The sequence below is a fragment of the Daphnia magna genome, linkage group LG7, assembly GCF_020631705.1.
Source record: "Daphnia magna isolate NIES linkage group LG7, ASM2063170v1.1, whole genome shotgun sequence".
Taxonomy (NCBI): domain Eukaryota; kingdom Metazoa; phylum Arthropoda; class Branchiopoda; order Diplostraca; family Daphniidae; genus Daphnia; species Daphnia magna.
In genome coordinates, this window is record NC_059188.1 from 5,720,596 (window position 1) to 5,836,232 (window position 115,637).

Below are 115,637 nucleotides of genomic sequence, written 5' to 3' on the forward strand. Positions count from 1 at the left end.
CATCACGGAAGACGCAATAATGGAAATTATTGATTACACTGAACAAACAGCTCAGCAAGAAATACCCGAGGCAGCATCTTTAACACTAGAACAGATTCCGGAGGTATCAATAAAAGGAGAAACATCAGAAAGCGACCTACCCGAAAATATAGATGAATTCAATGACAAGATCAAATTTAAAATTTCAGAAATGCATGAGCAATATAAAATAAGTATAGAAACGAAACAGGAAAACAAACTTGCTAAAGAAATCCGTGACGTATATTGCCAACTTTCGACAATAAAGAGAACTCGAGCGGTGATTCTGGCTCAAAGTAACGCATTTTTGCTGCTTCAGCGCTTGGGTTACCCATTTGTACGAAACCGCAAGGCTTCGGACAAACGATGACACTTCAACAATGCGAAACAAAACGAATTTTTATCTCTGCAAAAGAATCCAAATGTTGATTTCAACCATTCTTTACCTATGAAGATAAAAACTGCACAATCGGAGTAGACGGGTGGTCTATCCATCCCTATTCTGACTGTTTTTGGAAAAACTCATTTGGTAAATTTTAATGGATTCCATCATACCAGGAAACATAATTCAACAGACGGAGATAGGGTAAAACAAAAAGCAAACATCCACATGCCAAACTTGGACCTGATCACGGAGTTCGAAGAGTTACACTTGAACAACTTCAATTGCAGTTTGAAGAGCCATCCAGCGCATGAAACAATGGATATGGAGCAGCTGAATATCCTAATCGATTTAGTAGGCCTAATGCAAGAATCAGATTCAAAATCAGTCTCTGACATAGTAATGTCAGAAAAACAGGATAACCTGATAGGTACCATGTTTTAATGGTTCGACACATTGAAAATTCTTATCCTATTTATTATCGCATTCATTGAATTCATCGAATGCCTACGCATCTTCATCATATGCGACCCATTCACAAGAATCATGGAAAAAATTTGCCAAACTAGAAGATTAAGAAGATACGGAATCAATATGTGTCACTTACAGTGCTGCCCTCACGGGCAGGATTGTAGGTGGCAAGGGCCTTGTTTTTTGTGTTTACGTTGGAAGTGGCTCTTGCCCCTTTTCAGTTCAGTGTGTATTTTGTAACAGTCGTGAACGAGGACATCTCGTTTACCTCCCCCGTAATCAAGTCTCAATCAAGTTCCCAGTTCTCTCTCTCTCTCTTTTGTTCCCTCTTTTTTTCAACGGAGAATAAAGCCGTTGGTTTTTCCCTTTAAGTCATTTTCTTCATCGTCATTATTTCACCCTCCATCCCTCATATCTGTTATCACGTTCTATTGCACGTGAACGTGAGTAACAATATGGAAGAAGCACACGAATTAACTTTAATGGTCGCAAATTCAACACATTCAAACCACAGAAGAAATAATAACACAACCATTCACTAGGATGACGGTTCCTACCCCTCTTACTATAGAAAGACTCCCACAATCGCGCCCAGCTCAACCAAGCGTACCGAAACAACGCAGTATTTACCCATTATGGAAGAAAATTGGGAATCGGATCAAGCTCGCAAGTGCACAGGAAAACACACAACGTGCACTTATATGGTGGGTTATGGAATGGTATGGGAAGACCTTTGCAAGTGTTCGACAGAAGTGGAATCTAAAATTTAAAAAAAAGAAAAGGTTCAGTGAAGATCCGAATTAAAAGATCGCCAAGAAAAAACTAAAAGAAGAAAAATTGAGAAAAGCAGAAAAGAGTGGAAATCTATCGTAGCATTCCGATGAAAAAGGAACGTAGACAATCATTTATTAACTAACGCTTTTATTTGCCTAAAGGCAACGAACAACGATAAAAAGGAACATATCTTTTATTTCGTGTATCCAACTATATACAAATAGCCCAAAAAACAAAGAAAACGATGAAGGAAAGAAAATAGGTCAAGCCGGTGACAGGTAAAATAGAAACACGTTTTCATGTAACTATTGTCATGCCACATGCCGGAAAGAAGTACGGAGAAGAAGAAAGTCGGATGACGAAGAGGAAAATTGGAGGACCAGTTTCTTCTTGTAGAATGGGGGAAGGAATGTAAAAGGCAGCAGCAACCCCTCCCAGCAACAGCAACCCACCCAGGAAGAAGGTCGTCACGTATGCAACCTTCCCCTAGGTTAACTGTTAATCGCAGAAGTAAAAGTTTTTGTAAACCCCTCCCTTCTTAACCTTCAATATTCGATATATAGTGGATAATAATATAAAAGTCGACTCAGAGTACCGAGAATACTCAATCTGGCATAAATACACGGTCTGTGAAACTTTACACAGGTTCAGGTCAGGACATTCCAAACAAACAGGAAGCCCGTCAAGAAGGTCCTTCGCAGCCGCTTTACGGTTTTCTGCATCACTTCCCGATATTGTGAAGTTATAATCAGGATGGCCAGATACTCCCACTTTAGTTTGTATTCGAACACCGAATTTTAAGTTGACGCGATCTATGTTTTTTACCTCCTCGTATTGAATATAATGTAATTTTACTGTCAAGCCTTCATCATTCTCACCGACAGGAAGCATTTTACGTAAAAGGAATTTTGAAATTTTGAAAAAAAAATCGAACATCCCTATTGACACCTTGGTCGAGCGGAAGAAAGCAGTAAAACAATAAAAGCGATAGCGGAGAAAACAGGGTCAAGCTAGGGTGTTTTACTTCCGCAGTATTTTGGAAATCAATATCGGCGTATAGACATCGAGGTGTCTTTTGACTTAAATTGTTTACTGAATTTTTTATTTGATTTTTAAAATAATTTTTAAGGGTCGCCGTTTAAAAAAAACCGAGCTTTTGAACATTTTTTCTCACTTAATTTAATATATATTTTTTTATTAATAGAATTTAATTACGGCATGTTCAGAAGTTACTAATAAGAATAAGAAGAACTTAAGTTTAAAATTTGAAAACCATCGGATTTAGTTTAAGGGTCGCCGTGATTAAAACTCTTTAAAATTCTTCTCAAATTTTCGCCAATTTATTTGAAATCCCTCTAACGATATATTATTTCTTGACAGAATTTAAATTTTTTCAGCATAGATGGAATATTCTTTCTGTGATCTTCTACAACTTGTAAGAGAAACTGGTGCTGTGTTTCGTCATCTGTGTAGTCCTTGAAATTTCCGATCAGTTTGACTCCTCTTTCTGCGCAATCGTTTGTGACTTCAAGTCTCTTGACGAAATCCTTAGCGTAGCAGTAATCGCTCATTAGAGGCCAAAACGTTGGTGGCAACTGAAGCCAATCTTGAGACTTATTTAGCTGTAGTATGGAGAATAAAAGCCAGGATCTTGGTCCGATGAACTGGTGAAACAATGGAGGTGTGTCCAAATCAATAGTGGGAAAAGTTGGCTTGCCAGGTTTAAACGAAGTAGGCCGGCGAGTATCAAACAATTTTTTCGCCATAAGCATCCTGGTAAAATCAGATAGGCTCTCATTGAACAAGGCTAGAACTACCAGCTCTTCTGTGAGATACCACAGATGCCTCTTGATTGAAGCGAGGACTGCGGTAGCGATTTGATCATCTTCTTCTTGATACCATAACATCGAAGCTAAGAAGTGAAAGTCATCGTTTGGGGCGAAAACAGATATTCTTGAACGAAGAAACAACTTGGCATAAAACAATGCAATGAAGTCAGCCATTCTATGTATAATTCGTCTTTCTTCCGGCAACATGTGGAACAAATGGGACAGCAGCTCGATTTTCAAAAGATATATCGACTGTGACATGAACCGGGCGTGTAGAACCGCACCTGGTTTACGGAATCGAAAACTTGTCACCTTTCCCCCAAGGTATACTACCGTCAACTGTACCAACTCTCGATAATCTTCTCTGGGGAAGGTATTGTATTTCAAGCATTGTTCTGCCCAAGTTAAGACAGATTTTGCTTGAATCCAGACACGAGATAGTTGGTCCGCTGGCCATTCAAATAACGTCAAGTTTGAATAATCGATGTCGAAACTGGAGTAATCACTTTGAAACCTCTTGAATATTGGTTCATCTGGCCGATCACGTTCGCCTCTAAGAGCAGTGAATGCGTGTTTGATGTGCAGTTCGCAGTGATGGTGACGACAAGCTAAATACAGGAGTGCTCTTTTAAGTTCAGATTCGATTAAAATAGCAGCGCCTTGTCTAGCACCAGTATTACTATCAGTCTGGTCAAAACAGACTCCAATAATATTATCTTCTATTTGCCATTCTTTCGCCATTTGAAGGGCGGCTTGAGATTGATTCAGTCCAGTAGAGTTTTTCATTGGTGGTATACCAATAAGCTTTGGCCTTTAAACAAAAAAGGTGTTATGTTCGTATTTGGTGAAATTGTACAAAAAAATATCTTTTACCCTTCAACTGAGCCACTGACTAGTAATGCAACTTGCTCTTCTTTTCGACCAGAAATAAGAGTAATAAGCTTTGAATCCCAATGAAGTACACAAAACTTTGATTTCGTCGACAACAATTTTTCTTTTAAGGCCGCAACAGTTTTTTCACGCGCTGCTCTCCTTTGACGAAAGACAGATGAAACCGACATTGACATTTCATCCAAAGAACCGCCGTTGCTGGTTACAATAGTAGATTGTATGAGGAATTGTTAACGAATAGATAACCCACTGCGATCAGCTGCTGATGCCACGACCTCCGATAATCGCTGAGATGGTATTTTGAGAGAAACTGTTTCTGCTGTTCTTCTCCTCTTTTGATTCGAGGGAGTAAACATTACCGAGTCTTCCAGTTCATCCTCGCTTACTTCTGAAAGTTGTTCTCGATTTTCATCATCGGCCAAAGGAGATATAGATGATTGACATTCAGAGCCTCTTTGTTTCTGTGACTGATATTTGGATTTCCTTGAAAGTTGTCGTTGAACAAACCCAGAAACATCCCTGTCGTGTTGGGTCATATAAAAGGTTCTACTTCCTCTCTGATTTTCCAAAAAAGAATAGTCTTCTTTCCAATTCGGGCGACGTGATTGAGAAAGCTTCTCATATGCATCCTTAGCAGAGATGTCACACAGTTGATTAAGTTCTTCTTCAAACTTATCAATCTTTGACTTCGATGTTCCATTTTCCATGGTACGATTTTTCTTTTCCAATTTTTTAACGATTTCCCAATGTTTGAATAAGCACAATAACTGTTCAACGCACATTCGATCTGGTTTGAGAGGTACAGCTGCTTTTTCCCATACAACTCTCATCTCGATGAAAATTTTTTTAAAAATGTGTCTTGTAGTTTCAGTTGAAAACTTTGAACGTAAGTGGACATATCTCACCAAAACAGCTTTGTTGGTAGGAAGTCGAATTGAACGAGACAAACTTTCACTATCACTTTGGCCGATTAACCAACAATTTTTTCTCAAAATCATTTTTGAGATCCTCTGACCTTGAGTAACCGTAGCTGACCTCGGCAATGGGAACTGAACTGAGTGAACATCTCTATCGAAGTCACGTCACGTGTCAGAAAATTAGGCGTGAAAAGACGGAAAACAGCGTTGCAAATTGTTATTTTAATCACGGCGACCCTTAAACTAAGTCCGATGGTTTTCAAATTTTAAACTTAAGTTCTTCTTATTCTTATTAGTAACTTCTGAACATGCCGTAATTAAATTCTATTAATAAAAAAATATATATTAAATTAAGTGAGAAAAAAGGTTCAAAAGCTTGTTTTTTTTTAAACGGCGACCCTTAAAAATTATTTTAAAAATCAAATAAAAAATTCAGTAAACAATTTAAGTCAAAAGACACCTCGATGTCTATACGCCGATATTGATTTCCAAAATACTGCGGAAGTGAAACACCCTAGGGTCAAGCGAAGGGAAAGCTGCATAAAAAGTTTTTGGAAGTGAACAAATTTTAATTTTAAGTGTCTCAACTTAATTTAGTCCTTACATGATTCACCCTCTTTGAAGATTGTGTCACACAATCAGCTTGGTGTAGCATGACGACTTATATCCAAGGGTAAATGGTCTTTTTCTACCCATCCTTCGTCTAGCCTCGGGGTGCATGACCGTTGCCAATCTTCTCCTTCCTTACGGAAGGAGAAGATCTCCTGAACCTTCTTATTCTACGGTTGGGTACCTTTACTCAATGTCCCTTTGTGATGGAATTCTATATATTCGTTCGACATACCGCGCTGCTGTCAGGTGCTCTTCTTCTGAGCCCACGGAGTAGTGGCTGCTGACAAAGCTTACTTTGCATTTTTCGTTACGAAGCCTCGCGATGCTGTCGTTAAGAGCTGCAATATCTATGCCTCTTTCCTGGATGTCACTGGCTAGTTACAAACAGTATGGCGAGACCCTTTCTTTGAGTAGCGGGTCCGGATTTAAGATGAGAGTAAAGGTGCATGAGAAGAAGGAATCTTGTTCCCAGGGATCGTCAACCGAGGGTAGGTAAACTTCGTTAGTGTCACACGAGACGTCTGCATTGTACATCAACTCGTCTTCATAGTTATCCGCACAGTACAGGATGTCCTTATCGTCTACGGGGTAGGCTACCACAAACAGTAGGTCCTGGATGTCGGAGGAGTAGTCCGCGCAGGAAAGAATGTCCTCTTCGTCCAGGTCAAGTATCCCGACAGCTTGGCCACCTTTTTGGTCTTCCCGGTCGTCCGTTGATGGAAGGAGGGAGGTTTGAAGTCTAGGGGTAGAGTTAAGTGAGGATTAAGGATTATTGGGTATGGCTGGCGTATTCAATTTCGGACCGTGTTAGCATTGATAGTGTCAAACTTACGGTTGCGTCCATTTGATTACCCTTCACATTGGGGTGGTCTACCTCTTTGGGAGTTTCGCGAACCGCTATGATAACCTTATCCATACTTTAAACCGGATGGAAGGGGGGGTCGGCTTATGTTTCCGCAGATGGAGCTATTTTCCATTGAATAGATGAAGTCTAGCTGTTTTACTGGATCTTGTATACGAAAAATGGTTCCTTTTTCCGTGGAGTACTTCACGCCATCGTCCCTTTTAAATTTTTCTTAGCTCGCAGGATTTCCCATACGATAGTAACGAGAATGTGTTAAAAAAGCCGGTGGGGGCTCCTGGAATATCACCGAGGGGGGAGCTAAGGGTGCAGATCGGGCACTCTTTATTCAGTGTAACCTCCTCCAGGCGACAGTTGGTCATCTTTTCTGTGGTGGTCTAGTATAAGGTTGTTTCAACGAAAGTGTAACCTTCTTGGGCGAAGGTATTAGGGCCACTGATGTCCATGTCCTTGCCACGACATTGTCGTGAATCCGTCATCTTGAGGCACATCGCCTCGTCGACTTTGATAGGTTTGCGGCTATGTGAAACTGGGTTCTATTGGAAGAAATTTAAAAACTGTGGTTTTCACTTCCCACATACTGCACGTATGTCCGGTGAAACGTTTGATATCCGGAATGCTGGAATAGACGGCATACATGATGGGTGTCAACGGTTTAGGTGTGGCTTGGTAAGCGCACTCTCCTTCGTTGAATTTTAGAAAACCTGGGTTCACCACGGTGTCGCAGTTGCAGACAGTGGCGTTGAACGCCACCGATGGAGCAAGAAAGGAGAGTGCCAGTAAGGACGTCAAAAATAGTCTAAACATACAAATATACGAGGTGGATTGAGAAACAAACTTCACATTCTATTTTTCTACCCTACGGAACCTAATAACGCCGGGTGTTAGACTCGCGATCCATCCAGTGGGTACCGGAAATGAAGAATACGCAAACTGGCGAGACAAGGGAAGGATTTCCTAACTACGCGTGTCGTGCTATTCCTGTTTACAGGCAACTACTTGAAATTTAAACCGAACATAGTTAGGGACTTGTTGGTGATACTGCTACTAGTGGACAGGGTTGTTAACGATACTTTGAAAAGTTATCGCCGATTTCGCTACCGATATCCAGAATTTTTTTTATCGGCGATGCCGATCCTGATACATTTTTTTGCCAATATCGGTATCGCCGACACCGATACTCTTACCGATACTAAAAAAACTGAAACTGAACCAATTTTTAAATTTCATTGCAATTCAATGACAGCCCTTAATGGCTGCCTGTGTGAAGCTGAACAAACAGCCTTCGTAGATATCGAAACGAATCCAAAGATCGATTTCGTTACACGACTTTTTTTAAAGGATTCTACTGATCTCATCATCACCCGGGGAAAATTTGTTTTTCGGGTTGGAAACAGGTTTTAGAGATGGAAAAAAATTTTTATAATTGGTATGTAATAGAGGATCTATAGGCCTAACTTCGTCCCTTTCATCAGCTTGGACCATTACTTTTCTTTTTAGTTTAGGTATCATTACTGTTTTTACGCCATCAATTCCTTCTTCTGACAAAAAACCATCTGACACCCAATTGCATTTAAATCTAGGGTGAATTGCGGAAGCAAAACGCAGTTCATCACAGAGAAAAAAGTTACTAAACCTCTTTTCAACACCATCGAGTAAAGTCGCAAAGGTTCACACACTTTTAGGTTCCCAGAATTTTTAAGATAATCAATTTGTCTCTTGATCACGAAAATGGAAACTAACATATGCCCATCTGTAACTTGGCTACCTGTTTCCCCTTGGAAACTTTTTAAAGTAGTGGAAATTGGCTTCATAAGCATAACGCATTCTTTCATACACAATAGCTCCTGTGACATAAAATCTGCAATGCCGTTATAGTCACACAGAGAAACAATACAGAATTCGTTTGAAGACGAAGTATCGCTATCGAGTATCGATCGATACCAGACCAATACCGTACAGATACCTATTTTTTTAAAGAACCGCCGATACTCTCCCGATAACGGGTATCGCTATCGCCCATAGTATAAGAATCGAATCCGATACAGATATTAACAATCCTGATAGTGGAGGATATGAGATCAATCTAAATGGCTTGGGGGTCTTCAGAACATTCCGCGGTTGGATACCGGGGTGGCGCTCGGGGCGTGGCACTTCTACGGTAGGGGGTAGATCCGCTGACTCTGTGGGCGTCGGTTTCGGCCTATGGTATGAGTTTTCAGATTCCCCATTCTCGGAATCTATTAGATCTAAATCGTCCCTTCCGGGGTGTTCTTCGTCGGTCGTTGCGGGGAGTTCGAGTTCGTGAATCAGGTTGGACGGCGTATTCTTTTTTCGGTTATCCTCAAATTCGACACAGGAAAGAAACCAAATTAGCTGTTTTTTAAAGTCTGTTTATTTTATTTAACGTGATCAAGCATCGAAATCGGATTCCTTGCCGTTTTTGAACACAAACTTTCTGCTCTTATTCTGTATGCTTAATAAAATTAGGGAAAGATGAGCGAATAGTGAACGCAATTTTGAAATACAAGATCCCAAAAGAGCTTGGTCTTAAGGTCAGCTTGGTTTATCAACGCAAGACTACATGTCCAATTCTAATCAATTCAGACAAGAGGATGCGTCTTTGTCTTGCCTGGTGTTTGATGGACAATTCCAGATCACGCAGTGTCGCCAAACAAGTTTGCTCATGTGCCGTCATACGGTTGTCTATTACGGTGAGGCAATTCATGGTACTCCACCACCAGGCCCGTCGCTTCTTAGCTTCTTCTTCTACGAACTCCTTCAACGTCCATAGGTGTTCCCGAAGATCAGCTATATTAGCGCCTCCTCTCCTCCCACGGCAACACTGGATGCTGAACACAGACACACTGACCATGAAAAACGCTGCTCCCACACCCCATAGCTCGAATGGGTATGTATGATGTCCAGACGCTCGTTTTTCCCGCTCCCAGTCGTCTTCTTCCAAAGCAAGGATAGTTTTACGAGAACTTGCCGCGCTCACGAGACTGCTGCCGATGCGTCTCAAGGACGCTTCCAATGAAGCATGCAGCGATAAGTTTGTAGTCATCCCGCTCGTCACACTTCTTTGCTCCTAGGCGTCTGTACCTAAAGCCCAGTTTACCCCTTTTAGTCGTGGCAAAAAGTTTTTCCCCTTCCTAGTGGGTGATAACAAGTGTCGCCTACTGGCCTGCAAAAACCACTCATCAGTTTGAGTGGAACAACCGTGTGGGATTTCAACAATGCCGACCAACGGCAGCTCCGCTCTCGAAGAATCCTTCGAATCTGTCTGTTGCGGACATTCCATTACCAGAGAGCGTGGATTATTCATTGATACTGCCCATTTCCGGTGGCCCAGGTAAATAAACCCGGGTAGTCAGCGCCCCTAGCGGATGCCCCCAAATTTTCTCAAGTTTTAGCAAACGCCTAAGCAAGCAGACGAGAGTTCTTCGACCTCCAGTTTATAGATCATGGTTGGAGGGTGCAGGAAGTCTTGCACTGTTTGTATTTTCTTTGGATCCGGTGATACCCTATTTCTGTCCACTATATGTCCCAATGCACGTAGTTGTGGCTGGGCGAACGTACACTTTTCCATCTTTACTTGAAGGTTTGCTCCCCTCAGCCGTCCCAGTACCCCGCGCAGCCCTTGTACGTGTTCGTCAACCGATCGAGAGTATACTTCAATATCATCCAGATAGACTAGGCACGTTGTGCATCTAAGACCACTCAACACCACATCCATCATCCTCTGAAAAGTTCCAGGTACCGAACACAACCCCATCGCCATAACCTTAAATTGGCATAACCCATCGGCTGTGATAAATGCCGTTCTTGTGAGGTCACTTTCCCTAATGGGCACTTGCCAGTATCCTGACTGCAAATCTGTGATTGAGAAGAACGCCGCACCCTACAATCGTGCCAGTGTCTCCTCAATCCTCGGCAGCGGATGCACATCACTAATCAACACTGCATTCAAGCGCCGGTAGTCTACACAAAATCTTGCGCACCAGGTTGTCACTGTTATCCCCAGTTCTTTCACTAATTTGGGTGAACACACAGTCACTACCACCACTGTATCTATTACGTTGGCCACCTTTTCCCCCCTAGCACAACACCTCTAGGACTACCATCCTCTGGAGGTCAATTTTCAGGATCGGCGTTTATGGGGAGAAAAGTGGTGTACCTAATCATGTGAACGATACTTTAGCGCCCTGGGTGTAACTTCTACAATTTTTTCATGTTAAGATAACTTTTAAAACACTTTCTCTTCTGATAGAGGAAAAAAGAAAAAAAAATTAGTCCTTCTCAGTAAAAAGATATTCAAGTTTTCCTAAGACCCGTAGCGCCATAAGAATACAATAAAAAAATGGGGGTGTACCTAATCCTTTGGTGGGTACTGTACAAATATCGAGCAGTTTTTTGGGACAGTTTAAGTTCTTTCTTGCACTTTGTTTGACGACCAGGGACAACTTTTTTTTCTTTTTGAAAACTATTTAAAACATTTTTTACAGCTGTTATACTTCGACCTACGCTCTTTGAAATTACTTGATAAGAAGAACCACCCTCTCGCATTGTTACAATTGTACTTTTCTCTATCACTGATAAATCACTTCCCTTTTCCATATTAATTACTTGCATGATACACTGCCTTGGTTCTGCCACGACGCGCAATATAAGAATAAAGTAACTTTCTACAATCAAACTTTTCAATTTTTGAAGAATGAAAAATCGAGGTATGGGTGAGATTCCCAAGGTCTACTTATTCATTAGACGGTAATTAGTAAGATTCAACAAAGACATGTTTGGCTTTTACATTCAAAATCCCGCCATTCAATTCTTTGCTTCTTTTTCTGAACGCTGCGGGGCACGCGCGCCAGCGCTCCTAGTGACTGGAGAAGAAGTTAGGATTTTCGCCCCTAATTTTTTAAGGGAGTAAACTTCAAGGGATGGGAAAGGGAGCAGAAAATTTTTTTTTCAAAAAAATTTATTCGCGGTTCTATTTGATAAATGACGCATCATCTTTTGGTTTAAAAAAAAATTTCAGCACTAATCTAGGAATCAATTTTTTATTTTTGAAAAAGCCGGTTTTAACACTACGCTTATGGAGGGAAATGCGCGTGTACTTAATCTATGAACGAGGGTGCAGGGACGTAAGGGTAAGTCCTACAAAAATGGGAAGCACACATATTTTATAGATTATTTTCTCTCCTCATCGAGAAAAAAGAAAGAGAGACTTTGTGTACTCAAGAAATACTTAAACAATTGAGTTATTTCTGAAATTGTACCTAGAGTTATTGAAGTGTAACGAAGGCCTACAAATATTTTATAGTATGTTTACTCTCTCTTGGCATATAATTATGTCTATATTTTACTCTCTCCCATTTACTCTTCTTTTATATATTATTCGAATATTGTAATCCGCATAGTAACCATATGTCATAGACATCTTAGCGTTGACCGAATTAAACACCTGCTGTCTGACTCAAACGTGCGACGCACATCACGCAACTAAACAAACATCCGTGATTGGTCACAAGTGCGACGCATATCACGCCATTAAATAAACATCCGTTTGATTGGTCGCACGCGCAACGCCAATCAAGCCCTAAAACAAACACCTTATGATTGGCTGTACGTGCGACATAGCGACGCATCAACAGCATCACACCACTTTGACGAGATGCGAGGTTTCATGGTGAACCCAAAATCTAAAAAAGATCAGACAACTAGCAGCTCGCTAAACGTTCAGTTGCCTTCAACAACACTAGTTCGACGCCTAACTTGCCTTAGTGTTTTCTCTTACAAGTGTTTCTCCGCCTACCTGTTTCCGTAAGTGCCTATCTGAGTTGTACTTCCAATCGTCTTCCTGTTCGTCTTTAAATCCGCCCGTATCGTTCGCGCTACTACGGTAAAGCAATTTACGTTGTCTCCATTTACCCTTTGTTTCCCTTTAGTTCTCGTATTCTTATGCGTGTAGTCTTCCTTATATTTTATGGCCTAGTCTGGTAATACACTGTCGTCATTGTGAGTAAACGCCTCCGAGTTCCATGTTAATATATTTTTGTCTTAATCTCTAAACCCGAGATGGAGGATGCTTTGCAATATATAAATCGTTTAAACTTGGGTTTCTGACTTTGGGATACTATTAACATTTCGATATCAAACAAGAGCAAAAATTCGAAATTGTATTGACATTGGATAAATATTGGGATATATACATCGTTGAAATTTGGGTTTTGGACATTGGATTATTATTGGCTAGTCGATATCGAACAACAGCAAAGGTTCGAAATTGTATCGACATTTGTTTAGTAGCGGGATACATGCATCGTTAAAACTCAACTTTCTAAGCATGGCCGAGGATGGAATTGATTTGGTTTTTGAAAAACCACATTCCAATATTTTTCCAACCATGGACCAATCTCATGTAACTTATAACTCATTTACGACGTGAACCGACCCTAAATCAACATTGGATTAAGAATGGTCAGTATTGTTTCCTACCCGGGATCAGTTTGCGGGAGTTTCTTAGAATCTAAGAATGGAACCTGATGTAAATATAATCATAAAGTTCATCCATGTATACGTGAATTAACGCCTCTTTAATATTTGTTTTATAGCATGATGCTCGTAGTGGAATGGATCTTAATGACTCTTCCAATAATGGTACTCCCGATCAAGAACGACCGGCGGTCCGACCTAGGCGCCGATTTTTGGCTGGATCAGTCAGGGCAGTTCTGCCTCCTCCTCCTGCTGCTGAGGTTCGTCAACCCGCGGCCGAGGTTCGTCAACCCGCTGTAGAGGTTAGTCAACCCACTGCCGAGGTTCAGCAGCCCAATGCCGAGGTTCAGACACGGCCTGTCCGACGCCGCAATTCACGTCGGGTCACTCGCGTGTTCCATCATCTGTCAGATGATGGGGATTCTCCAATTACAAGACCTACTCGCCGACCTCATCTTAATCCCCAACCTTAAACTTGGAGTGTTCTTTTGTGTGTGCCTAATTTGGTTCTTGTCAAAAACTTTTGTGTCGTGATAGTAGTTACGTTGTCGTTTTTTGTTTATCTCTTTTTTACTTGATTTATTACACCGAATTTTTTTCCCAATTAAGTTTTATTTCATAATATAAATAATAAAATAAGGAGGCCATCGTTTTTTTTGGGGTGGGCATTTGTAAGTATTAGTTTGGGGGGCAACAGTCGAGGGGGGCTATAGTCGATCACATGGGAGGGCATTAGTTAAAGGGGGCAATCGTCGCAAAGCCAACACAATATATGAAGACGACGTTCTGTATTACGCACCTCAATGCATATATTGTGTTATCCCATTGGCATTGAGTAATTGAATTGAATTGAATTCTGTATTACGCAGCTCAATGAATAAAATCATGGCAGATTCACAAATGTTCATGATGTAACTATAAATTGACCAATTGAAAAATAATGTTCAGAACTGCAATGTTGTAAAAAAACCCAATCGGAATCGCCTTCAATCGTAAAAATAAACTGCAATTTTGATAAACATCGTTACATTCCATTTTTTTTAACACGCGTTTTTTTAAGACATTTGGCAATATTATTGGTTGGGATGCATCCGGGCCTGTTTAAAATGCCGTTAGCCGGAGTTGAAACGAACCCTGGCCTGTAAAAAAAAATAGCGTTGGGCGAAGTTGAAAATGTACCCCGGACTGTTGAAAATAGCTTTAGCTGGTCCTGGTCCTCTTAAAATTGTTAATTTACTGGGAGCCTGTACATGCAATACCAAAGCAAAGAAAAAAACAAAGAAAAGTAGTGAAATGATTACGCAGGTGTGTATTACTTTGTTTGATATAGAGGTTCTCTTTCAATTGCAGGTGATTTATTGCCGGTAATCCTTGAATACTGCCGATTTGGCAATTTACAAAGTTACTTGATCAATCTTAGAAGCGCGAGCAAAATTTGGAAATCGTCTGTCACCAATAAGTTTTCATGTTTCGATAAAATATGGAAAACGGAAAACATGAGGAAAAAGTCGGGGTGGGGGAAAGGTAACAATTCAGAGGTTAGCCTTTCCCCGACTTTTTTCTCAAATTCTCCGTTTTCCAAATTTTGCTCGCAGCAAAAAATACTGAAATCATGGCAACCGTCTCGCTTTTGTAGTCAAAACAAACAAAAAAAAAGTTGCATGCTTTTTTTGTTCGTATTTTGCAATTAAAAACTATGCCATCTAGCGATAATAAGGAATTTTTATTTTTCGGGCTACCGGGGGGGTGCCTCTTTGTTGTGGAGGATACTGTACGTAAACAAATTGCGGGGCCATGTGGACTATACAGAACCAAGTAAATGTAGAATGACATATATCCACTTCACTATTTTTTTTGTGAGCTGTTCTTTAACCTGTCCACTGTCTTTCTTATAAACACCTGGTAAATCTGTTCAATACGGGGGATAGATGTGTTTCCAAATTCTCCGTGTTTCACTGCTTCCGTTACCGCATACAGCAATCTAGAAGCTTTCACTGCTAGGCCCTTCCCCTTCCCACTATTGGGTTTGGTGTTCCACTCCAGGTGTAGGTTTGCCTCAACTCATTTGACATCACCTCTCGCCAAATTCTCCTAACAGTATCTTCGACGTTTTTCTCAAAGAAGCTACGCAGCCTCTCAACCTGAAACGAAAAATATTAATGATGTCCTGCTGCAACTGTTTACCTCATGTAAAGCCATTTCTAAAACTCCATAACATCAGTTGGGCCGTACCATATTGTTTTGGACGTCAGGTTTCAGCTATTCTTCCTCAAAATGTTGGAAGTCTTCCTTCGTTTTCAAGGGAAGACTGGCGTGTTTTTGAAACACATGATGGCGATATTCCCCGTTGTTTGGTTCAATGCTCCCCAAAGATTGCTTGCTTAACAAAAGCCGCCGCAAATGTTGTTGTTCAGCTTTTATGTCAGCCAATTTCCTCGCCATCACTCGTAAATAACGATTTTGGTCTGCAATACAAAATAGCGAATAAAAAAAAAACAAATTTTGGTATGCAAAATTATTTGTTCATACTTGCAAAGTGTCTCAATACTTGCCTTTCAAAAGACAATCGTTTCTGAGGCAGGGCTAAAAATTTAAAATTCAATTAGTTTCAAATCCATTAATGTGTTAATGATCTAAAAAATTCTTACCCAGCAGCGTTGTTTTCCGTTTCAAATGACCACCATTTGTCTCTTGGGAAGTCAAAGGTGACATTAATGCTTGGGATTCAGCCCTACTAGAGGCATTTGTATTTTGGGAGCCGCTTGTTCCTGGCTGTGACGTAGACCAATCTCCATATGATGTCATTTGGCTTGACTTTATATACATGAAAAAGAAAAATCACTTTAGGCGCGTACGTTAAGCAATAAAATGATTGCCTTTTATACAAATGAAACGCAATTGTTTGATACCAGACTGCAATTTGAAACACATTTTTTACCTGTCGTTGGTTCACAAACTGTTGTGGCAGCTGGCTGCTTCAATGGCCCAGCATTGATAGTTGCAGTGACGCCACTTTCTTCATCCATGCCGGATTCCGACTCCACCGAATAGATGCCAGCTGGTTGGAATATATCCTGACTGACCGCAATGTCATCGCTCTCCTCAAAGTCAGCAGAAGTCTGTAACGAGGATTTCGATAACTGTTCGTTATTTTGATTGCATAGAGTTCTGATCCTTTTCTATCCATCTGATCGCATATTCTTGCTAGAATTGCAAAAAAAAATTCGGCTGACTCTGATGTGTCGGTTTCATGTTTTCGGCGTGTGGCCTTTTCATAAGAATCTAATTATAAACATAAGTTCATTACTACATTACAATTGCCTTAGCTTTAGAATTCACATGAGGCGCCTTCCTACGCAACCTGGTTGTACTTGGCGAATACCAGACCACATTCTCAAGCTCTTTAACTAACGCAACTTACCGTGACTCAAGACAATCTTGTAATCATTGAATTTCCACGACGTCTTCAAAACGGAACACGCCGCAGTCGGTTGGCGGTGATTTTTTGAGGTCAACGAACACTTTTCACCATGAAACCAAGTGCTTGGAACAACTTCGTTTTCTTTACTTTCGTCTGTAAATTTTACGATTAAGAAAGTAGTCATTTTTAATTTAGATGTAAGTGAATACGAGGATGTGACTGAAAACGAGGTTCTCTAAAACGTCTTGATCGAATATGTCGTCTTCTCTGAAATAGTTCGTCAATTGTTACCGCATTCGCAATTCAATTGTTTTTGGTTGCAATAATCACGTCGCCACGCCACCTGTATTACGACTTCTACCTATACCTATACTCCTACTATACCTATACCCCTACTATACCTATACCTATACTAATACTCTGTTCGCTGTTATTGTTTTGTTTTTTGTCCATCCTCTTACGCATTTCGTGATCTTGAAACTGTCGTCTAATGTTAGTGGAATATGCGTCTTGTATTCTTTCCGAAATATTTGTGACTGATAATTGGTTTATTATTTACGAGAGTGCTGATTAATTTCAACTATCATTATACGTACGTTTATAAGAAAATGACATTTCTTTTGTGGTGGTATTGATAGTTTCGGTTTCCCATTTTTACAACAGAGGAATGACAGATAGAAGTAACAGGAGGCGAAGTCAGGAAAATGCATTATTCTTGAATTTTATGTGTGAACGTTACAATTATTCAGATGAATTAGTTGGTTTGAGTTTCTCAAACATTGACGTTGAAGTTCGTATTGCACCTGACTTACCAGCAGAAACTCAAATCCAACCGTTACCTACATTAGACGTGAGCACATTGTCTCAAATAAATATATTTTTTAAAGACTGTACATACATAAGATTTTTTAAATAAAAAGGAGCCTACACCTGTGGCAGTGTTGCAGTTGTCCTCAGAGGAGTATTCTGATCATGAAGTACCAGAAAGTAGTGGTAGTGGTACTGATATTGAATACTCGGCATCTACAACAATAGAAGAACTTGATGTTGACGAACCAGCACCAAAAGAAGTTTTAGCTGGCAAAATTTCTCTTAATGCACAATGAGCTACGTGGAAAATTGAAAATCATATTGAATTTTCCATATGTAATCAGCTATTGAAAATTCTACATCCGTACCACCCTGATCTTCCTCTGTCAACTAGAACTCTGGTGAGAACACCTACGAAAGCAGTTTCATTGAAGAATATTTCGCCTGGTCTATTACCATTTTGGTATTGTGAAAGGAATATTGGATACTCTCTTATCAATGAATTTTCAAGAATTACTTGTACTCCCCTTCCTTTATACGTTGGAATTGATGGTGTTCATCTTACAAATAGCTCCTGCAGTCAGTTTGGGCCTATTGTTGGCCATTTGCCGTTCATTAATCACCCCCTTTTCCCATTGGGGTTTTCCATGCTAATTCTAAACCCACTAACTCCAACGCATTTTTATTAGATTTCATTGAGGAAGCCGAAAGGCTTCACGAAAGGGGTTTCTTTTTTCGGAAAAAATATTTTTTAGTCCTCATTAAGTCATTCATTTGCAATGCACCTGCAAGACCAATGATTTTGTGCATTAAAGGGCATTCTTCTGAACGCTATGGTTGTGCCAGATGCACAGGGTTCGGTAGAATTCTTAGTCTATTGAGAACTAATGATTCCTTTAGAGAGAAGCAATGTGTGCTCCATCATCATTGTCGTTCAATTTTGGAAAATCTCCATTATCTCAATATGGTTAGGGATGTCCCATTGGACCCCATGCATCTTCTTGACCTCGGTGACATGAAAAAATCCTTGTTTTGATTTTTGGAACAAATATAAAGAAAAGAAATGTGCCACAAGTTACATTACACCACAGAACAGTGGATCAAATCGATTCCTTCATTACTGAAACAATAAGAAAGTTTATCTCCAGAACAGAATTCGCCAGACAACATCGGTCGAGCAAAGAACTTCCTCGTTGGAAAGCATTTGAATTTAGAACTTTTCTTCATTACTTACTACGTGACCTTGGTCCGTCACTGACAATCGTTTGCTAATGCATTACTTTCCCGTTTCGTTACCCAATCACAGGCTCTTTATTCGAATTTGTTTATGTCTTACAACATTGATGCTTTGTTCCATTTGTTTTCCGACGTCTTAAAATTCGGGCCACTTGATAACTTCAGCGCCTATCGCTTTGAAAACTATTACGGAAAGATGAAAAGGTACCTTAAGAAAAATTACAAACCCCTTCAACAGCTTGTTAAACGGCTATTAGAAGAAATCCAAATTCATAGCTTTATCACACGAAAAATGTCAGCCTCCAACAAAATAGAATGACACAATAACCTGTAATAATCTGTAAGTATCGTAACAAGACGAAACCGTAATCGAACCCCTGATAGGCGATGAGACAAGAGAATTGCTATCATATAATCAACTTCTAGAACAGGCTCGGGCAATTACGGACCTTGAAAAAACAACAGATAGGGTAGAAAACACAGAAGATATCTCTACAGATTTCCAAAACCTAGAACTAATAAATGAAGAGAACCAAGATCGGGCATGGTTTTATCAGCAATACGGAAATACGAGAATAACAGAAATTCCTGTTGACGATCTTATTTTTAAATTGCAGTATTTACTTCGAAGTGAAAAAAAAATTGGGTAAACAAACAAAGAAGTAGGATTAGCTTTAAGAGCATTATTCTTAACCGACCCCACAATTTTGACACCAATTGAACTCTTTAAGCACTGTGATCTAAGGTCGTACTACGAAAGTACTGATTCAGAGTATGAATCAGTGCACTCGGGAGAACAACAAAGTAGGTAAGAATCAGACTTAGTGCCCCAATCTTCAGTAACACTCGAAACTGAGGAGGAAACTTCTAAAAACAGCGTACCCATCAAAATTGTAAGAGTAGAAATCCACACGCAAGGTGATCAGATTCCTTTAGATTGTCCTAAATCGACCCCTAGTACCACAACAATCACTTGTCCGGCGGTTAATCATTCACAGTCAAGTATGAATACTAAAACTCCTCAATCACAGTTAGCGTCCACTCCGTGTAACTATTTACCGCATCAAGGACTACAAAGTAGGAAAGTCTTCTTTACTCCAGCGTCGATCGTTGACCAATCAAACCAAATCATGCAAAACAAACCGTCAGAAGAAACAAACCAAGACATGTCCATTAAAATATACGTAAAAGAATTGAGCCGTTTGATGGAATCCGGAAAGGATTATGAGGATGCTTCTAAATTGTATTGTGCAACACGTTCTAACGAATACTAAACGTTGCATTAATTCCTCTCAGAAAACGAAGCATAATGGACAGCCTGTTTTTTCAACTAGCTCTCAGCCTTCATATCTTACCTCAACCCCTTTACATACACAACCACTTGCGTTAAGTGGACAAAGTGTAAAAATCCCAAGCATGTTCAATAAGCAAAGTAATAACGGAACAACGCCAAAGTACTCAGTTACCAGCCCAATTCCTAAAATGAATCCCTTAGTAATGTGTCCGTCAAAAGTAAACAGTATAGGAAACACAAACAATTTTATTTCTAACGCCATCGATAAAAATAAAAAGTTACAACAAAGCCAAGCAATGACGTTATTTAGTAACGTCGGAATTTACGTAGACCGTGGCGCTCCGGTCGCTTTGATGACTGGCTTTCACATCCAGAATCAGTACTGGTTTAAGGCGATTTTGAGGAGCCAACAAAAATTATCTTACTACGCTCCAAATTGTATGGTGAAGCGGCTGATGAGTTCGACAACTTTAAACTTGAAAACCCAATTAGCGCGCAAATTTACGACAGAGTAAAAGAGCGTTTAATCCCTGAGGGTATATATGTATATATACCGAAGGACTATAACAATTTTAGGGTGTGGGGTATAGGGGGTAGGGTAGTAGTAGTAGATCTCAGAAGGTTTAATGTCCATTATGTATTTCCATATACATTTTTTCCCTGAATGACCAATCGTCCCCAAATTTTGTACAAAATTCTGTCAAAATTTGATACGTGGTATAGTGGTTTTTCATTTGATTCTATTACAGTTTAAAAAAATTAATTTGCGTAATTGTTACCTAGCTGGTTGCCGAATCCTAGGCAGTGAATTCGCATTTGTTTGCGTAACCTTACAACTGTCAATGCATTGCAGTCAGTGTAGAAGGCTGTATAACAGTCACTAAACAGTAAGTTTTTAACAAACTGTTTTAAACAATAGATTTTTATATATTTTTTTATATTGCAGTAGTAAACATGCTGCCAGAACGGAGACTATGGAGAAGAAAGTTACACAGTGGCGACAAGATACCAAATTTTTGATGCTATATCCACATGTATTATAGTGGTCATCTGAACAGGTATGTCCTCAAAGCCATTATTGTGCTGGTTCACCACCAAAAAAAGAATAAAAAATACAAAAAAAACTAATTTGCTTTCTGTATCTTTGCTGGCTGATATCTTGGATTAGGGCAAGTTTGTGCCCTATGGCCCCTCTGTAAACACTAAAAAAAAATCAATTTTTTAAGAATAAAAATATAAAAAAAACCTTAACTTACGTTGTGGCAAATCCTGTGTTTGGCAACTTTGTTGACATGCCTAACTTTTTTCTTTTTTGATAATTTTTTTTTTATTCCCTATGGATTGGGAATTTCAGATGGTGGAGCTGGACCTGGAGCTGGACCTAGAGCTGGTGTAGATGGAGCTTGATTTGGAGCTGGACCTGGAGCTGGTGAAGTTGGGGACGGTGGAGTTGGGGACGAAAAAGCTTGGGACGGAGTAGTTGGGGACGGAAAAGCTGGGGACGGAGAAGTTGGGGACGGAGTAGTTGGGGACGGAAAAGCTGGGGACGGAGAAGTTGGAGACGGAGAAGTAGGGGACGGAGAAATAAGTGGTGGTAAAGAAGATGAAGAAAAAGAAGAAGGAGAGAAAGAAACTGGACGAGGAAGAGAAGAAAATTCTGGAGAAGGAGATGATGGAGTCGGAAAAGGTGAACTGGGAATGGGTGAAGAAGGATAGGGGGCAGAAGGCGAAGTTTGGGCCACAGCATTTTCATTAGCTCTACTTTATACAAAAATAAGTATAAATTTTTAAATCTAAATATTATTAATTATCTATTATAACTTACCCTAATTCACGCTCTTTTTTCTTCCTATAATATTGCCTCACGAGTGAATGGCAATTACAATAGGAAGCTGGCAGCCATTGATTGTCCGAGTCTGGACAATTTTGAAATTTAAGAAAATACCAGACTCGGAACTTCCCATCTTCAAACACAAATTTCATTTTTGAAAAACAGTAAGTAAATTTAAAAAAAAATAAAATAAAAACAAACTTACCTGGAATCTAAAATTTCCTCCACTTCAAATTCAGGGTCGATATTTGCCGCCATTTCACCGTCAATGTGTGAGCTAGACTAATGAAAACAAGATTCAAAAAACCAACAGCGCCCTAGTGGTGACGGTTATAATCTGTCTGGGAGAGCCAATCAGATTGCCGGATAGGTGCTCCCTAACACAAACCGAGGGGGTGAGACGTCTCGCGGCGGCCACGTTGCATTTAGTCATCAACAGTAGGTCAAAGTTGAAGGTTCTGAAGTTATCTTGGCAACAAAATAGAAGGTTTGTTAAAAAGGTAGTTAAATAGGTAGTTATTATTTATATATATATAGTTATTTTTTTATTAAATATAGTTAATTTTTTCAGGTGGAACGACATAACAAATTTACTAATCCAAAAGAGAATGTTTGGCATAGAGTGCCAACGGAGCGAAAAAAATGTAAATTTTTATTTCGACGATCCTGAAGCAGCACGTTACGTTTGGAAATTGGCGGTTTTACAGATTTTTGAAATACTTGCTGTTTTAATGAGAAGTGCCACACTGATTGTTCCGTAACTTTGTCGACAGAGTCGGGCGGAGCGCGCTCTGAGCTTGAGCGAAAAAGGAGCGCGCTCGCGATTTTCACTGAGCGACGAGCGCGAGCCGCTCAATTAAAAAAAACGCGAGCTTGAGCTTGATCGAAGACTTGCTGAGCGACTCGCTCGAACGCGAACGCCATCTATCAGTCAGCAATAAAAACATTTGGTCCAAACTTAGTGCGCTTTCTACGAACGCAATTTTTTTTTGTGAAAAGATACGCAACTGTGCAGACGACACCCAAAATCTCTATTCACGTAGGCGTCTTTTTCAATACGTATAGCAAGTGTCTATAGTTTCTCTACACATAGTGAAAAATTAGATCAGATTATTGAAGATTTAGTAGGAACTTTGAGTTTTTTCATGCCACCTAAACCGAAGAAAAGTAGGGGAAGTAGTTCTCGTGAAAGAGAAGTGAAAGAAAATGAGATTGACGTTGAATCAAACTCAAATTCTGGTTATTCTGATTGTGAAGCTTTGTAAGTTACTTACTGAGTTACTGTTAATACATTTTCATTAAAAAAACGTTACTGTAAATGTCCAATAAATTTCCAGGTTAAATGAGGAAGAATCATGTGCCAACTCTTCTAAAGGTGCTGCTTCAAGTCAGTCCTCGAGCTATAAAATTACACTTCCTGCCAAGTACTTTCAATTTGTTCATGACCAGAAGAGCGGGAGGGGATTTAAAGTGAAATGCATGTTGTGCCACCTGAATAAGACCAAGTATGACAAATTTGGAAAACCTGAGTACTTGTCAATTACCAACAACTCAGTGTACAATGCAAGAAGACATATTACGGTATGATTTCTTCATTAATCTTTTATTCCTTCCCATCCTTTTAAATACTGATAAAACTAATTTATAATCCTAGGGCAAACACCCGACATGTCTATCTGATTTCAACACTTTATGTAAAGAAAAAGTTGCTGAATCCCAAGCTGGCAATGACAAAAGGAGTAAAGTGAAACAAACAAAACTTGATAATCACATCATGAACTCAAGCTCTCCTAAATTTAAACAAATCAGCTCGCAAGAACAACTTGATGAAGCAATTTTGGTGAGCTACTCATTTTGTCAAAGTTTTTGCTTAAAAACCCACCCATTAATGTAATTTTTTAAAATGGTTATTCAGAATCATATTATAGTGGATCTGTTGCCATTCAGTGAAATAGAAAACGAGGGGTTTCAAGAGCTAGTAGGTGGGTTGATAGGCCCGCTTGTCCTGAAAAGTCGGCGTTCAATGGCAAGGCTTCTGAGCAAGAAATATGAATTGAACAAACAAATTCTTATTGCTGAACTGGAAAACGTCGAACTTGTTTCAACTACTGCTGACTGCTGGACATCTCATCGTCGCAGCTTTCTCGGAATGACTGCCCATTGGCATGGCGAAGGAAAAAACTCAAAAGATATTATTCGTCGCAGTGCGTGTCTTGGGGTTCGACGCGTTTATGGATCTCACACGTACGACGTTCTGGCTAGGGCGATGGCAGATATGCATGCTGAATTTAAAATTACTTTCAAAGTTTACTGTACGATTACCGATAACGGGTCTAATTTTTTGAAGGCATTCAAGATGTTTTCATCAAAAGAAAATGAAGGCCGTCCACCACGAGGTTCCTCTAATGTAGATAATGAAGAGGAGGTAGACGACTATCTTGACGATGACGACGAAGAAGACGACGTAGTTTACGTTGACATAGGAGAAATTTTGGATAGTCATTATAATGAAGCTCGTCTGTCTTTGGAAATTGAAGAGAGAAATGGCGCTACTGAACAATTGCCTCGAAGTGAAAAAGAAGGAACTCTAAACGCTACTCTAAATAATGAAGATTCTGATTCTGATTCTGACAATGACATTTGCAACATTGTTGCCCACATTCATCTTCCTCGTCATTTCCGATGTACATGCCATTCATTGAATCTCATTGCAACAACCGACGTTAAAAACATAGACCAGCGGCAATTCAATAAATTAAAGAACAATTTGGATAAAAAGTTGTCGGCCATCTGGAACAAACAGAGTCGGAGCTCACTGGCTTCCGACTACATAAAGGATAAACTGGGTGAACTATTCATTATTCATAACGCCACACGATGGAACAGCTATTATAATTCTTTGTGCAAAGTTAACTATTTTCAATCGAAAAAACCGGAAGAGTTTAATGCTATAATGGACTACTTCAAACTGAAAAAATTGACGGTTGCAGAACAGGAATTTCTTAAAAAATTCATCAAAATAATGAAGCCCATAGCTGACGCCTTGGATGTATTCCAAAATGAAGAAAAGATGTCCGTCGGATGCGTTTTGCCTGTGTTGACGGTGTTAAAGGAAAAACTTGTGATTTTCAAAGATAACCGAAGTGTCATTCATTGCGTTCCGCTGGTCAACTGTCTATTGGAAGGGGTTGAAAGAAGATTCAGTTCCTTGTTTACCGATACGAACATGATTCTTGCGGCCATTAGTGATCCACATTTCAAGTTATCGTGGATTTCAGAGGGTGAGAAGTCAACCGCTATCGATCTTCTCAAAAAAGAAGTAGATCGGCGTGCAAGTGCATCCGTTGAGTAAGTAGAGAAGTAATGTTAATACAGTGTAAATTTGTTCATTCATATATTTTCTTTTATTAATTATAGTGCGCATGAAAGCCGCCTTGATGAGGCCAGTATAAGCGACGGCTCACCGACAAGAAAGAGAAAAAGAAATCGGTTTTTGGATGGCCTAAGAAAGAAAGTGACTACTGAAATTGGCGAAGTAGATAGGTTCTTTCATGAAACCGTCCCCGGTTCTCTTAAAGACCTTGATCGTTTTCCGACAATTAAACAGATATTTCTGTAAGTAAATCCATTTATGAAACTTTGCATCTCATGTCAAATCAAATTACAATAATATTTCATTGATTTTATAGAGAATACAACAGCCCCTTCCATCCTCAGCTGCTTGTGAACGTCTTTTCAGGTCTGCGGGACTCATTTTTGTCCCAAAACGTTCAAATTTATCGGACAGTAATTTCGACAAACTTGTGTTTTTAAAACAAAATGGAACATGTTTTCGAAACTGGCAACTTTGTCCATCAAAAACTAGCTAATAGCTAGCAAGTTGAACGCTTTAAACTTTTTAAGTGTAGGAATTAGGATATTGTAATACCTTTAACCTACTGTGATCGCTTTTAAGAGGAGTAAGAGGAGAAAATACAAGTTTTTGACAGAGATTTTTTTGTGTGAAGAGCGCGAGCGGAAAACGAGAACGCTCGTTTTTTTTTTTTTTGCGAGCTAGAGCGAAAATCCGCTCACTTTGAGGCACTGAGCGGAAAGCTCAGAGCGCGCTCGTGTTTCAGTGAGCGATGCCCGACTCTGTTTGCCGACACTTAGCATACTTTTTACAAGCAAACACTATTAACTCTCCAATCTCTGCAATGGCAGGCAACCGAAGATAAGGAAATGGATGTGTCATGTGGAATAGCTGGTATAAATTTAGAACCAAGTAGTGCAACTGTCAACAGCGGCCTGGTTCCATCGACCTCAATGTTTGAATCTACAGAGCCACGAAGTTCTAGCGCAATGGCTGAGTATCAAATAGATAGCCTAGGCAGTGTTCGAGCCAGCCTTCCGCATTTCGTCTCATCCCCAATGGTTCACGTTGTAATTGCTACTCCTGGTCGTGTATTAGATCTGATGGAAAGAAGATAGCTGTTATGGACCGTTGCAAGGTCCTTGTACTGGATGAGGTATGTAGTCTGTGTAGGTTATTTGTTGCATATATTATATGTTGTTGTGAGCATTTAGGCCGATAAATTGCTTTCGCAAGACTTCATGGGTATGTTGGATCGCATAATTTCGTTCCTACCAAGCAAGCGCCAAATATTGTTGTATTCGGCAGCGTTTCCTGTAACTGTCGAGGAGTTTATGGTAATGAGAACGTGAATTCCTGTTCTATAAGAATATATACATAAATATATTCACAATATACATGCACAAATTGATAACATTTTAATTGGCAGAGAAAACATATTAATAACCCTTACGAGATCAATTTAATGGAAGAGCTCACGGTGAAGGGTGTGACACAATATTACGCGTTCGTCAAAGAACGACAGAAAGTTCACTGCCTCAATACGCTCTTTTCCAAAGTAAGTTCTTATTCCCTTTGTTATTTGTTGTTTTTGATACTGATGAGTTTTTGTTGGATTCCCCTTCTTTCGTCTGAGTGAACATCAACATCTGAATTGCTTTTATTCGTTTTCTCGTTCATGCTCAAATAGAAAGATTTTAATAAGTTTTTTTTGTGTGGTACAGTTGCAGATCAATCAAAGTATTATATTCTGCAACTCGACCCAACGCGTGGAATTTTTTGTCGAAAAAAATCGTTAGACAAAAAGGAGAGGCAGCAGCCGTGTGTAAAAAAAAAAGAATTTATCTGGCAACGAAGAATTCATCTGACAACGTTGCTTTGATCGCACAAAAGTGGAAGCGTCTGTTGTCGTCCAGTCGTAGTCCCTTCTTCCGTTAGTCGTCACTTGGCCAACTACGGTCTCATTTTTGTTATCGGCTTTTCTCTTATAGCCGCCCAACAATTGGGAAACCGTTTGACGTCTGAGGAAGCAGCTGCAGCAGCCCGTCGCACACACAAAACTTTCCGAGTCCAGTTTTTTAATATTTTTTTCTGCGTTTGTTTGTCTTTTGAACGCACACGAATGATATCAAGCCAACGTCACATAGTTCCATAACGAGGTGATTTCTTACAGGAATGAACATTGAAATTTAAACCAAACAAAGAAGAAAAACTGCCAAAAAATTCAATTGCAAAGTTGAGGCTAGATTCAAAAGACATTTTCGTGTTTACCTTCCCATTCAAGTTCTCACATCGCCTGGTCTCCATCGGCCATGATCCGTTGCTTTGCTTGAATAAAAGTAGAAGACATTTTTAACTAAAGTTGATTAATCAGTCGTCGTTGTTTCTAACAATGGCATAAGATTAACCAGCTCATTTTTTTAAAACTAAAGTTGATTAATCAGTCGCCGTGGTTTCTACCAATGGCATAAGATTAACCTAACAACACAACAAGCAGCTCTATAGAAGAAATAATAAAGAACGAAGAAGAGAGAATGAGAAAGTGGTGTGTATGGTGAAGATTTTTCAAGCGCGGTCAATTCGGTGTGTTTTTTTTTTATACGGCCACAGCATCTTTTATTGCAACTCATTCATTCTACTAGGCACAGTGTGTTGTATATACACAAGCTTGGTGGCTTTCTGTCAATCGAATTCAAATTGTTTATGAAAATCAGAGGCCTTTCCTCCAGCCTCGTTTGCCCATGCACCAAGACGCCGTGGCTGTTGAGGCCACATCCTACTCTCTGCTCGTCTATTTGGCACGTGATGGCATCGGTGATCTCCAGGAGAGGGTCGTCACTTGGCTCAACACGATGCGCATGGTGGATGGTGGTTTTGTCTCCATCTACGCAATTCTTTTTGTATCTTTATCCTTTTAATTCAGAATGGCATTATAACGTTAATGTTTTGTAATCGTAGGACAGCATCGTGGCTACGGACGACAGCATCGTGGCTAGCAAAGTGTTTATGCGTGAAGGAGTCGAACAGCAAATTGAACGTAACCGATTGGATCAAATGCGCGATGCAGCCATCAATATCCAGAGGGCCGTATGGACCCATCAGTTGAGGAAGGACTTTCTCATTCAACGACGAAGTGCGGTGTTGATCCAGGCGTGGGTCCGTCGTTATCAGGCTCGCAAAAGATTCAACACCATCCGACGTGGTGTGATCCTTGCCCAGGCTCAATTCCGAGCCACTCGTCAAAGACGATTGTACAAGGAACTTAGACAAGAGTTGCAACGTAGAGAGGCAGAACGAATATGTTATTATGGTATTCGTTCCCAGAGAATGTTATCATTAATGAGTTGTTTGCTTGGTGGATGATGAACATTTACGCACTCACGAGTGTTATGGCACTTGGCGAATGGGTCCAAAAACAACCTCATTTACAAGCAAAATCCCTAGGTAGATATAGTTATGCCATAGTGTATTTCTTTTCCTTTTTACGGTCGGTTAAGTTTTGAGATAAAGAGAGATTACGTTTGAGTTTAGAGATAATTGAAGAACATTTGAATTTTTGTGTTTTACGTTCATTTATTTACATGCTTGTTAAATTAGATGCCAAGTTTCTGTTGAGATATTTACGCGGATGCAAATACAGCATGGAGAAGACAAAGAAGAAGCTGGACCTGACGTTAACTTTACGCATTGCCCTGCCGTAATTTTTCAGGGATGGCATCCGATGTCTCCTGAAAATCAAAAAGCTCAAAATAAGTTTGGGGTATAATTTCATAATTTTATTTCCCCTTATCGGTCCCACGAAAACACTCCCGTCTTATCACACGAAAACCAAGGGAAAATGAAGTTTTTTAAATTATGAGCAATGATGTGAACGTAGTATTGAATTGGCAACAGATTGAGAAGATTCAACGGGCCAGTTTTATGATTTGGGATATAGTGAGTGATGAAGACGAGTAGATGTTTGTTGGTCAGATTTCTCCGATAACGCCATGAATCACTTTACGGCCATGCCGTTCGCCATGATGAAGAAGCTGATGCCTTGTTGAAAGTATTTAATATCTCTTTGTTTTCAAACTATTACGTAAATTCCTTTTTTTTTCTTTCGCTAGGATGCTTCGCCAGTCCGCCCGAAGAATGGAATGAACTACATCCACACGCCTTCCATCTTTAATTTGATCAACAATCTTGGTTGTAACGGTTGTGAACCGCAATAGTCGCCCACTGTAATAAAAATCTCGGATAATAATCAGAACACACTGTTCCTCATCATGTGTGGGTTGGAGATCTTAAAGCTGAAAATGTTTTGGTTTGTTCACCATAGGAAGATCACTGCCATTCTCTTTCTACTGAAATCCGGAGGTAAAATCAATGGAGGTGCTCATTTGGTTAGTTTGGGTGTCCGAGGTAATATCGACGATGGCAATAACTCCATCAACAGTGTTGGTGTGCAGAAAGCAGAATACATTGTGAAAGAATGCTCACGCTTCGTCATTCAAGGGACGAAATCATTTTCCGCTATCGAAGTTAAAAACAATCTTACGACCAACACCGTCTATGAGGTTCGCTAACATGACATTTGTATTTCATTTTCTTTGTTTTAACTAACAACGCGTTGCAACGTGATTGTAGGGCATGGTCAAAAATAATGATTCTACAGAAAAGCGAGAAAGAGCAGCATTTCCCCGGATGATTCGTGGGCGTTCACGTAGTATTTGTAGTATATAGTTTATTTACATTCAACCCAAATTATTCGGGAAAAAAATGAAAATGAAACGGACCAGACTCCTTCAGTATTAAATCAACTGAGCCATTGGGTTAAGGTTTTGAGAGGGTGTAATTCAGAAAGGTAATTAAAGTTTGTTGAAAAGGGTTGCAGGGGTAGTAGACGCAAGTGACGACTCGTTCGAACACGTGAAAGTGCAACATAAATACCATGGTAAGTTAGTGAAGGTTGGAAATTGCGTGGATTAATATCTAAAATCAACCGGTCACATGTTTGGCCTTGCATTTTATGGACAGTAATGGCAAAAGCCAAAACTACCGCATGTGCCTTCCCTTTAACTGTTAAATGGTTATTTTTCAAAGGAAAATGAATTTTGTGCTCCTCTGCCTGGGACTTCAGTTTCACCGGAATAACAACTTTATCTTTGAACAAAGATTTATGTTGAAATAAAACTGGGTCCAAAGTTGGAACCTCAACGTGTATATATGTGGGTGGAAATTTAAGGAAGATATCTGACCCATCATTGTTCACCATCATTTCCATTACACTGTGCATATCTTCAAGTGGACTTCAAGTCAAAGAATGATAAATAACTGGGGTTCCATTTGAAAGTCCTAGAGAAGGATTATTATTTTGGGTAAGGTAACCTTTAAAAGTCAAAAGAAAATTATTTGACATACAAGCGGCTTATGTTTCTATCATTATATTACCTGGGGCACCAGCTACAAAACAACGCTTTAGTGCCGGTATGGTCTTGTAAATATGTTGATGGATGCTCGTCGTGATTGATGATGCCAAATCTCCAACTAAAGGAATTTCCCAAATGAATCTTGGCGTTTTTTTCTGCAAAGCCTAGCATTTTGATTGTGAGTTGTTAATTAATACACGTTCTTTATTGCTGGTGACAACAACAGGAGCCCATTGCCACAAACTGTCTTCTTGAATGTCGTTGGTTGTCAAAATTTTTATTGAGGCAAGGTGTTCAGAATTTATGTAGCGACATCCAGGATCAGGCGTTCTCATTTGATTAAGCATTGCAGCGTGATTAGCGTCATCGGCAACCCTCATTTGTTGTGAAAGCTCAAATTTCCTAAATCGGCTAAAAAGAAGAGCTCCTCTGGTTCTTGGACCAGGATCTCCATTTTCTATTTCTTTTCGGTCTACGAGAAGTTTCATAGTTGCACTATAGAGATTGTAAGGTTCGGCAACGGGTGGTAACTGATAAAAATCACCCATTAAAAGAAAGGCGATTCCACCAAAAGGAGATTCCGGTTTTCCCATTAGTTGTTGTAGACGGTTGTCAATTTGGCCAAGAGCTTCAGGAGAAATATATGATATTTCATCAATTGCCAACAATATAAGCTTGGACGTGGTAAGACGGGAACGAAGTTGGTTTAATTTATCCGTTGACAAGTCTGGGACAAAAGTCGATTTCTTCAAGTCATTGATCGTAAAGTTGAAGTGATTGTGTATGGTTCTACCATTAGGTAGATTTGCTGCTGCAATACCAGTAAAAGAAACGCACATTATGCTGTATTCCATTTCCATTTCTTGTGCAGCATTGTTTATGCAGCGAGTCAAAAATTATTTTCCCGTTCCTGGTCCGCCATGAACAAGAATATGAATAGGATTCTGAATTTCATATCCATGCATATCTGCTTCGCGTTGTGCCTAGACAATTATGAAACGTTAAGCGTGTTAATTTCAGGAAGTAACTAAGAGATGACATGTAGTTAGTGATAGCATCGAGCAATTTATCGTGGAATAACTAAAACTGAAAAACTAATACCTAAGCTACCATTCCAACTAAAGATAAATAGTAGAAAAAGGTACATTCAAACATACCTGAAAATATGTTTTGCAGCAATCAAAAACCAATTTTTGACCCCTGTTCAATTGGTTTTCATCAACCACGTTATACTCATTGCTGATGTTTCTTGGTATATCTGATGTTATTACATCATCACTCCCACATAACACAAGGCAGTCCGTCGGATGTCCGACAGATGTCGGGGTCGGATGTTGAGTACATCTTTTTTATATCCTCCGGACAGCCCGATATCCGATTTGGATGTCGTATGGATATAATTTTTTTGGGTTTTGACCGCCCTCAACAGCGCCGTCGGGCATTCTAAGGATATCCGAACGGGCCTCATTTGGCTATAAATATGACATGTATTGGACCTCTAAACTAGAAAAAATATTAGGCTACTTCAGGATTCGAACTCGGGTCTCCCGCACTACGGTTGAATATTATTCCACTGTGCCAATCTATATATATATTAAATTACATTTTCGAACAATACAACCGAATTGTTGTAAAACACTTGAGCTTTTCCGATAACAAATCACATACAGGATTTTTAAGAAGTCAAGATGATGTCGAACTTAGGTTTAACCAGAAGTGAATAAATTGAAATTAAACAATTTAGGCTAAATATTTTTTGAATTTTAAACTTCAGCATGATTTATTAAGTTTAAAGTAGTTTTTTATTATTTGAAATTAAAATCCTATCATAAGTATACTTGCTTTGAATATTATTAGATGCCGAATAATATTTATTTTCTGTAAGTTAATTTCCAATGGCTTGGTTCCCGTAAGCAAAATGGAAAGCCTGTGCAAACAAACTCACGACTTACATATATTTTATTCCTTTTTTGTAATAAATTTACAAATAAACCATCCGGCAAATAGATAATTACTCCTTTATTTTTTCAATTTTTCGTATTAAATGCTGGACTTAAAATAATAATATGTTCAAGGGTAAAATTTGAACAAGGTTAAGTTTACCCCTTTTGGAAACAAAGAAATTTTGACAATTAATAATGAAACTTAGTGATCGGCCCCAATTAGTTCTAATCGAGTTAACCGCCCCGCCCCGATAAAGTGCATTCAATTTTGAATTGAGGTGCCACTTTTTCAACCGGGGCGGTGCGGGGAAAAATTTGAGGTTAACCCGTTGCCCCGAAGCAATAAAAAAAAATGCCGTTCTTTCGGTTTCAGAGTAAAAATCGGGGACAGCGGGTAGAACGATCTATTATCGGGGTTGTTATCGGAAAGATCGGGTGAAACAGTCAATCGATAATGTTTTTTGCATTAATGATTCGATTGATTGCAATCCAATTGATTGAAAACCCCAATTGAATTCGAGGAGAAGAATTTTCCACCCTGAGCCATGCCTCGATGGCCCGAAATGAGAAACCCGATTTGCAAAAAAGTGCCCCGATTGGCTCGAGGCTGATCCTTAAATGAAACAATTGAAAATCTTCTTGGCTGTTGGAAGGAGGTCCGCAGAATATAATTTTCGCACATCCATTGCACTTCCAAGGTGACTAGCCGACGGACATCCCTAGAACTACCCATTGAGTACATAGATATCTAACGGATGTTCGGCCATGATTCGGACATCCGACGGCAGAAATGTGCTATATGGGCTCACTTGCAGCGTTAGGTCATCAATGTCTTCATTTTCCTGTGGGCGAAATATCCGAAATTAATAATCTTACAATATATATACTTGTACGTTAGAATCACATTGCTATCCAGGTATTTAAGTCCATTCAATTTCATGAACATTTTTGGCAGACCATTTTTTTAAATCTTTATAAATTTATGGGAAATCAAAATATGTAAAGAATTCATAAAATTCCATAAATTTCTGACCACAATTAAATGCTGTACAAAAGAGAGTGGACATTTCATTACTTTCATTCATTGTTTTAGATTTTCTTACCTGAAAGTTGGAACTCAAATTTTTTATAATTTCAGCAATATCTGGTTCTATCTCTGGAAATGCATGAATCACCCGTTGTGCTTCAATTAAATTAAGTTGAGGTACCAAATATCCACACTCTATACCGCCATGAATTTTTTCAAGAGCCGCCTCGGTTGCTTGTAGATATTGATTTTCTTTATAATTTAAATGACTCATTTGGTCATCAGCAGCAGCTTCAGAGCGTAGCAAATCAATAGCTAATTGAGCTGTTTCACTCGATAAGGTTTCATCCTCAAGAATAGGTTCCTCACTGGGTCAAATCTTCCAATTGGTGTCGAAGAATCAGGTACCCCCCATATAGTAGCTGATCTTCTAACGAACTTTTGAACTGCAGCTCTTTCGGTACTGCTCGTACGAAAACCATGACTCATATTCAAGATCCAGCGTAACCGAACGACATCAATAATTGAAGATCCATTGCCATCAATACCATTTTCAAGCTCTTTGATGAATTTGCAAAATTCGTACCATGTTAGAGATCCTGGAAGGGTACCATTTCCATTATCGTACCTTAAATTTTGAAAAAAATAGATATTTGAATAGTATTTTTCCTTATAACCAATAAAACATCAATAAAATTATACCTTTACGGTCGAAATAATATAAAAAAATAACGAGCAAATAACCTTGCATGCTTTTTCCAGGCTTCAGTAAGTTTAGCTGGTTTTATCGGTGGTGGCTTTGGGGTATATTTCGGAATCGGCACCTTCATCTTTGATCGGAGGCGGATTTGATGCGTGGCATAAAGCGGGTGTGTTGTAGCAAAATTAAAATAGCCATTTCATGGACGTCCAACACTTCGGCTTTGATCATTGAACTAATAATAAATTATTGAATTGTGGGGTTATGAAAAAGGTTTACAAAAAAATTAATATTTAATCTACCTCTTGATAAAACTGATTATCTTCAACTGAGTCCTCGGGACTCAAAGTGATGATTGGTACGGCTACTGACTTTTTTTCGGAACTACATCGACAATGGAAGCAAACTCATAAAGATTGTAATCGTGGAGTTCTGGTCCGGTTCCGGTGAGAGTAGTGAATATGCTGTGGTACAGCAATTTTTCAGTTATTCCAGTGTAAATGACTGCAGTTGAATGGTCTTCGTTATGATCACTGTTTTCTTCACTTGGTGTAAACACTAGAGGTTCACTTTCTTCGTCAAAAAGGACATCTAAATCATTCATTTCACCATTGGCTGAATTAGTTGTTTCATCAGAACTAGCCAACTCCTCGTCATCACTCGGCTCCTCTTCTTCAAATTCATCTCCAGGCAAATTTTCAAACTCTTGAGCATTATCAATTGAAATTATTGAAGCGGCGTAATCAGGGTGCTCTTCCACAAACTTAAAAGCTTCGTGAACATAAACTTTAAAAAAAGAGCAAGACGTAAATTCGGCCGGTCCATCTAAGAAATAACATTTATCAAATTGGAAAAAAGAGCGCTCAAATTTGAAATGACCTGAAATAGCAAGCGAAGTAAATGACGAAGAAACTTCGATAGTGCTACTGATTTGATTGGTAACTCGGTTCAGAAGATGCATAGCCGTCCGTTTATCAGTTCCGCTATCTTCTGCCACTGACGGATAGTTTTCAATTGTTCGTTTTGCGTGATGGATAAGGCTAATGCTATGCGTAATTTCAGTAGGAGGCTTTGTCACATATTTAAGGAGATAAAGCAATGTACTTTTTGCTTGTTCTTCACTTCCCAAAATGCTAACATTTGTGTTGCAACCAAGCATCGTCGAAATGGTTTCGTTGTATTCAACGATTAGTCCATTCCTATTTACCAAAACCTGGTCCAGTAGTTCTTTTTGTTCTTGGCGGAGTTGATGGAATTTCGTTAACAGAATTTCAGGAAGATATGTATCAGCTAAACGAAAAAGAAAACTTTTTTAAATTAGTAACTTTAGCTTGGTTTACAACCGAAAACATAAGCAATCTTTATTACTGCATAGAATCTAGCTGGTTGCGAAATCGATACCGATAGTAGCGTCGCTAGCGATATTCCCATAGCGAAACTTCGTCTGTCGTTACAGTTTTTGCTGTTCACGAACCTAAGTAACGCTAGCAGCAATACTATCGGTATCGACTCCGTTATCGGTATTAACAGCCCTAACAACCATGCAAAAACCAATGCCAAATGACGAAAATAAAAATGTACGAACTTGAATTTCCATATTGGATTGGAGGGAAGGAACGACGCATTAATTGGAAATTGTTCGAGGAGCGCGTAGCGCTCCCGATGGACAATTGAAATTATATAAGGAAAGGAGGATGAAGACTTAAACAGTGTTGAACAATTTATTTAATAGCTCTTTGTAGCCCCCAAAGGGGAAAAGAAAAGAAAAATTAGGGCGTAGTATGCAAAGCGCGCGAAGTAAGGTGTTCACCAGTTCTAACTCCAGACCTTTCTTCCTCTGTGGTCTTGTCTACCAGTGGCCAACGGAGATTTAGTTAGGCGCTCCTCTGAAGCGACTCCCTCCACGATTTTGATGAAAACTGAAAGAAAACAAACAAAGGAAACTTGATGATTAAAGCTTGTTCAACTTGATAATTAAAGGGTTGGCAAGAAGACTGTTTAAGTCTTCCTCCTTTCCTTATATAATTTCAATTGTCCATCGGGAGCGGTACGCGCTCCTTGAAGGCTGAAGGGTAACACGTCGCTTCTCGCACCAAGCTGCTTTCAGCAGAGCTATCTTGCATAAGGCGAGACATTTAGAACCCCCTAATTTATTAATATAGTAAACGGCTGTAGAGTTGTCCATTTTTAGGACAACAAGGCAGTCTCTTGATAAATCAGCATAACTCTGCAGGGCAAAATAGGCTGCCCGCAATTCCAAAATGTTGATGTGGGCGTTCGATTCGTCGGCCGTCCACGGTCCCCCTGTCCGGACACCGTTACATACCGCTCCCCAGCCCGACAGGGAGGCATCAGAAAATATAACTAGTGTGGGCGCCTGCCTTGCCAATGATATGCCTGTACACGACATAAGATTTTCGATCCACCATTCAATGTCCTCCCTTGCATTTTTGTCGATCAAAACTTTCGATTGCATTACCCCTCTCGCGTATTTGAGCCCGGCGATATAGAGATACTGGATCCCCCGCACATGAGCCGGAGCGAAAGGGACGGAAACGGCGGCCCAGGCGAAATTACCTAGAAGAGTTGCCAGATCTCGTAATGACGCTCCTGTGCCGCTTTTTAGTTTTTTACTGAGTGCTATGATCGCCGCTCGCTTTGAAGTTGAGTGGGAAAGTGACATTGCCTGGAAATCTACCTCTAAGCCTAGGAATTCCATTACCTGTGTGGGAACCGGCCTAGATTTCTCCAAATTGATTACAAAACCTAACGAATGAAGAAGATTCTTTACTGTGTCTACCTGCTGGGCCAGTTTACTTCTACTTACATTCAAAATTAAGAAGTCATCGAGGTAAACTATAATCTTAATGCCTTGCTCCCGAAGAAAGGAGACAACTGGCTTCAACAGCTTTGTGAAAGCCCATGGTGCCGGAGATAAGCCAAAGGCTAAACACGTAAACTGAAAGATCTTACCTCCCCAAATGAATTGTAAATAATGCTGATCTGTGGCGTGAACGGGCACTGTTAGGTATGCATCCTGAAGATCTAATTTAGCCATCCATATGTTTGGCCTCATTAGATGCCTCATATGCACAAGACCTTCCATCTTGAAGTGATGGTGAACGATGAAGCAATTCAGTTCTTTTAAATTAATCACTGGTCTGAACCCACCCGCTTTCTTAGGAATAAAAAAAATTCCGCTTACCAATCATAACATACCCTCCTCGAGTGGCGTTGAATCCTGATGGACCGGGATTGAAGTTAACGGTTGGATTCACCTGCTGGCTGCTGCGTTCATCTCGATCCTGCTGTCCATTGAATCCTGCTCTCTGGTTAGTGCTGTAGGCGATATGGTAGCTGTCGGCACCTCCTTGCCCGCGGTCATAGACGAAGCTTTCCCCGCTGTGATCGTGGCCTCTTCGGCCAAAAAAACGACTCTCTCTCGAGTTGGTTTTACCGCCATTGTGATGAAGTTGCCCTTCCCGGCTTAGGTTGCCCAACTTGGCTTGAGTGTCTGCCGATCTAACCATCGAGCGTATAAATGAGGCACCGAAAAGCTCACTGGACTGGTCTGGATCGAAGTTGTCGGGATTATTAAGTAGATATACAAAGGATGGGCTAGTCTGGCGTAGAATATTATGGCGCCGTTGCTGCGTAATCTCGTGAAAGGAGTTACCTAACAGCTGGAGAGCATCCCTAATAGCCTCGTGGTGGGATTCCTTCTCTACTCGCTCATTCGCTAAAAAGAGAAGAGGCTTCGTTACTTCTAGTACCTTCTGCTGGAGCTTGTACAATGAGCGCTCGTTGGAATCGATGGAGATCTTTGAGGCTGACGACCCTGTAATCAACATCAGACGCTGATAAAGACAATCGTCTAGGGAGGGGCATTGGAGTTTGGCCGATTTCTTCTCAAACGTTGGGGAATAACGAACCTTAATTTCCTTACCCTCTGAGTCCTCTAAGCCTTTACCCATCCACTTGAAAAATGTCTTGCCCTTGCTCTTTGAAATTCCAAATCTATAAATGCCATCGTCCAGTTTTTGCCTTTTCTGCGGATTCTCCAACCAGTCACCATGAGGCTGAAGCAGGGGATCGAGGGGTAACACTGGCGTAGTGGACTCCTCGTGTTCTGAGACCACGCTTTCGAATGTCTCCCTACCCATGTTCACTTCCCTTCCTTTACGTCTACCGTGGATAGTGCCGTCTCGAGACGACCCTTGCCTACTGTCACTTTCACTACTAGACACGGAAATTTTGTCGACTTTTCTACACAAGAGCTGAAAAAGGTCTGGAGGTAGAACGGGTGAACACCTTACTTCGCGCGCTTTGCATACTACGCCCTAATTTTTCTTTTCTTTTCCCCTTTGGGGGCTACAAAGAGCTATTAAATAAATTGGTCAACACTGTTTAAGTCGAGCAAGTTTCCGAGTATAATTCCCACATGATGAGCCTTTTGTCTCTTAATGGAATCGGGATTCTTGAAATATTTCTGCTTCGTTGCGAGTCAATTTCGGGGGGTTGAACTACTTCAAGTAATTTATAGCTTCGATGTCCGTTACTGTCGTCAGCAGGCACAATTTGAGTACACATCGTACTCTTAACCATTGTTTGCGCGCGACGCATTCTACAGCAAATTTTTCCAAATTTTCCATCGTGACAGGTATGCGAATGACTATGACAGTTGCAAATAACTACAGTTTTTTGGACATCTTGGTTGAATTTTTCCGGGTTACGTAAAGGATGATGTGCTTTTAAGAGTGAAGGTTTAATTGGCATTACTCCGTTGAATTTGTCGATTAACTGTTCTACGTGGACTGCCAAATCTACTTCAGCCTTAAACATCTCATCGATTGCTTTGGCAACGGTACATAAGAGTTCTGGATAGATGGCTGAATTTTGAAGTAGCTGGCATTACAAACTTCCCCAATAAACTACATGTAAATGTAGCGAACCTCTGGCCTTTTCTTCTACACATCCAAATGAGGCAATCGGAACACCAAAAACTCCAGAACTTCTGCTCGGTAATGGCACTGTAAGCCTTTTTTGGAAGAATGCTCTGTTTGGGTCCCAAGCAGAGTGGTAAAAACCGTTTCGGTTAAAAGTCTAAAGATTTCGGCAGCAGCAAGAGGTCCTTTTGCCAAAAGAAATCGTAAATGGTGAGGAATGATAGGTATTTCTTGAAAAAATGCAGCATTATTTTGAATTGCTTCTGATAAGCCGGTTCCATCAGCAGGGAAATTATTGTTATCTTTCTTAGGTAAAGAGAGTCTGATATTTAAGGTGCATTTACATCATCTGGAGCGTAAGTAAAAAATATACTAGGAAGTCCAAACATGTAACGCATTCCAATTAGGTTTGATAAAGAAGCTGCTCATTGACTTGAAGTGAATGGAATTCTTGAAGTGCACGACTTGATGTGTACGTTTAATTTGTTTAAAAACTTCAAAGAAGAAGTTGATTTAGGATCTTTTGCTGTTTCTTTCAACTGATTAATAAATGCTGGATCATTAACCCACTTGGAAAAAGTGTCAAACGATATTGGATTGCACTTAACCCTGGAAGCGATTACGCGAGAAGCTGCGTGACGTTGAAGCTAGTCGAATAGAACAAAGATGAGACGAATACATGATGAAAAACTTCCAGTAAATTGAAACATCATGTGTCTCACGTAAGATGAAGACACAGTTACACTTGATTCAAGCCCACAGCCCAAAATGAAGAGAAATGGAAACGATGAATAAAACAGCCTGTCATTTTCTTCAAATTCATTGAAGGGTGAAGCTTCACTCTCGATATGAATCTGAAAAATAAAGAAAATATTGGAACAGTAAAAGTTGTGTTGTTAATACCGGTAGCGGAATCGATATCGGTTTAATGCCGCTCTTGATATAGTAACGCTTCAGTATCGGCGTTACTTTTAAGAACGCCTTTTCAAAGTATCTCAAGCCAACAAAACACTATTATAAAAGTTACCTGGCTTATATGTTGGTCAATCTCTTCATTCACGTTTTCGGAATTTAGGGGTTCTCCATGGAACGAATGTAGAACATTAACGTTTGCAGATGTATCTAAGGTTTCTGAAAATATATCAAATAAAAGAATCACTGAAAATCGGTATGGGTTTACGTGAATATAGACAATAAAAAAATACCTAAAAGACCCCTTAAAGCTATCCTAACAGATTGTGTTTGGTCCGTAGTTACAGGCAAAAAAAGTGTTAGGAGAGAAACGGGCATTGGCATGTCTGGATTTTTATCAGAATCTCGAATTTCATCTGTTGGCACATCAGATGATCCTTCTGGGGTTACCGAACGATCAATTTTAATTTCAGTTTCTGTGTCAACTATTGAAGCATTTTCGATTAATTCTACCAAAATGTTTTGCAACTTCATATGCATTGCTTCTGTTTCAATGATAGAAGCATTGCGATATAAAGGGTTGAGATGTTTAAGAGCATGAAGCCAAAGATAGACAACATCGACTCGGACGCGCAGTTCATTGACGTCTCCGAAACGAGTTGGAATTAAAGAGTCGAATTTTAGTCGAGAACCGATCAAACAAATCGAGAGAAATTCACCGAAATTTTCCGTTCGAGGATACTCTCTTCCATCTATAAATAATAAATATAAATTTAGATAAATAATAAGGTCGTTGGAAAGTTTAGGTTAGGTTTAGATAGGTTAGGTTAGGTTAGTACAACATAGTAATTATAGTTTAAAAAATTATTGATTACCAAAATTTGAATTCAATCTCTGAAGTTCCGCCAATTTTGTAGTGCCATCTGGTTGGGGGTACGTAATCACGTGACCTTTTTTGCTTTTTGTCGTTCGGAAGTATTATATCCGACAAGTTTCAAAATTGAGACATATTGACGACTGCGGCAAAAAGAAGTTCTTCTGAAAGAGTTAACTGCGGAAGTCCTAATCGACCAGGATGACCAAAGTCAATACCAGCAGCGATACAGAGTTTTGGAATTTTCGGTTTACTACTTGTGATATTTCGGTGACAAGTAGAACAAAGTGAAGCAATACCGTCTTTTACCAGTTCAGGATGAAGATGATAAAGTTTACCTGTTGAAACAAATAACCAATTCAAAGCCCAAAATTAATTGACGGAACTATGGTTAGGTAAGGTTAGGTGAAAGAAAACCTGAACTCGAAAGGTATACGCTAACAGATAGCTGATATGGGTGGGGTATTGCGTAAAACAACAATTGACGTTCTTCGTTTAATTTAAGCAAATCTAATTCAGTGACAGGAACTGGATGGTAGAGCATTTTGTTCATTTGGAAAGCTCTAATTCCGCAACAAGCACAGCCCAAAAGAAGGGAGTCTTTGTCAAAACACTGCTGAAATTCATCGATGATTCTACCGCGATCATGAATGTCAAAATTCCCTTCAATTTCACGTTTCTGTTCTTCAAGTAAATTTCTTTCTTCTTCCGGAGTAGACCCATAAAGCTTAGCTGACGCGGAAAATTTGTTTTGTCCAGAATTTACAGCCAAAGCTAATAAAGCAACTAATGGGTCTTTTTCAAAATTCACTAGTTGTTGGGCAGATGGTGTCTCTTTATAATGAAGGTTTAATATAGGAGCTTGCGTATTTGACGACAATACGGGATGCAGGTTAAATATTGGATCTTGAATACTTGACGACAATACTTTAATCTCTAATGGAAGATTTTGATTTGCTTCTGTGATCATTTCACCAAGTTCAATAAAACCTTCACCCACCTTAATAAAATAAATTTAATAAGAGTAAACAAAAAACAGTAAAATCTCACGTTGAAGAACAGGTTTACCTCAACTTCAATGTCAACAAAATTATTTTCCTGCAATCCCTGAGAATTTGAAGCGGAATTTTTAGCGGTCTAAATATTGAAATTAAGAAGCAGAAAGAAAATTAATTATTATATTAAATCAAAAAAATTGAATCAGGTATACTTTTCGTTTTTTATTATTTTTTGAGGCGAATGATCATTTCCTCGAATTTATAGTTTTCCTACCTTTTGGAGGCATTTTCAAATCAATTTAAATACGTTACTGGAAAGAGGGAAATAGCCTTGGCCTTCAGAATCTCCAGTCAATCCTTACATTTAAAAATAATGTTATGGATTAAATTTTAAAAAATGAAAAGGAAAACTAAACCCAAATGAAATAAATTATGTTACCAGAAAAAAACAGTGAATTGGCCTTGAGACTGGTCCTAAAACAAAGAAAATGAAAAATAAGTTAGAGTTAGGGTCTGAAACACTACCTTTGCTTTGCAATATTCTACAAAAGAAGTACGGGTAGGGGATTACAAAATTATGAATATGTAGGGGAGGGGGAAGCAAAAGTGCATAACGAACCATTACCTAAGCATCGTCGACCTGAAAGGTGTTGAAGGAAAACAAGCTAGTTAAACCATACTCTCAGTGGTATGAACACGAATTCTCTGGACTTGCCTAATTAACACCATGTCATTTAGGGCGTTAAAAAGAAAGATAGAAGAAAAGGGAAAAGGTAATGGCGAAAAACGTGCCCATTTTACTTCAGGCGAACTTCCTACAACAAAAGGTTTTGCGGATATTCCTCTGGGTTTTCTAGAGTAAATGATAACATTTTTAACTACGAAAATCCTAAAAAGCATTATCTATTAAAATTTTGTAGAGGGCCTATTAAATGTCGAGTGACTCATAAAGTTACTTTCTTAACGCATTCGAATACTTGCCTTATAATAAATTTGATTGACGGAAATGGTGACGAAATCCGTCTTCAACCGCCGTATGGGGCCCGGAGAAAACTGCAAAATATGTGGATAAATTTGAAGTAAGTTTGACAAAATATATAACAATATAAATTGATTAAATGTTCGTGTTTAGGTAGGAAAAGTTCACCTTATAAGAAAAGTTTCAGTTATTATGAGCACTAACGATTACTCCAGGATCTTAAACAAAAGAACGTTAGTGTCAACACAGTCGACTACAGTAAGTTTCTTTAAAATAGCACATTGTAAAATACATTAAAAATTTGACAACCTGCAGGTGAGTTTAGTGAATGCTAAAGAAAACGAAGAATTTCCTGACTTAGCTTACAATTATATGTCTGTTAGCAGCATTGGGGATATTGCTGATCGAGAAATAATTGGTGAGGAAATTTTTTTAAAAACTTACTTCAATTAACAAATTTTTTTGTCTAGATGTGATAGGGATCTTCTACAAAAAAAGAAGAAGGTGATACCACTGCAGTCCTATACCAAAGAAGAGCATAGTATTAAAATTTTGGACGACAAAGGCAAGAAGGTGAGAAGTATGAAAGGCAACTTTAAAATTCTTAACAATAACTTTATTTTGATTTCAGATGGAAGTAGGGTGCTAAACAATTGAACAATTCCTGCAGAAAATGAAAATAGAAGAGTTGAAGACTATTATAGGACTCAAAGGAGTGCGACTAGTTAGGAAGGGAGAAAAACTAGAATGTGTCACATATTCTGTCACAATTATAGATGTAAAAAAATTGCTTATTTCAAAACCTTTCACTTACTTTTATTTTATCGTAGATCGATCCAGCATCCAAGCACACTGAAGAACTAAAAAAATGGATGGCTGCTGAAAGTTCAGAAGGAGAAACTGCTGAAGCCACTAAATAAATAATGTTTTCTATTAAAATTGACTCGGCAACTTTCTCAAAATCAAAATGACTTATAAATGTGAATGACCTTTCTACTTTCTTGGAAATTATGTTGTAATCTATCTCTCTAGTTGGGAACGGCAAAAACTGTAGTGACAAGCTTGAAAAAACTGACAGTTGACATGCTGAAAGTCGTGTCAATAACAAGAGCTGTTCTGCTATTGATACGATGTCCGCTGGGTGGCGCGACATGACGTGTAATTTTTTATAATTTTTTTTCGTAGAGGCAGAGTTATAAGAGGAGATGGTTATGGCAATCGGTTTTTTTTGCCATACTATGGCAACCGGTTTTCCCATAAAAATTCGTGCAGGAACGTAAAAAAATAATCCTACCCATTCGCCATCTAGCGGTCGATTGCGAACTAGGTTTTCACGATCTAGTTTGCAAAGTAAACATGTCTTTCTCAATTCCTGTTCCTTTGTAATTATATTAGATTGAACTAAAAATTGTCTTTTATAAGCTAGTATTACAAAAGTTCATGGACTAATTTGTGTTACAGGAGCTGGTCGTGACTTAAAAGAGCCAAGGCTTTGTCCACAAGTGCTTCAAATATACCGTAGAGGCGCCTGGTGGTGGTTTGGAGCAATATAACAAAATAATTTCGCGCAAGTTGGTTTAAACATTTGTATTGATGCTTACTTTTGACAATACATTTTTTCCATGAACAAAAGTTCTTGACAGCTTTTACTACTAGTTTTCATATGTGTTCTTTCTTTGGCTAGGTAAAAATTACGAAAGCGTTTTGATTCCGTATGGAAGCTTATGTGGACATATTGCAGTATTATATATGGTAGTGACTCTTCATACTTCATGGAATGTGATCTTCCAGATTTATCTTGCAATTCAGCTTCCCCCTTCATAATAAAGGTATTGATGATTACTCTTCCTGTAAATTGTAAATTAGTTTTTTATAGTTGAATGCCAATTACTCTCTAATTTAAAACTAGTTTATTGGTCCAATAATTGAAGCCAATAATTGACGCTTCTGCAAAAAAGCGTAAGTTGAAAGACTTGGCTTGTTATTACCGATTATTTTGATAACGGTGACGTCATGACTCGTAAGTGTGAAAGAAGACAAGACGGAGAACGAAGCAAACACTATAAATTGATTGAAATTTAGAAATCTTGGATCCAAAATCTGTTTATCTTTGGCCCACGTTACATGTCTATAGACAATTTTTTTCAAAAAAATTGCCCAAAGGACATTACCGAAGGAATCTTGTTAAACTTTTCCACTCTACAGAGACCAGATCTAAGCAAAGCGTTGAATTTCATAATATGCAACGGGAACCCGAAGAGAATATGAGACGTTATGCGAATCATATACGCAAAGCCTTCCACTTAGCGTATCCTATAAAATCCACGATAGATAAAGCAACAACTTTTTCCAGAGAACAAATCATGATGGACAGATTTCTGGAAGAGCTGTCTTTCGACGTCCAGACCAGACTAAAGTATATAGAATTCGAAACTTTTGAAAAACTCATAGAAAAAGCTGAAATGACGGCCATGGCAGTAGAAGAAACCCAAGTTAGATCCAGACTCAATGGTTTTCAGGTCAAATACGTCACACCTAATAGAGAATTGAGTAAAGTAAAGGAGGCTTTAAATCACCTTAGTACCCAGGTGGAATCAAACACTCACCAAAAACATTTAGAAGAAAACATGGAGAAAATGCAAAGGCAATTATCTACCAGAAGAAACGTGAGTTTTCACAGCGCTCACCACAGTCAAACCCTCCAATCAATAAAACAGGGGATTTATATTTTTGTGATTTTTACAACGATTGTGGCTATCACTCAATAAGCAATTGTAAAGCAAGGGAGAGTCAAGCTAATGATAGATGTTTTGGTTGTAAAGAAATTGGACATCGAGCAAACTTTTGTCCCCAGATAAAAAATTTGAAACCCACTCCTCCAAAGGGTTATGACGGAAATGGAAAAAAACTCAATTCGTTTGAAGAAAGGGGAAACTAAAAACTACTGATGTAAGCGTTGAGCCCCTCGGTGAAACTAAGAAAAAGCCCCGACATCATATAAATAGTTAAGCAGTAAGATCTACAGTGCCTAGGATAAGAATAAAAATAGGAAATTCTGTTGTAAAAGCGCTGCTTGACACTGGAGCCGAGAGAAGCGTTATTAGTAGCACATTTTTTCATAAGCTTAAAGAAGGAAAGGAATTAATTAATTTCACTAAAGAGGTAGATGTGGATCTTTTCAGCATAAATGACAGGCGCCTCGTCACGGAAGGCACAATCACCGTTAACTTTTTTTGTGGCAGAAGAAACGCCACGCCAAGCACTTAGGCAGAAATTCATCGTCGTAAATGGAATTGTTGAAGATTGCGTTCTAGGGCGCGATGCACTTTGGAAACATCAGTTTATCTATAACGGAAAACAACAGTCCATCTACCGAGTCCCGGAAATTGATCACTTCCAGGAAACAGAAAATTCCTTTGTGATTAGCAAATCTTTGAGAATTCCTCCAAATTCCACTAGTCTCCTAGAGACTAGAGAAGAGGAAACTCACCCTTTCAACTCTCTCAATACTTGTCATTTTGTTAGATGTTGTAATATTCCGTCCGGGCTTATCCTGGAACCCTACATCTCTACGACACCAAATCGTTCGCTCCGTGTGGTCGCTGTTAATGGAACAGATAAAACCATATTTCTACCTCTCCTTACAGTGTTAGGAACCCTTTGTATTTCCAGACCTTCAAGAAAGACTGTTGAAACAATGGCTTCAATAAGCGTAGCTTCAGATCCAATCAACACAGCAGCCGTTGATTCGGCTCTTCCAGACATAGATAAGGAAAACAAAGAGAATTTGCGTAGATTAATAACAAATAATTATAACCGTTTTGCTTTTAAAACAAGTGAGTTCGGCCATACTACTTAGCTAAAACATGTCATTGACACACAAGGACAAGGGCAGGCGTCCTTTTCGTCAAAGGGCATATCGCACGTCTCCAAAACAAAAAGAGATAGCTAAAAATATAATCGAGGAACTGATGCAAAATGAAATAATTCGTTATTCAATGTCCCCGTCGGCAGCCCCGATAGAATTAGTAAGTAAGAAAACAGGGGATGTCCGTTTGTGTGTAGATTTTAGAAAATTAAATGCAATTACAAAAAAAGATTCTTTTCCTTTACCTCGTATTGACTACGTTCTAGATTTACTGGTGGAACACAGGTATTTTTCCACATTAGATTTAGCCTCCGGATATTGGCAAATTGAGCTCGACGAGGAATCCAAAAAAAAACAGCCTTCATAGTCGATGACAATTTGTACGAATGGAATCGTTTGGCGATTGGTTTACCCAACGCCCCGGGAACGTTTCAAAGACTGATGAATTCAGTTTTACGAAGAGTTATTGGAAAGATTTGTCTCGTTTATCTTGACGACATAATAATTTTTTCAAGAACAATTAAAGAGCATTTTACCAATTTGAAGACTGTTTTTCCCTCTTAGAAAACGCGCACCTAAAAATGAAATTGTCAAAATGTGAATTTTTAGCGCAATCCGTTTCCTATCCTGGACACGTAATCACGGCTGAAGGAATAAAACCAGACCTGCTAAAATTGAAACCCTTGTGAATTACAAAAGACCTGGTACAGTAAAAGAATTACAATCTTTTTTGGGACTAGCCAGTTATTACAGACGATTTGGACAAAATTTCTCTACCGTCACCCACCCCTTGTTATCACAGACTAAAGGAAAACCTACTGATAGTGTAACTTGGAAAACAGATGAAATTGCAGCTTTTGAGTACTTGCGACAATGTTTAATATCATAACCTATCTTGATATAACCGGATTTTTCGAAGGAATTCCTGATTTACACGGACTCAAGTAACTATGCCTTAGGAGCCGTCCTCTCTCAGATGAAAGACGGAAAGGACCAACCTATAGCCTATGCAAGCAGACATCTCAATAAAGGGGAAATCAAGTATTCGACAATAGAAAAAGAGGCCGCAGCAGTAGTGTTTGGGATAAAACATTTTCAACATTACTTACAAGATCAACCTTTTGTTATTGTAAGCGATCACAGGCCTCTTCAGTGGTTGCAGACTTTTAAAGACGAAACAGAGCGACTAGGTAGATGGGCGATTTTGTTATCTAATATGAAGTTCAGTGTTCAGTACCGACCAGGTCGAGTACACGAGAATACTGATTTTCTTTCAAGAATACCGATGAATCTAATATCTGCCGTTCCTGCAGACAACAACGTAATGTGTCAAGAACAGCAGAAAGATTCTCTGTGCAAAGCAATCGTTACGTTTTTGGAACAAAATGAACCTTGGAAAAAGAAGATGGCCCGATGTCTTCTTGGGCCAGTGAAATCGATTATTTCTTTGTTGAAAATGGTCTTTTATGTAAACACTACGAACCTACGTCAGTGAAAAGAAGAAACTTTGAACATTGTCAAGTGGTTGTTCCAATTTCTCTGAGAAAGCAACTTTTACAAGAATACCATGATTCCCCATTGTCAGGACATATGGCAACTAGGCGAACATTCTTTCGTCTAAGGGACAAATACTATTGGCCTACCATGTTACGGGATGTTAAGGAATATTGCACTTCTTGTGAACCTTGTGCGCTGGGACATCGAGCGCACAGTACGAAAGCCTATCTCAACCCGTTAGACCTCGCTACAAGACGTTTTGAAGCATTGGGCTTAGATTTTCTAGGTCCAATCAAACCGCATTCATTTCAAGGAAACAATTATATATTAGTAATCACGCATTACTTTTCTAAATGGATACAAGTCATTCCTCTTACCAACTGTACCGCCCTCAGTGCTAGTAAAGCCTTAGTAGAACGAATTATTTTACATCATGGTCCCCCGAAAGCAATAATTACAGATCAAGGCAGTAATTTTACTTCTGAATTATTTTTTGCGCTTCGTAAAGCTTTAAACATTAAACGCATGAAAACAACTGCGTATCACCCTCAGAGCGGTGGGAGGATATTTTAGACCCCGTTGTTTTCGTTTTAATAATTCTGTCCACTCGTCAACACTTGAGACTCCATATTTTCGAAATCACGGTCGTGATCCAGTCATGACGATTAATCAATTCCTCCGTCCTCTTCCCCCAGTAATAGTTACTCCCTCAGACTATAAAAGTCAAATTATGAAACGCTTACACGAAGCCTTTCAGCTTGTCAAAATCAATCTTTCCCAAGCTCGTGAACAACAAAAAGCCCAGTACGATAAACGCGTAAAAGAGCTAAAATTTTACGTAGGACATAAAGTTTTACTGGATATGCGAACGCCCTTGGCAGGATTTAGTAAAAAACCCATTCCACGTTTTACAGCCCTTTTCGAATTTTGAAAGTAAGCAACAATAGTACTGTGGAAATACAACAAGACGTAGGAAAACAAACTCAGCTTGTACATGTGAATCGAATAAAACCCCTATTTGAGTCAATGATCTGGAAAGACGAATCAGGTGTCGACTTTTTAGATGTAAGAATTGAGAAACAGGCCGAAAAATTCGTACAGGAAACCGCAGATAAACTCGAAACTTCCCCTCTACCCCAAGAAACAAACCTTCAATCTGAGTTAGAACAAATTCCTTGTGAAAAAAAAACTCCTACTCTAAATTTGATGAGACCCCCACCCACAATTCCTCCTACTCCAAATTTAATGATTAGTTCACTAACAATTTCGTTACCTTTCAACCCGATTCCAGAGACGTCAACCTTACCCATACAACCAGAGCGTCGCCTCGGTTTACGTCCTCGGAATCTTTAAAACCAGTTGTCAAATTCTGGAATTGTATTGCTGTTATTTTTTGTAAATCCCGTTCGAATCACTTAAACTATCTTTAAGCCGTGTTTAAATTCTAATTATTGCGTATCAACGGATTTCTTTAACTTTAAGTAATAGTTGAACAATATCACTTAAAGCACTCTGTTTAAAAAAAAAAATAATAATAAAAATAAAAATAAAAATAAAAAAAATAAAAAAACGAAATAAAATAAATAAATAAAAAACTTTGTATTAGTAATCTTAATAATTCATAGAATGGATCCCTGAAATGGATTTTGAAATTACTCTTCTCATAGATTATGTCTTCTACCTCTCCTCATCATACCGTTTTTCTGTCGCCTCCATGTTCTTAACATCACTATTTGTAATTGTACGGCTTCTCAGCCAAAAGGGTTCATAAAATTCACTAGCAATGACTGTGATTATCAAATAAGCCCCATTTCTACTATTCCAGTATATTATGATGTCTATTCTACTCTTCCCCAAATCACCCGTTTTGTTGGCCATTCATGTACCATGTGGCTGGAAAAGAAACACATCTATACTGACTTCTGGGGTTGGCAAACTCCAAGTCAATCAAGAGTGCCAATAGAAGTCAATGCACATGAATGCGAAAAAATGCGAGATTCCCGATTGTGCCATGGCAAAAGTATGGACTACTTAGGAAACAATAAGTGGTCGTTCGAACGTATTCCAAATGTGCAGAGTAGCTGGCTTCAAGTCACAGCTGATCAGCTGATCAACTGTCGATTAGAAGAAGTTACTTTAGAAACTGAGTGCGCTAACTGTACGATAAGTTTACCCATTGGCGATATACCGGGAGGGATCAAAGGATCCGTTTCTCACAACCTAGTGACCATTGTCTGGAAAGAATCGTTAAGAGAAGTTCAACAGTGCAAACTAAGGCTTGTGGAAACAGGTATCGCTCAACGTTACCTGACTAACAACAGTGAAATAGAAAGAATTCGTGACGTCGAACAACAACTTGACTTTGTTTACAATACAACTAACAAGAAATATTGTAATTCATCCGAAAAAAGTTACAAACAAGTAATCGGAATGGAAAAAGTTATTTTACGTTTACATTCTTTAACTGACACCAATGCTCATCCGAGTAAACCACTAGAAAAGGGCATCGAAAATTTTGCTGACATTATCCGGGCTGAAATCAGCGGAGCGGCACATTCTCAATACGCCCGAGACCGAACTACCGATGGAATAAATAGAGTGGCTCGAGAAATTCGAGCTCTAAAATGTGAAAATCGGGTGCTGGCACACAAAACTGCTATTGCCTACGCACAACACAGTGGATGGCTTGCTGCCAGTTACCTTAATTTACCTGCATGTAGCAAATTGATAGCCACTGGTGAATCGATCAGCGTCTATCAATCCTCCCCGAAAAATTCAACGATCACCACTGAAATCACAAGCTGTGGTCCTCAACCCAAACTCTGCGACTACACTTTAGACACTGAAGGATGGGAACTGACGCCCTACAACCCCTGTTACTGGCACAAAAATTCCGTCAACATTAACGGCCGAGCACATTTCTACAAAAACAGTTCTTGGCATCCAATTGTCCCCGGTGTAATAATCCAAGGACATAGTTTGATCAACACTTTGCCGTATGAAATTGATACGCTACTCGCCCTAAGTTTACACCCCACCCTAACCTCCCACCCGATGAGCACAGCAGCTCCAATCGCCGAGATAATTGCTGCTGCTAAAGCAGAACATTGCATCGACCTTGGAAATCCTTTTCATATGAGCACTCTTCTTTCCTCACTCCAAAAAGAAAAGAACGTTTCCCTGTCGTCTAAGATTCTTAGTTGGTCAAGTAGCATTTGTAGTCTTCTAGGGATGGGATTTATCGGATTCATTTTCTTTCATTTTTGTGGAGTAGGTTTCTTTATTGCAAGATATATACCTTGTTGCTCTTTTCTAAGTACTTGTAACCCCTCTTTTACATTACGCCCCTCTTTTCTATGTAATTTCTCCCTTTGACGTCTTACAGACTGCTTTACCCTTCAAACATTTCAACTTGAATTTCTTGTAGTTCGACCTTCACGAACCCCGTATAAAAACTTTTTGTTCTATAGAAAATAGTCAGAGACACTTTTCATAGTTCAGTTCCTAAAGAGTTGTTTCCCAATTTTTTGTGCTACGAAAATATACTTCCCAGGAAACGACAATGAAAAAGTAAGTTAAAATATTAATAGCTTACAATAGTATGGCAACAATCTAACGATACGCGCTTTTACCTAGGCGGTAGTTCTCATACTTTGATGATTGCTTGCGTTAGTCCAGCCGACTCAAACTACGAGGAATCACTAAGCACGCTACGATATGCTGACCACGCAAGAAAAATAAAAAAAACAAATTTTAATCGAGATTCGATAATGGTAGAAGTTATGGCACTGCGAGATCAAATTAAGCAGCTTTTGGCAGCAAATAATAACGAAACTACAAGCTTTGCTGAAGCTGAACAACTTTGTCAGCCACTTAAATTTTCAGAAGAAGAGAAAATACATCTATTGAGTTGGAGTTGGAAGAAAACACAAACATGTGCGAGAAAGCTCTTCGGGCAGACGCTGCAAACATGCAAAAAAAACAGATGCTAGAAGAATTACAGGTATTTCCAGAGATAAGGAGATGAGACACTGCCGTGTTAAAGCCGCCATGACACATTTTGGCCCGCCATCTAGCGGCTAATGCCCTCCCTTCATCATTAGCAGACGAATTCCTCAGTTTTCTAATGTCATCGAGCTGGTTTGTGTCAAACTAAAGTGTCAACACAGTGTAAAAAGGTGAAATAAATAATATTCTGAACGAAATTTCTTTTATAGATTTTTGTATAATATAAGCTTAGTTAACTTATTTCGTTTCGAGGTTTCTTTGGACACATTTTGGTTGAAAACTTTGATATAAGATTAACATCTGACTTTAAGGAATCTCAAAGCAACAGATTTCACAAGGTTATTAACGTCACATTTTTTAGAATGCTGAAAAAGACTAGGAAACATGGTATTTACATCAATAATTTTTAGTACTTTCTGGGTTAACAGGGCAGCATAATCACACTGAGAATATTTTAATCCTTGTGACAACATGACTTGGAAAACAGACTCGCAAGCAAGAACAATTCTATACACAGAGTTTGAAGGAATACATATAATTCTATTCTTTCTTAAATTTGAAATATTTCCTGCATCTTTATCTAAAGGGTTTTCACTAGAATCATACAATGCTTTTCTGCACATGATGCAATCAAAGTGACGTTCAATTTTCACTACACAATACCCAGCAATGAAGGCAAGACATTGGTTTGTAAATGCATCATCAATATTTGAAGCGTTTAACTCTTCCTCATTACAGAAAATCTCCATATCAATCTCAATTTCTTCATCAATTGAATCTTTTTCTACGTGAAAATTCTGGTTCTCAAATATTTGTGATGGAACAAGTGAACAGTTTGATGATACAGAAGCTGTCACGCCACCACTTTTTATAACGAGAAGTTTTCTCATTATATATTTCACTTGAATTGCAGTTGGGTTATTATTCAACCTACCCCTCAATCGAATAATGCTAAAGAAATGCTCGAGTGGATCTTGCTGAGTAAGTCTAGTGCATACATAATCTAATGGAAGAGGTTGAGTCAACAAATCCCATGGAAGTGCGATAGTAGATGTGATTGTTGCTGTAAAGCCAATTACAACTGATTTTCTCCTGCTGGTACTCACAAATTTACCCGTAGTAAATTGCAATGATTTAAGGAATTTTTGCAATCCTTGAAGTTCTTTTTCTTTTTCTGGCAGGTTTGAAATAGTAAGTGGTGCCCTATCGTTAACTTGTTTCGGTTTCCAAGAGTTCAGCATGTCGAAAAGCTTGTTGAACTTACGGCAATACTCCTCAGTGGCCTCACTTCCGACAAACAAGAGGAACGAATGTATTGCAAAGCTAAATTAAGTAAAAATTGGTCTCGTAATGTGTTACTAACGCTCACGTGCAGTGGAGACGTTGTAACAGAAAAGATGTGGGATGGAGGATGAAAAATAATGAAGATGAAAAATATGACTTGAGGGAAAACGCACGGCTTTATTCTTTGTTGAAAAAAGGGAGAACAAAGAGAGAGAGAGAAAAATTGGGAACTTAAAATTTAGACTGGATTACGGGGGAGGTAAACGAGAGATCCTCGTTCACGACCGTTACGTTATACTCTACTGAAAAACACACACTGAACAAAGGGGGCAAGGGCCACTTCCAACATAAACACAAACCGAAGGCCCTCGCCACCTACAATCCTGCCCGTGAGGGCAGCACTGTAAGTGACAGCGGGCCCACCTGTCCACAGGTACTAAAATAAACACAAAAAAGAAACAACAAAACAACAAAAAAAAACAACAAAGCTCGCCACGTTTAGAATCCACGGCTACGTTTATTCAGGGATGATTCCCTGATACACCCGCCTTGGTGCGCAGAGAATTTGGTGGTGGTCATTGGTCCCGCACATGGCACAGAAGCGCGGATGGGGACAATCGGCCAACTTCAAATGACCAGCGACGGACAGCGGGAGAAAACAGCCAAAACATCGGTGCTGTGCGAACAGCAGCTCCATCCGCTCCCGGTTAGTCAGCAGCATGAAGCCATCACACTCCCTGATCTTGCGGCCGCAGGACACCATGCCCGGCTGATTTAGGTGGGTCCTCAGGAAGCACACGATCGTCGGGGTGTGACGGGGCGCGACAAACTGTGGGGCGTTCGGCTGGACTTCGGCTGCTTTCTTCTTTTCCTTTAACAGGGATCCAACAAAGCTGTTAAGGATGGTTTCCCGTTCGGACATGAAGTGGACGTGCACGTTCTTTATGTCCTTGGAGTTTTCTTCGAGTTCCTGGTCGAGTTGAACGATGGCCTTTTGGTGGGCCAAAACCACGTCGATAGCCGCCGTTCGCGTCCTCAGTAAATCTTGTCGACGGAGATGAAGATTGGACGAACACTCCTCTTCACGTTCACGGGAAACTTTTAACTTTTCTTTGACGGCTGAGACGGATGGGCACAGATTTTCAGCCATGATGTTGAGTCGGCAATGGTCACTTTGGTGTTGATAGTACGAGAACTTAAGAGCAACTGTCGTCTAATGTTCGTCAAGGACTAAACAGTTTCCCTAAGTTCAAGGGTTAAACAGTAGGCGACCTAATTTTGCCTTTGCCCTTTGAACTAAGTATAGGTGGCGTTGCCATCGGAAATTTTACACTGCGGTTTTGGGATTCACATTTTTTACATTGTTACATATGACTATATAAACCATTTTACATTTTACATTTTGACATTAGACATTTTACAATTTTACAATTTTACCATTTTACAATTTATACCCCTTTTTTTACTTTTATACAAGAATTGACTATTTACATTACATTTTGACCTAACGATCTCGATTTTTACTCAGATGACCCAATTTTTTCATTTTCTACGTAAACGTCCTGCTCTTTGGCCGTAGCCATAACACAGAGCTTAGTCACTGGACGAATACAGGGGTTTTTGTGGTTGCTGATTTGCACTTTTACCACTCGTACAACGTTATCAGAGTCACTGGGGAGAACCTCTATCACTTTTCCCAACGGCCACTGTCCACGTAGAGTATTCGGCTCAATGACGAGTACTAGGTTTCCGACGGTAACGTTTGGCCGATTTTCCGACCATTTTCTCCTTTCCGTCAGGTGTGGAACGTATTCACGAAGCCATCTGTTCCAAAAATGTTGTATGATGGCCTGGCTTTGGAGAAATTGTTTTGCTGTGACGTCCATGTTCTCAGCATCTCCCAACTTTAGCGGCACGTAGGGACGGGCTCCTCCATGAAGAAAGTGATTCGGCGTTAACGGGTCGGGATCTTCTGGATCCATGCTGAGGTGGGTTAGTGGCCGAGCGTTCAAAAGGGCTGCTACTTCTGCAATCACCGTTCTTAGGACCCGATCGGTGACTAAACGATTCCCGACGCTGACCTTCATGGCTCGCTTGCACGATTGCACGAGCCTTTCCCAAACTCCACCGAAATGGGGTCCGTGAGGAGGAGAGAAGGCATGCCATCTTCGACTGCAACTCCTGGTGTTGTTTGACTAACTCCATTAGAGCTTGTCGGAGTTCTTGTTCCCCAGCTACGAGATTAGTTCCGTTGTCACTGTAAACAACGTTCGGCTTTCCACGTAAACTCACGAACCGAGTGAAACATAGCATGAATTCTTCGAGACTGAGGCCGTCGGATACTTCTAGATGAACGGCTCTAGTTGTTAGGCACGTAAACAGGCATACCCAACGTTTCTCGTGTCTACATCCTCTTCCACCGACTCGTACCGTTAGAGGGCCGAAGTAATCGATTCCCGTATATGCGAAAGGGGGAAGATATGGAGTAAGCCTGTGAACTGGTAACGATGCCATGAGTGGCGGAATGGGTTTCGATGATCTCCGCTTGCAAGGCCAGCAGGTGTTGACAACCGATTTGATTACGTTACGTCCAGAGATTATCCAGTAACGTGAACGTAAATCCGCCAACAATCTTTCAGATTTAATGTGGAGATTCCATGTGTGATGATCCCATACAATGCGCTGCGTCAGGAGTTGATCGGCTGGAAGCAGGATGGGATGCTTTGTGGAATAATCAACTGGAGCCTGAAGTATACGTCCGCCTACACGTACAGTAATCATCATTCACTTTGAACGCTTGTGCGTTTTACCATAAGCGCCCGTGTTAAAAGCGCACGACTCCGACCCGCTTATTCTGGTCAAACGTATAAGCTATTTCTTATACATTTATATCGCTTAATAGCTAAAAATATTTTCTATTTATTGGTGAGATTGAAAAATTTTTTCTGATTGCTGGTTTTCCCATCAAAGTAAAACCCAGCTATCTTTGAACATGGTGTTTCTTACATGTTAGCTTATGGAGAAAGGGTGTTTTTATTTCTTTAATTGTACACAAACAGCTTGAACCATTTGCATGCCGTTTGTTGGCATTGATGTGGATTTCATTCCTCTTTAGATGCTAGAAATCCCCTGGTACTAACTTATGAAATGAATTCCCTGAATTAATTTTTTGTCGACACATGTGTAATTTTAAGCGAATCGGCGCGGTGTCTTCCCTCTGGCATACTCCCAGTACCACCCTCTACTTTGTACTTACAAGCGCGCGCTGAACAAAGGTTCAGCGGGTGGTACTGGGAGTATGCCAGAGGGGGGACACCGCGCCGATTCGCTTAAAATTACACATTATTTTTCCTTATAACCAATAAAACATCAATAAAATTATACCTTTACGGTCGAAATAATATAAAAAAATAACGAGCAAATAACCTTGCATGCTTTTTCCAGGCTTCAGTAAGTTTAGCTGGTTTTATCGGTGGTGGCTTTGGGGTATATTTCGGAATCGGCACCTTCATCTTTGATCGGAGGCGGATTTGATGCGTGGCATAAAGCGGGTGTGTTGTAGCAAAATTAAAATAGCCATTTCATGGACGTCCAACACTTCGGCTTTGATCATTGAACTAATAATAAATTATTGAATTGTGGGGTTATGAAAAAGGTTTACAAAAAAATTAATATTTAATCTACCTCTTGATAAAACTGATTATCTTCAACTGAGTCCTCGGGACTCAAAGTGATGATTGGTACGGCTACTGACTTTTTTCGGAACTACATCGACAATGGAAGCAAACTCATAAAGATTGTAATCGTGGAGTTCTGGTCCGGTTCCGGTGAGAGTAGTGAATATGCTGTGGTACAGCAATTTTTCAGTTATTCCAGTGTAAATGACTGCAGTTGAATGGTCTTCGTTATGATCACTGTTTTCTTCACTTGGTGTAAACACTAGAGGTTCACTTTCTTCGTCAAAAAGGACATCTAAATCATTCATTTCACCATTGGCTGAATTAGTTGTTTCATCAGAACTAGCCAACTCCTCGTCATCACTCGGCTCCTCTTCTTCAAATTCATCTCCAGGCAAATTTTCAAACTCTTGAGCATTATCAATTGAAATTATTGAAGCGGCGTAATCAGGGTGCTCTTCCACAAACTTAAAAGCTTCGTGAACATAAACTTTAAAAAAAGAGCAAGACGTAAATTCGGCCGGTCCATCTAAGAAATAACATTTATCAAATTGGAAAAAAGAGCGCTCAAATTTGAAATGACCTGAAATAGCAAGCGAAGTAAATGACGAAGAAACTTCGATAGTGCTACTGATTTGATTGGTAACTCGGTTCAGAAGATGCATAGCCGTCCGTTTATCAGTTCCGCTATCTTCTGCCACTGACGGATAGTTTTCAATTGTTCGTTTTGCGTGATGGATAAGGCTAATGCTATGCGTAATTTCAGTAGGAGGCTTTGTCACATATTTAAGGAGATAAAGCAATGTACTTTTTGCTTGTTCTTCACTTCCCAAAATGCTAACATTTGTGTTGCAACCAAGCATCGCCGAAATGGTTTCGTTGTATTCAACGATTAGTCCATTCCTATTTACCAAAACCTGGTCCAGTAGTTCTTTTTGTTCTTGGCGGAGTTGATGGAATTTCGTTAACAGAATTTCAGGAAGATATGTATCAGCTAAACGAAAAAGAAAACTTTTTTTAAATTAGTAACTTTAGCTTGGTTTACAACCGAAAACATAAGCAATCTTTATTACTGCATAGAATCTAGCTGGTTGCGAAATCGATACCGATAGTAGCGTCGCTAGCGATATTCCCATAGCGAAACTTCGTCTGTCGTTACAGTTTTTGCTGTTCACGAACCTAAGTAACGCTAGCAGCAATACTATCGGTATCGACTCCGTTATCGGTATTAACAGCCCTAACAACCATGCAAAAACCAATGCCAAATGACGAAAATAAAAATGTACGAACTTGAATTTCCATATTGGATTGGAGGGAAGGAACGACGCATTAATTGGAAATTGTTCGAGGGAGCGCGTAGCGCTCCCGATGGACAATTGAAATTATATAAGGAAAGGAGGATGAAGACTTAAACAGTGTTGAACAATTTATTTAATAGCTCTTTGTAGCCCCCAAAGGGGAAAAGAAAAGAAAAATTAGGGCGTAGTATGCAAAGCGCGCGAAGTAAGGTGTTCACCAGTTCTAACTCCAGACCTTTCTTCCTCTGTGGTCTTGTCTACCAGTGGCCAACGGAGATTTAGTTAGGCGCTCCTCTGAAGCGACTCCCTCCACGATTTTGATGAAAACTGAAAGAAAACAAACAAAGGAAACTTGATGATTAAAGCTTGTTCAACTTGATAATTAAAGGGTTGGCAAGAAGACTGTTTAAGTCTTCCTCCTTTCCTTATATAATTTCAATTGTCCATCGGGAGCGGTACGCGCTCCTTGAAGGCTGAAGGGTAACACGTCGCTTCTCGCACCAAGCTGCTTTCAGCAGAGCTATCTTGCATAAGGCGAGACATTTAGAACCCCCTAATTTATTAATATAGTAAACGGCTGTAGAGTTGTCCATTTTTAGGACAACAAGGCAGTCTCTTGATAAATCAGCATAACTCTGCAGGGCAAAATAGGCTGCCCGCAATTCCAAAATGTTGATGTGGGCGTTCGATTCGTCGGCCGTCCACGGTCCCCCTGTCCGGACACCGTTACATACCGCTCCCCAGCCCGACAGGGAGGCATCAGAAAATATAACTAGTGTGGGCGCCTGCCTTGCCAATGATATGCCTGTACACGACATAAGATTTTCGATCCACCATTCAATGTCCTCCCTTGCATTTTTGTCGATCAAAACTTTCGATTGCATTACCCCTCTCGCGTATTTGAGCCCGGCGATATAGAGATACTGGATCCCCCGCACATGAGCCGGAGCGAAAGGGACGGAAACGGCGGCCCAGGCGAAATTACCTAGAAGAGTTGCCAGATCTCGTAATGACGCTCCTGTGCCGCTTTTTAGTTTTTTACTGAGTGCTATGATCGCCGCTCGCTTTGAAGTTGAGTGGGAAAGTGACATTGCCTGGAAATCTACCTCTAAGCCTAGGAATTCCATTACCTGTGTGGGAACCGGCCTAGATTTCTCCAAATTGATTACAAAACCTAACGAATGAAGAAGATTCTTTACTGTGTCTACCTGCTGGGCCAGTTTACTTCTACTTACATTCAAAATTAAGAAGTCATCGAGGTAAACTATAATCTTAATGCCTTGCTCCCGAAGAAAGGAGACAACTGGCTTCAACAGCTTTGTGAAAGCCCATGGTGCCGGAGATAAGCCAAAGGCTAAACACGTAAACTGAAAGATCTTACCTCCCCAAATGAATTGTAAATAATGCTGATCTGTGGCGTGAACGGGCACTGTTAGGTATGCATCCTGAAGATCTAATTTAGCCATCCATATGTTTGGCCTCATTAGATGCCTCATGTGCACAAGACCTTCCATCTTGAAGTGATGGTGAACGATGAAGCAATTCAGTTCTTTTAAATTAATCACTGGTCTGAACCCACCCGCTTTCTTAGGAATAAAAAAAATTCCGCTTACCAATCATAACATACCCTCCTCGAGTGGCGTTGAATCCTGATGGACCGGGATTGAAGTTAACGGTTGGATTCACCTGCTGGCTGCTGCGTTCATCTCGATCCTGCTGTCCATTGAATCCTGCTCTCTGGTTAGTGCTGTAGGCGATATGGTAGCTGTCGGCACCTCCTTGCCCGCGGTCATAGACGAAGCTTTCCCCGCTGTGATCGTGGCCTCTTCGGCCAAAAAAACGACTCTCTCTCGAGTTGGTTTTACCGCCATTGTGATGAAGTTGCCCTTCCCGGCTTAGGTTGCCCAACTTGGCTTGAGTGTCTGCCGATCTAACCATCGAGCGTATAAATGAGGCACCGAAAAGCTCACTGGACTGGTCTGGATCGAAGTTGTCGGGATTATTAAGTAGATATACAAAGGATGGGCTAGTCTGGCGTAGAATATTATGGCGCCGTTGCTGCGTAATCTCGTGAAAGGAGTTACCTAACAGCTGGAGAGCATCCCTAATAGCCTCGTGGTGGGATTCCTTCTCTACTCGCTCATTCGCTAAAAAGAGAAGAGGCTTCGTTACTTCTAGTACCTTCTGCTGGAGCTTGTACAATGAGCGCTCGTTGGAATCGATGGAGATCTTTGAGGCTGACGACCCTGTAATCAACATCAGACGCTGATAAAGACAATCGTCTAGGGAGGGGCATTGGAGTTTGGCCGATTTCTTCTCAAACGTTGGGGAATAACGAACCTTAATTTCCTTACCCTCTGAGTCCTCTAAGCCTTTACCCATCCACTTGAAAAATGTCTTGCCCTTGCTCTTTGAAATTCCAAATCTATAAATGCCATCGTCCAGTTTTTGCCTTTTCTGCGGATTCTCCAACCAGTCACCATGAGGCTGAAGCAGGGGATCGAGGGGTAACACTGGCGTAGTGGACTCCTCGTGTTCTGAGACCACGCTTTCGAATGTCTCCCTACCCATGTTCACTTCCCTTCCTTTACGTCTACCGTGGATAGTGCCGTCTCGAGACGACCCTTGCCTACTGTCACTTTCACTACTAGACACGGAAATTTTGTCGACTTTTCTACACAAGAGCTGAAAAAGGTCTGGAGGTAGAACGGGTGAACACCTTACTTCGCGCGCTTTGCATACTACGCCCTAATTTTTCTTTTCTTTTCCCCTTTGGGGGCTACAAAGAGCTATTAAATAAATTGGTCAACACTGTTTAAGTCGAGCAAGTTTCCGAGTATAATTCCCACATGATGAGCCTTTTGTCTCTTAATGGAATCGGGATTCTTGAAATATTTCTGCTTCGTTGCGAGTCAATTTCGGGGGGTTGAACTACTTCAAGTAATTTATAGCTTCGATGTCCGTTACTGTCGTCAGCAGGCACAATTTGAGTACACATCGTACTCTTAACCATTATTTGCGCGCGACGCATTCTACAGCAAATTTTTCCAAATTTTCCATCGTGACAGGTATGCGAATGACTATGACAGTTGCAAATAACTACAGTTTTTTGGACATCTTGGTTGAATTTTTCCGGGTTACGTAAAGGATGATGTGCTTTTAAGAGTGAAGGTTTAATTGGCATTACTCCGTTGAATTTGTCGATTAACTGTTCTACGTGGACTGCCAAATCTACTTCAGCCTTAAACATCTCATCGATTGCTTTGGCAACGGTACATAAGAGTTCTGGATAGATGGCTGAATTTTGAAGTAGCTGGCATTACAAACTTCCCCAATAAACTACATGTAAATGTAGCGAACCTCTGGCCTTTTCTTCTACACATCCAAATGAGGCAATCGGAACACCAAAAACTCCAGAACTTCTGCTCGGTAATGGCACTGTCTTTTTGGAAGAATGCTCTGTTTGGGTCCCAAGCAGAGTGGTAAAAACCGTTTCGGTTAAAAGTCTAAAGATTTCGGCAGCAGCAAGAGGTCCTTTTGCCAAAAGAAATCGTAAATGGTGAGGAATGATAGGTATTTCTTGAAAAAATGCAGCATTATTTTGAATTGCTTCTGATAAGCCGGTTCCATCAGCAGGGAAATTATTGTTATCTTTCTTAGGTAAAGAGAGTCTGATATTTAAGGTGCATTTACATCATCTGGAGCGTAAGTAAAAAATATACTAGGAAGTCCAAACATGTAACGCATTCCAATTAGGTTTGATAAAGAAGCTGCTCATTGACTTGAAGTGAATGGAATTCTTGAAGTGCACGACTTGATGTGTACGTTTAATTTGTTTAAAAACTTCAAAGAAGAAGTTGATTTAGGATCTTTTGCTGTTTCTTTCAACTGATTAATAAATGCTGGATCATTAACCCACTTGGAAAAAGTGTCAAACGATATTGGATTGCACTTAACCCTGGAAGCGATTACGCGAGAAGCTGCGTGACGTTGAAGCTAGTCGAATAGAACAAAGATGAGACGAATACACGATGAAAAACTTCCAGTAAATTGAAACATCATGTGTCTCACGTAAGATGAAGACACAGTTACACTTGATTCAAGCCCACAGCCCAAAATGAAGAGAAATGGAAACGATGAATAAAACAGCCTGTCATTTTCTTCAAATTCATTGAAGGGTGAAGCTTCACTCTCGATATGAATCTGAAAAATAAAGAAAATATTGGAACAGTAAAAGTTGTGTTGTTAATACCGGTAGCGGAATCGATATCGGTTTAATGCCGCTCTTGATATAGTAACGCTTCAGTATCGGCGTTACTTTTAAGAACGCCTTTTCAAAGTATCTCAAGCCAACAAAACACTATTATAAAAGTTACCTGGCTTATATGTTGGTCAATCTCTTCATTCACGTTTTCGGAATTTAGGGGTTCTCCATGGAACGAATGTAGAACATTAACGTTTGCAGATGTATCTAAGGTTTCTGAAAATATATCAAATAAAAGAATCACTGAAAATCGGTATGGGTTTACGTGAATATAGACAATAAAAAAATACCTAAAAGACCCCTTAAAGCTATCCTAACAGATTGTGTTTGGTCCGTAGTTACAGGCAAAAAAAGTGTTAGGAGAGAAACGGGCATTGGCATGTCTGGATTTTTATCAGAATCTCGAATTTCATCTGTTGGCACATCAGATGATCCTTCTGGGGTTACCGAACGATCAATTTTAATTTCAGTTTCTGTGTCAACTATTGAAGCATTTTCGATTAATTCTACCAAAATGTTTTGCAACTTCATATGCATTGCTTCTGTTTCAATGATAGAAGCATTGCGATATAAAGGGTTGAGATGTTTAAGAGCATGAAGCCAAAGATAGACAACATCGACTCGGACGCGCAGTTCATTGACGTCTCCGAAACGAGTTGGAATTAAAGAGTCGAATTTTAGTCGAGAACCGATCAAACAAATCGAGAGAAATTCACCGAAATTTTCCGTTCGAGGATACTCTCTTCCATCTATAAATAATAAATATAAATTTAGATAAATAATAAGGTCGTTGGAAAGTTTAGGTTAGGTTTAGATAGGTTAGGTTAGGTTAGTACAACATAGTAATTATAGTTTAAAAAAATTATTGATTACCAAAATTTGAATTCAATCTCTGAAGTTCCGCCAATTTTGTAGTGCCATCTGGTTGGGGGTACGTAATCACGTGACCTTTTTTTGCTTTTTGTCGTTCGGAAGTATTATATCCGACAAGTTTCAAAATTGAGACATATTGACGACTGCGGCAAAAAAGAAGTTCTTCTGAAAGAGTTAACTGCGGAAGTCCTAATCGACCAGGATGACCAAAGTCAATACCAGCAGCGATACAGAGTTTTGGAATTTTCGGTTTACTACTTGTGATATTTCGGTGACAAGTAGAACAAAGTGAAGCAATACCGTCTTTTACCAGTTCAGGATGAAGATGATAAAGTTTACCTGTTGAAACAAATAACCAATTCAAAGCCCAAAATTAATTGACGGAACTATGGTTAGGTAAGGTTAGGTGAAAGAAAACCTGAACTCGAAAGGTATACGCTAACAGATAGCTGATATGGGTGGGGTATTGCGTAAAACAACAATTGACGTTCTTCGTTTAATTTAAGCAAATCTAATTCAGTGACAGGAACTGGATGGTAGAGCATTTTGTTCATTTGGAAAGCTCTAATTCCGCAACAAGCACAGCCCAAAAGAAGGGAGTCTTTGTCAAAACACTGCTGAAATTCATCGATGATTCTACCGCGATCATGAATGTCAAAATTCCCTTCAATTTCACGTTTCTGTTCTTCAAGTAAATTTCTTTCTTCTTCCGGAGTAGACCCATAAAGCTTAGCTGACGCGGAAAATTTGTTTTGTCCAGAATTTACAGCCAAAGCTAATAAAGCAACTAATGGGTCTTTTTCAAAATTCACTAGTTGTTGGGCAGATGGTGTCTCTTTATAATGAAGGTTTAATATAGGAGCTTGCGTATTTGACGACAATACGGGATGCAGGTTAAATATTGGATCTTGAATACTTGACGACAATACTTTAATCTCTAATGGAAGATTTTGATTTGCTTCTGTGATCATTTCACCAAGTTCAATAAAACCTTCACCCACCTTAATAAAATAAATTTAATAAGAGTAAACAAAAAACAGTAAAATCTCACGTTGAAGAACAGGTTTACCTCAACTTCAATGTCAACAAAATTATTTTCCTGCAATCCCTGAGAATTTGAAGCGGAATTTTTAGCGGTCTAAATATTGAAATTAAGAAGCAGAAAGAAAATTAATTATTATATTAAATCAAAAAAATTGAATCAGGTATACTTTTCGTTTTTTATTATTTTTTGAGGCGAATGATCATTTCCTCGAATTTATAGTTTTCCTACCTTTTGGAGGCATTTTCAAATCAATTTAAATACGTTACTGGAAAGAGGGAAATAGCCTTGGCCTTCAGAATCTCCAGTCAATCCTTACATTTAAAAATAATGTTATGGATTAAATTTTAAAAAATGAAAAGGAAAACTAAACCCAAATGAAATAAATTATGTTACCAGAAAAAAACAGTGAATTGGCCTTGAGACTGGTCCTAAAACAAAGAAAATGAAAAATAAGTTAGAGTTAGGGTCTGAAACACTACCTTTGCTTTGCAATATTCTACAAAAGAAGTACGGGTAGGGGATTACAAAATTATGAATATGTAGGGGAGGGGGAAGCAAAAGTGCATAACGAACCATTACCTAAGCATCGTCGACCTGAAAGGTGTTGAAGGAAAACAAGCTAGTTAAACCATACTCTCAGTGGTATGAACACGAATTCTCTGGACTTGCCTAATTAACACCATGTCATTTAGGGCGTTAAAAAGAAAGATAGAAGAAAAGGGAAAAGGTAATGGCGAAAAACGTGCCCATTTTACTTCAGGCGAACTTCCTACAACAAAAGGTTTTGCGGATATTCCTCTGGGTTTTCTAGAGTAAATGATAACATTTTTAACTACGAAAATCCTAAAAAGCATTATCTATTAAAATTTTGTAGAGGGCCTATTAAATGTCGAGTGACTCATAAAGTTACTTTCTTAACGCATTCGAATACTTGCCTTATAATAAATTTGATTGACGGAAATGGTGACGAAATCCGTCTTCAACCGCCGTATGGGGCCCGGAGAAAACTGCAAAATATGTGGATAAATTTGAAGTAAGTTTGACAAAATATATAACAATATAAATTGATTAAATGTTCGTGTTTAGGTAGGAAAAGTTCACCTTATAAGAAAAGTTTCAGTTATTATGAGCACTAACGATTACTCCAGGATCTTAAACAAAAGAACGTTAGTGTCAACACAGTCGACTACAGTAAGTTTCTTTAAAATAGCACATTGTAAAATACATTAAAAATTTGACAACCTGCAGGTGAGTTTAGTGAATGCTAAAGAAAACGAAGAATTTCCTGACTTAGCTTACAATTATATGTCTGTTAGCAGCATTGGGGATATTGCTGATCGAGAAATAATTGGTGAGGAAATTTTTTTAAAAAACTTACTTCAATTAACAAATTTTTTTTGTCTAGATGTGATAGGGATCTTCTACAAAAAAAAGAAGAAGGTGATACCACTGCAGTCCTATACCAAAGAAGAGCATAGTATTAAAATTTTGGACGACAAAGGCAAGAAGGTGAGAAGTATGAAAGGCAACTTTAAAATTCTTAACAATAACTTTATTTTGATTTCAGATGGAAGTAGGGTGCTTAACAATTGAACAATTCCTGCAGAAAATGAAAATAGAAGAGTTGAAGACTATTATAGGACTCAAAGGAGTGCGACTAGTTAGGAAGGGAGAAAAACTAGAATGTGTCACATATTCTGTCACAATTATAGATGTAAAAAAATTGCTTATTTCAAAACCTTTCACTTACTTTTATTTTATCGTAGATCGATCCAGCATCCAAGCACACTGAAGAACTAAAAAAATGGATGGCTGCTGAAAGTTCAGAAGGAGAAACTGCTGAAGCCACTAAATAAATAATGTTTTCTATTAAAATTGACTCGGCAACTTTCTCAAAATCAAAATGACTTATAAATGTGAATGACCTTTCTACTTTCTTGGAAATTATGTTGTAATCTATCTCTCTAGTTGGGAACGGCAAAAACTGTAGTGACAAGCTTGAAAAAACTGACAGTTGACATGCTGAAAGTCGTGTCAATAACAAGAGCTGTTCTGCTATTGATACGATGTCCGCTGGGTGGCGCGACATGACGTGTAATTTTTATAATTTTTTTTCGTAGAGGCAGAGTTATAAGAGGAGATGGTTATGGCAATCGGTTTTTTTTGCCATACTATGGCAACCGGTTTTCCCATAAAAATTCGTGCAGGAACGTAAAAAAAATAATCCTACCCATTCGCCATCTAGCGGTCGATTGCGAACTAGGTTTTCACGATCTAGTTTGCAAAGTAAACATGTCTTTCTCAATTCCTGTTCCTTTGTAATTATATTAGATTGAACTAAAAATTGTCTTTTATAAGCTAGTATTACAAAAGTTCATGGACTAATTTGTGTTACAGGAGCTGGTCGTGACTTAAAAGAGCCAAGGCTTTGTCCACAAGTGCTTCAAATATACCGTAGAGGCGCCTGGTGGTGGTTTGGAGCAATATAACAAAATAATTTCGCGCAAGTTGGTTTAAACATTTGTATTGATGCTTACTTTTGACAATACATTTTTTCCATGAACAAAAGTTCTTGACAGCTTTTTACTAGTTTTCATATGTGTTCTTTCTTTGGCTAGGTAAAAATTACGAAAGCGTTTTGATTCCGTATGGAAGCTTATGTGGACATATTGCAGTATTATATATGGTAGTGACTCTTCATACTTCATGGAATGTGATCTTCCAGATTTATCTTGCAATTCAGCTTCCCCCTTCATAATAAAGGTATTGATGATTACTCTTCCTGTAAATTGTAAATTAGTTTTTTATAGTTGAATGCCAATTACTCTCTAATTTAAAACTAGTTTATTGGTCCAATAATTGAAGCCAATAATTGACGCTTCTGCAAAAAAGCGTAAGTTGAAAGACTTGGCTTGTTATTACCGATTATTTTGATAACGGTGACGTCATGACTCGTAAGTGTGAAAGAAGACAAGACGGAGAACGAAGCAAACACTATAAATTGATTGAAATTTAGAAATCTTGGATCCAAAATCTGTTTATCTTTGGCCCACGTTACATGTCTATAGACAATTTTTTTCAAAAAAATTGCCCAAAGGACATTACCGAAGGAATCTTGTTAAACTTTTCCACTCTACAGAGACCAGATCTAAGCAAAGCGTTGAATTTCATAATATGCAACGGGAACCCGAAGAGAATATGAGACGTTATGCGAATCATATACGCAAAGCCTTCCACTTAGCGTATCCTATAAAATCCACGATAGATAAAGCAACAACTTTTTCCAGAGAACAAATCATGATGGACAGATTTCTGGAAGAGCTGTCTTTCGACGTCCAGACCAGACTAAAGTATATAGAATTCGAAACTTTTGAAAAACTCATAGAAAAAGCTGAAATGACGGCCATGGCAGTAGAAGAAACCCAAGTTAGATCCAGACTCAATGGTTTTCAGGCCAAATACGTCACACCTAATAGAGAATTGAGTAAAGTAAAGGAGGCTTTAAATCACCTTAGTACCCAGGTGGAATCAAACACTCACCAAAAACATTTAGAAGAAAACATGGAGAAAATGCAAAGGCAATTATCTACCAGAAGAAACGTGAGTTTTCACAGCGCTCACCACAGTCAAACCCTCCAATCAATAAAACAGGGGATTTATATTTTTGTGATTTTTACAACGATTGTGGCTATCACTCAATAAGCAATTGTAAAGCAAGGGAGAGTCAAGCTAATGATAGATGTTTTGGTTGTAAAGAAATTGGACATCGAGCAAACTTTTGTCCCCAGATAAAAAATTTGAAACCCACTCCTCCAAAGGGTTATGACGGAAATGGAAAAAAACTCAATTCGTTTGAAGAAAGGGGAAACTAAAAACTACTGATGTAAGCGTTGAGCCCCTCGGTGAAACTAAGAAAAAGCCCCGACATCATATAAATAGTTAAGCAGTAAGATCTACAGTGCCTAGGATAAGAATAAAAATAGGAAATTCTGTTGTAAAAGCGCTGCTTGACACTGGAGCCGAGAGAAGCGTTATTAGTAGCACATTTTTTCATAAGCTTAAAGAAGGAAAGGAATTAATTAATTTCACTAAAGAGGTAGATGTGGATCTTTTCAGCATAAATGACAGGCGCCTCGTCACGGAAGGCACAATCACCGTTAACTTTTTTTGTGGCAGAAGAAACGCCACGCCAAGCACTTAGGCAGAAATTCATCGTCGTAAATGGAATTGTTGAAGATTGCGTTCTAGGGCGCGATGCACTTTGGAAACATCAGTTTATCTATAACGGAAAACAACAGTCCATCTACCGAGTCCCGGAAATTGATCACTTCCAGGAAACAGAAAATTCCTTTGTGATTAGCAAATCTTTGAGAATTCCTCCAAATTCCACTAGTCTCCTAGAGACTAGAGAAGAGGAAACTCACCCTTTCAACTCTCTCAATACTTGTCATTTTGTTAGATGTTGTAATATTCCGTCCGGGCTTATCCTGGAACCCTACATCTCTACGACACCAAATCGTTCGCTCCGTGTGGTCGCTGTTAATGGAACAGATAAAACCATATTTCTACCTCGCCTTACAGTGTTAGGAACCCTTTGTATTTCCAGACCTTCAAGAAAGACTGTTGAAACAATGGCTTCAATAAGCGTAGCTTCAGATCCAATCAACACAGCAGCCGTTGATTCGGCTCTTCCAGACATAGATAAGGAAAACAAAGAGAATTTGCGTAGATTAATAACAAATAATTATAACCGTTTTGCTTTTAAAACAAGTGAGTTCGGCCATACTACTTAGCTAAAACATGTCATTGACACACAAGGACAAGGGCAGGCGTCCTTTTCGTCAAAGGGCATATCGCACGTCTCCAAAACAAAAAGAGATAGCTAAAAATATAATCGAGGAACTGATGCAAAATGAAATAATTCGTTATTCAATGTCCCCGTCGGCAGCCCCGATAGAATTAGTAAGTAAGAAAACAGGGGATGTCCGTTTGTGTGTAGATTTTAGAAAATTAAATGCAATTACAAAAAAGATTCTTTTCCTTTACCTCGTATTGACTACGTTCTAGATTTACTGGTGGAACACAGGTATTTTTCCACATTAGATTTAGCCTCCGGATATTGGCAAATTGAGCTCGACGAGGAATCCAAAAAAAACAGCCTTCATAGTCGATGACAATTTGTACGAATGGAATCGTTTGGCGATTGGTTTACCCAACGCCCCGGGAACGTTTCAAAGACTGATGAATTCAGTTTTACGAAGAGTTATTGGAAAGATTTGTCTCGTTTATCTTGACGACATAATAATTTTTTCAAGAACAATTAAAGAGCATTTTACCAATTTGAAGACTGTTTTTCCCTCTTAGAAAACGCGCACCTAAAAATGAAATTGTCAAAATGTGAATTTTTAGCGCAATCCGTTTCCTATCCTGGACACGTAATCACGGCTGAAGGAATAAAACCAGACCTGCTAAAATTGAAACCCTTGTGAATTACAAAAGACCTGGTACAGTAAAAGAATTACAATCTTTTTTGGGACTAGCCAGTTATTACAGACGATTTGGACAAAATTTCTCTACCGTCACCCACCCCTTGTTATCACAGACTAAAGGAAAACCTACTGATAGTGTAACTTGGAAAACAGATGAAATTGCAGCTTTTGAGTACTTGCGACAATGTTTAATATCATAACCTATCTTGATATAACCGGATTTTTCGAAGGAATTCCTGATTTACACGGACTCAAGTAACTATGCCTTAGGAGCCGTCCTCTCTCAGATGAAAGACGGAAAGGACCAACCTATAGCCTATGCAAGCAGACATCTCAATAAAGGGGAAATCAAGTATTCGACAATAGAAAAAGAGGCCGCAGCAGTAGTGTTTGGGATAAAACATTTTCAACATTACTTACAAGATCAACCTTTTGTTATTGTAAGCGATCACAGGCCTCTTCAGTGGTTGCAGACTTTTAAAGACGAAACAGAGCGACTAGGTAGATGGGCGATTTTGTTATCTAATATGAAGTTCAGTGTTCAGTACCGACCAGGTCGAGTACACGAGAATACTGATTTTCTTTCAAGAATACCGATGAATCTAATATCTGCCGTTCCTGCAGACAACAACGTAATGTGTCAAGAACAGCAGAAAGATTCTCTGTGCAAAGCAATCGTTACGTTTTTGGAACAAAATGAACCTTGGAAAAAGAAGATGGCCCGATGTCTTCTTGGGCCAGTGAAATCGATTATTTCTTTGTTGAAAATGGTCTTTTATGTAAACACTACGAACCTACGTCAGTGAAAAGAAGAAACTTTGAACATTGTCAAGTGGTTGTTCCAATTTCTCTGAGAAAGCAACTTTTACAAGAATACCATGATTCCCCATTGTCAGGACATATGGCAACTAGGCGAACATTCTTTCGTCTAAGGGACAAATACTATTGGCCTACCATGTTACGGGATGTTAAGGAATATTGCACTTCTTGTGAACCTTGTGCGCTGGGACATCGAGCGCACAGTACGAAAGCCTATCTCAACCCGTTAGACCTCGCTACAAGACGTTTTGAAGCATTGGGCTTAGATTTTCTAGGTCCAATCAAACCGCATTCATTTCAAGGAAACAATTATATATTAGTAATCACGCATTACTTTTCTAAATGGATACAAGTCATTCCTCTTACCAACTGTACCGCCCTCAGTGCTAGTAAAGCCTTAGTAGAACGAATTATTTTACATCATGGTCCCCCGAAAGCAATAATTACAGATCAAGGCAGTAATTTTACTTCTGAATTATTTTTTGCGCTTCGTAAAGCTTTAAACATTAAACGCATGAAAACAACTGCGTATCACCCTCAGAGCGGTGGGAGGATATTTTAGACCCCGTTGTTTTCGTTTTAATAATTCTGTCCACTCGTCAACACTTGAGACTCCATATTTTCGAAATCACGGTCGTGATCCAGTCATGACGATTAATCAATTCCTCCGTCCTCTTCCCCCAGTAATAGTTACTCCCTCAGACTATAAAAGTCAAATTATGAAACGCTTACACGAAGCCTTTCAGCTTGTCAAAATCAATCTTTCCCAAGCTCGTGAACAACAAAAAGCCCAGTACGATAAACGCGTAAAAGAGCTAAAATTTTACGTAGGACATAAAGTTTTACTGGATATGCGAACGCCCTTGGCAGGATTTAGTAAAAAACCCATTCCACGTTTTACAGCCCTTTTCGAATTTTGAAAGTAAGCAACAATAGTACTGTGGAAATACAACAAGACGTAGGAAAACAAACTCAGCTTGTACATGTGAATCGAATAAAACCCCTATTTGAGTCAATGATCTGGAAAGACGAATCAGGTGTCGACTTTTTAGATGTAAGAATTGAGAAACAGGCCGAAAAATTCGTACAGGAAACCGCAGATAAACTCGAAACTTCCCCTCTACCCCAAGAAACAAACCTTCAATCTGAGTTAGAACAAATTCCTTGTGAAAAAAAAACTCCTACTCTAAATTTGATGAGACCCCCACCCACAATTCCTCCTACTCCAAATTTAATGATTAGTTCACTAACAATTTCGTTACCTTTCAACCCGATTCCAGAGACGTCAACCTTACCCATACAACCAGAGCGTCGCCTCGGTTTACGTCCTCGGAATCTTTAAAACCAGTTGTCAAATTCTGGAATTGTATTGCTGTTATTTTTTGTAAATCCCGTTCGAATCACTTAAACTATCTTTAAGCCGTGTTTAAATTCTAATTATTGCGTATCAACGGATTTCTTTAACTTTAAGTAATAGTTGAACAATATCACTTAAAGCACTCTGTTTAAAAAAAAAAAATAATAATAAAAATAAAAATAAAAATAAAAAAAAATAAAAAAACGAAATAAAATAAATAAATAAAAAACTTTGTATTAGTAATCTTAATAATTCATAGAATGGATCCCTGAAATGGATTTTGAAATTACTCTTCTCATAGATTATGTCTTCTACCTCTCCTCATCATACCGTTTTTCTGTCGCCTCCATGTTCTTAACATCACTATTTGTAATTGTACGGCTTCTCAGCCAAAAGGGTTCATAAAATTCACTAGCAATGACTGTGATTATCAAATAAGCCCCATTTCTACTATTCCAGTATATTATGATGTCTATTCTACTCTTCCCCAAATCACCCGTTTTGTTGGCCATTCATGTACCATGTGGCTGGAAAAGAAACACATCTATACTGACTTCTGGGGTTGGCAAACTCCAAGTCAATCAAGAGTGCCAATAGAAGTCAATGCACATGAATGCGAAAAAATGCGAGATTCCCGATTGTGCCATGGCAAAAGTATGGACTACTTAGGAAACAATAAGTGGTCGTTCGAACGTATTCCAAATGTGCAGAGTAGCTGGCTTCAAGTCACAGCTGATCAGCTGATCAACTGTCGATTAGAAGAAGTTACTTTAGAAACTGAGTGCGCTAACTGTACGATAAGTTTACCCATTGGCGATATACCGGGAGGGATCAAAGGATCCGTTTCTCACAACCTAGTGACCATTGTCTGGAAAGAATCGTTAAGAGAAGTTCAACAGTGCAAACTAAGGCTTGTGGAAACAGGTATCGCTCAACGTTACCTGACTAACAACAGTGAAATAGAAAGAATTCGTGACGTCGAACAACAACTTGACTTTGTTTACAATACAACTAACAAGAAATATTGTAATTCATCCGAAAAAAGTTACAAACAAGTAATCGGAATGGAAAAAGTTATTTTACGTTTACATTCTTTAACTGACACCAATGCTCATCCGAGTAAACCACTAGAAAAGGGCATCGAAAATTTTGCTGACATTATCCGGGCTGAAATCAGCGGAGCGGCACATTCTCAATACGCCCGAGACCGAACTACCGATGGAATAAATAGAGTGGCTCGAGAAATTCGAGCTCTAAAATGTGAAAATCGGGTGCTGGCACACAAAACTGCTATTGCCTACGCACAACACAGTGGATGGCTTGCTGCCAGTTACCTTAATTTACCTGCATGTAGCAAATTGATAGCCACTGGTGAATCGATCAGCGTCTATCAATCCTCCCCGAAAAATTCAACGATCACCACTGAAATCACAAGCTGTGGTCCTCAACCCAAACTCTGCGACTACACTTTAGACACTGAAGGATGGGAACTGACGCCCTACAACCCCTGTTACTGGCACAAAAATTCCGTCAACATTAACGGCCGAGCACATTTCTACAAAAACAGTTCTTGGCATCCAATTGTCCCCGGTGTAATAATCCAAGGACATAGTTTGATCAACACTTTGCCGTATGAAATTGATACGCTACTCGCCCTAAGTTTACACCCCACCCTAACCTCCCACCCGATGAGCACAGCAGCTCCAATCGCCGAGATAATTGCTGCTGCTAAAGCAGAACATTGCATCGACCTTGGAAATCCTTTTCATATGAGCACTCTTCTTTCCTCACTCCAAAAAGAAAAGAACGTTTCCCTGTCGTCTAAGATTCTTAGTTGGTCAAGTAGCATTTGTAGTCTTCTAGGGATGGGATTTATCGGATTCATTTTCTTTCATTTTTGTGGAGTAGGTTTCTTTATTGCAAGATATATACCTTGTTGCTCTTTTCTAAGTACTTGTAACCCCTCTTTTACATTACGCCCCTCTTTTCTATGTAATTTCTCCCTTTGACGTCTTACAGACTGCTTTACCCTTCAAACATTTCAACTTGAATTTCTTGTAGTTCGACCTTCACGAACCCCGTATAAAAACTTTTTGTTCTATAGAAAATAGTCAGAGACACTTTTCATAGTTCAGTTCCTAAAGAGTTGTTTCCCAATTTTTTGTGCTACGAAAATATACTTCCCAGGAAACGACAATGAAAAAGTAAGTTAAAATATTAATAGCTTACAATAGTATGGCAACAATCTAACGATACGCGTTTTTACCTAGGCGGTAGTTCTCATACTTTGATGATTGCTTGCGTTAGTCCAGCCGACTCAAACTACGAGGAATCACTAAGCACGCTACGATATGCTGACCACGCAAGAAAAATAAAAAAACAAATTTTAATCGAGATTCGATAATGGTAGAAGTTATGGCACTGCGAGATCAAATTAAGCAGCTTTTGGCAGCAAATAATAACGAAACTACAAGCTTTGCTGAAGCTGAACAACTTTGTCAGCCACTTAAATTTTCAGAAGAAGAGAAAATACATCTATTGAGTTGGAGTTGGAAGAAAACACAAACATGTGCGAGAAAGCTCTTCGGGCAGACGCTGCAAACATGCAAAAAAAACAGATGCTAGAAGAATTACAGGTATTTCCAGAGATAAGGAGATGAGACACTGCCGTGTTAAAGCCGCCATGACACATTTTGGCCCGCCATCTAGCGGCTAATGCCCTCCCTTCATCATTAGCAGACGAATTCCTCAGTTTTCTAATGTCATCGAGCTGGTTTGTGTCAAACTAAAGTGTCAACACAGTGTAAAAAGGTGAAATAAATAATATTCTGAACGAAATTTCTTTTATAGATTTTTGTATAATATAAGCTTAGTTAACTTATTTCGTTTCGAGGTTTCTTTGGACACATTTTGGTTGAAAACTTTGATATAAGATTAACATCTGACTTTAAGGAATCTCAAAGCAACAGATTTCACAAGGTTATTAACGTCACATTTTTTAGAATGCTGAAAAAGACTAGGAAACATGGTATTTACATCAATAATTTTTAGTACTTTCTGGGTTAACAGGGCAGCATAATCACACTGAGAATATTTTAATCCTTGTGACAACATGACTTGGAAAACAGACTCGCAAGCAAGAACAATTCTATACACAGAGTTTGAAGGAATACATATAATTCTATTCTTTCTTAAATTTGAAATATTTCCTGCATCTTTATCTAAAGGGTTTTCACTAGAATCATACAATGCTTTTCTGCACATGATGCAATCAAAGTGACGTTCAATTTTCACTACACAATACCCAGCAATGAAGGCAAGACATTGGTTTGTAAATGCATCATCAATATTTGAAGCGTTTAACTCTTCCTCATTACAGAAAATCTCCATATCAATCTCAATTTCTTCATCAATTGAATCTTTTTCTACGTGAAAATTCTGGTTCTCAAATATTTGTGATGGAACAAGTGAACAGTTTGATGATACAGAAGCTGTCACGCCACCACTTTTTATAACGAGAAGTTTTCTCATTATATATTTCACTTGAATTGCAGTTGGGTTATTATTCAACCTACCCCTCAATCGAATAATGCTAAAGAAATGCTCGAGTGGATCTTGCTGAGTAAGTCTAGTGCATACATAATCTAATGGAAGAGGTTGAGTCAACAAATCCCATGGAAGTGCGATAGTAGATGTGATTGTTGCTGTAAAGCCAATTACAACTGATTTTCTCCTGCTGGTACTCACAAATTTACCCGTAGTAAATTGCAATGATTTAAGGAATTTTTGCAATCCTTGAAGTTCTTTTTCTTTTTCTGGCAGGTTTGAAATAGTAAGTGGTGCCCTATCGTTAACTTGTTTCGGTTTCCAAGAGTTCAGCATGTCGAAAAGCTTGTTGAACTTACGGCAATACTCCTCAGTGGCCTCACTTCCGACAAACAAGAGGAACGAATGTATTGCAAAGCTAAATTAAGTAAAAATTGGTCTCGTAATGTGTTACTAACGCTCACGTGCAGTGGAGACGTTGTAACAGAAAAGATGTGGGATGGAGGATGAAAAATAATGAAGATGAAAAATATGACTTGAGGGAAAACGCACGGCTTTATTCTTTGTTGAAAAAAGGGAGAACAAAGAGAGAGAGAGAAAAATTGGGAACTTAAAATTTAGACTGGATTACGGGGGAGGTAAACGAGAGATCCTCGTTCACGACCGTTACGTTATACTCTACTGAAAAACACACACTGAACAAAGGGGGCAAGGGCCACTTCCAACATAAACACAAACCGAAGGCCCTCGCCACCTACAATCCTGCCCGTGAGGGCAGCACTGTAAGTGACAGCGGGCCCACCTGTCCACAGGTACTAAAATAAACACAAAAAAGAAACAACAAAACAACAAAAAAAAACAACAAAGCTCGCCACGTTTAGAATCCACGGCTACGTTTATTCAGGGATGATTCCCTGATACACCCGCCTTGGTGCGCAGAGAATTTGGTGGTGGTCATTGGTCCCGCACATGGCACAGAAGCGCGGATGGGGACAATCGGCCAACTTCAAATGACCAGCGACGGACAGCGGGAGAAAACAGCCAAAACATCGGTGCTGTGCGAACAGCAGCTCCATCCGCTCCCGGTTAGTCAGCAGCATGAAGCCATCACACTCCCTGATCTTGCGGCCGCAGGACACCATGCCCGGCTGATTTAGGTGGGTCCTCAGGAAGCACACGATCGTCGGGGTGTGACGGGGCGCGACAAACTGTGGGGCGTTCGGCTGGACTTCGGCTGCTTTCTTCTTTTCCTTTAACAGGGATCCAACAAAGCTGTTAAGGATGGTTTCCCGTTCGGACATGAAGTGGACGTGCACGTTCTTTATGTCCTTGGAGTTTTCTTCGAGTTCCTGGTCGAGTTGAACGATGGCCTTTTGGTGGGCCAAAACCACGTCGATAGCCGCCGTTCGCGTCCTCAGTAAATCTTGTCGACGGAGATGAAGATTGGACGAACACTCCTCTTCACGTTCACGGGAAACTTTTAACTTTTCTTTGACGGCTGAGACGGATGGGCACAGATTTTCAGCCATGATGTTGAGTCGGCAATGGTCACTTTGGTGTTGATAGTACGAGAACTTAAGAGCAACTGTCGTCTAATGTTCGTCAAGGACTAAACAGTTTCCCTAAGTTCAAGGGTTAAACAGTAGGCGACCTAATTTTGCCTTTGCCCTTTGAACTAAGTATAGGTGGCGTTGCCATCGGAAATTTTACACTGCGGTTTTGGGATTCACATTTTTTACATTGTTACATATGACTATATAAACCATTTTACATTTTACATTTTGACATTAGACATTTTACAATTTTACAATTTTACCATTTTACAATTTATACCCCTTTTTTACTTTTATACAAGAATTGACTATTTACATTACATTTTGACCTAACGATCTCGATTTTTACTCAGATGACCCAATTTTTTCATTTTCTACGTAAACGTCCTGCTCTTTGGCCGTAGCCATAACACAGAGCTTAGTCACTGGACGAATACAGGGGTTTTTGTGGTTGCTGATTTGCACTTTTACCACTCGTACAACGTTATCAGAGTCACTGGGGAGAACCTCTATCACTTTTCCCAACGGCCACTGTCCACGTAGAGTATTCGGCTCAATGACGAGTACTAGGTTTCCGACGGTAACGTTTGGCCGATTTTCCGACCATTTTCTCCTTTCCGTCAGGTGTGGAACGTATTCACGAAGCCATCTGTTCCAAAAATGTTGTATGATGGCCTGGCTTTGGAGAAATTGTTTTGCTGTGACGTCCATGTTCTCAGCATCTCCCAACTTTAGCGGCACGTAGGGACGGGCTCCTCCATGAAGAAAGTGATTCGGCGTTAACGGGTCGGGATCTTCTGGATCCATGCTGAGGTGGGTTAGTGGCCGAGCGTTCAAAAGGGCTGCTACTTCTGCAATCACCGTTCTTAGGACCCGATCGGTGACTAAACGATTCCCGACGCTGACCTTCATGGCTCGCTTGCACGATTGCACGAGCCTTTCCCAAACTCCACCGAAATGGGGTCCGTGAGGAGGAGAGAAGGCATGCCATCTTCGACTGCAACTCCTGGTGTTGTTTGACTAACTCCATTAGAGCTTGTCGGAGTTCTTGTTCCCCAGCTACGAGATTAGTTCCGTTGTCACTGTAAACAACGTTCGGCTTTCCACGTAAACTCACGAACCGAGTGAAACATAGCATGAATTCTTCGAGACTGAGGCCGTCGGATACTTCTAGATGAACGGCTCTAGTTGTTAGGCACGTAAACAGGCATACCCAACGTTTCTCGTGTCTACATCCTCTTCCACCGACTCGTACCGTTAGAGGGCCGAAGTAATCGATTCCCGTATATGCGAAAGGGGGAAGATATGGAGTAAGCCTGTGAACTGGTAACGATGCCATGAGTGGCGGAATGGGTTTCGATGATCTCCGCTTGCAAGGCCAGCAGGTGTTGACAACCGATTTGATTACGTTACGTCCAGAGATTATCCAGTAACGTGAACGTAAATCCGCCAACAATCTTTCAGATTTAATGTGGAGATTCCATGTGTGATGATCCCATACAATGCGCTGCGTCAGGAGTTGATCGGCTGGAAGCAGGATGGGATGCTTTGTGGAATAATCAACTGGAGCCTGAAGTATACGTCCGCCTACACGTACAGTAATCATCATTCACTTTGAACGCTTGTGCGTTTTACCATAAGCGCCCGTGTTAAAAGCGCACGACTCCGACCCGCTTATTCTGGTCAAACGTATAAGCTATTTCTTATACATTTATATCGCTTAATAGCTAAAAATATTTTCTATTTATTGGTGAGATTGAAAAATTTTTCTGATTGCTGGTTTTCCCATCAAAGTAAAACCCAGCTATCTTTGAACATGGTGTTTCTTACATGTTAGCTTATGGAGAAAGGGTGTTTTTATTTCTTTAATTGTACACAAACAGCTTGAACCATTTGCATGCCGTTTGTTGGCATTGATGTGGATTTCATTCCTCTTTAGATGCTAGAAATCCCCTGGTACTAACTTATGAAATGAATTCCCTGAATTAATTTTTTGTCGACACATGTGTAATTTTAAGCGAATCGGCGCGGTGTCTTCCCTCTGGCATACTCCCAGTACCACCCTCTACTTTGTACTTACAAGCGCGCGCTGAACAAAGGTTCAGCGGGTGGTACTGGGAGTATGCCAGAGGGGGGACACCGTGCCGATTCGCTTAAAATTACACGTGTGTCGACAAAACTCTCCGATTGTTCACGAAGGTTTCAAATCGGCAAGTGCGAGAATAGATCCAACGTAAGACGGTTTGAGAGTCGGTGTGGAAGGTGACTTCACGTAAATCGATTTCGAGCTCCCGACAGATTACTAGGGCGATATTTAAGCCTTCTACAGCAGCCTGCAACTCTAATCTTGGGATCGTGAGTCCTTTTACTGGTGTTACGTGGGTTTTAGCCATGACGAAGGATACGTTGATCGACTGGTCTTCGAAGATGAAACGGAAGTACGCCACAGCTCCAAATCCTTTTGTGCTTGCATCCGTAAATACATGCAGGTGCTGCTGCGTCCAACGTCCACGTTGATGCCGGAAACATCTTGGTCCTGTTAACAACTCCAGGTTATCTAGATGCTCGTACCAGTAGTGAAAGCGTTGGCCTAATTCTTCGGGGATAGGGTCATCCCAGCCGATCCTTTTCTCGTACGTCCATATATCTTGCAGAAGTGACTTCATTAATAAAACAACAGGAGCGACGAGTCCCAACGGGTCGTAGACACTGGAGATTATACTGAGGAAATTCCTTTTGGTGAGAACGTCATGGCTTGGCTGCTTCCGTATCTTGAACGTCAGCATATCCGTTTCTCCGTTCCACATCACTCCAAGTGTTCGCTCGATGGGCAACTTCTCCAAATCAAGGTCCAGTGTTGGTGAAGCCAAACCGAATTCACGTAGAGCCGATATAACCTTCCTTGATGAGGACGTCCACTTCGTTAGATTGAAACCACCTAGTTGTAAGAGTTTCTTCATCTGGCGGGCTCGTTTTACTGCCCCGTCTTCGGAATCAAAGGTATCGAGGTAGTTGTCAACGTAAAAGTTTCTTCGAACGCTCTCTGCTGCCTCCGGATACTGGTCGCGATGATCGTCTGCAGTCCGATTTAGGGCGAAAATACAGGTTGTTGGGGAAGATACCGATCCAAAGACGTGGACTGTCATTTGGTACGTTAACGGTGCTTGATTACTGCCAGGCGTTCGATAGACAAACCGATAGGCCACCTGGTCTTCTACTGGGACCTTCACTTGGTGAAACATCTTCTCGATATCTGCGCCAACTGGTACCAGGTTCCTTCGGAAGCTTATTAGGACACCGAGTAGGCTAACGAGAAGATTGGGTCCACGTAACAGGTTCTGGTTGATCGACGTTCCCCCATACTCGGCGGCTTCGTCGAATACAACTCGAACTTTGGTCGTAGAGCTGGATGGGCTTACGACGCCGTGGTGCGGTAAATACCACGTTTTACTTGACTCCTTCCGCAACTCTTCGGTCGTGAGGAGTCTGGCGTGATCCAGGCCGATGTACTCCTTAACAACTGCATCATACTTCTGGGCGAAGTCTACATCTCGTTGAAATCGCCTCTCCAGAGAATAAAGTCTCTTCAATGCAGTTGCCCGATTGTCCGGAAGGTTTACGTTGTCGGTTTTCCACATAAGGCCGACTTGATACCGGTTACCAACATTCTTTACTGTTTACTCAAGGATACGTTGCCCACATAGATCGTCTTCGGAGAGAACAGGCTGCTCCATATCTACGTCTTTCGCCTCCAGCCGCCAGAATTTCTTGACTAACTCGTTGAGGTCTTCGGGACGTTCCTCTGCTACTATATGGGCGATGAACGGACGCCCATCTCGTGGTGGGCCCGTTTGACCACCCAGGCACCAACCAAACGGTGTTTTGAAGGCGATAGGCCCAATTGTTCCAGCCGGCGGCTTGACGGAATCTACGTGATCGTGGGCTTCTGCTACGTCAATTCCAATTAATACTCCAACGTCTTCGGGTTGTATGTTCGGGACATCAAGACCGCGTAGGTGTGTCCAGGACTCCATTTGACGAGGGTTGATTGGAGGATTTGGCGTCACCTTCAAATTGTCGACGGCGTAGGCGTGTTTAACTTCAAACCGGCTTGTTCCGTCGACGGAAGAGAGGAAGAAATCCACAACGGCAGCTTGGACGTTTGATGTGGCTCCATCATAAGAGACAACGTTGATACGTTTATGCTGACCAACGAGTCCCAACCTTTTTACTAAATCTCTCCTGATCAGTGTGGTGTCACTTCCGGTATCCAGGAATCCGAAAGTGTCGACCCATCTTGTACCGACGCTAATACGAACGGGTACAATCTTGAAACGTACACGTCGCTTTACCGGTTCCTTCTGGGTTAGTGTCCCAAGGAATGCAGTCGATGTAGACGCTGATGGAGACGTTGGATCCGATAGTTTCCTCCGTGGGATGAACTCAGACCCGTGAAGCAATGGATGGTGTCTTGATCCAGTGCATCGACCCATGGTACATTTGATGTCCCTGGGACACTCCTTGCGTTCATGTTTGCCGGTTAGGCATAGTAGACACCTCCCGGACTTAAATACGACTTCCGCCCTTTTCGTGGGCGTTGAAGACATAAACAGGTTACAGCTGGCCAAGTTGTGAGCCCTGCCGTTACAAGCTAGGCACCTCCATTGGTCAGTCTTTTCGGCCGCTTTCTCCTCCGTCTTCAGTTATTTTCCCTTGGGAGCAGCCTCCGGAGGTGACGACGCCGTTGATTTAGAGCCCTCTTCGGTCGAAACGTGTCCAATGGTCGACGTGTGAGCAGCGTTCTGTTTCTTGACAGGCTTCTTCTCATCAAACCGTACTTTGGACGTCGACGTAGGCAAGGACTCAAATACGTTTTTTCCATGTTGCTTGCTAATGGATTTTACGGTTACCCAATCGTCCATGTCCAGAACGTTCAGCTCTGCACCGGTTCTCTTTCGTTTTTCATTCCACTTCTCTTTAAGGTACGTCGTCAGCTTTGCTTCCATGGGCATCAGAGTAGTACGGCTATGAAGCTCATGGGCATATCTTGATTTCTGAGAGCGTCACCACTGCTCCATGCAACCGGTTTGCAAAAGTCTTGAGGCTCGCCGCATCTTGGCTCTTCAAAGGTGGAATCTGCAGCAGGTCGTCGAGGTACGTTTGATCCATGACTTCGGTGCGGCCGTAAACTGCATCGAGTCGTTCCCACACCACGGAGTACATAGCCTCATCGGCGAGGCACTCGCCGATCTCATTCCGGACCTCCTTCGACAGCAGCTCTTCCAACATGAACAGTAGGGCAGGAGAACCGTTGTATTCTTGTTCGTATAAGGCTCGAAATTTAGCCTTAAACCGGGCGTAGTTCTTCGGATTTCCATCAAACGGCTGGATCGTGAAGGTTGGAGTACGTGGACGACTACAGCAGCCGCCATGAGGATGATTGGAAGGGCCAGCGGCAGGTGGAGGTTCAGGGGTCGTGTCCGAAGACGTATCGTCCCCAGGGGGTGGGCATGGATTGCAGGTTGAAGGCATGATGGGCAAGAGTCTTTGGGTAGGATCCTGTGCAGAGGTACCGGCTGGAACGTAACGATTGGACAAGTCCCTACGGTGCATTACTGTGGCCTTAATTGACTTTAAGGACGCCCGAGCAGGGATGTCTTGTGTAACAGCGAATGGCTGTGGTTGTTTTGGAAGGCGTGTCTCTTGGTCCAGAACTTGCTCTTGTATCGTTCTCAGATGGATCTTGTTGACTTCCATCGTTGTTTTTAGACCTTCAATTTGAGCACTTAGATCCAAGTTAACCTCTTTGATCTTCTGATCCATTTCACGTAGACTCTGACGTGAATCTTTCACCAAGTTGGTGCTAGCGGCGATTTCCGATGACGTCTTTTCCGCGCTGTCAATGAGTTTCCTCAGGTGCTCACCCATGCCTTTCAGCGCCTTGCTTAACGTTTCCGTAGCCGACGTGGTGCTCGCTTCCATCTGGATTCTTGCACGCTTCATCTTGACTTCCAGTTCCAATATCTGTTTCTGGATGCACAGATCACGCTGGCTGGGTTGACCAAGGGAAACATTTGACGCTGAACGGGTAGACCTCTTCTGTGATAGCGTGGTGCTAACTGTGACGTCTGAAGCTGTCGTACCAATAGAGCTGGCTGAGTGACGTGACGACGTGGCATACCTAATGGCGAAGTTGAGGATTTCCACGTGGTCGGTGTCGAATTGTACCTCCCATTTTTCACATGCTTGACGTTGTGGATCCGTAATATCGGGCAAACTCTCCATATACGTGTGGTGAAGATCTTTGACGTCTTCGTAGATACGAATTAATTCGTCTCGCCATGCTGCAACTTGCAACTTCTTGAGTCTGATGGCTCCCATCTTGTGATCTGCCACTGCTTTTCTGAGCTGATTCGTTAACTTCGTGTGGGCCGCCTTTCTTCTCCCACGTTTCTGCTTGAGATCGTTGTCTGGGAGGAGGGGGCCTTCATTCTTCATTGCTTCTGGCTTCATTTCGTCTTCTATAGAGATATTGCCGCCCGACTCAATACTCTCGGCTTTTGCTACGGCTTCACTCATGACGTAGAAACGTTCAAAGACAAGGAAGTAGTCACACGTAAACGGATGTCGATGATTCACGTAGATACAGCGACGATACAGTCAGATACGTAAAGGCATGGTAGACCGGGTTTTGCCTTCAGGATGGCGTGGACGTGTGTCAAAGTCTTACAAAGGGGAATACCCGACAATTTTACTGAATCTAACAAGTTTTACTAGGGGATAGGGATAACAAGAGAAATGCACGTGTTCGTTCAATCCCGGGTTTCGGCACCATTTTTTACTAACGCTCACGTGCAGTGGAGACGTTGTAACAGAAAAGATGTGGGATGGAGGATGAAAAATAATGAAGATGAAAAATATGACTTGAGGGAAAACGCACGGCTTTATTCTTTGTTGAAAAAAGGGAGAACAAAGAGAGAGAGAGAAAAATTGGGAACTTAAAATTTAGACTGGATTACGGGGGAGGTAAACGAGAGATCCTCGTTCACGACCGTTACGTTATACTCTACTGAAAAACACACACTGAACAAAGGGGGCAAGGGCCACTTCCAACATAAACACAAACCGAAGGCCCTTGCCACCTACAATCCTGCCCGTGAGGGCAGCACTGTAAGTGACATAATGCATCAAAATTCAATTTTCACCTTTGGGTGTTTTAGTTCATCACGTAATTGGCGAAGAGCATCCGCAGTCGAGTTGCTTAAGACTTGTGCAGCAAGAACTACTTTCATCTTGTGTGCGCCAATGTAGACGTGGCTTTTGGTTAACTTGTTACCCAGACGAAATCCTTGGCGGTTCTGGTATTCAAATAGCTCTTCGATGTATAACCATTTCGCAGGTTTATGGAAGCCAGGTATTTCGATTCCCTTTTTTGTTTGTGCTAATGAATTACGTGCCAATTTTAACATATGGCAGGTGTCTAGCATCACGTGAATGTCTTCTTTTGTCTTCGGATGAACGAATGTAGTCTTCATCGGTGCGTACTTCATGCGGTCGGCTTCTGTTTGCTGAGGAGTCTTTATTCGTGCCCGTCTGGGAATGGATTTCCGTCGTTTTTCTGGAAACTTTATGTTTGCCCCAAGAACATTTACCATCGTCATATTGGCCGCCAACCCGTCGAAAGTAAATACTTTTACATTTACGTCGAATTCTTGACAGGCGATAATAACATCTGTGAGGACTTTCGCTTGGCCTTGCCCGGTTAAATTATTGGTAAAGTAGTAAGCCACGGGCGATCTCCATTTGCCGTCCAATCCTACTACATAAAACACTAATACTTGAGTAGCAAGAAGTTGATGATCTGTTTCTCGAGTTGAAGATTTGTCATCGGGAAAATCGGTAAAGCCCAAATATTTTTTCAGTTGTGGATCGTAGCACAAGGCCTTCCTCATTGACATTTCATCTAGGCTTATTACGGCGTCTTTTCCGTGCTTTCCTTCTGCAATATCCTTTTGTATCTGAGACAATGCATTCCTTAAAATACCGAAAGAGCAACCAACCGGTGCAAGGTAGCGTCGAAGACTCCGAACTGATGGTAAGGTAAAGATGGATCTCAATTTTTCATATGCAGCGTTAGAATAAAAACTTAAATTTATTGCCAGGTCACGGATGAATGAAGAGTATCTGCGACTTCCCACTTTTTTGCCGGAATTCCACTTTTCGTTCAGAAAGAGTTGGTAAGCTGTTTCAGACATGTCTGTTTTCCTTATTGAGTTTTTCCCAGCTACCTTTAGATCGTGACATTCCTTCATGGACTTCTTCAACTGCTGCATTAAGATTTTATTTTGACCCTCTTTAACGTTTTGTTCATTCTGGTTCCGGCGCTCACGATATAATAGTGCGGTAAGTTTCCTTTTTAGACGAAGATTCCCTCCGTCAAGGTGATCGATATCACACTTGTACTTAATATGTAGTTCATGAATTTCTCTTTTAAGTGCGCCCAGTTGATTCTCGTAGTCCTGTTTTAAACGTTGGTTTTCTTCTGTAAGTCTATTCAAGTCTTCAATAAATCCATTTATGTTGGGGGAAAAATTGACTACATCACGTAATGAAGCTTGTTCGGAGTCGACGAAACTCAAACCATCCGCAGTAGAATTGAATTCGACATTGTTGTCAGTTAGACTTGAACACCGTGTACTTGATGTTTCACAGGTTTTATCTAACCGTTCTCTTTTTAACGGACTAGCAGAATCTACGATGAGTCTTCTTCGAACAGAGGGTAAAGAAACCACGGGAGAAATATTATGTTGAACACTGTTGTTGATAGCAGAGCAGCTGGCGTCCGATTCACTGTGAGATACTGAGACCTTAACAGGTGTGTTTAAATTAACGATATCCAACTCTTCTTGAGGTTCAGCTTCGGGATGTGCGTCGAGATCAATCGGATTGAGTTTACTGTTAGCTAATCTATTTGATTTACGTCGAGGTGTCCATGTCATCAAAGACTGATCAAAATGAAGTGAGCATAACACAGAATGCTTTGAAGGTTTGAATCCAGGCACACAATATTTAAGCCATATAACCAGTCGCAAAGCGTCACTAGGAAACGTATGGAATGAAATTGATTTGTCACTTTTCTTTGATAAACAGTTAACAGCACTGCAATTTGGAGGCATTTCAACTTTTACAAAACAACGCGAATGTGAAACATCACCTCTTGAACTACAGAGAACAACTGTTAACTGAAGCTGTGTATTTCTCAAGGTAACTTCTGTTAACAAGCACACCAAGTACCATTGGGAATAAACCCCAAACATCTTTTGATTCCTGGAATTTTCTTCATATAAACTACGTGTGTTCTGAGTCATACCATACAGGAAATTCGTCTTTTGGTCCACTCAGGAGAAACCATGTCGAATCCCTATCATGCATTCTCTTTTGAAATTCAAATCATCCGCCTTATACATTTTAGGAATTTGTCGGCTAATGATAAAGGGAGGGCATTAGCCACTAGATGGTGGGCCAAAATGTGTCATGGCGGCTTTCCCTATTCCGTGTCCCATATCCTTATCTCTGGGTATTTCGCAAAACAACGGCTAGCTGCCATAGTTAGATAATAGATTTTAATTTTTAGATGCAAGCCGTAAACTTGGACCTAACGCTTGGAGCCATCAATCAAACTCTTAATGATACTGGCGACTTGAGTATCCCGAAAGCAATAGAGAAAACATTGAATTTGAAATAAAAAATTGATGAAATCCATAATGTCCAAAGGAAGGGCAAAATTGAACATGTCAAGCAAGACATGCAAAGTTGCATCACATCCGACAAAGAAAACAAAGACAGTGATTCCGAATCAACTGGGTCACTTAGGTATGATTTTTTTAACTGATCGTTTTTAAAACTATCGCTAGCCTTGGCTGAATGATCATTTCTTAATTACGTATTGCATGCGTCTGTCAAAGTTAAGAGCTGACATGGCACTCAGACAAGCTGCTTTGAGTAACGTTTTGAAGGAGCTTAACACCCAGTTGGCTCTTAAGTGGTCAATAAAATGACTCAAGATCAAGAAGGTCCATATAGTACAGTTAAAGCTCATTACGACGCAACGGCGAGCGAGCTGGAAAATCAAATCGCATCTTTGCAGCAAGAAAAGAAAGATCTAGCTAGCCCCATAGCTCAAGTTAGTGGCAATGCCAACGCATGTAAAATATCCGAGCAGCGAAGGAAGTGGCTCTAGAAACTCGAACCGCAAATCACCGAGTTGATAAAAAAAAAGATCCAGGAACAAGCTAATATGATCAAAATTAAACGTAAGCTAAATCTTTCTTTAAACCACCTAAGAAACAAGTTTAAAAAATATTGAGACTGATCACGGTTGAGCGCCGCCGGGAACTATCACCTAGGCCATGCCCGTGCGTGAAAGAAAAAGTCGGGACGTTGATTCGAACGGATTCGAATGCGTGGGACACTGCACGTCACATGCATATCGGAAATAAAAACTCATGTAGATAAGTAGTGAAGTGAGGTGTATTTTTATTTATAATTTTTGTGATCGGATAATGGAAATCCTCAGACTAAGGACGTCGAAGACAAAAATCACGTGTAAAGACATCGACTTGTCATAGAGAGAAGCTATTTACATATGTCCGCGTATATTCCACCAAGGATAGCGATCACATTTTAAGAACAAATGGATATCTCCCTCCCTAGTGATGATCTGGTTTCTGTTCGCTAAAACCGACACGAAACGAATAGAAACAAATTGGTCTGCTCCCTCTCAGTTAAGGATTAAATGAGAAACGTATGGTGGGCGTTGTTGTTTCCAACCGTTGTACCTGAAAATTCCCTTAATGTGTGCGGATGGTGACTTGTGTAAAGCATCCTCCCTCTCGGGTGGATGACTTTACGGATTAAGACAAATATATTACCACGGAACTCGGAGACGTTTACCCACAATGATGACAGTGTATTATTAGACTAGGGCCATAAGAATTACACGGGAAAGAACATACAATATAACAAGAAAGGGAATAACGAGCCAAACCATAATTACCAACAGAATAAGTGCAATTTGGAAGCTTACCGATGTAGCGCGAGCGTTACGGGAGCGCACGTTGGTAAAACGATACGAAGTGGCTCGTGGTAGCGAGAGCGAGACACGGTGAAAACAGACACGAAATGGAGACGATTGGAAATACAAGTCAGATAGGCACTTACGAAAACAGGTAGTCAGAGAAACACTTGAAGAGAAAACACTAAGGCAAGTTAGATGTCGAGCTAGTGTTGTTGAAGGCAACTGAACATTTAGCGAGCTGCTAGCTGTCTGATCTTTCTTAGATTTTGAGTTCACCATGAAACCTCGCATCTCGTCAAAGTGGCGTGATGCTGTTGACGTGTCGCTATGTCGCGCGTGCAGCCAATCAGAAGGTGTTTGTTTAATGGCTTGATTGGCGTCGCGCGTGCGACCAATCAAACGGATGTTTATTTAATGGCGTGATAATGCGTCGCACGTGTGACCAATCACGGAAGTTTGTTTAGTGGCGTGATAATGCGTCGCACGTGTGAGTCAGACAGCAGGTGTTCAATTGGGTCAACGCTAAGATGTCTATGACAAATGGTTACTATGCGGATTACAATAATCGAGTAATATGCAAAAGAAGAGTAAATGCAAGAGAGTAAAATGTAGACATAATTATATGCCAAGGGAGAGTAAACATAATATAATAAGAATGTGGGTGTCATAATTAAATGTATTTGTAGGCCTTCGTTACATCGCTCCCGGCGGTGCGAGATTACGTCCCGTAATCAAACTGGATGCATGGCGGTGCGGTTGGTGGTTGTCGAACGAGCCTCTTCTATTGGATAGCCGCAAAATTTTCTTATGAATCTGAAGATACCCAACCAGCAGCAGATACGTAAGATGACTAGGCCGAGAATACAGAATATGCTGATGAAGAACCACATTTTAATGGTCTCCCACCAGCTGGTATAATGTATTACTCCAGCGGCTGTCACTAACACACTTGATGCGCTGGGCTGGTGATTTAGCGAAAATTCGGTCGGTGGATGTTCATTCATGGCGGCTACTATATCAGCCATGACATTCATGTGGTTAAGTAGGTTGTCGTTGTAAGCAGGGTTAGCACGATGTTCATAATCGAAGAATTTGACGTCGTCATAACGGAAGGAATGTGCCAGCGTTTGTTCCGGTAATACCACGTTAGCGTCAACTCTTTTCCAGGTGTTGTTGCGAAAAGCGTAAGGCTTATCGTTGAAGTTAACGAATCCGTTGGTCCAATAGCATGGGGAATATTTAACTAATTCCCAGCCATCGAGATTAATGGTATAAATGTTGAATTTTGGCTGTGGTCCGCATGACGTAATTACAGTTTCAAATGTGACGTTCACTGAGTTACACTTAACCACAACAGCAGTTTGTCCGAAAGCTTGTAATTTCGTGCACTGTGGTAATTTTAAATGTGAAGCGGCAAGCCAACCGTTATACTGAGCGGCTGCAATTGCTCTTTCATGTTTTGCTTTCCGGGCATCACAGTCTAACCTTTGAATCATACGCACTAATTCATTTTCACGATCGGTAACACGGTCTTGAATATATTGTTGATTTGCCGCTTTGTCTAACTCTTCAGCGCTAGATGGCGCGGGAGTCTCTACGGTGATTGGCGGAAATTTTTCCATGATGGCCGCCGTTACTAGGGACAATTTTGATTGGCCGACGATGTTAAAGGCTGTAGTACGGTTGGAGCAGTGTTGTTGAGTTGGAACGCAAGGCGGCTGAGGAGTTAAATGGAAATCCAGTTGGCGGCGATCATCCAAAAGGCGAAAATATTTTTCATCTCCCAATTTCTTCGTTAGTGAGCCGGTTCCAGATTCAACAATTCGCATTGTATGTTGAGATTTTTGCGTGTACGTTTTGTCCCAGACAAGTGTCAGGTGATTGTGGGATAAGTTACCAGATTTTGCGGAAGCTTTGCCGATAGGTGTCGAAAAATCTTCATCTTCCATTTGTTGATAGAGCTGAACTTGTTCGAGCACACAATTCAGAATTTCCGAATCGATTGTTTGTAACCAGTATCCGACAATTTCCGGATCACGTCCAAAAACATATTTGTTGTCCGATGAAGTCATATGATGTTCACCACACCTTTTATTGTTTATCATGTCGTAGCACTCGGTTGGCGTCGTATCAATAGAAATTTTGTCCGGCACGATCACTAATTGGCCGAAAAAGGTCTTCGTAATACGGCGAATGTTTATCCACTGTGCGCAAATAAAACCGGGAAATTTCACCGCGGAACGTTCATCACTGTAAACGGTGTATTTCACTTGCACGGTATCGGTATTGTTTGTTTCCGGTTTGCAGCTTGAATCGGAAAATTGAATAATTCCCATATTCTTCGGTTCAGAACAATCGCACACAGTCGTTTGGAATGCGCGCGCGCGTAGGTAGAGACACAGCAGTAGCAATAGTAACGGCATTGACGACATTACTACATGTAAAAATATACGGTAAATGACATAACAAAACAGAATGAACAGTATACTGGCCAACTTAGTCTAAGTCATCATGTGGGTTTACTAGTTAAGATAATCAAATATGAAGAAGAAATAATGGAAGTAAACGTCAAAGTAAAAGAGAGAAAACAACAAGAAAAATTTCTGACGGCTTTTGAAAGGTCAACGATTTTCCGTCGGCTTTTCATCGGCTACGCCACGGCAAAATAATAGCAAAATAGGGGGTGTCGTAATATAACCGTTTTTTATGGTAGAAGGACACAATATTTTTCGAATAAATTTATATCGTTGGAACGAGGGAAAAGTGAGCTTAATTATCAAAAAGAAAGAATTGAAAAATATTGAATCATGTGGAAATGCTGACGAGAAAGAAACGTTTCAAAGTTTTACGGCGGAAAATTTTTTCTGCCGTGGAAGGTCACGCGCATCTCTCGTTTTTTCCTAAGTCCAATGCAGGGGAAAAGTACAAATGGGGGGACGAAGCGGAGGGGAATAAAAATGGAATAGGGGGAGTAGAGAAAAATAGCCTTCGGCAAAAAAAAAGAACTTAGAATATTTTCAATATTGCTGCGGCGGGGAAGCTACAGTAAGGAAACGAAAGGGAAAGTGAAAAACTTAGCGTATGTTGGAGTGTGTAAGAATGGAATGCGCTAGCGGTGGCGCTGTTTTGTGTGTAGTGTATATGGAAAAAGTCTTTGCAGTGATAGTAAAGCTATAGAAAAGCATAGAAGGGAAGTGATACATAGTGGGACTTAGAAAAATTTCAACTGTTTCGTTCGTGTACCGATCTCTAAGAGGAGTGGGAGTTGTTGAACTGAATTGGAATACATTACTATCAAGGTTTTTCTAATTTCCTTTTCTCAATACTTTACTGTTTACTATTTCTAATGTTGTATTGCTACCGAATACGAATAACCGATGGACTTCTAATAAATTCTACTATTTCTTTCAAGTTTTTTTTTTTTTTTTTTTGAAGAAATGTCTGCTACTTCTATGGAAAGTTTTGCAATTTATGGGCCTACTCAGAGAGGGAACAACTTAAATGCAAATATTTCAAAGAACACAGAGGCAAAAAGAAACAACAGATTATTTCTATACTGGTTGGACACGACATTGCTTTATGGTATCCCACGTATGGAAAGTATGTAAGAAGTTCAATCGTCTAAAGAGGTAATTTTCTTTTCCTCTATATTTTCTTTTTTTTTTTTTCTGAGAGAACTCATGTAAGTTTGTTTTTTTTTTTTTGTTTGTTTGTTTGTTTGTTTTTTTTTTCTTGTTTTTGTTTCCTTTTTTTTTATACCTTTCCTTTGTTTTATTTTATTTATTTTATTTTTTTTATTTTTCTCTACTATTAAGGGAAAGACTTACTTCTCTCTCTCCCTTCTTATGTTCTATTTATTTTATTTTATTTTTTTTTCTTTTTTTTTTTTTTTTTTTTCTCTGATTATTTTTTTTCATGAGATACCAAAAACAACCAATGTATTTCTACTTAATAACTACAAAGGGTACAACAAAAAAGAAAAATCACGACGGCGACGTCATTGTGGAGGCCGACGGGTGGTGGCTCGCGGCGACCCGTCTCCTTGTAGAGCTGCTCGGCGCAATCGTCGGATAATCAGGTCGAATCTTCTATGTCGCCATGTCGAGAACTCCCGAGAATTGGTGCTGGGAGCCGGTGAGTCGCGGTCGCTGTCTAAATGATGTTGAGGTTCGCTCGTCGGTGTGGCGGAAGCTTGTGCTGGCATCCCAGCTCTTGCCCCGGGGATGGTAATCAGCAAGATGTCTCCTCCTCTTCCGTCCGGAACAAGAGTAACCAAACGGTTGGCGTTTGTGTGGCTGGTCATCTTCTTGAGATTTTATTTTTCCGTTCACCTTCGGGTGTAAAGACGAGCGTGCGGTCTGTCTGAACGCTGGTTGTCGAGTTGCCGAGCAACGTGTTGGGTTGTCAATAGCAGCTTCGGTAAGCGGCTGAATTTCATTTATATCATTTCTCTGCGTAAGCGAAATGCCTTTGCAGGGTTGGTGGAAGTCGGTGAGTGTGTTAAAGAGCGTCGTGTTTCGTCGGCGAAAACTTTGCCTTCCCCCCAAGTGTCGTATTCTTTCGACGCATCGGATAGAGAAAGAAGATGGAAGGAAGATATGTGAAAGAAGAATATAGAAGAAATGGGGCGTATGGGAGCTACCACGGAGAAGAATAAGACCAATTTGTAAACCTAAACTGTATATAGTTATGCTTTAAAATCGAACAAATTCTACATGTACCGAAAAACTTGTATGCTGTAATACAGATTGCTTTTGTTCTCCCTTTTATTTTAGCTATTTCTTTATCTTATTTATTTAGTTATTTACCCCTCTTCCCATCCTCGAGACGGCTATAAAAGCAAGTCACAGAAATGTTCCGACGGTTCGCTTCAGGCTCGGTTCGGTGCGAACCGGTTTTCCGAACCGCCAACCCATCATTGCTACCTCACTTCCCAATGTTGATATTTATATTCCCTTCCTATTTTATTGTTTTAGTCTATTGATTTCTTTACCCTTTTTTTTTTTTTTTTTTGAGATAACTACTTCCATATCGCGATTTCAGTTTTATTTTATCTTTATATTTTTCAAGAGGGTAGAATTTATCAAGTTAAAAATGAGGGAAGAAAGAGTACTAGAGAAAGAAACAGAGAAGGTTAAAGCAAGAGAATATAATGGTATATGTGTCGAGTCCAATTTATCGACGATTCCTCCTAGTCGGGGAATTTCTTACTCGTCTCCTTCAAACTCCTGGCGTGAGCGCTTGTATGGGGCATCCCATGATGTAGCCCATCCATAGAGAGGGGGATGACGACGTGCAGGATCGAGATCTAGGATCCTCTTCAATGTCACGATGGCTCCGCTCCAGTTGTCGTTGCGGATTTGTTCGGTCAGCCGGTTGGATAGGAGCGCGGTTTGGACCTCCAGGCCTCTCTCGTAACGGCGTCGCGCCCTATCCCAGGAGTTTCCGCCATCGGAGTCCGGAGAACGTGGCGTTTGCGCAGTATGCTGAACATCCGGCTGCTGCGTTGGCACCCAGCTGAGGTCGACGGGTTGCACCTCAGGTGTGTTAGCGGGTACCTGCAGGCTGGGCTGTTGATCGGCGGTTAGACCCCAGTCGTCGAAAGCGGTGGTCTCCCAGGTCTGTGTCGGGGCGGGTTGTTGGGCGTCCTCTGGTCCACTTCGGTGATTTTGCTCCATGACGGCAGTTGAAAAGCGTGACAGTTGGGATGAATAGATGAGCAGCGTTGAGGGAATCTGCGAAATACTTGGTGGTTTTCTACATGTTATATAGTCGAGCGACTTCTGATGACATTGATGTCGCGAAGTAGGTATTATATTCTTTTCGCAATTCGCGTTATTGGACTCCGTCTCTGTAGCGAAGAGGCTTACTTCGATTGCGCTGTGGGCGTCCGGTGACATTAAATTGTCCCACTGTCTCTGTCGACACTTCAGTCGTTGATTCTGTTGATGGACTTTTGTCCGAGTCATCCGTGGCGCGTGCGGTGTTGTCCTCGGGAATTTGAGGATGGTGACGCTGATCTGCGGCATCGGTGCATATTTCAGCGGATGGCAACTGATTTTCTGTATTTTGATGAGATGAAACGGCGACGTCCTCTTGGCTTAACTTTCGTTGATCCATTTCTTGAGTCGGAAAATTAGTGTCAAATGGAAGGGCGTCACTGTCAACGGTATCGTCTGGATTGTCACTGTCGGGTCCGATTTCATTTTCGAAAATATCGGTAGTCTGAGTTGCAATCGATTTGCGGAATCGATTTTCAAAATCCAATGAGTTTTCAATGGATGGACAATCTTCAGTCTTCCAAAGCATTGTTTCGTACAAAGGTTTCAAACGATTGACGTGGGTACGTTGGCATACATAGGAATTATCGGCTATATCTACTGTATTATTGGTATGTACTTTTACAACTCTATAAGGGCCTTTATATTTCGAAGTGAATTTCCTACTGTCACCTTCTTTAACTACACGAATATCTAATAAAACTCTATCTCCTACGACATATTTTCTTTCTTTCGCACGTTTATTATATTGTTCACGCTGACGATTCCGTGCTTTCTCGCTTTCTTCACGGACTCGCTGAAAGCTATAGCGCAATCGATCAGCTAAATTTCCTACATAGTCGGATACAGATTTAAAAGTTTGTGGGACAGCGTCTAAAAATTCATTAATGGGAAGATTAGGGTCTCTACCGTGAACTAAATAATAAGGGGTTTCAAGTGTCGAAGAGTGAACTGAACTACGATAAGCGAATAAAACATCGTCTAACATATTTTCCCAATTTGAATGTTCTCCGTCTTTCAATTCTTTTCTTAACATCGCGGTTAGTGTCCGATTAAACCTTTCTGTCTCGCCATTACTAGCGGGATTGTAGGCTGTTGTCAATCTTTGGTCAATTTTTAATTTCTTACAAAAATAACGGAACAATTTCGAGGTGAAATTCGTTCCACGATCGGAAATAATGGCTTTAGGCATACCATGTCTTACAATTATTGTTTTATATACACATTCTGCCGTGGTTTGGGCAGTTTGGTCTTTTAGAGCAACTGCTTCCACCCAGCGACTAAAATAATCAATCATAACTAAAATATAACTATTTCCATTAGGCGAAGCGGGAGTAATAGGGCCTAAAAAGTCCATGCCAATTACTTGGAAAGGGGCTTTAGCAATTTCATGGGGGTGCAAAAGTGCTCTATATGTGGAAGAAGTGTTAGCTATACAAGTTTCACAAGCTTGACAATATTCTAAAATATCTTTTCTCATTGTAGGCCAATAATAATGATTTTTGACCTTCAAATACGTTTTATAAAAAGCTAAATGTCCACCCATCGGTGCGTCATGTAATTCTTTTAACACTAAATGGCGGAGCGATAAGGGTAACACTACTTGACAATTAATTTCGTTACGCTTACTATTTTTGGAAGGCACTCCGTGGCGATAAAGTGTACCTTCTCTAATTTCAACATACTCAATTTCTTTAGCCCATTCAGGCTTAGATTGGCTATTTTCCTCATTGAGTTCTCCTTTCTCTAAATACTTTCTAATGGCTACACAAAGGTCGTCTTCTAGCTGTTTTTCACAAATTAACTTAATATTACTTGGTACCGGCTGAATACTAGCTACTTTCAATCGTGATAGACAATCAGCATTTTGATGAATACGTCCAGGCCTATATTTTAATTCATAATTTGTAGCAGCTAATAGTATAGCCCATCTACCTAACCTACCGTTATTATCTTTCTGATTTTTTAGCCATTGCAAAGGACGATGGTCACTAATAATTTCAAAGGGTTTATCCAAGAGATAATGTCGGAAATGTTTAATTGCATCAATTACGGCTAATGCTTCTTTTTCAGTTGTACTGTATTTCATTTCGGCCTTGGTCAATTGTCTACTAGAGTAGGCTATTGGATGTTCTTGCCCATGCTGCATTTGAGACAGCACGGCTCCTATTCCATAATCGCATGCGTCAGTAAAAAGTAAAAATTTTTCGTTAAAATTTGGATAAGCGAGGACTGGGGGAGTTACCAGAGAAGTGCGTAATTTCTCAAAGGCAACCTGTTCCTCTGTTCCCCCGGCAAAAGGTTTTCTACTTAGATCTTTATGCGTTAATCGAGTTAACGGCTTAGCTATTGAACCGAAATTTTTAATAAATCTTCTATAATATCCAGCAAGCCCAAGAAATGATCTCACTTCGTCAACAGAAGTTGGCGTTTTGTAATTCCCTATCTTATCAATTTTAGCAGGATCGGGTTTAATACCGTCCGTTGAAATAACATGCCCTAAATAATTTACTGAACGTTTAATAAACTGACATTTGTTAAGTTTTAATTTTAAATTTGCTTCTTTTAATAGGGTAAAAATTTCTCTGATATCTCGTAAGTGATTTTCAAAAGTGTCTGAAAAAATTATGACATCATCCAAATATACTAATGCTTTACTTCCTAAGACGTCTCTTAGTACATAATTCATTAATCGTTGAAAAGTGGCTGGTGCATTACACAAACCGAATGCCATTCTTTTAAATTCGTAAAGATTATTTTCTACAACAAAAGCGGTTTTTTCAATATCTGGATCATGAACTTGAATTTGCCAATAGCCGGAAGCTAAATCGAGAGTTGTGAAGAATTTTTTTCCATATAATTTATCTAAAGTTTCGTCAATTCTTGGCATGGGAAAAGAATCTTTCTTTGTAATGCCATTTAATTTCCTATAATCGACGCAAAATCTTATTTCTCCACTCTTTTTCTCTACTAATACCACGGGTGAAGCCCATGGGGACTGCGAATATCGAATTACATTTGCTTGAAGCATTTCTTGCACTTTGTCTTCTAATAATTTCCTTTGGTTATTTGTTACTCTATATGGGCGTTGTCGAATGGGGCCTCGTCCTTGGGTATCGATTGTGTGTTTAATAAGGTTAGTATTCCCTAGTTCGGAATCTTTTGAAGCAAACAAGTCGTGGAAGTCATTTAGTAATTTAGAGAGCGGTGCTTGAAATTCAGTGTTGACTTCTGAAATTACAATAGGCTCAGTTATTTCGTTAGGCTTAGCTTCTCGTTGATCTAAAGCTATTTTTCTGATGACATGATGAATAATTTCAATTACGCCTAATTTGGTGTTCCTTGGGATTTTGACTTGGTTTAACGAATGGTTTTCGACTACAATATTATACGTTCCATCTCCCGATACTTTTCCGATAAATTCTTCAATATAAACTCCTGCCGGCAAATTTCCTACTGGTGTAAATATAAATGCGGTGTTAGGGGAAACATACGGAAATGAACCCTTTAGCTGGCCTACAATTACGAGCGACGTCTGACGAGATAGCGTCGTCTTTTTGACCGTCGTAACTGCCATTTCCGGTACCCTAAAAACAGAAGATGAGCCTTGCCCATCTCTAGCTAGATAAATGCTCTTCGTTTCTCCATCAAGCTTAAATGCGTGTTTCTGAATTGCGTCCCATCCAAGGATACAATCTTCAGAAATCCCATTTGTAATAATAAATTCTTGTTGTAAAATTGACTCTCCGTATCCAACGGGCAAAGTCACTTTTCCCAACGTATGTAACTTTTTCTCCCCTACATCATATAAATCGAAATCAAGCTGACTGCAGATCACCTGACCTCTAGGGGGCAACTTTTTAAATAATCTCTCGTGAATAATACTTTTAGACGCGCCTGTATCAAATAATGCTTGTAACGGGACCTGGAAAATTTTTAATGGAATTCTTGGAGTTGATTCATTCGTAATGGTTGTTAATTTCGCGACTTGCCGGGATTTAAAATGAGGCTCTTCATCAACTGACCCGAAGCTACAGTTGATCCCTACTGGTTTCCCTGGTTTTGCGGGGAACCTGGTATGTTAGGCCTATTGGTGCTTCTGAACTTAGGGCAATTATTAGATTTATGGCCGATGTCCCGGCAAGAATAACATATAGGCGGCTGAGCTTGTTCTAGTCGTTGACGTTGATAACTGCGACAATCTGCCTGAATATGACCGCGATAGCCACAAAAATTGCAAATTATCGACAGCTGTGTAGGCCTATTGTTGGTGTCGTTAGATGATCTCGGAAACGATGGTGTAGCGTTTGTAGGCCTATTCTGTGTATTTGAGAATTGTCGATTCCCACTATTGTTAGGGAAGCGCGGTGGAAACGGTCTACCATTACTATACTGGTTAACCGTAGGCGTTTGAAAAGAAACTTGCTTCCTGTATGCTGCGTTTGCCGGATAAGAGACGTCATTTTTATTTAGTTGAAGTTTTTTCACGGTTTGCATAAGCTCATTAAGTACGTCTTTAATTTCTTCGCTTTCTGTTTTCTTTTCCACGACAGGTTTATCCCCGTGGCGAATATTGGCAACTGCCTTATTCACAGCTTCTTTTTGGTCTATTATCATCTGCTTAATTTCTTTTAACTCGGCACTGCTGGTGTCTTGTGACCCGTCTATGGATCGAATAAATTCCTGCTTTTCGCGATCGGTTTCCAACGCTTCTAGTCTGAGGGCATACACCCGTGTTGCTGCAACCAGTTCGTTAAAATCTTTAAATTCCTTATATTTGACTTTCGTCTGCAATTTGGAGTCTAATCCCTCAATAAATTTTTGCATGAGAATAACTGCAAACGATTTTTCGGAATGACCTACGGGATACGCGCGTTTAAAAATTTCCTGTATACGTAGCGCGTAATCAACAACTTTTTCGCCTGGCTTACGTTTGGCTTTGTTAAACTTTTGAAGATATAAATCAACATTTTCATCGCCATGAAAATGGTCAAGCAATGCTTCTTTAATTGACTCATAATCATGCGGATGTTCTTTTAAAATTGCCTGAATGACGGAAAAAGCTCTGTCCGTTAATTTAGCACGTAACATCTGAATAGTTTTTCCTTCTGACCATCCCGACCCATCTACTATACTTTCAAATGATTCTAACCAAGAGTCAAAACGAGTAATAGGGCTTCCGGTGAAAGAAGGAAGTAATTGTAACCGCGAGAAAGTATGCTGGTTATTTTGAAAATCGTCCAAATCTCTGACTGTTGCTGCTCTGGTGGAAGAAGTACAGTAGGCCATGTTGTTGTTTTGAACTGGCAATCGAAATCTTAAATTTCCCTGTTGCGAAGTCTGAGACTGTGCTGGAACGCTGCTCGTAGGCGATCGAGGTTCGCAACAACGTCTGCTGTGCTCCTGGGTGGTGTAATCAGTATGCGCGGGCGCTGGGTCGAATATCGACGACGGGCGAAGCGAATAGGGCGGTGGACGGTGTGTCGCACTGGTATCTGTGGTTGAGGGGTTCTCTCCTCTTGATGGTGTGCTGGTTGTTGGGCCGCGGGTTGTTGAGGTACGTCCTCCGCCGTATGGGGCGGTAGGAACCGTTGTAATCGGACCTTGACTTGGGAGAGTGTTTGTTTGATCTCCTCTGCCAGCTGCACGTTGTTCGGGTTGACCGCTCCCGGGAAGTTGTCCAATTTCCTCAGCAACGAGTTGATTTCCGGAACTAGCGGTTCCAGCGGAGTCAGCAGGCGTAGCTCCCGCAGGTAGAAGATTAAGTTGCGGACGTCTATCAGGAACGACTGTTGATGGGTCAGTAGCTGCACTTCCAAGTGGGAGGATAACTCTCTCACTTCGTACGTTAGATGTAGGTAGCGTATTTCTCGGTGTCTGATTGAAGTTCCACAATTCTGAAAAGAGGCTAGGACTGTCTCGTGTTTCTGCGGTGTCACGCCTTGCAGTTCCGTGATGCAGTAAATTTGACTCAGCAGAAATGTTAGGAATTGTCTCGCATGTGATATGAAGATCGATGTCAGCACGGACGCTTGGGCTTCCGATTGGGTTGTTTTCTTCACCTGTGCGTGTAGTTTCACCTGTAGGATCGACGTCAGATGTCTCAGCAGAATCGTTGGTTCTGTCCACACCGTCGTTGGATTCGTTTCGGGTAAATAGTGGTTCGATAGACGGATGTCTTGAATCAACCAAATTAGCTGTACCCAGGTCTTCGGATCGGTCGACTGAAGGTCCGCTTCTCTCTCCTTCAGGCTCTTGATCGCAAGGATAAGGTACGGAATCTGGCTCGTTTTGGGCTGGAATATCTTCTGTTGATTGCTCTTGATTTTGTTGAATAGATGTCGTAGGCTCAGGTTCAGTTGATTTTCCATTCGGGGAGTTCCTCGTGAAAAACCCTAACACTGTTTTTGCTACTGAACTAGACTTAGGCGAAACTTTTGGAGGAGACTTAGCTGGAGACATACGCGCAGCAATTCTAGCAAAAATAGAGGGAGAACTCTTCCCTGAAACGGTACCAGAGGCCAAACTACCTCTGGGTTTCCGTCTGGAAACAAGATCGAGACGAGCTACGGCTTCGTACGCACCGTTAGACCTAAGCTTACTTAACTGAGAACTAACTCTAGATGGTTGTGTACTTACAACGGAAGAAGCGGGTTCAGCATGCAACTTATCGAAATTAAGTGATCTAGCTACAGTTGGCTCACTCGGCCGGGGGACGTTAATTTGGGGCACACTGGGTTGTATGGGAGTTCGTGGAATTCTCGACCCGCCAGTAATAACATCATCATTCATTGTGGTTGAGTTCAAAAAGCGCTGCCACCATTATGTAAAGCATCCTCCCTCTCGGGTGGATGACTTTACGGATTAAGACAAATATATTACCACGGAACTCGGAGACGTTTACCCACAATGATGACAGTGTATTATTAGACTAGGGCCATAAGAATTACACGGGAAAGAACATACAATATAACAAGAAAGGGAATAACGAGCCAAACCATAATTACCAACAGAATAAGTGCAATTTGGAAGCTTACCGATGTAGCGCGAGCGTTACGGGAGCGCACGTTGGTAAAACGATACGAAGTGGCTCGTGGTAGCGAGAGCGAGACACGGTGAAAACAGACACGAAATGGAGACGATTGGAAATACAAGTCAGATAGGCACTTACGGAAACAGGTAGTCAGAGAAACACTTGAAGAGAAAACACTAAGGCAAGTTAGATGTCGAGCTAGTGTTGTTGAAGGCAACTGAACATTTAGCGAGCTGCTAGCTGTCTGATCTTTCTTAGATTTTGAGTTCACCATGAAACCTCGCATCTCGTCAAAGTGGCGTGATGCTGTTGACGTGTCGCTATGTCGCGCGTGCAGCCAATCAGAAGGTGTTTGTTTAATGGCTTGATTGGCGTCGCGCGTGCGACCAATCAAACGGATGTTTATTTAATGGCGTGATAATGCGTCGCACGTGTGACCAATCACGGAAGTTTGTTTAGTGGCGTGATAATGCGTCGCACGTGTGAGTCAGACAGCAGGTGTTCAATTGGGTCAACGCTAAGATGTCTATGACAAATGGTTACTATGCGGATTACAATAATCGAGTAATATGCAAAAGAAGAGTAAATGCAAGAGAGTAAAATGTAGACATAATTATATGCCAAGGGAGAGTAAACATAATATAATAAGAATGTGGGTGTCATAATTAAATGTATTTGTAGGCCTTCGTTACACTTGGATGATATTTTTTTTTTATAATTATTTATTTAGGGAGAACTCATAGTTGATTGTTTCCCTCCACCCGTGCAGTTTTATGTACATTGATAGGTTGATCTCATGCCATTTGAAGGGTGGCACCTTTAGGCATCGCAGTATCATCCGTTGCCGGATTGATTGGAGAAAGCGCGAGAGTTAAAAAAATATATATACACTCTTTACATAACAAAGTGAACAGGAAATATTTAAGGACTATTGGAGTGGGACGCTCTTACGAGTCTCTTTGTACAGATAATATACGAGATAAATTCTTTGAAAACATGGTGGAGTTTATGAAATAAATGGAGGGGTGGGGGCCATAGCTGTAAAGTGCGGCGGCAGACCTGCTTGAGGTGTTTCTGTAACGGAACACCAAGTGAAGCCCCTTCTTGTTCTTTCTTTTGCTTAATTAGACTAAGACCTTATTTCTTAAACTCTCCTTAACTTGATACTCCACTAGTTGACCTAGTTATTAGACTTTCTAGAAAATATAACAAACGGAGAGAACAAGTCTCGGCACGCCCGTTATAAATAGAAACTTTTACGATTTGTCAAAAGCCGCCCAAAACGGCCTTAACCTGCCGTGGCTAAAAATAGATATATTTTTGTCTGTTGGGAATTGCCCGAAACGGCCCGAAACTACCCGGCCTATTTTTAACAATCGTCCAAATTCGCCCGACACCGCTCGAATTTGTCCGCCTATACCTCTTCGTGATGTCCAAAATCACCCGATACCACCCGATTTCGTCCGCCTTTACCTTAACATTGTCCCGTATGTCCCCCACGGGATGATGGCTAACATATAAAAATCCACCGCAAACTCCCAAAAGTCAGTCAGTTCTACTCTGCCTGTTCCGTGTGCCAACTTAGGTCTCTGCCGCTCTCCCGCTGAGCCCGCTACCGTAACTCTTGCAAGCCGCAGAATAAGTACCCCTTAAGAAATCACTAAGTAGCTGTTTGACTCTTACTTTATTACGTCTATGCCTTGAAGTTAGTACCCATTGGTAACATTTAAGTCTCATGAGTCTTCTTTCCTCTATTTACGAGCTTGTTTAATTATTCTACGGGTACCTGTTGTAAATCGGTTTATAATACACGGCTTTTTATTTATTTCGTGCGTGTTGTTTTATGTTTGCTAAGTATACAAGACATTGTGAGTAAAGAAGCCACATTAAATTTAACTTTTCCGTATTGGAGACAACATGACAACGTCGTGTACTCCTTTACATTTCCTTTGAGTGGTAAAAAGTGGGCAGGTGAATAAAAAATGCTCAATGGTCTCCGCATTTCCTGAACAAGGACAATTAGGACTATTCTTAAATTTAAATCTGTGCTGGTAGGAGTTGAGTAAGGAATGGCCGGTAAAAATTTGGATAGCTTGGTGTGGAATGCTGAGAGATTTGAGACTGAGGAAACATTTGGGGCTGGGAAAAAAGCTTTTCGTTATTAGGCCTGACTCGGCAACTTTCCACCCTTTTCCTCATTCGCAGAGAAGATGATTTTTAATACGAGATTTGACGACTGAAGGCTTTGGTAATGCAGAAATGGGATTAAAATATGTACATGTGGGGGTGAATCGGGAATTTGTACGAGCGATTTGGGCGAGAGGTGGGGTGTGATTTCGCTGAAGCGGAAAAAGTACATATTTTTGATAACAGATTACAATTTTTTTCGCCGTGGGTGAAAAGGGTTGAGAAGATGGGGAGTAGGAGGAGGATCCCGCCAGAATTAAGAGGGCTCCAGCGTCCGCCGTCCGGAAGGCTTTTTTTTTTGAGAATTTTGAATTGCCTTTCAATAGCTCTTATCTTCTTGCAGCCTCATTTTGTGTGCAAGACGGACGCCCAGACGGAACAGCAGTATAGGAGAGAGTATTCAACTAAGGATGTGTAGATAGTCTTGATTCTGTGCTGCGAAAGGCCCCAAGTTTTGCCGACGTATCTTCGAACCATATGAAAAATCTTCTTTGAATTCAGAACCTTTTCTTCAAGACGTTTAAACCATTTTAGTTTTGAGTCCAGTGTAAGCTCGAGAAGACGGGTGCTGGTCGAAAGAGTTACTGTGACTCCGTTCACACTGATGGATAGGCTGAGTGATGACATGGATTTTTTCGAAAAGACGACCAGGATCGTCTTCAAGGCGTTGATTTCCAACTTCAGTCTTGTCAAGGATTCTTGGACCAGGATGGCCATGGCTTGTAGGTTTCTCGTAGCGATGGTTGGATCTTTGTTCTGAGCGGAGAGTGTCAAATCGTCAGCAAAGGCCAGCATGGATGAGTTGAATGGGAATTAAAGTCTGATGGTATCGTCTATCAGAATATTCCATAAAAAACGTAACAGGAGACTGCCTTGAGGGCAACCTATGCTCGGCTTTACAGAGACAGTGGTGTGTTCTGATGTGAGAGTTGCTGTTCTGCTGGACAGGAAGCTATGAATCAATTTAACAAGATAAGCTGGGCATTTTTGAGATATTAGAGCAGTGAGGATGGCTGGGGGCCAAGCTGTGTCGAAGGCGCTTTTGATTTCGATAAAGGTAGATGCCGTTGTTGCTTTCCCCTCAAATCCATTCTCGATTTTTTATACTAACGTGTGCAAAGCGGTCTCGGTTGACTTTTTCACCTAAAAGCCTTGTTCATTTGAACTTATCCAGTTTCCGGTTTGAGCAAGTAGTTTCAGTCTGTTTAGTAAGATTTTCTCTAAGATTTTGCTGATACAGTTGGTTACGCTGATAGGACGATAGCTATTGACATCGTAGTAGTTATGCTTGTTCTGCTTCTTGATAATACTGACTCTTGCCGTTTTCCAAGAAGCTGGAAAAGAGCCGATTTTTAAGCAGGAATTAATAGTTGCTAGAGGGCCCACAAAGGAGTTCAAACATAGGAGAATTAGCTGGACGGTGAGACCGTCCATTCCAGGAGCTGATTTCTTCTTTATCGCTTCGGCTGCTGAGATAATTTCATGGTTTGAGATGACTGCGTATTCTTCGGCCGAAGGGGTTTGGATGAACGTGTTGGCTGTCTCTTTGATACTTATGTGCTCTTGATTGGATGGCTTATCCTTTTGGAAGAAGTGGTTAGCAAACTTACTGAGAATATCGGCTGTGTCAGAGCAAATTGAGCCGTTGATCTCCAACTCGAACGGCCGACTAGGCGGGTTTTCTTTGGAATAGATCTCTTTCAGTGCTGTGTGGAGGTCCTTGTTCAGTGTTTTTTGGACTAATAACTTCCATGAATTAGATTTGGCGCTTCTCACTGCTAGTTGATACTCTCTCTTCACACTAGAGTACCGGACTCTGTCGATTGTGTGTTTAGTGGACGTCCAAGTTTGAGAGCTCTTCTCATTTTTCTGCGTAACACGGTCAGTTCCATGGACCACCAAGGGGGCTAATTTTGACTTTGGCTTTGGATCGAGGCAAATCATGCAAGTTGTCTTACCATCTGCAATTATTGATGCCAACTGTACAACTTGTTGATCTATACCTTCCTTTGAGATGTCGGGCAGATCCATGAGCAGATAATGGCCGATTTGATCTGCGATCTTGATTTTGTATGACTCCTGATTGGCTCCTGATTGGCGTGATACTTGGGATCTTTCTCTTTTTGTTGGTTGGCTTACTGTTGGCTCTGTTTACACGGAAATAAATATATGGGTGGTCCGAAAGAGACGTCTCGTCAAGATATTTTCGGTAGTTAGTCTTGATCTCAGTACCATGCAGCGTCACAGCGATGAAGGAGGTTCCAGTTGGGATAAAGGGTAGGTTTTCTTTGGAAATATTATTTACCGAGATGGGAAAGCAGCTGATCAAGTTTTCGAGGTCTTTTCCCTTGTCGCCTGTTGAGGTACTATTCAATAGGGTGTTTTTGGCGTTCGAGTCCAGGCATATTACTGAGTTTTTCAAAAGATGTTGATTGATGCTAAGAAACTGCTCAAGTAAAGAAGACACACTATTGATAGTTGGGCGACAGTAAGCACTGATCAGTAGGAGCGGTGCTTTCTGCTCTATAAAGGGTTTGACGCACACCACGTTGTTGGTAGAGCAACTGAGAGTCTGACTTGGAATTGAGTTTTTCACCAGAATGGCTGCGCCATATCTGTGGTGTTCGTTAAGTTTGTGGTGAGCAGTGAACCCTCTTGGAGCCCGGAAAAGTATGTTATCATTTCCTTTTACAGCATACGGTTCTTGGGCCATTACTACGTCGATTTTGTGGTCATCCATTGTCTTTAGGAGAAGGGCACTGGCCGCCTTACTATGTCTGAGGTTAATTTGTAGAAATGATAGCGTTGATGAAAGAGGTGAGGAGTTTTTGGTCTGGGTATGATTGTTGAGGTTGGCTGTCATAGTCCGAAAGTTTGTTTTGTATCGTTCCAGGGCTCTAATTTATTCCGGGGAGTGTCTGTCTCCTGCGGCGTGCTGGTTTACTGTGCTGGGTGTTCACTTCGACGATGATGCAGTCGACGACTTCTTTAACGAGCATCAAGTGCAGTTGATGCATTTACATTGATTCGGGTTTGACAAGGTGCATGCGCTCGTGCGATAAGCACCGGCACATTTCCCGCAGACGTCTTCAGTGGACCTTCAAATTTTTAAGAAAGTGGCCGTACATTTGGCCCTTGCAGCAGTGACAGATCTCCCTGTTTAAGTCGGGTTGAGTTACACGGCAGCGTGTTGTCGTAAGAAAGATTTCAGCCCGCTTCAGAAGCTCTTCTTTGACGGCTTTTGATGTTAGCCATAACTTAACATAGCCTTCATTTGTATCTTTGTGCCTGTAGACAATTTTCAACGACTTGAGATGATCTTTTAAAATAGGATTTTTGCATCTTATCTCCTCCAGAATTGTATCTTCAGAGGCTTCCAGATACATGAAACGAACCAACACTGGATGATATTCGGTCGGCTCACTTACGGTTTTGAAAATCTCTTTACAGTCCGTAGAGGATTCCAGAATCTTCTTGGCAGCTGCTCTTGAAACTACATCGCTGAAGGTTGCATGCACGTATATGCTGTATATGCCGATATGCACGTCACATGCATATCGGAAGTGCAAACTCATGAAGTTGGTTTGACAGATAGAGCAACCGCGTCGAACCTTTCTTTTACTCTTTTCCTTCGTTACACTTTGTTGGATAACAGAAAATTACGTCGGGCCGAAAAAAGGTCCTTTTACTTTCGGATTGTTTTCTTTCGGCTATGCCGGATTTATTATTCAAGGACGTCTTTCTCGATGACAAGAAACCACAAAAGGTACTGCTGTTACGATTTTAAACCTGCGTTTTTAAAATGTTATGTTTGTACATGAGTCGTATACAGTAAAGCCTTCCAAAGTATTATCATCAGCCCTTTGGCTGCAGTTTTGATTATTAAGATAAATTAAAGAAGAGAATTCGAAAAGAAGTAGGCTATTTCCACTCACCATAAAGCAAATTGCTAAACTTCTGTTCTTCACTTCCTTGCTTTCGTTTCTGATCAACTTCCTTATTCGCACGAGTCTTTGATTTAACGTTAGGCTTAACGTAGGCAGTTCCGCCTCCTCTTCGAACACATCTATGTGCGTTTTAAAGCTGTTTTATATGCCAGCCGTCATTCTGAAGCATTCGCTGTTTAAGAACAGGCCTTTCTGGCTCTTTTAGTATCCATCAAGTGTAGTCATTGGACGTCATTAGAGAATAACACCATGTGGCCGATATTTGTAAAAAAATGTTTTCAAAAATTGTAAATTAGTGAGTTGAGTTTGCAAGCAAATCAAATGAGGGAATTAGTTGATAAACACACGTGTTTTTGTGAAAATCGACTTAGGTACTCTGCCCGTCTCCTATCGAAAAATTGCCGATCGGAGATGCAACAGCAGCTCCGACACCAAGGCCAATGTCATATCCACCGGATTCATTTAACAAGAAATCATTATAAGAATTTCGCGATACGCTTCTCTAAAGAAATATTTACCTGGCCCTGCGTTAGCGATACCGGTGCCTGTTCCGACTGCTGGGGTTTTTTGAACGTATCCGTTGCCAAAACCTGCGCTGTTAGCTCTTCCGAATCTTGTCGTTACGAGTAATAATATAACGAGCGTCGATATAGCAGCTTGGAGCAGAACAGCAAGGATAGCTTGGAGTGGAGAATTTGGGGGTGTAGTTGGAGGCCGTAGTATATTATTCGGCCATTATAGTCGTATAGTACTTGAGTGAATCGGTGGTCATACATTACACTTTGGAATTTCCAGTATTGTTAGCCCACCTCTATTGCACTGGACGGTGTAGCAAAGATCGTCTCAGGCTCCAAATCCACCGCTAGCGGGATTTTCTTAGTTTTCAATTAAAAATGTCAAGTAGAGAGGTTTCACATGCTATAGTAGTAACCTCCAGAACTGCCCGGAGCGAGATCATATTGCTGTACTATATGATCCACATCGTGACATCAGCTGGTAGCTCTTACCTCTCTATTAAGTCTTGCATTGGAATGGGGGCCTATCCTATTCCAACGCTTGACGTTTCGAGTTGTAATTGCTTATAGACACTTGGTTACTAGCAATCCCAACATTGGGAGGGTACCATACCCAGTCATTTCAAGTGCCACTACACAACGAAATGCGCTTAACTATTATAAACCGTGAATCGAATCACCAAACACCGTTGATAACGCAATCGTGCATTTTCCGTCCTATAACTCCCATTTCAATTCCGAGAAACTATTACGCAATGTCTTCAATGAGCATTATCAGGAAAACAGTGATGATTATCTTTCGACTTGATTTTAAAACAAATAATTCAGTTTAATGTTTTAAATTTCGAATTATTATCTAGCACTCACGAATTAGGGTGTGGCATCACGCATCAACATCGTTGATGACATACAAGAATCCTCCATATCACCTTGCGGCCGATGTTGACACTAATGAGTTTATGCATCGGCTATGTGTTATTCCAAGTAAGTGGCGAAAATATCAGTTGTCGAGATGAATCAGTTACGCCAGTACATTCAAGATATTCTGTTTGCCTTTGATTAATTGATCCCAGTTATCACAACGTTCCTTAGTAGGAACTTCTTCACGACTATAACGCCCTCCTACTACACCACCGCATCCTACGTCCAAACGTACACTTAAATACCAACTGACTTCAAGCTAGTATTCCGAAACTCCGGTTGACTATACTACAACAAAGGCTCAATCCTAGCTACTACACCGAGACTCCGAAGCATTATTGCGCCCCGAGCAACTACACTGATCCAGCCCTGTAATTTTACTTAAATATACAGTTGCTAGAGTTTAGCACTTGAGCATTTTGGCTATTACGTCATTACTTGTCAGGTGTAGGTGTCGTAACCGCAGGCTCATAAATTGAAACAGGGTCACTTTGCAATCATATAAAAAGAGACGACAACGGTGTAGTAAGTCAGTGTAGTAAGCAACTTGGACACTCCAGCCAAACGCATAACATTTTCCGTCTGTTGCATACATTTCTTGTTACAGCCAACTACACCTGGTACAAGAGATACCAAAAGAAAACCAGCTTAATTTTCTATAGGGGAGAGCGGGGTCATACTGGACAAAAACTTTGTTTTGTCTGTAATTCAATGTGTAACAATGTTATGCTGAAATAAATTTAATTAGTGTAAAGAACGTTGTTTATATAAGATTAGGGATTTTTTTCATTGCCATACGTTATATAGTTTACGAGTTATTGAATTTCGAAAAATAGGGGTAAAATTGTTGTTGGGGAAAAATGTGGGGTTAAAACTGGACAGAGTGTGTCCCATACTGGACACGGTTAATTGCACTAAAAGTTTCTAGTTATTAATGTTTAAACAAATTTCCCTAAATACTTCATCAATAGAACATCTATTTAGCGTAGATTAAATTTCAAAAAAATAAATTAATATGAAGAAAATTAACGAATGAAGTTGGGCGGGGAGGAGTGGACAATTTCGATACCAGATGGAGAAGTGGGAGGGGCATCTTAGATATTGCGTGATCGATTCTTGATCGATTGTTAGTGAAAAAAATTTTTTGAAGCAGACAACACTTTTGGACCATGACTGGACCAACTTAGGCTCTGCCATAAAAAATCGATTTCTCCGATTGTACCCCCAAAACCGTGTCCAGTATTACCCCCAATAAGGGTCTATTTTTAATTCATTAACAATTCTTAAACCGTAATCCGTAAAAAAAATTTTATACCGGCTCTGTATAAGTAAATGAATTAACTAGCTTCTTTAACTATTATATTAATATTTGACGAGTCATAGCGTGGGCAATACCAAAAAATGTGCTGTAAATAAAAATGAAAAGACAGCGCTCTTTTTTTGTTTCCTCTATAACTCGAGTATTTTTAAGAATTTCACGATGATTTTTTTGTCACATATAGAAATTGACATTGGCAACATCCCAGTATTTTTTTCACCCCAGTTCATCATTACTAAGACCTGTAACTGCCACTGTCCTGTTTGGTACGTGTCCTATATGACCCCGCTCTCCCCTATCAACGTGTACGTACGTAACAACACAAGAATTATTTTTTTTTTCAAACGTCTTCAAGACGTCATTTCCTTCCTACGTCTTTAAAAAAAATCCCGTAAATCCTTTTCCGACATAGCCGGTACTGGATCAATTTACAAAAACCTCTTTATCGAGAGAAGAGTAGAGTGGACGAATGCTAGGTAAGTACGGTAAGGGAATAACATTCCGTGGGAGAGATTTTTTTAGATTTCTGCAACTTAGTAATGGGGTTGCAGGGCAGCAATTTCCGCTCGAAACGTCTAGTTAGTGGGCCGGTAGAGGTATCGGCCAGTACCTGTATATCCAACCAAGACTGATTAGAGAGATAAGAGCAGCTAAACTAATATAGGACTAATATAAGACCAATATAGGATAGTATAGGAACTCGTTCGGGAAGGTCTTGAGGACATCATGTAGATATCTTAGCAGAGAGGAAGGGCGATTTCTTTTTGTTTTGTTTGTTTGTTTTTTTTTTTTGTGGGGGGGGGGGTTTCGCAATATTTCCAACTGTTTTAATTGCTTGTGGACTATACCCAAAAAATGGCAAAGGCAGCTGGTTTTCTTCTAGCCAGAAATTCATCCATACACGTTTATTTAGGCCTATTTTACCTCATTTAATTATTTATGCCTAGTTAATTACAATAAATTGGTTTTTTCACATGCTCTTTGTTAATTCATTGGAAGATTTTTCATTGACAAACACAGAACCGAAATTGCGTTGCTTATTTATGTGATAGGGACTGACTCCTACTAGTAGACTAACTTGAAAAAGGGCATCATTACCTGATGTAACAATTTTGGAGCAGTTGATAAGCTAACCAAAAATCAATAGGCATCAATATAAAAGTGAAATTTGGAAATAACCATTCATCGGTTACATTTACATTAATTCGGACATTGCAATAAAGTAGTTTTCCTTTACCTTATCCAGAAGATCCAGTTTCTCTAACATTTGCAGAACGTTTTTCTCCAAAATCAGACTTCCCATTTCCTGTTGTCCTTTAAACCAGAAAACAGGGAGAACAAAGGTAAGAATAAACTCTTCTGGAAGGGACATTTTTTAAATCTTTTTAGCATTTCCAATACCAAAATGGCATTATTTTTTTAATACAAAAAATTTACGCCACGTAGCCTACATAAGAGAGATAAGAGCCAGTTATTTTTGCGGAAGATTGCAGACGTGAGAACTATTATGAATGGATACTACTACTACTATTGCAATGGGATTGCCCCCCCCCCCCATTCCAATGCAAGACTGAATAGAGAGGTAAGAGCTATCAGCTGATGTCACGATGTGATGGCTCATATAGTACAGCAATATGATCTCCATCCGGGAAGTTGTGGAGGTTACTACTATAGACTGTCAAACAAGTGCCATTTTTCCAATTTTTTTTTATGAAGTGATATTACGCAAACAGTGAATTCTAGCAACTAATACCAAATTTTGAACATTGGCTCTCTACCTGAGATTTTCAATTGAAAACTATGAAAACCCTGCTAACGGTGGAAATGGAGCCTGAGACGATCTTCGCTACACCGTCCAGTGCAATAGAGGTGGGCTGGACGTGTTTTTAGTTGATAGATCTCGTAAATGCAGCGACTGCGGCTCGTACTGCGGCGTACATGTCTAAAATGGAGGACAGAAGTGCAGAACGAAGGGGATGGTATAGCCAATCCAATACAGCTAGGGTCTTCTCTGTTGGCAATAACGCCAGAAAAAACGTTCCACTTTATGTTTATTCGGTAAGAGATAAGGCTTTTGCTGTGCCTCCTGAAAAGATCAATATTCGAAATTAGAAGGTTTGCTGTTAAATCATTACTTGTTAAATAAGAAAAAAAACAAAACGTAAATAACAAATTTCAGACTTCACTTTTTTGTGCGACGTTTGACTACAACTGTTAAACTGATTTAATTATCTCGATAATGTTACAACATTTTTCGGTTGATGTCCCCAATTCGAATTTTCGAACTAAAATCCAAGCGGTTTTTGCTTGATTTTTTCTTTCTTTCTTTTTTTTTTTTTTATTCTTTATCTTTAAATAAAAAAAAAATAGGCTTTGGTTTAACTAAGGGAATAACACTATACCCATTTTAAAAATAAATTTCCTCAAAAGCAAAATGTAGCAAAATGCACTAGCAAATGAATACACACATAATATGAATATAAACTACAATATAATGAATATACACCTGAATGAACAAAAAGAGTATTCTCAGTAGGATAGCACATACTGCCGTTGTCTGTTCTGTCAGCTACATTAACACTTTCCCAGAATTAATAATAAATCCCGGAATAATTATAATTTCATTTTATTTCAAATTATTATTGCTACTTTTTATTATGCTCTCGGGGCACTGTAATTTTCAAGTTTAGTCCGCGGGGCAGCACGAAAAGCTCGTCATTTCGAGGTAACAAACAGCAAACACACTTGCTGGGTTTTAAACGGGGCGGGTTTTTGAGTTTTCAGGGTAATCGCAGGAACCCCGAATTTTTCAAACTTCCATCATCATGAACAAATATTCAATATAAGCAGAAAGAAAGTGCTACCAGCACCAAGTCTAAAATTCACCACATTTCTAAGATTTAATTTATTTTTCAATTTTGTTTTCAACAAAATTGTTTTACAAACTAGCAAATCAAACTCACGTAGAACCCAAAGAAATGGATCTCACTCTCTCAAGTGCGAGTTTGAGAAGGATTGTTGCGCCGCTTGTCAGAACACGCGCCTTTTGGGCCAAGTAGTTTTCGGGGTGTTCGACGATGAAGTGCGTCGAAAGCTGTTGGAGCAGGGTGCTACCTTAATCCTCGACCAAGCTCTCGCCACCCTCCGCACGGCGGAGGTAACTCAACTTCAAGCTTGCAACATTAAGCAGGGTGGCGGAGAGCCCATTCTCCAGATCAAGTCAAAATCGGGAAAGCAGCAGAGTGGAAGATCCGAAAGTCAACACCGTGACCCTCGCCGTAACAGGCCCAATGGTCCGCAACACGCCATGCAAAGGAAGAATGCCCAGCTTTCGGGAAGGAGTGCCATACGTGCCACAAGACGAGGCATTTTCAGTCGGTTTGTATCCAGGGAAATGGACCATCGCTGAAACCAGAAACGGCAGGTAGCATCACCGTTAGTTCGGTTTTTCCAGACGACTTGGTCAAACTCGAAAGGTAAAATTTGATCACACTAGCAGTTGTGGCTGCTGAGATATCGTGATTTTGATTTTATGTGGGTATAAAGAAGCTTCCTTATGGGAAAACCCACGTTGCAATTCCGTCGACACACCGTTTCAATTGCAATGCTACCATGGCAATTGAAAACAAAAAGTGAGCTTAGTTTTTTACGATTAACTACAATTAAACTTAATTTTTCCTCATAAAAAAACACAGTTTAGTAGCTGAGATAGTAGGCTACAATCCTATATAGTTTTATGTTAAATTTTTCAGTTTTGTTTTCAAGAGATACAATAAACCAAAAAGTGTCTCAATTGACCCAACTCTCCCCTACTAGTAATTTCTATTCTGTGTTCTTGGGTAATTTCTATTTGATTTTCGTCTCTAACTTTCATAACTGTTCATTAAGGTGGTTGCTTAATGCTCATGTTTTACTAATCTGTTGGTTTCAGGATTTGTTGAGCATTCGCAGCCTAATTTGTAACGCACCTGACGTGCTTGCAGGCACGTTGCAGAGAAAGATAAGAGAATTTACTTGGGGGGAATTTAAGCACACTGTATTTCTGTGAGAAAAACGGGGGGACAAAACGTAGAGGACAAACGTAAGGACGAACTTTCTTTAAGACGGGGCAGGGAAAATCAAAACGTAAAAATTGAATGGACTGACGAGGTAACTTGGTTACAAAAAAGACAAGACTGCCAAAAACAAAACGAGAACACCCGACGACGACTTAGAAGGCCCTTGCCTCCCACAGCCCTGCCCGATAAGGGCAGCACCGTAGGTGACAGCGGGCCCACCTGTCTGCAGATAAAGAATACAAAGAAAATGACCACGAAAAAATAGAAAAAATAAAAAGGTAGGGAATCTTCTTCCGGCCGCCGCACCAACGTTCACGTGTCTTACTGAGGCAGCAACTCTCGGTAAGCCTGACGAGGGCCGCACAGCAGCTGGTGATGTTTCCATGAGTTGCAAATCACACAATACCGGAAATGCTTGCAGTCTCTTAACTTGGAATGGCCGGCTACCGCTACCGGCAGAAAACAGCCGTAACACCGGTGTTGTTTGAAGAGCACCTTCAGCCGCTCTGCATTTGAGAGACCCATAAATTCTCTACATTCCGAAGAAAAAAGACCGCAACTGGATGATCCAAATTTCCCTAAATCGTGAGACAGGAAACACTTCACCGATGGGGTGAACCTGGGTACCACGATCGGTGGTAAATCCATGTTGGTAGGCTGAGCAACGGGAATTCCATTTTAATTTTTTTTCTTTTTCACGTAAGAGAGACCCCACAACCTTATGCAATAAAGTTTCTCTTTCTTTCGAATAGTGTACGTGTACGTTGACGAGATCTCGACCCACGTTGTCGATTTCTTCGTCAAGACTCACTATCATCTTCTGATGGCGGTACACTTGTTTTCCCACATAACACAAGGCAGTCCGTCGGATGTCCGACAGATGTCGGGGTCGGATGTTGAGTACATCTTTTTTATATCCTCCGGACAGCCCGATATCCGATTTGGATGTCGTATTGATATAATTTTTTTGGGTTTTGACCGCCCTCAACAGCGCCGTCGGGCATTCTAAGGATATCCGAACGGGCCTCATTTGGCTATAAATATGACATGTATTGGACCTCTAAACTAGAAAAAATATTAGGCTACTTCAGGATTCGAACTCGGGTCTCCCGCACTACGGTTGAATATTATTCCACTGTGCCAATCTATGTATATATTAATTTACATTTTCGAACAATACAACCGAATTGTTGTAAAACACTTGAGCTTTTCCGATAACAAATCACATACAGGAT

General features: G+C 40.4%; 5 protein-coding genes, 1 long non-coding RNA gene and 5 pseudogenes across 7 annotated transcripts; 5 read left to right on the forward strand and 6 right to left on the reverse strand.

The window, feature by feature from the left end:
* Positions 1-3,000: 3,000 nt before the first annotated feature.
* Positions 3,001-4,901, reverse strand: LOC123466350 (annotated as a pseudogene).
* An 18,607-nt stretch (positions 4,902-23,508) lies between these two features.
* On the forward strand, positions 23,509-25,298 carry LOC116933669. Its single transcript, XM_045176685.1, has 3 exons — positions 23,509-23,686; positions 23,762-25,181; positions 25,264-25,298. The coding sequence occupies exons 1-3, from the start codon at positions 23,621-23,623 to the stop codon at positions 25,296-25,298; spliced, it is 1,521 nt and encodes a 506-aa protein (XP_045032620.1). The 5' UTR covers positions 23,509-23,620.
* A 3,114-nt stretch (positions 25,299-28,412) lies between these two features.
* On the forward strand, positions 28,413-29,766 carry LOC116926931 (annotated as a pseudogene).
* A 725-nt stretch (positions 29,767-30,491) lies between these two features.
* LOC123474470 (ATP-dependent DNA helicase PIF2-like) lies at positions 30,492-31,463 on the reverse strand. The gene is made up of 3 exons (XM_045176686.1): positions 30,807-31,463; positions 30,632-30,764; positions 30,492-30,568 (listed from the first exon to the last, which is right to left on the reverse strand). The coding sequence occupies exons 1-3, from the start codon at positions 31,461-31,463 to the stop codon at positions 30,492-30,494; spliced, it is 867 nt and encodes a 288-aa protein (XP_045032621.1).
* Positions 31,464-39,733: 8,270 nt separating this feature from the next.
* LOC116926091 lies at positions 39,734-42,569 on the reverse strand (annotated as a pseudogene).
* A 6,810-nt stretch (positions 42,570-49,379) lies between these two features.
* On the forward strand, positions 49,380-52,836 carry LOC116926938 (annotated as a pseudogene).
* A 9,641-nt stretch (positions 52,837-62,477) lies between these two features.
* LOC123474113 lies at positions 62,478-65,310 on the reverse strand. Of its 2 annotated transcripts, none has more exons than XR_006648762.1 (8): positions 65,196-65,308; positions 64,969-65,113; positions 64,827-64,895; positions 63,758-64,758; positions 63,395-63,633; positions 63,175-63,321; positions 62,997-63,100; positions 62,478-62,823 (listed from the first exon to the last, which is right to left on the reverse strand). XR_006648762.1 is itself a non-coding variant. In XM_045175971.1 (8 exons), the coding sequence occupies exons 4-8, from the start codon at positions 64,726-64,728 to the stop codon at positions 62,617-62,619; spliced, it is 1,662 nt and encodes a 553-aa protein (XP_045031906.1). In that variant the 5' UTR covers positions 64,729-64,758; positions 64,827-64,895; positions 64,969-65,113; positions 65,196-65,310; the 3' UTR covers positions 62,478-62,616. The 2 variants fall into 2 exon arrangements, 1 of the variants encoding a protein (XP_045031906.1); XM_045175971.1 differs by having other exon boundaries at positions 63,175-63,633; positions 63,758-64,096; positions 64,176-64,758; positions 65,196-65,310.
* Positions 65,311-72,125: 6,815 nt separating this feature from the next.
* On the forward strand, positions 72,126-75,583 carry LOC116923875 (annotated as a pseudogene).
* A 13,791-nt stretch (positions 75,584-89,374) lies between these two features.
* LOC123474472 lies at positions 89,375-90,844 on the reverse strand. Its single transcript, XM_045176687.1, has one exon. It carries the CDS (start codon positions 90,746-90,748, stop codon positions 89,375-89,377), a length of 1,374 nt encoding a protein of 457 aa, XP_045032622.1. The 5' UTR covers positions 90,749-90,844.
* Positions 90,845-91,808: 964 nt separating this feature from the next.
* Positions 91,809-93,412, forward strand: LOC116930120. Its single transcript, XR_006649091.1, has 4 exons — positions 91,809-91,942; positions 92,079-92,272; positions 92,607-93,062; positions 93,120-93,412. It is a non-coding gene; the product is annotated as an uncharacterized LOC116930120 (long non-coding RNA).
* Positions 93,413-98,439: 5,027 nt separating this feature from the next.
* Positions 98,440-99,712, reverse strand: LOC123474473. Its single transcript, XM_045176688.1, has 2 exons — positions 99,392-99,712; positions 98,440-99,310 (listed from the first exon to the last, which is right to left on the reverse strand). Exons 1-2 carry the CDS (start codon positions 99,710-99,712, stop codon positions 98,468-98,470), a joined length of 1,164 nt encoding a protein of 387 aa, XP_045032623.1. The 3' UTR covers positions 98,440-98,467.
* Positions 99,713-115,637: the final 15,925 nt, after the last annotated feature.

Bases quoted from the DNA above. Each gene is read 5' to 3' on its own strand.
- LOC116933669 (XM_045176685.1), top strand. From the start codon at position 23,621: ATGAACTCAAGCTCTCCTAAATTTAAACAAATCAGCTCGCAAGAACAA. The intron at 23,687-23,761 runs GTGAGCTACTCA...ATGGTTATTCAG, and splicing joins AACTTGATGAAGCAATTTTG to AATCATATTATAGTGGATCT. The intron at 25,182-25,263 runs GTGCATCCGTTG...TATTAATTATAG, and splicing joins AGAAGTAGATCGGCGTGCAA to TGCGCATGAAAGCCGCCTTG.
- LOC123474470 (XM_045176686.1), bottom strand. From the start codon at position 31,463: ATGGAATACAGCATAATGTGCGTTTCTTTTACTGGTATTGCAGCAGCA. The intron at 30,765-30,806 runs GTATTAATTAAC...TAGGCTTTGCAG, and splicing joins TCACCAGCAATAAAGAACGT to AAAAAAACGCCAAGATTCAT. The intron at 30,569-30,631 runs GTAATATAATGA...TGACTTTTAAAG, and splicing joins TTTTGTAGCTGGTGCCCCAG to GTTACCTTACCCAAAATAAT.
- LOC123474113 (XM_045175971.1), bottom strand. From the start codon at position 64,728: ATGATCACAGAAGCAAATCAAAATCTTCCATTAGAGATTAAAGTATTG. The intron at 63,634-63,757 runs GTAATCAATAAT...TATTATTTATAG, and splicing joins GAGATTGAATTCAAATTTTG to ATGGAAGAGAGTATCCTCGA. The intron at 62,824-62,996 runs GTAACTTTTATA...TTTATTTTTCAG, and splicing joins TTGACCAACATATAAGCCAG to ATTCATATCGAGAGTGAAGC.
- LOC123474472 (XM_045176687.1), bottom strand. From the start codon at position 90,748: ATGATAAACAATAAAAGGTGTGGTGAACATCATATGACTTCATCGGAC.
- LOC123474473 (XM_045176688.1), bottom strand. From the start codon at position 99,712: ATGGCCTACTGTACTTCTTCCACCAGAGCAGCAACAGTCAGAGATTTG. The intron at 99,311-99,391 runs GTTGATTTATAT...CTACGTATACAG, and splicing joins ATTTTCATGGCGATGAAAAT to GAAATTTTTAAACGCGCGTA.